The following is a 144,179-nucleotide window of genomic DNA, read 5'->3' as shown; positions in this document are numbered from 1 at the left end:
ATAACATTCTGCTTCCTTAATGAGATGACACTGTTTCAAATGCTGTTGGGTGAATTCATTACTTTCCACCGGTATACATGGTTATTAACCCAATTACGCGAATGTAATAGTCGATTGCCCACAGGCATGAATCTGGAAGGTTTTATGACCTTAATCTCGTTGAAAAAATCAATGATCGAAGTGTCACAAGATAATTGAAAACAGGGCCAAAGTCTGTAGAAAAGTGCGGTAAAATAAAATGTCCGAAAATTTAGAGACATTCATTATTGAAGAAAACCCGTATGTCCGAAAAAAAAAATTTTTTGCTAAAAAGAAGGTGTCCGAAAACTTAGAGTAATTACAGTATCTTAAGTTAATATTCTCATTTGAGCAGGGACCTATACAACCTATACAGAGACCTATACTTGTTTGTATAGGGCCCTGATTTAAGTAAATCACATATGTGTCAGAATATGTTACAATTACAACCATTTATTTTGGGTTTTGGATTTGTATTGGAACTTAAACAACTCTTTGTTCTTCTGACTTGTGGCTTTTAGTGCACATGCTTCAGGCTTTTATTTCTGGAATAGTTTTCTTAGTTTTTTTTATAGAATAAGCTTAAACTATATTTTTTCATATATCAATAATTTTTGCAACAAAATCAAAATACATACAAGTTATTATGTAAAATGAACAACATAAATACATTTTTTTGTAAAATACCATCAACATTAGACAAATAATACAAATTAAGGAAATAAACAAAGAAAAACAAGCAAAAAAAAGAAATCAGGACAAGAACCTTAACTTAGTGCTTATTAAATTAACAAGAGCACCGCCTTGCAGGTGCAGACCGCTCATCTATTTTCTTTTTAAAGGTGAAGGGACTCTCATTTTCAATCACAAAAGAGGGAGGGGCGGAGTGAAGAGGGGTGTATAGTGTGGGGGTGTGGAATTTATTACATTATCTTCCAAAAATGCGGAAAAAAAAACGCAAAAAAAAAAAATCGGGGGGGGGGAGTGGGGGGGGGGATTTTTGGGTGCGATGGTTGGACGGTATTTCAAACATAACATATTAAAAATAAATATTTGTGTTTTTTAACCGTTTCAAAAAAAAAAAAATTGGGGGGGTGGGGTGGGGGGGATGTAAAGTGTGAGGGTGTGGTGGTAATTTGTGAGATGATCTTAAAAAAAAAAAAAAAATTTAGGGGGAAGGATTCGGGTGGGGGGAGAGGGGGGTGGGGGGGATTCTTGGGTGCGATGGTTGGACGGTATTTCAAACATAAAATAATAAAAATAAATATTTGTGTTTTTTAAAACCGTTTCAAAAAAAAATTTGGGGTGGGGTGGGGCGGGGGGGGGGGTATAGTGTGAGGGTGTGGTGGTCATTTGTGAGATGATATTAAAAAAAAAAAAAAATTAGGGGGGGGGGAGGGGGGGGAGGGGGGGGGAAGGGCACAGGGTATGGTTTGGGTGGAGTCTATTGTGGTATGTCAGGTAAGAGTAGTTTTGACAAAGTATCAATCAAATCTAATCATAAATAAACAAGTTATGGCAATTTTAGCAAAATTTAATAATTGGACCTTGAGAGTCAAGGTCATTCAAAGGTCAAGGTAAAATTCAACTTGCCAGGTACAGTAACCTCATGATAGCATGAAAGTATTTGAAGTTTGAAAGCAATAGCCTTGAGTCACTTAAGAAGTAAAGTGGATCGAAACACAAAATTTAACCATATATTCAAAGTTACTAAGTCAAAAAAGGGCCCTAATCCCGTAAAAATGACAACCAGAGTTATGCAACTTGTCCTTTTACTGTACCCTTATGATAGTTTGCGAGTGTTCCAAGTATGAAAGCAATATCTATGATACTTTAGGGGTAAAGTGGACCAAAACAAAACTTAACCAAATTTTCAATTTTCTATGTATAAAAAGGGCACATAATTCTGTCAAAATGCCAGTCAGAGTTACATTACTTTGCCTGCACAGTCCCCTTATGATAGTTAATAAGTGTTGCAAGTATGAAAGCAATAGCTTTGATACTGTAGGAATAAAGTGGACCTAAACACAAAACTTAACCAAATTTTCAATTTTCTAAGTATAAAAAGGGCACATAATTCTGTCAAAATGCACGCCAGAGTTATCTAACTTTGCCTGCCCAGTCCCCTTATGATAGTAAGTAAGTGTACCAAGTTTAAATGCCATAGCATAGATACTTTTTGAGAAAAGTGGACCTAAACGCAAAACTTAACCAAAATTTTCAATTTTCTAAGTATAAAAAGGGCACATAATTCTGTCAAAATGCACGCCAGAGTTATCTAACTTTGCCTGCCCAGTCCCCTCATGATAGTTAGTAAGTGTACCAAGTTTGAATGCAAAAGCATTGATACTTTCTGAGAAAAGTGGACCTAAACGCAAAACTTAACCGGACGCCAACGCCGACGCCAAGGTGATGACAATAGCTCATAATTTTTTTTCAAAAAATAGATGAGCTAAAAATGAAACATTGAGTAATATCAATAATATAGTCAAACCTCATTGTTTGGAAGTCGCCAGACAACCAAAATTACTTTGTAATAACAAATATTTTAATAGAATATTTCTGTATAATCCATTCAAATACAATTATATATTTGTTTTTGACCTCTAAACACAAGGTGATTCGGTCATGTACATATCTGTAAAAACAACATCTTTTTTTTATAATTGTTATCATTATTATTATAATTACCCCATATCATCAATATTGACTTATTCTTTAAATGTCATGAAGTTCAACTTGTAAACATATACATAAAAAATATTTTATCAAAATCTTTCCATCCAAACTTGTTTTAGCAAAAGCTTAACACGCTTAAATTAAGAACAACTATTGTTAGTGACAATTAAAAGTGAAGATAGGACTGGATAATGGGTTTAAAATAGCAGTAAATCGATAATGCAGACTTAGAATTGAAATAATAATTTCAAATTAAATTATGAAGGAAAAAGTCAGCACCAAAATAATAATTTGAAATAATAAAGAATTTGGTATAACAATGTTCTAAATAATGGCAATCACCAGTTAATAAAAATCATTATTTTATTTAATGTGTCATTTACCTATTATTTTAGTGGACTAATGATGTCATATTGTAAACAATAGAATCAATCTGACAGTAAAACAGTGAACTCGTTATTGGTAATTTTCAATGTAATCAATTTATTTTGAAACAGTGATTTATGTCTTTAAAATCACTAATATTTCCCATTAAACCACATAAAAGCATTTAAAAAATTACATTATATATATTGCAATAAATTTAACTACTTACTAATGACTTTTTTAAAATAATCAATGAAATGTATTTCATTACAACTCAAGTAAACATTTCAGTAAAGTTAAAAAATACACATGTATAGAAATATGTGATTTACGGGCATGACATACAAATTGTTAGTGCAATAGATAAATTGACAGTCAAAAACATGTAAGGCAAATTATTGAAAAGACATGATAGAATAGTGTTAAAATAATACTTTGTGAACATCATAAAACATTAAAAAGAAAATTCAAGAACATTTGAAACAGAATCCTTAAAAATAAAATTTGACTAGAAAATATAGCTGACTAGAGAAGAAATCAATGACCACATAGGGTAATAAATATAAATCCAGAAAACATATGCTGAAACTGCGTAAAATGCATAGGCAATAAGGAACCAGACCCGATCAAAGGGAACTTCACGTTGATTCATCATCGGCAGATTTCTTTTTTCTTGCAGAGACATGTCAGGAAACTCATGATGCAGGTAAAAATGCTCCAGGAGCGCTTCTTTCTCTGTGTATCGATCGTACAACCACTGTTGTTGAGCATCACACGTTACGGGAATGTCTGCTATGGGATACGCCCTGTAGTGTATGTGTATGTTTCTAGGCGACCACCAACCGATGCATATACCTGGCATGTCGAGAGCCTCCCCTTTAGGGTACCCGAGGGTCATGTCCACCACCCACTCTAGCTTCCTACTGGGCTCGTCTGTAGGACAAGAAATAAGGCATCCAGGTTAAATTGAAAATAATTTTCATAGAGATATATTGGTATTGATCTTATGTGGTTGACAGAACGTTTCTTATGACTGTCAGGATATAACTTATTCTCTCAAAAACAGAAGATTTTAGAAAATACTAGGATAAATAGAAATACAGGGCAAGTGGCAAAAGCCAATCCGTGGTTCACTAAATAAACTTATCTCCAACACTAGCATATATATGAGCTGCGCAGGCTAATCAGGGACGACACTTTCCTCCTTGACTGGATCTTGTTTTAAAACCACCTCCATATTGCAAACAATGTAATTGAAGTGGAATGTGTCCTCCCTGATATGCCTGTGCGAGCAGAACATGCTAAAATGGGACAACACTTTACGCACATGCATTTAGCCCAGAGCTAGGTTCATTTAGTGCCCTCTACATCTGCTTTGAACAAAATAATCGGTTATACAACCATTATAATGAAAAGTATCATCTTGTTTTATTAATACTATTTCTTTCATCGAATAACAACATAACAATGCAAGGAATGCGAAATTCCAACTAAAAGAGGACAATTTAATGCTACCAATCTGGTCTTCTAATCTAACACAAAAAGCAAAAAAGCAAAATGTTTCTACTGTATATTTCACATTTTAGGTGTTAAGTTTTAACATTTTACCTGCAGACTTCTGTGCTGGTCCTGAGAGTGTGTCTATGATTGTATTCATGGCTCCTATCCTTGGCAGGGCCACATTGTTCAGCACTGGGTGGCCATTCTTCTCTGCAAAACTGAAACATATAATATATAGTATATTATACCCAAAATATTATAAACACGCACAATGACATGTATAAGATTTTTGTTTGGTACTTTCAGAATAATTAGTATTTTTTATGATTTCTGCCTATTCAAATGTTGCTGATTTGTGAACGTGTTTTAACTACATGTACTAATTTTGTTAAATAAAATATCATTTCAATTTAAAGAAAATAGTTATTTCTAGTTCTAGTACAAAGGTTTGAAAAAGTAAAACAGCTTTGTCAACCTTTTCTGAACTTGGCTGAGGTATCATTCAAACAAATGTTCTAAGCAAATTTTATGATATTTTGGCAAACAATGTGACTTTTAGTGTACATTGTATTCACAAGGTTTGACCAAAGCCATTCTAGGAAAACAGCTATGTTTTTCAACGGACTAGAACATTTTTCTAACTCGGTTGGGGTATCATTTGAAAACATGTTCTAAGGAAGCTTCAACAAAATTTGGCCAAATATGACTTCTAGAGTGATAACATGTTTTCACAATAGCCATGTAAGGACAACTTGGAAGGCATGTTTTTCAACAGACTATAACCCCCTTCGAACTACGTTTTGTTATCTTAAGAACAAATGTTATAAGTATGTTTAATGAAGATTGGGCAAACATTTGACTTCTAGACTTTCAACACATTATAAGGAAACTGCCCCATCTCTAGCAGCCAATAGTATAAATATTGATAACTTTTATTCGCATGAAGATAACTGAATACCTTGGCTAAATCTTATCCAAAAGGTAACCAAAACGTGCACCTGCAGCCAATTGTATAAATATGGATAACTCTTATACAGCCAGATTAATTGTTGTTATCTTCAACATAATGAAGGTTATCTTTTGGATTAGCTACATGTAAAGTTAACCATATTTATACAATTGGCCCCTGTTGTTTATAATTCATTAACCAAACAAGAGATGTGTTTGTCAGAAACACAATGCCCATTATTGCGCCGCTTTGAAATAAAATTTCAATAAATCATTTGGCAGGTTTAGAAATTATCTGCCTTTTAAAGCTTATTACTTCCCTTGGATTGTATTTTTTGACTTTTGACCTTGAAGGAAGACCTTGACCTTTCACCACTCAAAATGTGCAGCTTTATGAGATACACATGCATGCCAAATATCAAGTTGCTATCTTCAATATTGCAAAAGTTATGGCCAATGTTAAAGTTTTCGGACGGACCCACAGACTGACGGACAGACAGACGGACTGACGGACAGTTCAACTGCTATATGCCACCCTACCAGGGGCATAAAAAGATATCCTCAAATTAAAGATCACCAAAAGTTATCTACTGGATAAGAGTTATCCAGGTTTATACAATTGGCTACAGGCCGCCAATTTTGTTGAAAAGACTGGAGCAATTTTAGAAAACAAAATGAGATCTTATTAAGGTAGAGCACCCGTAATGATTTCCCGCGATTTATTTTACGATCATAGCCGATCTTCAATGATCGGTTATTTCCGAGAGATGATTTTTTTTTCAAACTTCGAATTTTGATATATGTTTACCTAATTCCTTTATAATACAGTATTTTAACAGTAAATATTTACTTTGATCCAAATACCATCTGAAAAATACGATTTCGCGATTTCTTCAAAGATCGCAGAGCCTTTTTAACTGTTAACTTATTTATTTCTAATTTAGGCTTTAACTATTGTGAAGTTGTTGTGGCTGAATGTTTAAGGCGATAGACTATAAATCTTTTGGGATCTTCCCACGCAGGTTTGAATCCTGCCGACATCGCATACTTTTTGCTGCGCGTTTTATTTCTTTTCTAACGTATTTTTATTTAATATAGCATATAAGTTATGTTTATTGTTAAATATGTTGTAATTTTTATGCACATTCTTCAATTTTTAAAATTAAAACAACGTTATGGCTAAATTGGGTGATTTACTGCTGAAAATACAAACCATGCATGTTGCATTTTTATGTTTATTTCAAAAAGTAAACTTTAAATCTGTCTATTTCTTGAGATTTTTGCTGTATATAGTGTATCTATAAAAACTAAGTACAAAATATTACTAAAATGATACTATTTTGAATTTTATGACACTTTGTTTTTAACCAACCCTGATTTCTACTTGGCTGAAACCACTTACATTTAATGACGCTCTTCCATAGATAACACGTTATAAAAAATAAATGTCTATAAAAGAATACTTAGTTCATCTTTTTTAAACTTTAAACACCTTTACTGCATCTGTACACACCAACTGCATGCCCATATTTGGAAATCTGGATGAAGTATGGAACTTTCATATACCCCAGGGGTGCAAATAAACTGGACAAAAGCCGAGCGTGGGGTGGTTTTGACAAAAACAGTATATTTTTTTTAAAAGCATGGAAAAATCTGCATGTAGTTCAGTGAAACGATGCTGATTAAGAAAAAAATAAATAAGATTATATTTGGATAGGTGCCCATTACGGGTGCGCTACCTTAAGATCTCATCACATATCATGTTCTGAGCAAGATTCATTATGATTGAGCAAATAACGTGACATCTAGACTGTTCACAAGCTTTTTCTTTCAGTTGATCTAGGGACCTTTTTTATATCCCCAGTTTCAAACTTGCCGAGATAATATTGGGTCAAATGTTCTGACCATTTTTCATGAATATTTAGAAACAAATATGACCTCTATGGTGTTAATTACAAACACCAGACAAAAAGTGATCACCATAGCTCACCATGAACATGTTGTGCTCAGGTTAACTTATATCAGGAGCTGTTTTAAAGTCCATCAAAATTTCTACTAGAAATGGCGCGGCAGAGGCCGACGTGTATCCCCACGCCGCATGTTTGACCCACGGGCGCCCCAGGGTTGGTAATGGGGCCATGCATAGTTGAGATTGACCGTATTGTCATAAGAGAAGTTCAGTATCAATTAGAAGTGAATCGGTGTAGAAATGAAGAAATTATAGTAAAAGGCAATTTTGGGTGGGCGTGGCCTATGTTGGCGGGGCGCCCCAGGGTTAGTAATGGGGCCATGCATAGTTGAGATTAACCATATTGTCAAAAGAATGGTTCAGTATCAATTTGAAGTGAATCGGTGTAGAAATGAAGAAATTATAGTAAAAGGCAATTTTGGGTGGGCGTGGCCTATGTGGGCAGGGCGCCCCAGGGTTGGTAATGGGGCCATGCATAGTTGAGATTGACCGTATTGTCATAAGAGAGGTTGAGTATCAATTTGAAGACAATCGGTGTAGAAATGAAGAAATTATAGTAAAAGGCAATTTTAGGTGAGCGTGGCCTATGTAGGCATGGCCTATGATGGCGGGGCGCCCCAGGGTTGGTAATGGGGCCATGCATAGCTGAGATTGACCGTATTGTCATAAGAGAGGTTCAGTATCAATTTGAAGTGAATCGGTGTAGAAATGAAGAAATTATAGTAAAAGGCAATTTTGGGTGGGTGTGGTCTATGTGGGCGGGGCGCCCCAGGGTTGGTAATGGGGCCATGCATAGTTGAGATTGACTGTATTGTCATAAGAGAAGTTCAATATCAATTTGAAGTGAATCGGTGTAGAAATGAAGAAATTATAGTAAAGGCAATTTTGGGTGGGTGTGGTCTATGTGGGCGGGGCCCCAGGGTTGGTTATGGGGCCATGCATAGTTGAGATTGACCCTAATGGCATAAGAGAAGTTCAGTATCAATTTGAAGTGAATCCGTGTAGAAATGAAAAAATTATAGTAAATGGAATTTTTTGGTGGGTGTGGCCTATGTGGGCGGGCGCCCCAGGGTTGGGATTGGGGCCATGCATAGTTGAGATTGACCCTAATGTCATAACAAAAGTTCAGTATCAATTTGAAGTGAATCCGTGTAGAAATGACAAAATTATAGTAAATGGAAATTTTTGGTGGGTGTGGCCTATGTGGGCGGGGCGCCCCAGGGTTGGGAATGGGGCCATGCATGGTTGAGATTGACCGTATTGTCATAAGAGAGGTCCAGTATCAATTTGAAGTGAATCGGTGTAGAAATAAAGAAGTAAATGTAAAATAACCTAAAAAAATGAGTGATAATTTCTGACGCGGCCCCACCCCAACCGCTATAACTTTTGACCCAGGGGTCAGATCAAAATTCCAAATAGTGCAGGGTCGCACATATGCTCATAGCTACCATGTGTGTAAGTTTCAAGGTTCTAGTGCTTTTAGTGTAGGAGGAGATAGTGGCCAGGACGGACGGACAGACAGACAGACGGACGGACGGACGGCGGAGATAACCACAATATCCCCACCTTTTTTTAAAAAAGCGTGGGGATAATAATGAAAAGTGGAAAGCAGTTCTGTGAATAAAAGAATTTAGTTTAACCCTTTCCTCCATAAGAAGCGAAGTGAAAATGGCTTTTGCAAACAGCATAAAACCAGAACAGCCTGCCAGTAACTCTCAGTCTGTTCAGGTTTTATGCTGTTAGCTGCTCATCAGTATCTAAGGGTTGGAAATAAAGCCTTTAAAACTTGAATCTAGTAAGAAAGGCCTTTGATTAAATATAACTTTCTAAGGGACAATAAATGCGTAAAAATATGTAAAAACATATACGCTTGGCTCTGGGAAAACAGGGCCTAATGCACATGTGTAAAGTGTCGCCCCAGAAAAGCCTGTGCAGTAATCAGGGACAACACTTCCTGCCTTCATGGAATTTTACATCTAAAGGAAGTGTCTTCTTAATGAAAATCCAGGCTAGGTGGAAAGTGTCTACCCTGATTAGCCTGTGCAGCCTGTATAGGTTGATCTAAGGCAACACTTAATGCACATAGATTAAGCTCTGTTCACCCAGAGCAAAGCTTGTAAACATGTATAGATGTTTTAATTGTTACTTACGCCTGACTCCTTGGTCTTCGCTTGTAGAGAAAACCCCCTTCAGGAAAAAGTACAATCCAGCGCTTGTCTGTCGGCAAATACACGTCCAACAAATGTCGCTTGAGCAAATCAAGTTGGCTATCCCTGTATTCTTTTCCCTAAAATTAGTGTAAAAATATCATTAGAGGTCATTGAATAAAAAAAATCATATTTTTTTATAATTCTATGATAAAATACTTTCTTATATTCAGAGCTGATGCGTTTGTTAAGATGACTGTTAACATCCGATCATAATTAAGTATTTATATAAAGTTTTTTATATGGCCCTCTAAAATAAAGAGCACTCTCAGTCTCTGTATATTTAAGGGCAGTCCATATTACACTTTAATAACATCAAAGTCTTCCGAACATTTAAAGACTTTTATTGGTAACCTGTGCTTATTATATATCATATAAACTGCACATTAGGTAGAGAGATCACTAAAAATTCAAATCAGATGCTTTAAATGTCAGGACTCTAATTAATGTTAATGTTGTGTCAATAAAACAATGAATTAACAAACATTTGATTGTCTGCTAACTAGACGCACAATGAGAAACTAATTTTTACAGAGTAAAGAGTTTCTTCTAAAAGTTATTTTAATCCACAAGCCTAAAGCATTATGAAATCATACAATTGGATTGTGAGTTTGTAAGAGTTCGATAAATTGTAACATAGTTGTGTGATTCCAATAATATCTATGCCTAGATTGTATTCTAAGACTATTAAAAACTGGACATTCCAGTAAGAATTGGAACTCATCTTCCAGAACGTTACAGTGTTTACATTTTCTGTTATCATACGTAGTCTTTTCAGGCTTGTGCCATCAACATGTTCAACTTCGACATGTACATGGTTAGGAGTCATTGGATGCATGGACAGTGCATATACCAGTACATGAACTATTTTACCGAGGCTGTTCAAAAGCAAAGTGAAAATGGCTATATGCAACTTGTAAGTTGCAGGCTGTTCAGATTTTATGCTGTTTATTACTTGCCAGCAACTTAGGGTTTGAAATGGCCTTCAAAATGTGTACCTGAGTTGTAAAGAGCTAATTTAATACAAATTCTGATAGATTTAAGTAAAAATGTTCGTACAAAAGTTTACCAAACCTGCTGTATAAAGAAATCCCCATGCAGAAAGGCGACCCAGCCAAAGTTGGTGTAGATTAAAATGTAGTCCATTATCCACATGATCTGTCCAATCACATTCGACTTTGGCAGCAATGCAGACATCACGCACGGAATGTCGGCCGTGGACTGGTGGTTGACTAGTAACAGGACTCGCTTATCATGCAGGGTCGCAAGGTCGTCCCCTGACTCTATGACTGAGTAACAATAGTAAAGAACAACTGACGCAGAATGGTTAATGATATATTGGTTCAATAAGTTTGTCAGAATATATTTGAGCTACTCTCTTGGAATACAAGGTTTAACCCTTTGCATGCTGGGAAATTTGTCGTCTGCTAAAATGTCATCTGCAGAATTTCTAAATTTAGCATTTTCTTCAATTTTTTTCAAAGAATACTATCAGAATAGCAAACAGTTTGGATCCTGATAAGACGCCACGTTCTGTGGCGTCTCATCTGGATCCAAATTGTTTGCAAAGGTCTTCAAAATTCGGTTCCTGCACTGAAAGGGTTATGAGTCTTCCCAGGTTAGCTTGTGCAGTCAGCACAGGCTAATTAGGGGTAACACTTTCTTTTGAAGTGATATGTTTTGTTTAAAGGATGTCTCTTCTAAACAAAATCCAGTTTACATGGCAAATGTCGACCCTGATAAGCCTGTGTGTTCTGTACAGGCTAATCTGGGATTGTTTTCCCATAGTGCCACTCATTTGTTTGTTCTTTACGCTTCCCATATACCAGTTTATTCAAAACAACATAATGAGATTGTTATCAAATGTTCCTGACGCAAATTGGTTGTTTTTAAGTTAATTAAAAAACTTAGCTTCTGCAAAATATAATACAGTATAATCATTCAAAATGTACACATCTTTAATGCTGATATGATATAAACTGAAAGGAAAAGACCAACTTACTTTTATATCCCCCAGAATTCGTCCACATCACCACAAAACTTAAGATTGCCTTGAAAAGAATTCTCTCTATCTGCCAGTACAAACTAGGTTGCAGTTTCCTCAGTGGTGAAAGAAGAATAATCCAAACAGTAAAGGCAGGAATGGCCATGATATTGTTCACAATCATGTGCAGCACACGAAAAGTGTAATACAACAACTGTTTGAATCCTGCCATGACACCCTCAGTACCTGAAATTTAAAACACAATTTACTAACAAATCACATCTCTCAGAATAACAAATTTTTCCCGTAGCAAAATGAAGGTGTGTCAACTAAACAAGAGGGCCTGAAAGGCCCAAAGTCGCTCACCTGAGATTCAAAGGAACTGACCTGTTCTGTGCAGCCCAAGATGTCATAAGAACAAAATGTTCTTACCAACTTTCATGACTAGTGAACACCCTGGCAGCCATGTTTTTGAACAGACCAGAACCATTTTCATACACATCCAAGATATCATTTAAAATAATATTCTGACAAAGTTTCATGAAGATTCATGAAGATATATAAGGAAAAATGCCCAGCCCCCTGGTGGCCATATTTTCAAGCAACTGGAACCATTTTCGAACTTGTCCAAGATATCATTGGGACAAATCTTCTGACAATGTTTCATGATGATCGGACAATAATTATGGCTTCTAGAGTGTTAACAAGGTTTTACTATAGCTATATAAGGAAAAAAGCCACGCCCCCTTGGTGGCCATGTTTTTCCACCAACCGGAACCATTTTCACACTCATCCAAGATATCATTGGGACAAATCGTCTGACCAAGTTTCATGATGATCCCACAATGAATGTGGCCTCTAGAGTGTTAATAAGGTTTTACTCAAGCAATATATAGCCATATTAGGAAAAATGCCCTGCCCCCTGGTGGCCATGTTTTTACAACAACCGAAACCATTTTCATACTCATCCAAGATATCATTGAGACAAATTTTCTGACCAAGTTTCATGAAGATCGAAAAATAAATGTGGCCTCTAGAGTGTTAACAAGGTTTTACAATAGCCATATAAGGAAAAATGCCCCGCCCCCTGGCGGCCATGTTTTTCAACCAACCGGCATCATTTTTGAACTCCTCCAAGATATTATTGGGATGAATCTTCTGACCAAGTTTAATAAAGATCAAACAATAAATGTGGCCCCTATAGTGTTAACAAGATTTTACTATAGCCATATATAGCCATATAAGGAAAATTGCCCCGCCCCTTGGCAGCCATGTTTTTCAAGCAAACGCGATCATTTTTGAATTCATCCAAGATATCATTGAGACCAATCTTCTGAACAAATTTCATGTAGATTGGACAATAAATGTGGCCTCTAGAGTATAAACAAGGTTTTTACTAAAGCCATATATAGCCATATAAGGAAAAATGGCCCGCCCCCTGTTGGCCATGTTTTTAAAGCAACCGAAACTATTTTCAAACTCATCCAAGATATCATTGGGACAAATCTTCTGACCAAGTTTAATGAAGATCAAAAAATAAATGTGGCCTCTAGAGTGTTAACTAGAGCTGTAACAATTCGGTTCGATGCATCAAAAAACCGGTTCAATGCCGCCGATTCGATTTCGATACCAATACGGCCAATTTCTGTTCGATTCACTGCAATCCCGATTGATCCACATTTTAAACCTTACTTTCCAAATCTGTCGTCTTAACTTTCTTGTTATTTGTAATACGTATTGTGATTGGTCAATAGCCAATATGGCATCCAATGAATGAATGAATGAATAACATGCTGAGCATTACATCAGCCGGTAAAATGGCTTCTTCAACCACGCCGAAAGACACACCGTCATAATTAAAATCAAAAGTATGGGAACATTTCCGGTTTCGCGAAGATTCGGATGCAAAGGCAACTTGCAAAACGTGTTTTGTTGACGTAAGTTACCCATATGGTTTGTTTACTAAACTGTGTGCATTCTGTTAAGAAGTAAACTGGAAGTTGTTTATATACTTACATTTTTTTCTGTTAAACGCATGTAATACATTGTGCATTGTGTGTTATTTAAGAATAACTCAGCAGGATGTTTTGTTCAATAAATTTGTTACTTATAAAACAATGTTGCGTTTTAAAATTGTATTAAAAAAATTAAACACTTTAAATGTACAACATAATAAGTTAATAACAAATACCGAACATATATATGCTCTGGACAAACCAAACATGAAAGAGTTTGCAAAAAATAATCAAATCGGACCATTTGGTATCGAAATTGAATCGAATTGAATGATGGGTGAATCGTTACAGCTTTAGTGTTAACAAGGTTTTACTATAGCCATATAAGGAAAAATGCCCTGCCCCCTGGCGGCCATGTTTTTCAACCAACCGGCATCATTTTCAAACTTGTCCAAGATATTATTGGGATGAATCTTCTGACCAGGTTTCATGAAGATCGGACAATAAATGTGGCCTCTAGAGTGTTATTAGTTAATAATATTTTATGATAGCCATATATAGCAATAAAAGGAAAAATGCCCCGCCCCTTGGCAGCCATGTTTTTCAAGCAAACGTAACCATTTTCGAACTAATCCAAGATATTATTGAGACAAATCTTCTGACCAAATTTCATGAAGATTGGACAATAAATGTGACCTCTAGAGTGTTAACAAGGCAAATGTTGACGCTGCACGACGCACGACGGACAAAAGGCGATCACAAAAGCTCACCATGAGCACATTGTGCTCAGGTGAGCTAAAAATATACACTTTCATTCTCATAAAAAATAACAGATCTTCAAACATCCATTTGCAAATTTCCCAATTGCCAAGTTTAATTGAAATAAATCTAGTCTTGCTTATTCCATTGAGATTCTGAATCCACTTTCGATTTTTAAATCACTTAGCAATGCTGAGGGAAATCAAGCGAAGTAACTATGGTATCGGGATCTATATGAAAGGCTTGTTTGTATGCAAGTTTGTCACACTATACAAAATTTCCGTTAAAATACATTTGCAATTACCGAGTATTAAACTATTATCATAATATCATAGTCATCAACATAAAAATGTGATGATTGGGATATAGACACAATGCACCACATGCAGGGTTACCCCCAGGAAACTTGGAAGGGATGGCCAGCCTGTTGGGGATGGGTTTAGTCCACTCCACATGGTAAAAGAAAATGAAACATTTGATGGTCTTAATGGTCCTATTTGGGGTATGTATACTTAAAAGTGTTTGTACAATATTTGTTTAACTTAATTGAAAAAAAATACAAAGACTAGATTAGCATCATTTATCAGTCCCAAAATGAATAATTTCATTCTTACAAAAATAATAGATCTTCAATCATCCATATGCCAGGTTCTGCCTTTTGCAAACTCCCATTTCCAATCTTTCATGGAAATTAATCTTGCCTTACTCATTCCTTATGTGATTGTAAATCAAATTTCAACTTGTAATATCAAGAAATTAAAAAAACAAAAAACATTACTATGAATATTTGTACAAAAATACAATTCATCTTTAAACAGTTAAACCGCTAATTTTGACCAATTATTTTGGTTAACAATAAACATTCTGTTTTCACAGTTTCAAAAAAACGAATTTTAAAAGTAATAATTATTGCAGCTTATTTCTAATGCAAATTATCAACAAATCATGGAGGCCATACACATTTGATATAACACCAGCAATATCAAAGATAATCAGTCATCATCATAAGTATGGTGTTCAAAAACAATCATATCAAAGACTATTTTATAGCTAAAATGATTGGATCTAAATTTATTAAAATAATCCTACAGCGGCAATGCAAAATGTTGCTATTAAAGACAAAATATCAAATTCACAATGTGAAGCTTCATGAAGTTTTAGGCACATACAAAAACATCATTCACAAACAATTTTGGAAGTATCCTCAATATATCTACATTCAATATCAAAGAAGTGATCTACAGGAGATTGAACAAGAAAATGCTGTGGCAATCCAGGTCTACTAAAATTGCGCCATGCTTTGAAGATTTAATTTTGCAAAAACTAATTTAAATCATTTTATAAAGATGTAAACTTTAAAACCACTTTAATGCATGTTTTAATCACTTACCATTACCACATGAGCAACCCATAATATTAAAATGACATTCAAGAAAATTTAGAAGTTAACTTTATACAATTATGTTAGCACCTGTAATACATGTACATTCTCTTACAACCCATACATAAGCCTTTATGTAAAGCCTGATATACATGCAAATTCAGTTGCAAAACATAAATAATTGTATATTCATAACACTTAAAATGCATGTGCACATACAAGATGCTTCATATGTAAAATTGCCATTAAACCCTGAAAGGAGCTATAACAAGAATAAGTTATAAGAAATAAGAAATACCCGGTAACCTTTAAAACAGATCTCTTAAATGGCTATTTTATAGCTCATGTATGTAATAAAATGCCTATAAATAGCTAAACTGCATATACCAGTATATTAAAAACAAGTTTAGTCTGAAGAACAGATATTTTAAGACAGTATGCTGCAGTTTTAATTATCTTTGGTTAAACATTGAATTTATCATTTTTGCTGACCATTTTCGAACTTTACATGGGTGTCAATAGAACAAATAATTTTAGTTTCATGATTGGGCAAAAAATCTGACTTATAAATTGTTATAAAGGTATTTCATGTTGACGCACTGACCTATTTTTGACCCCACATTATACAGTAGAGAACAATGCAACTTGGCTGAAATATCATTTAAATGAAATTTAATATTCATTTTGTTGATCGTCGTCGTTGCTGACGTCGTTGGCATCGTCATAATCATAGTCATCAAAAAAAATTTAAACATTACACTTCATAGCTATCATGTCAAGAGTTGCAATTGTCAGGTCAAAAGATTGCTCTTAAGAAAAATTATAGGCTAAACTAAAACATACCATAGCAGCTTTATTTGTTAAGGATCTGAACAATTTTCTTACTCAGCTGAGTCATAATTTGAACAAATATTCTGAGACAGTTTCATGAAGATTATGACAAAAATGTAACTTGGGAGTGTTAACAAGATTTCAGTATAACAATACAAGGCAAACTTCCCTGCCCCCTGGTGGCCATATTTTTCAAAGGACATGAAACAATTTTAAACCAAGATATCATAAGCGCAAATGTGCTCATCAAGTTTCAATTCAACTTGACTAAAAGTGTGACTATTAGCTAGAGTGCTCATTAGGTAACAATATAGCAATATAAGGATATTAAACTTCCACGCCCCCTTATGGCAATATTGTTCAACTTACCGGAGTCATTTTCAAACTCTGAGATATCAAAAGAACATTTGACCCAGTTTTAAACTAAGCCAAGATTTCATTTGGACAAATGTTCTGACCAAGTTTCATAAGGATCGGACAATAAATGTGGTCAAAAGTCAAAAAGAGTGTCTAGGATATGCCGTGCTCCAGCTAGGCCTAAATAAATGGCGCCCCGCCCTGCCCCTCCGAACCTCCCCTCTGCCCTTCCTAGGGCCCCCTCCCCACCTGCCCTTAATTTATTTTTTTTTAATATGATTATTAATAAATCTCAAATTACATTGTAATTAATTTATTTCTCATTGTAGACATTATATTTAAATGGTTTAATAATAATGGGAATAATAGAATCTAATAATAATTAATAACATATAAACTAACATGCAACAGGAAGCATTCCAGAAACGCCAGCCCTTTGGACAAAATAATGCGAGTGGGAAGAGCCCTTTTGACAAAAAAGCCCCCACCCCACTGCCCTTTTCAAATCCTAGCTGAAACACTGATACATAATATCAAGTGTTTGTCCTGTAATGCAATACAATCACACAATAAAAAAGGCTTGTGTACTGTAAGGGATGATGACTGATTCTTACTGTGCAATATATACCACATAAATTGTCATTTTTCTTCGGCTTTGCTTCATTAGTTCATATCAATTTATTATTTGTTGATACTCCCTTATTTGATATCTGTCTCGTTTTTATTCGAATATCAGATAAAGCATATGCCTCTTGCACAGCCGAATGTTTTCTTTCATAACGTGTTGGTTTTAAGCGCCGTGATGTGGCAGACTTTTGCTAAAAATCAATAGAAAATCTTGAAAGAAAGAATTAAAGTGAAAGTGCCTTACTGAGTTACTAACTTACTCTTTAGGCTTAGGCCACAATACAATGTCAAAATGCCAGAACTGGTTCGAATTTTATACACTCTGCCTTTACATTGTCATCCATGAGTACCCATGCAGGTGATTGTGTCTTCGAATAAATGGTGTTGAATTATTTATTGCACACCACTCTGCATCAAAGGTTGATCTATGTATATGTATGTTGGGGAGGGTTGCGGATATGACTTCTGGTTTCTTGCGGCTAAACTAGCGTTGGGTTAAATTAGTTCGCATGCGCAAAAGAAGCGAAAATGGTATGTTAACAATAACTTAGTATAACTATCTTTAACTGTGTTTCTGTAATATTTACGATCTAAACCACAACGAATAATTAAAATATATACTTAAGTATATAACGGTTGCGTTTTGTGCATTGATCAAGTCGTTTTTGTAGAGAAAAACATAGCCGCACAATCAGCTGTGTCACACCAAAGACTGGGTGGGGAACCGAAATGCTCAAAACTAAAAACTGCTTACATTATTATATGTTACATATAATATTTGTTTTACAGAACAGCACATTTATTGTTAGTATTGATGACCAGTTAAAATTTGTGGTGAAAATATTAGAAATTAATGCTGTCAATTTGCAAATCCTACCTGATAATCAATGTGAAATATTAGTAAACAACAACAACTTATTTTACTTCTAAAAGATTTTTGCTAAATTTCATGTGAACAAAGAGCATAATAACTGGTAAAGAACTATGTAAAAGCAATGCAGAAAGATGTCCCAAACCACATAACTAAAAAAATGTAGCATAATTATGAAATCAAATATGACAATATTTGAATATTTTCATTATTGTTTTTTATTACTCAATGAACAACTCCATGTCATTTCAATGCTGTTTTATATACACCTCTGATTAATTTGTATGGATAACAGCAACAACACAAATTCCTTTTTTACTTGTAAGCAATGCTAATTTGAAAAATTATCTTATGAAACAGCGCTTCCGTTAGTGGACGTCTGGGCGTAAATTACGCTCGAAAACGGCAGTCGTACGTCCATTATTCAAATGTTGGAAGTCCCGTGGATGTCCGATTATCCGCATGAACGCTATTTTCTAATACACAACACGTACAAATGTCAACAGTAAATCGGGTTATTCAGACCGCTAACTCCGCCTAAGAGCTACTGTTATCAATGAATTTCTCAGCGAGTGTCCAATATTGATTTTTCCAGCTGTGAATCAAATTCTTCTTGGTAAGCGCATCAGCCAATCAGAGCTCAGGCAGCCATATACACGCCGACCCCACATGAAGCTGTATACAATAATAATAGCGACCTCTGCGCTACAAAGTTTTTATTCTTTCAGCAATCAAATTTTTAAATCCACACTTTCCCCGAGGAAGAATGACATGATGTTGTACATGAAGTCTAATTTTTGCATGATTTTCATCTGTACACGCAATACACGAGAAAGTTTTATTTGTTGGTAGAATTTGCTTAACTTTCCGTGAATAGTAAAATCTGGAAATGATTACGGATAACACGTTTAAATTAATAATTATACGCATTTGAAAATACGAAAATTCAATAATGTATTATGTTATATAAACAGCCATAACACATAATGCAATAAGTAGTTAAATAACGTGTTTTGAGATTGCCAAACTATGCATACATATTGGTCTACATGCATGAATGACCTGACAAGTTATATAGCAATTCGGAATGAAGTGTACTCGGTAAAATTGAAAGAAAGACGCGTTTTTATTCTCCGAAATTTGTTTTCACCTACGCAAACTTTTCTGAAAGGAGGGTACATGTAACATTTTAAATTCAGTCATTGATTTGTCGTCATTACTTAATATGGCCAGTGCTCTATGCTCTCAAATGATCAAATCGCGTCACATGATTAACGCATGTTCAATGGGAGTTCCCCCATCCCACAATTCAATTTGTATATGCACTTGCGTAAAATGGCGGACATTCGCAGACATCATGCTACCCCCTGAAAATTTTAAAATTGAGCACTTGATTTCCTGCATTTTGGGCCATTTTATGGCTATTTTAGTGGTCAACCAGGCACTTAAATTTGAGCATTTGTGTGTGCATTTTATGAATTTTAGCTTTTTTAATTAACAAAAGATAAATGGAAAAAGCTCTTTATTACTTTTGTAAAATTTTAACTCAACATGTGATGAACAGAACATCAAAATATTTTACTGCTTTTTTACCGATTCCAATATGCGCCTTTTCATTGTTGTTGTTGTAATAGGTAAAGGGAGATAATGAAGCGACGTCTTTGCTTAATAGCAAATAGGAGCCAAATTACCGAAAAGACACGCACATTTCGAAAAGTCAATTGCCGATTTTCCAAATCTGAGCGATTTTTCAACCGGCCAAAATCTGATTTCAAACGTCAGATAATTGGCCGGCGGCCGGCTCTTATTGAGAACCCTGCTGGATTATCAGGTGATGGATTGAGTTGGAACATGTTCGTATATTAAAACTCTGAAATGAAAGTGGGACTTCAAAATGTATGTCTGGGACGTCCAAAATTTTAGGCTTGGAAATCAAGACCAGGGATCATCCTAGAGGGCGACGTAGGCGACTTTGTCGCCTTACGATGCTTGGTATCGCTTTCTGATTACATCAAAGCGAAAACAAAATCGCCGACATTTTCTTATATTTTCTCCTTTGATAATCTGCCGCACGTGTGCGCAATGCCGTCACTAAAACTGCCATTGTTTGCTGTGTGCAATTATCGGTTATCTGATCTACCGATAGCGAGAGGATTTGCTACGCATCACTGACCGCTGATGAAAGTCGCCTTGGTTTATTCCAGTTGAGGCATTGTGTACACGCCGGTCTTACCGACAATAGTGTAATTGACGTAACCATCTATGTATAGAATGCCAGGCTCCCGACCTAGTTTTCAGTTTTTCAATCGGCTCTTGTTATTTGTCAAGGCTGCCGGGAACCAATACAGCCATTGTTCACATGATGGTCATTTATTGTTATGCTTGACGATTTGTACAACTTAAAACAGTCCGAAACTCACTGCTAAATTTCAGTCATAATATATTTGAGTACTGAGCTTAACAAATATCACAAACAGAGAAACAGACTTACACATTAAAAGTTTAATCCAAAAACGCAGTCACGCACGTGGAAACATTCCATTAAAAGTCAATGACGCCATTTAAACATAAAAATTACTGGCACACGACACTCAGTTGGGAGAATTACAATTTGGGGTATTTCAGAATGTACGGGTGTTACATCAATTTATGTATTTATAATCGAATAAAACACAACAAATCTTGAAATAATTTAGCTATGGCCGGCATAGAACATAAACATGTATTGTTGAAGAATCTCCCACGAAATGTTCGGGAGGTTTTTAAGAGTACAAGTTACTCTCTGTCGTTAGTCAAATTGCAAATTGAGACTGCTGCATAATGCGGAATTAATTGGGATAAATTGCCAATTTAAATTCAGTTAAAGTGCATATGCGATAAAAATCAAATAGAAATAACCAAATGCTAAACAATGACTTATTGTGCGCAAAGGGTGTAAAATATAGCATTACAAATATATACTATTTGTATTGTTATGCGTTTATTTTATCGCCATGAGACATTGTCCGGTCTTTTAATTATTGATTTCTGATTGGTACTGACATGAGCAGTAACTGATGAAACCTCTTCGGTACTGTCCGAAACCCGTACAATCTATGGATGTTGCTAATGTCCGTAATCTTGCTATTTTAAACTATCAATTAGCAAAGTAAAGCACTGCAATATTGTATTTTAAAGCAATATGTCAACCAAATAATATATTGATTGCATATTTGCTAGGTTACAGGTTACTGGTTTTAATTTTCTGCCGTCAAACGATATGCATGTGCAGAAGACGTACATCAAACTTTTTCGGACAGTTGTTTTCGGATACGAATGGTTCGTCCATTTTAATTTTTTTTTTACGTCCTTTATAACATTTTTATAGAATGACGAATAAACATGCAATGTTACGGATGGTCTGGTTGACAATATTTCGCAATGTACTAACCAGAAATTGCACCTAGAAAGACTAAAAAAAGAACAATATGCTAGGGCTCTGCCCTATATTCCCTTTATCCTACATCCTCAGGCTCTTTGCTTAAGTAGTAATTACATATGAATGAATATGTGTATTTTGGCCAAATTAAACACACATTTTACAGTTTTTAAGAGCTTTAACATCATGGCAGTTTAAAATAAAATGTTTAGTTTTAGTTAGTGTTTCAGCATATTTTATTTCAGATATATGTATGGTTATTAATTGTGAAACATTAATATTAAAGTACCTTTACGCGTGTGATAAAAGGTCCGCTCAGTTCTCCCCAATACCATTGGAAGGAGAAGTCACTTCTCCCTAAAATTTTGGGTTAGGATGATCCCTGCAAGACTTCCAACTTTTAAAAGCTAACGGAAGCGCTGATGAAATATATTGTGGTGCAGATTCTTCCATGTAAAGCAAAATTTGCGAAATGCGAATCATGTTGGTTCTTCTTCAATGCTTTGAGCTGGAATGAGTACATTTGCACAGTGACCAGGATTTTAACATTTAACTCCATTGTTTTTTTATAACTCAATAAACAACTCCTTGTCATTTTAATGCTGTTTTATATACACCTCTGATTAATTTGTATGCATAACAACAACAACAAAAATTTCTTTTTGACTTGTAAGCAATGCTAATTTGAAATAATTTTCTTATGAAATATATTGTGGTGCAGATTATTCCATGTAAAGCAAAATTTGTGAAATGCCAATCCCGTTGGTTCTTCTTCAATGCTTTGAGCTGGAATGAGTACATTCAGGGGTTTTTATCTGATTTTGGGGAAAGGGCCTGGCCTTTTTGGAGGGGAAAAAAATCGCGCAAAACGTTGAATTTTGGGGGAAAAAATCTGCGAAAAGCCGGATTTTGGGGAAAATAAGGAAAGTCTAAAATAATCAATTTAACATATTTTACTGTTTTTAAAACAAATTCAAGGCAACAGATAATTTAATTATGCAATATTTTTCTAGTTTCTACAGTGGATCAGGTTAACTTATATATAAAAAGGTAAAAAAAAAAAAAAAAAAAAAAAAAAATTTTTTCTTTTTGTAGGGGAAAATGAAATCTAGGGGAAAATTTACCAGCTGAGGGGAAAAAAATCCGAGGGGAAAGGGCCGATTTTCGGCGGGTCCCAAAGAAGGAAAAAAAAACATGACATTCGTACAATGACCAGGGTTTTATCATTTAACTTCATTTGGCATCATAACGTTTCGAACCCACAACTGGTGTATGACTGGCAGTTTCTGTCAACTTGCTGGTGCAGAAAATGCCGGTCTGGGCCACTGGCAGATTTGATGTACTTTCCAGAGGACTGAGTAAAGCAAGCCCAAAACAAAATATTGCCTGCTAAAATTGTATTAGGAAATAAAAAAAATACCTAGGAAATCGGTCCATCATAACCATCATAAAGAAATTATTTTTTAAGCATAACAATCTTTAACGTTCGGAATTATATACACGGAAAGAAGATGCATTTTAAAGTTATTTTTAAAATGTTGGTTTAATTTTTGTTTCTTGTATTCCAGGGACAGCAACAGTCTGGTGGAACAGGTGGGGGAGGAGAGAAGAAAGATGATAAGGTAAATGTACTGTAAACTATGGGTACTATGGTTTAATTAGATTACAACTTTAATACCTCCCATCAAATTTGATTTATAGCCAATAAGAAAAAGCTCAACAATCTTAAAAACACAATTTTGGTCCAATCATAATAAAACTTGCCCAGAATGTTTGTTATTATGATATCTTGCCCAGATTTAAAATGGTTTCAATCTGTTGTAAAACATGGCTGCCAAAGGGTGGGCAGGTTCTCTTACATGATCATTGATGATGGCATATTTAAACTTTTTTAAAACTCTAGAAGTCACATTTTTATTCAAGTCCTCATTAAACTTGGTCAGAACATTTGTTGTAATGATAGCTTGGTCCAGTTTTCAAAATCGTTCTTGTTCTTTGAAAAACATGAAAGTTTGGGTCGGGGCAGTTTTCCTTATATTGCTTTAGTGATTGTGAAACCTTGTTAGCACTCTAGAAGTCACATATGTTGTCCAATCCTCATGAAACTTGCTCAGACCTTTTTTTATTATATCTTGGTCCAGTTTTGAACATGTTCTAGTCTGTTAAAAAACATGGCTGTCAGGGGCAGGGCAGATTGTCTGATATATTGTTTAGCCTTGTTAAAAATCACAAATTCGGTCTAATCATTTTAACATATCCTCAAAACATGTTCCCAATCATAACTCAACTAAGTTTAAAACTTGGTTATGTTACAAGGGGTCATAAACTAGGTCACTATGTCAAATTAAAAAAAAAATTGTGAACACTCTAGATCACATGTATTGCCAAGTGCCAGCAAAATTTTGTCAGATCACTTATCCTAATTACATCTCTTTTAAGTTCTTGGTGACTAAGGCTAGGTCACTTGGTTGAATGAAAACAAAAAGCTTTTGAATACTCTTGAGGCCACATTTGTTGCAAAATATGAATGAAACTTGGATTGAACATTTGATGTGTTGTCCTCATAGTGAAATATGATTCCAGTCCATGAAAATATACAAAGCTATGATGAGGTTGGGCAGTTTTCTTTATCTGTTTATGTATAAATCATTTTTACACTCTAGAAGTAGCACGTGTGATCCACTTATTATGAAACTTGTAGAGAACATTAAAAATATTTGGTTGTTATGGTATCTGGACTGAGTCAAACATGATTTTTAGCTCGGCTGTTTTCGGAGCTGCAGTTTTCGGAGAAACCCGAGGTATAGGCATAGCCAGCTTGTCGTGTCGTGTCCGCCGTCCGCGTCGTGCTAAAACCTTAACATTTTGTCAAGGTTTTGAACATTGGCTCTAAAATCAAAGTGTTTCAACCTACAACTTTGAAACTTCATATGTAGACGCACCTTGATGAGTTCTACATGCCACACCCATTTTTGGGTCACTAGGTCAAAGGTCAAGGTCACTGTGACCTCTAAAAAAATAAAATCTGTCAAGCCTTCATTTATTCAAAAATGCACCTGCAGCCGAGTGTGGCACTTGTTATGGGGTGCTCTTGTTTTATTAAACATGGCGATGATATGTTAGGACAGTTGTATGTGAAATTCAGTGAACAATACATTCTCAGAATAGTTAAGTTCCCGGGAGGCCCTGGTGAGCTCCTTGCATTCTCAATACTATGCATCCCCGCAAAGGATTATGCTTTGAAACAATTGTTTATAACGATTTAAGTATGTGAAATTCGCAACACGCTAGTGTAAAAATATTATAGCTGGACCATGTGAACATGTAACTGCATGTGTAGTTGTAAACACTATTAGGTTTGTTCAATTTTTTCAAGGAGAAGAAGAAAAAATATGAGCCACCCATACCCACACGTGTTGGCAAGAAAAAAAAGAAGATGAAGGGGCCCGATGCAGCCAGCAAACTTCCACAAGGTAGTATTATTAGCCAGGGAAAAAAACTAGAACAGCATTGCAGGGTGTTGAGGCTGCATCTTTGGATCCCCCTCTGCCTCTATACTAGGGTGCTAAAACAATAAAGTGTAAAATGTTGAAATGTGTGTATATTCATGTATCTTACTTATGGTATTTCCATAGCAGTTGTAAATATTTTTTAAGTTTATTAAGTAAATTTTTTTGAAATGTCACCAGTCTGGTCTAGATTTCAACTCTGTCGGTTTTTTAGAAGCACCCTGTACCTTTGTGATTCTAAAAGATCACTCATAAACAAATTCTTGCTTATTCCTTGAGAACAAGCATACTTGATACATTAGCCTACATGTTACACACCACTCTACATTAATACACCATCCTACATATGACACACCAGCCTAAATTTTACATATACCATACTAAAAATGGCCTTTTGACTAACATTGGGGCATATGTTTTGTTGTTGTTTTCCTAACAAATGCTTCAAAATTTAGAATAAAAGTTTTTTCAATTATATTCTATTTACTAAGAGTCCAACTTATACAGCTCGATTGGAGAGAAACTAAACGTTGATTTATAAAAAAAAAAACTTCAATTGGGAATATTTAGATCTTTTTGGGGAAAAATATGTTCTACATGTATTTTCCATTGGGAATTGGGGCATATAATAATTAAATAAAATTTTATAAATGGAATGGCATAATACGGTTATGCATTAAGCACATTTTACCCTGAACGATGCTTGATTGGTTATGAGTTCTTGATTGTTCTCAGTCACACCACACACAAGATGTCGACTGAAGTTACTGAAGCTGGAGCGCATCAAAGACTATTTGCTGATGGAGGAAGAGTTCATCAGAAATCAGGAGAGGCTCAAACCCCAGGAAGAGAAACAAGAGGTTAGGTTATTGATCATTTATGTTTAACCCTTTACCACTTAGATACGTATTTTTATGCATTTGTAGTCCCTTAGAAAGTAATATTTAATTAAAGACCTTTCTTACAAGATTCAAATTGTAAGGGCTTCATCTACAAACCTTAGGTACTGGTGAGCAGCAAACAGCATAAAACCTGAACAGACTGCAAGTTACTCGCAGGCTGTTCTAGTTTTATGCTGTTTGCAAAGACCATTTTCACTTTGCTTCTTTTGGGGGAAAGGGTTAATATGAACCACAACAAACAATGTTTGAAAGGAGAAAAATTAGTGATTACTCTGTCCATCAGTTTTTGGTTGGTTGTTCAGTCTGTGCAATATCTTGTAAGCTTGTGGAGCAAACTAAATCCACATTTCTCAAAATATTCAAATTATAAATGTATTCACTATACAGGGGGTTTTCAGCACTGTCTGCGCCTCCGGAAAACCGAGGCATTCCCAAAGCAAACGGACCCGATCCCAAACCGAAATCATAAAAAAATTCCCAATTTCAAAAAAAAGAACATTTTTTTTTTTTTTTAAAGAAGTATCTTATGACTTTTGATTATAGATTATCTATGTTCCAACTCGTCCAGCTGATGTGTATCATAACGAGCACTGCTGTGCTTTAGCGAGGATTCAGCACCATAAACCTGTTGTGCTCCACATTACGCAGCACATTCACACAAACCAAACTTATACTTATCTGATGCTTACCTGCATTGAAGGTCTAGACCTGAATCAGAGGTTTTTCAGCACTGTCTGCGCCTCGGGACAACGAAGGCACTCCCAGAGCAAACAAACCCGATCCCAAACCGAAATTAAAAAAAAAAAAATTTTTTTTTTTAAGAATGAAGTGTCTTATAACTTGTGTGACTAACCAGTGTTTGTTTTGGTCAAAAATATTTGCTATAAGGTTTTGACTGTTCAGTTCTTATCACAGAGTGTAACTGTAACTGAAAAACAAAACTGCAGTAATTGAATTAACGTTGAACATGCCCAATATTGCATCTGTTTACATAAAGAAGACAAAATAACCAAATAAAAACAAATTTATTTGTTAAACCACTGAATTATTTAAGCATGATTTATTCACAATTTTTTCCCAAATGAGCCGTTTCATCGAAGCAAAAATTCCCAAAATGACCAATTTTGTCGATAAAAAATTCCCATTTTGGTCAGACTACTTTACCAAAATAGGCAGAAAAAAACCTGTGAATAAAAACACATTGGAGGAGCTGTGTGATGCTTTCAAAAACATAAAGCAGAAAAAAATTATGCTATAACTTGTGTGACTAAACAGTGTTTGTTTTGGTCAAAAATATATGCTATAAGTTTTTGACTGTACAGTTCTTATCTCAGAGTGTAACTGTAACTGAAAAACAAAATTGCAGTACTTGAATAAACGTTGAACATGTCCAATATTTATATAAGGAAGACAAAATAACAAATAATAACAAATTTATTTGTTAAACCACTGACTTATTTAAGAATGATAAATTCACAATGTTTTCCCAAAATGAGCCGTTTCATCAAAGCAAAAATACCCGAAATTGACAATTTTGTCGATAAAAAATTCCCAATTTGGTCAGACTCCTTTTCCCAAAATAGGCAGAAACAAGGGCTGTTTGTAAAACATGCATGCCCCCCATATGGGCTATCAGTTGTAGTTACAGCCATTTTGTAAATATGTTTTTTGTCACTGAAAATCAATAGAGGTCATCTGCGAGTCATGATCAATGTACCTATGAAGTTTCATGATCCTAGCCATAAGCTTTCTTGAGTTATCATCGGGATATCATTTTACTATTTCGGGTCACTGTGACCTTGACCTTTGACCTAGTGACCTCAAATCAATAGGGGTCATCTGCCAGTCATGATCAATGTACCTATCAAGTTTCATGATCCTAGGCATAAGCGTTCTTGAGTTATCATCCGGAAACCATTTTACTATTTCGGGTTACCTTGACTTTTGACCGAGTGACCTCAAAATCAATAGGGGTCATCTGCGAGTCATGATCAATCTACCTATCAAGTTTCATGATCCTAGGCATAAGCATTTTTGATTTATAATCCGGTAACCATTTTACTATTTCGGGTCACCGTGACCTTGACCTTTGACCTAGTGACCTGAAAATCAATAGGGGTCATCTGCGAGTCATGGTCAATCTACCTATCAAGTTTCATGATCCTAGGCATAAGCGTTCTTGAGTTATCATCCGGAAACCATTTTACTATTTTGGGTCACCTTGACCTTTGACCTAGTGACCTGAAAATCAATAGGGGTCATCTGCTAGTCATGATCAATCTACCTATAAAGTTTCATGATCCTAGGCATAAGCGTTCTTGAGTTATCATCCGGAAACCATTTTACTATTTCGGGTCACAGTGACCTTGACCTTTGACCCAGTGACCTCAAAATCAATAGGGGTCATCTGCGAGTCATGATCAATCTACCTATCAAGTTTCATGATCCTAGGCCTAAGCGCTATTGAATTATCATCTGGAAACCATTATACTATTTCGGGTCACAGTGACCTTGACCTTTGACCTAGTGACCTCAAAATCAATAGGGGTCATCTGCGAGTCATGATAAATGTACCTATGAAGTTTCATGATCCTAGGCCTAAGCATTCTTGAGTTATCATCCGGAAACCACCTGGTGGACGGACTGACTGACCGACCGACAGACATGTGCAAAGCAATATACCCCCTCTTCTTCCAAGGGGGGCATAAAAACCCTGCTAAATTGTTGCATTTTTGGGGTTGTCTTAAGTGAACGCCATTTGGTTTGTACACCAGGATCTCTGTTGTGAGTTTGTTTCAAACTATGAAATATATTAGCTTTATATATCTTTGTTTTAAAAAGTTATGCGTAAACATGATATCAATAGATTATGATTGTTTTGTTTGTTAATGCTCTTTTTCCTGTTAATTGATCTTTTAAACCTTTTTCAGAAATGTAAAATTCCAGCAAGAATGTATATATTTGTTACGATTCATGTTTGAAGCACTTTTATGAAATTTTAAATAACAAATCATTTTACGATATGATATCAAAATATCCATAGACTTGTTTTATGCCAGTTTCTATCTATCCCTTACAGGAAGAGAGATCCAAGGTGGATGAGTTGCGCGGTTCCCCAATGTCAGTAGGCACGCTGGAGGAAATAATTGACGACAACCACGCGATCGTGTCCACTTCTGTAGGCAGTGAGCACTATGTGTCCATCCTGTCCTTTGTGGACAAGGACCAGCTGGAACCTGGCTGCTCAGTGCTTCTCAATCATAAGGTTTGTGGAGATCACTGTTGTGTTGGATGAGGACTGTTGTATGCCAAAGTAGCCAATGGCTACACAACGGCAATTGTGGCTTAACCTTTTACCACTTAGATACATATTTTCACGCATTTGTAGTCCCTTAGAAAGTTATATTTAATTGAAGACCTTTCTTACTAGATTCTAGTTTTTAAAGCTTCATTTCCGACCCTTTGATACTGATGAGCAGCAAACAGCATGAAACCTGAACAGACTGCGAGTTACTCGCAGGCTGTTCTAGTTTTATGCTGTTTGCACAAAGGCATTTTCACTTTGCTTTTAAGTGGGAAAGGGTTATGTATAATGTGACCAGCTATACATTTTAGCTCACCTGAGAATGAAGTCTTTATGGTGAGCTGTTTTGATCACTATATGATCAACATATATCCGCCTTCGTCATGTTAGGGGTGTCTAATCTTGATGAAACCTTGTCAGAATGTTGACAATATCTAGGCTGAGTTCGAATCTGGGTCACATGCATCCAAAAACTAGGTAACCAGGTCAAATCTTTGATAAACTTTGTTACCATTCTATAGGCCACATTTATGACTGAATCTTTATGAAATGTTGTCAGAATGTTTATCTTTACAATATGAAGGCCATGTTTGAACCTGGATCAAGTGTTGTCAAAAACTAGATCACCTGGTCAAGTCTTCAGCATCTGTCAATTAACACCCTTTAGCCCTTAAGGGCCCATCATGGTCATCTTTTTTATTTGACCTCATTAAACCAACCGAATGGGAGGAATTTCCATGTTCTTGAATAAATATGGCCTACCGGTAAGAATATTTGGAGCCATGTGGCAGCTCTTTTAGTTTCCTACATTTCATTCTGATAAAACAAGAACCTCTACCTTGTTTTGATTATAGTCTTCTACCTAAACAGTTGTGTTATGTCTTATTTGTTACTTGTTCACAATCCTGTGGCAAATCAAACATACAGCTTACAAAAAATGGATACTGGTCATTACTTGATAATTTTGGGGTTTATTTACAAACCACATAGTTATGGCAATTTTTCCTTTACTGTACATTTTAACAGGTTTTGTCAAGGGTCAAGCAGTCTTTCACAGATACCACTTACCTTAGAACGGAATCATTCTCAAACACTGTCCATTGTTTATTTGTTATGAACATAGGAGCACAGAAGGAGGACACAACTTTTTATGTCTATGCTTTATCTGAAGAAATTGTAAGCAGTGATTTTCACATCATTTATTGCATACTAAGTAACCAGATACAGAATAAGAATATCATTTAAAAATATATTTAAGTGTAACATATAAATGAGCCTCTGATAAAACAGGGCTGTCTGCATGTGTTTAAGAGGCTAATTAAGAACGACACTTTCGGCCTTAACCCTTTCAGTGCGGGAACCGAATTTTGAAGGCCTTTGCAAACAGTTTGGATCCAGATGAGACGCGTCTCATCAGGATCCAAACTGTTTGCTATTCTGATAGTATTCTTTGAAAAAAATCAAAGAAAATGCTAATTTACAAATTCAGCAGACGACATTTTAGCAGACGACAAATTTCCATGCATGCAAAGGGTTAAATGGATTTTCGCTAAGGAGAGACCTCCTTTAAACGAAGTGTACTACTTAAGGGGATAGTGTTGTCCCTGAGTAGCCTGCGCAATGCACAGGCCTATCTGGGAGGACACTTAACGCATATGCATTCAACATTTCTCCAGGTTCATGCCGTAGTTGGAGTGCTGGGGGACGACACAGACCCCATGGTGACTGTGATGAAGCTGGAGAAGGCACCGCAGGAGACCTACGCTGACATCGGCGGCCTTGATGCACAGATCCAGGAAATCAAGGTACTTGACCCTTTACCACCTAGATATGCATTCTGACGAGTTTAATGTCCTGTAGGAAAATACATTAAATTCAAGGCCTTTCTTAATAAATTCAAGTTTTAAATGCTTCATTTTCAACCCTAAGATTCTGATGAGCAGCAAATTGCATAAAACCTGAACAGGCTGCGAGTTACCTTGACTAGGCAAAGTTGCTTTAAATTAGTGGAAATAGTTTTGGCCTAGAAATCCGAAGATCCATGGTTTGATCCATCTCTTAGAGTTTTCAAGACCAATTACTGGTTCTACCCAAGGAATGGGCTCTAGTGTCTTAATAAGCCTGAACCTTTTAAAATAATGAAATAACTATATTTTACAAGAATAGTTGTATGCCTAACAAAAGAGGAATATTGAGTGGGTTTTTTTACATACAAATATTCCAATTATGAATTATTATCCAAATACTAACTTAATGTACGGATATTCAGATATCCAAATATTTATTGACTTCACAATCTTTACACAGCTGTGTAACTAAATGGTATATGTGTTGTAAAATAACACCAAGCATCAATTTAGGAATACAGAGTCTATCTGTGCGAGTTAACTAGACTTAACCTTTTTGTCTGGCAACTAATCCAGCAACTAAATACTACTAATTGTCACAAACGTCTCATTTTCAGGAGTCTGTGGAGTTACCACTGACCCATCCAGAGTACTATGAAGAGATGGGCATCAAGCCTCCTAAAGGTGTTATACTGTATGGAGCGCCAGGCACAGGTACTGGTATAGGCAAAGTGGGACTTGGACGGAAACTATTCTTTACAAAGCCTTGTTCAGGGACAAAATTTTACTTAATGCATGTACGTTAAGAGTCTACCCAGAGCGGACTGTGCAGTCCGCACAAGCTAATCTGGGATGACACTTTCCATCTAAATTGGATTTTCACTAAGAAGAGACTTCCTTTGAAAGAAAAACGCCTTAAAAGCTGAAAGTGTCGTTCCTGATAAGCTTATGCTACATTTATGGAACTTATACTTAAATAAAATGGAGTGTGTAAAACGCAGTGAATTGAAAATTATTTATGCAATTTGTACTAATGTATACACAATATTTTAATTGGAGAAATAATAATCAAGAAAGTGTTATTTCATGCACTAAATTTTTTGCATTAAATAGTTATTGTTTGCATCTGTTTTTCAGGTAAAACGTTATTAGCGAAGGCTGTCGCCAACCAGACAAGTGCTACCTTTTTAAGAGTGGTGGGCTCGGAACTTATACAAAAATATCTGGTAAATAAGCGGACCGGATAACAACATTTAAAAAATAATTTAATATGGAGCTTTGATCAGAATTATTTGAAAGCAACATTTCAGTACATTTTAGAGACAGTTGTGTTAACATTATAAAAAATAATGTGCACTGTTCTTGAACAGGTTTGAAGATGCAGGATGCTGTTATAAATACAAAATATTTAACATGCCTGCTTCTGAATTTCTGATTAGACATCTCCAAAAACTACATTACAATGTTCTGATATGCCTTAAAATGTACAAGATCATCAATGATTTACCGTACATGTATTGATGTCATTTTGATATACAGGGTGACGGTCCAAAGCTTGTACGAGAATTATTTCGTGTAGCTGAAGAGCATGCTCCCTCAATAGTGTTCATTGATGAAATTGACGCAATTGGAACTAAAAGGTAAACAGCGATTATTCAATGACTGAAGAGTTCCCCTAGATTGTTTTGATTTCATTGGTTGTGTGATTATGAATTTCACAATCCTGCAGTGCAGGTTTGATATGCTGTCACACAATCATCAAGTGTGATATAACATACCTGAACAAAAAATCATGTACCGGTAATATTCAATTTATTATAAACCTCATTCATTTGGGGGGGAAAATCACATCTTTTCTGGGTCCCCTCCTTTTGAGAAAAAATACAAAGTTGCAAAGTGTTCAAAATTGTGAACAAATGATTCGCCAACTGTTTAAAATTGTATCACAAAAACAATTTAATTGTGAACATTTGAGTAGCAAATTTGTTTAAATTGTTAACATTTGATTTGCAAATTTCTCAAATTTGTGAAAAACGGCTATTTTCTATGGAGGTAAAAAAGCCCTGTTACAAAAAACATGAGTACATCTTATGGCATATTGTTTATGGTGTTAAGGTATGATTCCAATTCGGGAGGTGAGCGTGAAATCCAGAGGACCATGTTGGAGCTTCTCAATCAGCTTGATGGCTTCGACTCGCGTGGTGATGTCAAGGTAATCAACAGGCCTGCCTTATCAATGACCATATGATAACTTTATCCCTTTCCCACTGAGAAGCAAAGTGAAAATGGCTATGTGCAAACAGCATAAAACCAGAACAGCCTGCGAGTAACTAGCAGTCTGGTAAGGTTTTATGCTGTTAGATGCTCATCAGTATGTAAGGGTTGGAAATAAAGCCTTTAAATTTGAATTTAGTAAGAAAGGTCTTTAATTTAATTTAACTTTCTATGGGAATACACATGCGTCAAAATATGTTCCTAAGTGGTAAAGGGTTATATATGTACAACCACTTCATCTAGTTAGAAAGGTCTTCAATTAAATTTTATATTCTAAGGGACTACAAATGTGTGAAAATACGTATCAAAGTGGTAAAGGGTTAACAATGATCTTATAATTACTTAATGGAGCCCTTTTTGAAGCTTCAAAATACAAAGATTGCGATCAAGATTGAAATACCTGTCCGTCAGGTGGCTGTCAGAACGTACCAGCATCAAAAAATAACCACACAGTTTATGTTTTTCATTACTTAGTATATGTACATTTTGTACATCACCTTCCACTGTTAGCGTAAGCAGTTTCCAAAATAGCCATGGTTTTCTAATGTTCATATGTGTGTCTCTCGAAGGGATGTATTATGGCAGAACGGGAGGTGGCACATTAATTGTTTCTGCTCTCTCATTCAAACAGTTTTCATCAAATCTTCAACAAATTTTCATGAAATGTTTGTTGATTTAAAATCTGGACCCTGTTTGAAACCACTTGAGAGTTATTGCCCTTTATTTATACAAATCATTGGAATGTTTCTACTCTTAATGTATACAGGTTCACTAAACATTTGTATCTACAAGTCTTAACTTATATTTCCAATTCTTTATACAAAGTAGAAAGTATCAGTTATGGACAAGTATGAACATTTATCAAAGAATCTTTCTCCACAAGAAAAGTATGAGTCAATTATCTCTGAGTCCATTACTTTATCCATCCATTTCCAGTCCTTAACCCATTGAGTGATGGAAGTCAACTGAAGCTTAATGTGTGTGTATGTATTAGAAGTTTATGAGTTCTTTCTGGGCCAGAGGCCGCATAATGTGAAGACCTAGATTGTGTCCCAGCACCCAATTTTGCTTCCTAGACTCGGGGAAAGTTTGGAAGAATTTCGAATTATAACTGCTATATTCAGCAATTTAGTTTTTTTACTGAACGATATAAAATTTTGGTGTGGTCAGTGGGGGGAAACCGGAGTGCCCAGAGGAAACGTACCTGTCTGGTATAGTTACCACTTATCAAAGTTGCATGTATTGGGAACGGGGATTGAACTCTGGTCGCCTAGGTGAGAAGCGAGTTTGCATCCCAGTGATAATGTTGTGATAAGCTGGTTAGCTCAATTTTGCTGAAATAGTGTTTTTTACAACAGTAAGTGTATACCCTATGTAAGAATTACGCAAGTTATATATTTACCCAATGTGTGCAACGGGCATTTATTACAGGTCATCATGGCCACAAACAGAATCGAAACCCTCGATCCAGCCCTCATAAGGCCGGGCAGAATCGACCGAAAGATAGAGTTCCCGTTGCCGGATGAGAAGACGAAACGTAGAATCTTCACCATTCACACGAGTCGCATGACTCTCTCAGAGGATGTCAAAATTGATGACTATGTCATGGCCAAGGATGATCTGTCGGGAGCAGATATTAAGGTGAGTCTCTCTTATTAACCCTTTACCACTTAGAAAGGCACTTTGAAGTCCTGTAGAAAATCAAATTAAATTGAAGGCCTTTCTAAATATATTCAAGATGGAAAGGCTTCATTTCCAACCCTAAGATACTGATGAGCAGCAAACAGCATAAAACCAGACTGCGAGTTACTCGCAGGCTGTTCTGGTTTTATGCTGTTTGCACTTAGCCATAACCATTTTCACAATTGGGAAAGGGTTAAACATTAGATCACAACACAAATTCACCTCATACATTTTTGTGTTAAGATATTGAATAATAAAAAATGGCCCGTGTAAGAACTGTTGCTCCCCATAAATATACAGTTTAAACTATCCTCAACAATATCAATAATTTTTATCTCATTGCTTTAAGCATTACTATTAAGCTCCTATTATATCCCCACCAATGATGTTTTTGAAGGGGTTTATTAGAGTGACTATGTCTATCTATTTGTCATTTGGCCGGTCAGTCAGAATAAAATGTTATTACTAAGTGGAGCAAACAATAGAAACAAATCATAACAAATATAATGATAAACAAACTAATTAAGAGATAATTGGTGCAAAACGTTTACAAAAGTTAACAAACATAAGATATTGTTTTTTACTTTAGAGTCAGATTGTAGTTTTGCATTAGGTCAAATAACTTATGTCATTGCATATTATTCTTATGTATTAATGTATGATGCTTTTATTAACCACGTTTTCCGAAGGAAAAAACTGGTTATTAGATTGGCGAATGTCGGCGGGCTGGCGGGCGGAACAAGCTTCTGGGCCATAACTTTGTCGTTCATTGTCAGATTTAAAAATTATTTGGCACATTTGTCCACCATCATTAGATGGTATGTCGCGCGAAAGAATTACGTCGATATCTCCAAGGTGAAGGTCACAATTTGAGTTTGAAGGTCAAAAATGGCCATAAATGAGCTTGTCCAGGCCATAACTTTGTCGTTCATTGTCAGATTTTAAAATCATTTGGCACATTTGTTCACCATCATTAGACGGTGTGTCGCGCGAAAGAATTACGTTGATATCTCCAAGGTCAAGGTCACAATTTGAGTTTGAAGGTCAAAAATGGCCATAAATGAGCTTGTCCGGACCATAACTTTGTCATTCATTGCGAAATTTTAAAATCATTTTGCACATTTGTTCACCATCATTAGACGGTGTGATGCGCGAAAGAATTACGTCGATATCTCAAAGGTCAAGGTCACAATTTGAGTTTGAAGGTCAAAAATGACCATAAATGAGCTTGTCTGGGCCATTACTATGTCATTCATTGTGACATTTTAAAATCATTTGGCACATTTGTTCACCATTATTGGACGGTGTGTCGCGCGAAAGAATTACGTCAGTATCTCCAAGGTCAAGGTCGCCACAACTAAAAATAGATTGATTTTGAAACAACTATGTAACTATAAACAATCAGTAACAATTCACATTTTGATTTTGAGTTGTCTCTCTTTATCAGACTTTTGCTCCTGGTAGGTAGGCATAAAGCAGTTGAACTGTCTGTCAGTATGTGTGTATGTCAGTCTGTCCGTCCGTCCGGAAAAAAAACACTTTAACGTTGGCCATAACTTTTGCATTATTGAAGATAGAAACTTGATATTTGGCATGCATGTGTATCTCATAAAGCTGCACATTTTGAGTGGTGGAAGTTCAAGGTCATCCTTCAAGGTCAAAGGTAAAAAAAAAATCAAAGCAGCGTTCTCATGAAGCTGCACATTTTGAGAAGTGAAAGGTCAAGGTCATCCTCCAAGGTCAAAGGTTTAAAAAAAATAAAAATTCAAAGCTGCGTTCTAATGAAGCTGCACATTTTGATTGGTGGAAGTTCAAGGTCAAGGTCATCCTTCAAGGTCAAAGGTTAAAAAAAAATTGTATTTCAAAGCGGCTCAATAGGGGGCATTGTGGTTCTGACGAACACGTCTCTTCTTTTTTCTAATTGAAATCAAGGTCAATTTTACACAAGGGGGTTAACAATACACATTTTGAATTGTCTCCCTTTATCAGTCTTTTTTCAACTGAAAACCTGGTTTTGTGACAATTTTGTCCCTTGTTATATATTTTATGTTAATAGACGTTAAAACAACAAGAAAATACCAGTGTTGTGAGATATCCTAAAAATGCTCTTTTAACACTTATTTATATACAAGTTCATACAAGATGTTATTGATCCAGTAATTTTCATTTTGGTCCGCCCAGTTTTTGCAAGTTGTTCGACCAAATGTACAGGCTAATCAGGAATGACACTTTCTGCCTAAACTGGATTTTCTTTTAGCAGAGACTTCATTTTATCAAATAATTCCATAAAAGCGGAAAGGGTAGTCCCAGATTAGCCTGTGCAGACTACACAGGCTAATCTGGGACAGAGCTTTACGCACATGCAGTAAGCCCACTTTTAACAGAACAAGTATCAATTTGTCTGTCCCTCAGGCTATTTGTACGGAAGCAGGCCTGTTGGCGTTGCGTGAACGAAGGATGAAGGTCACAAATGAGGACTTCAAGAATGCCAAGGAAAATGTACTCTACCGAAAGAATGAGGGCTCACCAGAGGGACTGTACTTGTAAAACAGACATTGAGACTGTGTGCGAACCAATCGAAGCAAATAATTGCTGATACTGTACTTGTAAAACAAACATTGAGACTGCGTGCGAACTAATCGAAACAAATAATTGCTGATACTGTACTTGTTTACTATACTTTAAAAAGAATTCTGAGTTGTTAAAATAAACACATATACTCTACTTGTAAAACAAACATTGGAACTGTACCCATGAAACAAACACTTAACAGAGTGCAAACCAATTGAAACAAATATTGTTAACAAATGCTGATACTGTACCTTTTATACTGTATCTATTTAATGTTCTTTATAATTAAATAATAAATGTATTCCAACATGTTAAAACGAACACTGATATTGTACTTGAAAAACAAACACTGATATTGTACTTGAAAAACAAACACTGTTATTGTACTTGAAAAACAAACACTGTTACCCTATTTGAAATTGTTCGAACATTTGGATGATGCTGTACTTCTACAATTAACACTGTTTCTGTACTTGTTTATTAATGGTGAAACTGTACTTGTATAGCAAACATTGTGGGTTTACAAGAAATCCTTCAATAAACATTGATACTGTACTTGACAAACAAAAACTGTTGCTGTCTCACTCACTCTCACAAACCTTGTTATAATGTTATTCTTCTAACAATTAAAAAATGGTGTAAATGTCCTACCATGGACGTACTTCTCAAGCGAACACAATTCGTACTTGTAAATTACCAAAATATTACATAAAATTCAATAGTAAAGCATATGTGTGTTAATTATTTCTATTAACCTAATTAGTTCCTTATTAATTCATACAAAATGTATGGTAGTTGATTGTAAATGTGAATTAGCATTTATATTTGGTATGTGTTCTTAAACCAGTTTACATGATTTATTTAGTGAAAAGACATGTTGTTAATGACATAAGTATTTTTAAAGTTTGTAACATTGTGGTCTGTAATTTAAGTGAATTTCATAAAGTAAGTGATTTGCTCTCAGTATGCGATGTGTATTTATATTGTGTTTAATTCAAGTCCAAAATATTGGATATTGTTTTCATGGAATAACATTCGAATGTTGCATTTTGACTTTGTTTGTTACAAAACATAATTACTTAGAAGAAACAGCAATCAGTCAAACATGACAATATAAGCGTAATCGTAATATTAACATATAGTTTGATGAATCAGAACTCTGTTAGCATTAGTAACACATAGTTGAGAGCTTCGTTTATACAGCGCTTGACTATTCCCCGCATGTTCTGTGCAGTTAAAATCAATAATACATGATAGATTTATAGTATATAGTATATATATATATATAGTCGGATACATGTACTTATGGAATGCCTTCACTGTCTTATAATACCAAAACTTGTGATATTACGTCAATCTGACTGTGCATGAATGCATGTAACCATTATATATATGCATAATCACAATATATAAATACATAATCTGAATATATACAGATAAAGCAGCAATATATAAAGATATAATTTTCTTATATATTGATAAAATGTAAAAAAAAAAATACAGATACAAATGTATTATACACAGATAATCTTCCATTTTATAAAGGCGCATTACTTCTTTATATGAAGGTAAAATATCTTTTTATGAACATAAATCGTTATGTAATAATTATTACGAATATTTTCTTATTATATATAGGCATAACTTGTTTATATAAAGGCAAAATACCTTTATATAAACATAAATCGTAATTATATAAATACATATGGTCTTTATATGCAGATAAAATTTGAAAAATACGTTAAAAATCTTTAATTAATTTATGTAAATATGTAATCTCAGCACGTAAAGATAATTATCCCCACGCTTTTTGAAAAAAAGGTGGGGATATTGTGGTTATCTCCGCCGTCCGTCCATCCGTCCGTCCGTCCGTCCGTCTGTCTGTCTGTCTGTCTGTCTGTCTGTCTGTCCGTCCGTCCTGGCCACTATCTCCTCCTACACTAAAAGCACTAGAACCTTGAAACTTACACACATGGTAGCTATGAGCATATGTGCGACCCTGCACTATTTGGAATTTTGATCTGACCCCTGGGTCAAAAGTTATAGCGGTTGGGGTGGGGCCGCGTCAGAAATTATCACTCATTTTTTTAGGTTATTTTACATTTACTTACTTTATTTCTACACCGATTCACTTCAAATTGATACTGGACCTCTCTTATGACAATACGGTCAATCTCAACCATGCATGGCCCCATTCCCAACCCTGGGGCGCCCCGCCCACATAGGCCACACCCACCAAAAATTTCCATTTACTATAATTTTTTCATTTCTACACGGATTCACTTCAAATTGATACTGAACTTTTGTTATGACATTAGGGTCAATCTCAACTATGCATGGCCCTATAACCAACCCTGGGGCCCTGCCCACATAGACCACACCCAAAATTGCCTTTACTATAATTTCTTCATTTCTACACCAATTCACTTCAAATTGATATTGAACTTCTCTTATGACAATACAGTCAATCTCAACTATGCATGGCCCCATTGCCAACCCTGGGGCGCCCCGCCAACATAGACAACACCCACCCAAAATTGCCTTTTACTATAATTTCTTCATTTCTACACCGATTCACTTCAAATTGATACTGAACCTCTCTTATGACAATACGGTCAATCTCAACTATGCATGGCCCCATTACCAACCCTGGGGCCCCGCCCACATAGACCACACCCGCCCAAAATTGCCTTTTACTATAATTTCTTCATTTCTACACCGATTCACTTCAAATTGATACTGAACTTCTCTTATGACAATACGGTCAATCTCAACTATGCATGGCACAATTACCAACACTGGGGCGCCCTGCCCACATATGTCACACCCACCCAAAATTGCCTTTTACTATAACTTCTTCATTTCTACACCAATTCACTTCTAATTGATGATGAACATCTCTTATGACAATAGCGGTCAATCTCAGCTATGCATGGCCCCATTACCAACCCTGGGGCACACCTAGGTCAAACATTCGGCGTGGGGATACGCGTCGGCCTCTGCCGCGCCATTTCTAGTTTTATAGTACAGAAAGATTTCAATGTTTTGTATGATCCTAAAGAGTTGTTTTATTAAGATAATTACGTTATTACATAAATCCATACTAAGTTAAGATGCTGATGAACATCAAATAAATTACATTAATACAAAATTTTGTAAGCAATATATATAATCTTAATGAATTAAAGATAACATTAAAAATATACGAAGCTTTTATTACACACGGGAGAAAATTTGTTTTGCATCATTTCACAACAATGGATATGGATTTGATACATGAGCAAATTGGAGTGGAAGAAGTGATACGGCACTTCAGACAGGAGAAGATAACACCGGACATCTTATCACTTATGTCACTGTACGACTTTAAATGCTTGGATGTAAATGACAAAACAGCTATCATGAAATTGCGTGTTGAATGTATTTGTTACCGGAGTATTCCGTGGTAACATAATACTAATTTAGGTTCATTTAAAGATCTTTTGCCTTCATATAAAGAAGTAGTGCCTTTATATAACGGAAGATTATATATCTATGTATAAGAAAACTATATCTTTATATATTAATGCTTTATCTGTATATATTCAAATTATGTATTTATATATTGTGATTATGCATATATATAATGGAAGGTTATATATCTATATATATGAAAATTATATGTTTATATATTAATGCTTTATCTGTATATATTCAAAATATGTATTTATATATTGTTATTATGCATATATATAATGGTTACAGGCATTCATATAAAGATCTTTTGCCTTCATATAAAGAAGTAATGCTTTTATATAATACATTCGTATCTGTATATTTTTACATTTTATCTATATATAAGAAAATTATATCTTTATATATTAATTCTTTATAAGTATATATTTGAAGTATGTATTTATGTATTGTGATTATGCATATATATATATAATGGTTATAGGCATTCGTGCAAGGTCAGATTGACGTTATATCACAAGTTTTAGTATTATAAGAGAGTCAAGGCGTTCCATATGTACTGTCTATTTTCACATAATTCATGCCCGGATTCAGACGTGCTAGTCATGTACGGCCGATTTTGACACAAGTGGAGCCCGGGTGTTTCCATAAGTGTACGGCCGATTTTTACACAATTCAAGCCTGTGTGATTACATAAGTTTACCACCGATTTTCACATAATTCGCTCCTGGTTGTTGATAAAAATGTACGGCCAATTTCTAGCGAGGCTGTTTTCCGAGAAAACCCGAGCTATTGTCATAGCCAGCTCGTCTTGTTGTCGTGGCGTGTCGTCCGCCGGCGTCGTGCTTAAACCTTAACATTGGCTCTAAAATCAAAGTGCTTCCACCTACAACTTTGAAACTTCATATGTAGATGCACCTTGATGAGTTCTACACGCAACACCCATTTTCGGGTCACTAGGTCAAAAGTCAAGGTCACTGTGACCTCTAAAAAAGAAATTCTGAAAGCTTTCGCAGCCAAGCGTGGCACCCGTTATGCGCTCTTGTCACATAATCCATCCCTTGGTGTTCACATAAATGTACGACCGATTTTCACATAAACCATCCCTGGGTGTTTACATAAATGTACAGCCGATGTTCACATATTTCGGGCCCGGCTGTTGCTATAAATGTACAGCCGATTTACACAGTATCCAACCCTGTGTGTTGACATTAATGTACGGCCGATTTTTACATAATTCGGGCCCGGCTGTTGATATAAATGTACGACCGATTTTCACATAATCCAACCCTGGCTGCTGATGTAAATGTACGGCCGATTTCACATAAATTCGGGTCCGGAAGTTGATATAAATGTACGGCCGATTTTCACATAATCCAACCCGGTGTAATGACATGATAAATGTACGGCCGATTTCACATAATCCAACCCTGTGTGTTGATATAAATGTAGGGCCGATTTTTACATAATTCGGGCCCGGATGTTGATATAAATGTAACCCAATCCAACCCTGGTTTTTGACATAAATGTACGGCCGATTGTCAGGCTCGGCTCTAAACGTGTCTGTCCTGTGTGTGGGAGGGGGGGGGGCATACGTCAGTTATGGGCATGGCGTTTTCCTCGGGGTATTCCATTTTATGGGCAGTTTTTCATCCCAACTTGTCAGTAGAATCCTGCATTTGTAAGATAAACCTTGTCGGATATTAATTATTACGGTATTATAATAAATTAATAGCAGGGTTTTACACAGTTTTTGGAATAAAAAGTATATAAACGTGTGGGTCAGCTATGGGGGAGGGTAGAACATTGTTATGACATAAAAACTAAATCCATGTAGATTTAAGCAGAAATCGATTGTAAAAAAAAAACAAAGTCGCACCATATTCTTAATACCGTGAAGTCCATGCTTCCTGCTTCAGTGGACGATTAAATTACACCTTTCATAGCATTAGTTGAGATAAACACAAGACCGATTAAAATACAAATGAAAACAAGGTGACCGCTGACTATACAACAATGTATTACTTAACATTTTAAATAGTACAAAAGTAACTTAGTCTCACTATGATAAAACAGGGTTTAATGCGTGTGCGTTTAAAGATGCCCCAGTTTAGCCCGTGCAGTCCGCACGGGCAAATCATGGGCGACTATTTCCGCTTCAATGTAACTTTCCTTTGAAAGGAAGTCTCTAATTCCTAGCGAAAATATAGGTTAGGTGGAATGTGTCGTCTCTGACTAGCCTGTGCGGATGAACAGGCTTCTCTGTGACGACACTACACGCACATGCATTTAACCCCATTTTCTCAGAGCGCGGCTCAAATTCAGCGCGTTCCCACAGAGTCCAGTTCCGAACCGGTACGCGCACATGATAGCGTCTGATAAAGCCAGAAAACCGGTAAAACTGCCTACGTCCGGAAAAACGTGGTCGAATACAGGAATCGCACACGATGAAAACCGGCTCATATAACTTGTTTATTCATAAATCATAGCAATGGTATGATTTAGAATCTATGCCAAATAAACGAAGTACATTTTGCGTATCGATAAATGTACAGTTGATATCGATTTTCTTACATACGATTATGAAAGAGGTTTCTCCAGCTATATTTCTGTCGTTATCCATTCTCGTTAATTGTATAAACTTTTCGTACGTTTCTTTGCAGGTTGCAAACGCTTGAGTAGCTTAGCGGAGCTTTAGAATATATGTGCTTGGAATTTGTCATGGTGATGGACTGAGTCTAGTAAAGCATGGGGCGCACCAGACGCACTATTGCTCCAAATGTTTATATGTAGTCGGTTTTACTGTTGAGAAAATAGACACACAGTTATTTGATTCCACTTATAGAGCTATCTTCTAAAATAAGTTTGATATGTCGACTTACTTTTTTTCGTTTACTTTTTACGCTGCATGAGTAATTACCCAACCATGGAAATACCAATAAAGCAACAACTCAACATGGAGTAAATAAAAAGTTATGGGTCGGCAATCAAAAGTTATGATCGCGTTAGTGGAAACAATCAGCTTTATGTACGCCTTACAAGTAACATGTGTGCAAAAAAATCAAGAGTTTGTGCATACCTTCAAGTTTACTATAAACTAAAAAATTGAAGGTTTATCATTTTGTTTACATAAATAATATTATCAAAAAGTTCAAGACTGATTGCCGTTAAAGGGACGTGCTCATAGTATCATTTATTAACCCTTTGCATGCTGGGAAATTTGTCATCTGCTAAAATGTCTTCTGCTGAATTTCTAAAATTAGCATTTTCTTCGATTTTTTTCAAAGAACACTATCAGAATAGCAAACAGTTTGGATCCTGATGAGACGCCACGTTCTGTGGCGTCTCATCTGGATCCAAACTGTTTGCAAAGGCCTTCAAAATCCGGTTCCCGCACTGAAAGGGTTAACAAAACGAATATAGGCATTACTGTAAAAAATCACTCCAGACTTGCAAAATGTTCAACATATGTATTTCTTGATTGATAATCATACATCGATTTTTTAACTTGAGATTTTTCCTTTTTATTATGATTCATCAAAACTATCCCGTATGTTACTGGTTTGTAAATCATTTTTGTTAATGGCATATTTCGAAAAAAATATGGGAAAAAGACTTTTAAGGATTTGATCAATTCAGGACGTCTCATTAGTCGTCAGGGCTTTTGTACATCAATGAGTGTTCGACTGTACCAAAGAAAAGTATTTTCATGTGTATACAAATATAATCTATTTGATTTGCTGGTTATTTTTCTTCTGAACTTGTATTCTAGTCTTTTTTTAATTAATCAACGTGATCTTTTCTTTAACAAAATATTAATAGGATCGGTATTACTCGCTTAAAATATGACATATGAGTAAACAAAATACGCCGAAAACTGGACCGTAACTTTGCTTCGCGCTACATTTTCGGTGCTCGATATGTTTAAAAATGTAAAGGAACATTTTCACGGATTTTGGCTTTAAGTTTGCCATTAAATGCTTCAAATTGATACATGTAAACATTGTAACTAAATAGCTCCAGTAAAAAAAAGAATAAAATTAAAGAACAAAAGTAATCCACAACTGGGCTCGAAAAACTGACTTTGAAATAAAAGTCTATTTCTTAAACAACTCTGTCATCCGTGCTCACATAATAAGCGGTGCATGTATTTTATACTTAATAAAAGCAATTCTCGTTATGTGACAAAATATAACAATAACAACTGAACCCTCCAAATTATTAAATCGTTTCGCATTTGTAACGCTTTATAATTGTCAGGTTTTTTAAATCGTCAAAAGATGCATATAATCAGATGGATATTTTAGAGCATGGTCAATGTTCAGAAAACTGTTTCCTCGTAAATATCATAACTACAACGAAAATGTGCATATCTGTAACAATTTTTTTTTCAATTTTGTCAATTTACCATGACGTAAAAAAGTCCCTTTAAAACGTGATTATTGCTGAAAATGTATTGGTTTCCAACTTTTCACATTTGAATAGAGTCCCATGGGTAAAAGCTTTTTTTATACAACACTAAATTACGAACTTATGATAAAAGAAAACGATTTTAACGTGTAACTTAATAAGGCTAAGCGATAGATCAAAAGAATTCGAATGATTTGGGCAAGCTTAATGTTATGTAGTATATTGCTCGAGAAAATTGATCGGATATTGACTATTATGCGTGGTAATGATAACATATTGTTAGGTTAATATATTATTTAATGAGCTTGGAATTTAAAAATATGGTTCAATCTATGAAAGTTTATACCACTTATCCACTGAAAAACTGTTTAATACTGTAAAACACAACATGTAATTGGATAAAGCCTTGTGTATTTTAGCGTGGTTGAGGCTAAAAATATATAGTTCACTGGTCTCGGGTTATTATTTCCAACAAGATCTTCACAGAAAATTCTATGGAGTTTATAGGTTGATTTTGCAGCGACCTTCTTCAGTCTTTTTCGGCGTAAGCTGTATTAAGCCAGCTTTTCACCTTAGCCTGACCTTTGTAAGTGTCCAATAAAATTCCAATAAAATTTCCCGCGGCTAGGTACGAATGAATACACTTCATTTATTCCATTGGCTGATTTGAGTATACCACCAGAACATTGGAAACATATCCGCGTCTTTGTAACACTGTTTTACTGTATGAAACAATTTTATCTCGAATGAAAAGGCTTAATAGATAGAACAGTTTTACACTCAATTCTCGACATCAATACAGTTTGTGCGTACACCTTTTATTTTCAGAGTATTACCAGCGCAAGAGCGTTTATACTTAAAAGGCTATGTTCTCATATTTAGTACTTACTTCCTTATTCCTGTCAACATGTTAACATGTAAAAGTATAAAGAGCAATGGAAGCGAGGCCTCACTTTAAAGCATTGCATTTCAACCCGCGAGGTATATCGGGTCAATTCGCGGACATTCAGAGTTTATATACAGGTCATCACCGGAGTTGGCGGCCAGTAAAATAATCGTTATATAATAAAGACGCTATCCGTGAACTAGGTGACCTGGAATTTTCTTTAGAACAGAAATATGTTAAATGAAGATATTCAGCAATATAATTATGGTATGTAAATAATAGATTCTTAATGTGTTTTCAACAATACAATGATAAATATTATTGTTGATAAATTTAACAATAATTATTCGTCCATATTGCCTAATGTACTAAAGTGATATTATGAGCATGTAACAGTTTATAGGTGTCTATCGCAACCGTTGATTATTTTTGATGTTTCTACTTCATATACACTTATATTAATTAATGCAGCATCATCATACTAAAACAATATACCAGAAAGAGAAAAATAATGCATTTGAATATCAACCGTACTTTCGTTTGACAACTGATCATGCGTTTACGAGTTGAACCTAAATTTAGTTTTAGTGCAGATTTGTTCATACGACACAAAGACACGAAATTGTTTTACGGATCATTTCAGCTTACAGGACTGGGTGGGTCACGTAAGAATATCGAATATAAAATATATTTTTATAAACAACTGGTAGCAAGGTGAGTTGCAGATAATTAATCAGTAACCACATTTTAACTAACTATTTTGACCTGTTAATTCTTTTCAGCTCAATTCAACAGTGCAAAATGCCCATAATATAACTTTAAGCATTAGCACGATGATAATTGATACTGTTAATAATCGAATCAAATAGCAATGCCCGACAAACCACTAAAACAGGTTTGTTCGAAGAACGCGCCTATAAATACGGATACTTCTCGTGTGGCCGGTTGACTCATATGTTTAAATTTCACTCCCATTCTTCTTTTGGTTTTCTGTTTTGTATCTATAGGTTTATGACCAGCAATATGTTATAATGTAAAATAAGCCGCGAAAACTCCCCGTAACATCCCGTACTGCGTGTGATGCAGCTAAGAACTGCACAGAAAAAGACATTCGCTATACTTGATCTCATTCATTAAACTATTTACGCCGTATATCTTTTTTAAAGATATTTCTTGTTTCTGTGTGAACCAACTCTACTGAACGATGCTTTCTCTATTTATATCGATACCACCATTTTTACTCCACAGTCCGTTGGTTAACAACATATTTGTGTACGCTCTCATAAAACTCTGACCTTCTAATGTATTAACATTTAATTTTAATGGATTACCCCACACTGGAATCCCATCAGCGTACAGACAAATGCTTTAAATATCACAGTTTAAGAAATGAAATGGATTTGATGTGTAATCACCCGAAACTGCAGTTGATTTTACAAATGCAATAATGATTGTGTTTGGTTTTGTCCTTGAAATAAATTGTCCCATGTAAACACTGTACTTCCAGCTGCAATGGTTTGAGAGCGACACTCAAGTCGATTGAATGGGTACTTGGCTGTACTACTTTTCAACATCTGAGAATGGGCAATGATGATAGCTGGATTGACACTGACTTTCTTTGCTAGAAGGTAAATGTCTATGATTCTTATTTTAAAGCTTAGAGCATCCTCTCCAGAGGATAAAAAAAATGCTGGTGAGCTACGATACAATTTTAGTTTCACATCAACTTGATTGAAAAAGAATCGGTGAAAAGTAAATAAACTATGATATATTGGCCCCTGTAACTCTAAAGTTTTGGATCCTGTAATGTATTTTGTTCGTTCATACAACCCTTTGTTTGCTCCAGTGGGATCACAGTCTCCAGGTTGGTCACTATCGTCTTTTATAAACAACTGAGAGGATAATTGTGAAAATACAGTGTCCATTGTATAATAAAGCATGAAACATTGCTGTATATGGATTGTAATTAGATGATATTACAGCTTTGTTTTGTAATGTTACTTCAGTAGCTGCAAATAAGCCCTGCAAAAACAAATTTACAGGTCCAATCTTTGCACTGGTTATGTTACTACCATTTGAATTAATTACTTTTAATTTCACACACAACTGAGTGCCTTGAAGATCAAGATAGTCCATCGAATTTTGTCCACTAACTTGAAACTCTATTGGCGTGTCATCTGATACTTGAGATATTGGTCGAATCTCTAGATAATAGACATCATTGACTGCCACTTGTGTTGGTGGTAAATCAAACAGTAACAATTCGTTTGGAAAACCCTCAGAAAATGCCTCTTGCATGAAATACGACATTTTTAATTACCAAATATGTCCCTCATTGAAATATGTTTCTGTAATTTTCTATCCGTTTTAGGGTATTTATGTTCTTTTATTTTCAAACCTTTTCTTGTGATTTTAATGGTTTTTTTTTACAGCATTATATCTTTTTGTATTGTTTTTTCTTTTTTTTTTTTTGTTGTAGTCAATACCTTTTTTCTTGTTTCCTTAGGTTGTTATCCTTTTCTGTTAACTTTCTGTGTTTCCTCCAAAGGCTTAACTAACTTTTGAGCAAGAGATGATACTTCAGATGTTTTTATACTATCTCGTTTCAGTTCACTTTTTGCTTGATTTACAGTCTGTCCTGATGGAGAAACTGAGTTGTTGCTGACACTACTTTCTGGAGCAGACTTTTGTGAGGTTGCAAATCCCTTCTCAACCTGAGGTTTGTTGTATTTAAAATAGTCAATCCATTTTTGTGGATTAGGAACATAAAGTCTAGATTGATTCATTTTCATGAATACAATTGATAACGTCTAAAATGAAGTGTGAGGTGCACTGGTGAAGTTATGAATGAGGCGTACTCTCCATTTACAGTTTTTATACTGAACTCTGTTTCTTGAAATTCTGACTTGTTTAATGATAGATAAAATGGTGATTCAAACACATATATCCACCTTTTTCTTTGATAACTTTTATCTACTCAACTCAAAAGTGCCTGTTCTCCACCATCGACTATACTGTCTTTGCATACATCACAATAAATAAATAAATAAAGTATCATCAATATCTTTCTTTTTTAAAATAAGTTCTGTCTGTAGTAAACTAATTTCACATAAAGCTATTTTCCAGTGACCTTCAAACCTTAGTGGACGTTTCAACTGGATTTTAAATTTATAGGATGTATTGTCTGTAAAAATGTGGTTACTTTCACTGTCTCTCACGAACATGTATCGATCCATTTTTTAATTATTTTGCTTGTACTTGATTTGCATCAATCCAACTATCAAATGATTTTGGAAAACCTTCCCAACAAACAAAATATTGCAACTTTCCCTTGACTTTTCTCTTTTTTAAGATTTTTTTCAATATACCATAAACTCTCTTCATTTTTATCTACAAGAATCATCTCTGGTTCTTTAACATATCCTTTAATGGGCTCGTTATTTAAGTCAATGATTTTATACATTGGTATACCTTGTTTAAACATTCTGCTTTTAATTTTAAACACTTCAGTAGTGTATTGCTGTTGATAGGCACGTCTAGAGGGATGTTTGGTGTAACTTACTCGAATTAAATCACCAATTGTAAACTTAAATGATGGTGTGTTTTTTTGGAAATTGTTTGAAATGTTTTCCACTGACATAAGGTCCATATCAGCTTGGTCATTTAGATCTGCCACTTGTACAGGTGGTGTTTTATAAGAATGTCTCACTTGTTTTTGCAACGCATAGGAATCTTGATTATTCAACCATTTGTTGATGAAATTCAAAGAAAACGCCCCTGGGTATTTTTTCTCAATATGTGTTGTAATTTCACAGCACCCACATAACTGCCAGGTTGCTTAGCATTAAAATAGTATTCTGAAAGAATACGCTCCTTTTGTAATTTTTCCATGGTAAATCAATATTGCTTGTTTATTTATAAACATTGACAGTGTGCACTATACGAAAACAAATTTAACAAGAGGGCCATGATGGCCCTGTATCGCTCCACTGTTTTTTTTTTGCGAAAAAAAACGTGCAATGCGCATGGGTTGAAATGTACTCAAGCATGTGACTTTCTCTTTCAATCCCTCGTCCCACTGGGCGCTTAAAGTTGGAATGGTGAGCATTTTTATATTTGGAAAAAGTTACTACCATGTTAACTAAACAGACTAAAAAGCCTGGAATTGTTGCATAGGTCCTTTGCTTATAACGTAGGTACATTTATCTCTCCAAAAGATATTGTCGTTCTTTCTATTTCACATATTTTAAGATACTGAAGATCAAATCTACGCATTTGATTTGAAACAGATTCACAAGACCCATATGAATCAAAATGCCTTAACCCTTTACCAAACGACACATTTTGGACATTCCCAATTTGATAGAGGTTGCAGACGACAATTAAATTGTAATGGAATCTGAAGGAAATTATCAGGTAGGGAAGAAATAATTGTGATAAAAGGAGAAATTGCTCATCTTGGGCAATTTCTCCTTTTATCACAATTATTTATAAAGTCGTCAGCTACAAACCTGTAAAATCCTGTTAGTGTTTGGTAATGGGTTAATAACCTCTGGTTCCTTCTTAAGAGCCTTTCACACATTTATAACAAATACAATAGTAGCATCTTTCTTTGTAAAGAATCATCTCAAAATATAACAAGGGCTGTTTGTAAAACATGCATGCCCCCCATATGGGCTGTCAGTTGTAGTGGCAGCCATTGTGTGAATACGTTACTTGGCACTGTGACCTTGACCTTTGACCAAGTGACCTAAAAATCAATAGGGGTCATCTGCGAGTCACGATCAATGTACCTATGAAGTTTCGTGATCCTAGGCGTATTAGCTTTCTTGAGTTATCATCCGGAAACCATTTTACTGTGAAAAGTCACCTTGTCCTTTGACCTAGTGACCTGAACGTCAATAGGGGTCATCTGCGAGTCATGATCAATGTACCTATTTAGTTTCATGATCCTAGGTGTAAGCCTTCTTGAGTTATCATCCGGAAACCATTTTTCTAAGTTGAGTGACCTTGACCTTTGACCTAGTGACCTGAAAATCAAGAGGGGTCATCTGCGAGTCATGATCAATGTACCTATGAAGTTTCATGTTCCTAGGCATAAGCATTCTTGAGTTATCATCCAGAAACCATTTTACTATTTCGGGTCACCGTGACCTTGATCTTTAACCTAGTGACCAAAAAATCAATAGGGGTCATCTGCGGGTCATGATCAATGTACCTATGAAGTTTCATGAACCTAGGCATAAGCGTTCTTGAGTTAACATCCGGAAACCATTTTACAATTAGGGTCACCGTGACCTTGTCCTTTGACCTAGTGACCTGAAAATCAATAGAGGTCATCTGCGAGTCATGATCAATGTACCTATAAAGTTTCATGATCAAGCGTTCTTGAGTTATCATTCGTGAAACCATTTTACTATTTCGGGTCACCGTGACCTTGACCTTTGACCTAGTGACCTGAAAATCAATAGGGGGTTAACTGCGAGTCATGAACAAATTTGGTAGAGGACTATAAGATATCACTACATACCAAATTTAGAAGCCCTAGGCTCTATAATTATGAACAAGAAGATTTTTAAAGTTTGCACAAAATAGGCCTTATTTAAGCATATGTTCATTTTTGTGACCCCCGGGGCAGGGTCAAATTTGTCCCATGGGGCATAATTTGAACAAACTAAGTAGAGACCTATTAGATGTCACTACATACCGAATTTGGTAGAAATAGGCCCAATAGTTATGGACAAGAAGATTTTTAAAGTTTGCACAAAATGGGCCCAATATAAACATATGTTCAATTTTGTGACTCCTGGGGAACGGTCAAATTTAATCCCAGGGGCTTAATTTGAACAAACTTGGTAGAGGACTATTAGATGTCATTACATACCAAATTTGGTAGCCCTATGCCCTACGGTTATGGACAAGAAGATTTTAAAAGTTTGCACAAAACAGGCCTTATATAAGCAAATTTTCAATTTTTTGACCCCCCGGAGCAGGGTCAAATTTGACCCCAGGGGCATAATTTGAAGAAACTTGGTCGAGGACTATAAGATGTCACTACATACTAAATTTGGTAGCCCTAGGCCTAATGGTTATGGATGAGAAGATTTTTAAAGTTTTCACAAAATAGGCCTTATATAAGCAAATTTTCAACTTTTTGACCCCCCAGGGCAGGGTCAAATTTGACCCCAGGGGCATAATTTGAAGAAACTTGGTAGAGGACTATAAGATGTCACTACATACCAAATTTGGTAGCCCTAGGCCCTATGGTTATGGACAAGAAGATTTCTAAAGTTTTCACAAAATAGGCCTTATAAAAGCAAATTTTCAATCTTTTGACCCCCCGGGGCATGGTCAAATTTGACCCCAGGGGCATAATTTGAACAAACTTGGTAGAGGACAATAAGATGTCACTACATACCAAATTTGGTAGCCCTAGGCCCAATGGTTATGGACAAGAAGATTTTTAAAGTTTGCACAAAATAGGCCTTATATAAGCAAATTTTCAATTTTTTGACCCCAGGGGCAGGGTCAAATTTGACCCCAGGGGCAGAATTTGAAGAAACTTGGTAGAGGACTATAAGATGTCACTACATACCAAATTTGGTAGCCCTAGGCCCAATGGTTATGGACGAGAAGATTTTTAAAGTTTTCACAAAATAGGCCTTATATAAGCAAATTTTCAATTTTTGACCCCCCAGGGCAGGGTCAAATTTGACCCTAGGAGCATAATTTGAACAAATTTGGAAGAGGTTCACCCCAGGAACATTCCTGAAAAATTTCATCAGAATTGGACCAGTAGTTTATGAGAAGGAGTATTTAGGAGAAGAAGATGTTTAAAGAAAAAGTTAACGCACGGACAGACGCACGCACGGACGCACGACGGACACATGACCATGACATAAGCCCCGCTGGCCTCTGGCCAGTGGAGCTAAAAATGAACAACATGAATACTTCAATGCATGTAAAATATTTATTTTATACACATAGTGATCACATTACAAAACATGTACAGTACATAATTTTATTTGTTAAATGTGATAAAACACTGACGAGTTTTCTGATATTTCTTTGTTTACAAACATGTGCTTTTCAACTCTCTCAATTGTCCCCCTACATTCAACAAGACTGGAGGAGTATTTCCCCTTACATTAGCAATCAAATAAAAGAGTATTTTCCCTTATACTGTACAAAGTTAATATTATAAACATAATAACATTACAAAATATCAAACATTTACAAAACATGTCATCAATTTAAGGTAACAAGCTTTTCAAAGTATTACATTGAGAAATATTAAGGGTTACACCAAAAACTGTAGCATGTCCGTTTGCAAAATGTCGTATGTCTATATATGTGTCTTGTTCTGATAAAACTGGGCTTAATTCATGTGCGTAAAGTGTCGTCCCAGATTAGCCTGTGCAGTCCGCACAGGCTAATCAGGGACGACACTTTCTGCTTTAATGGTATTTTTAGTTTCAAGGAAGTCCCTCCTTACCGAAAATCAAGTTTAGGCGGAAAGTGTCGTCCCTGATTAGCCTGTGCGGACTGCACAGGCTAATCTGGGACGACACTTTACGCACATGAATTAAGCCCAATTTTCTCAGAACAAGACACATATGTTTGGATGCTTATTTTACAAAATGACATAAACACATTATTTTCTAACAAAAATTGTTCCGTTCGATACAATAAAACCAATGGTGTTGTGTTCATTTCAGAAGGCTCCCATTGCTGTGGAGTGCATTGAACGACATCATGGCCTAGAAGAACATACCCGGGGATAATACCAGCAGCAACAAGTGTTAGCAAAGTTATCCTTTTCATCATGGCAGTTCTACACTTCATGTTTTTTGCTTTTTGTAAAAGTTCGTTCTGGATATTTACATTGATTACATCATATACAAAAGATACATTCCCATCAATATTATCTGAACACTCCATTTTTAGTAGAAGATCAATCCTTGACTGAATAATAACGTTGAATTACTGTGTTTTTATATCAGTTACAGTGAAACAATCTGTCTTCTATCTGTGTAATTGTAAGCACCATTTTTTTCCTCGGCTTTCCATTGATCCGTTTTCATAATGGCTAGAAAGTCTTTGCTCTCTAAAACTCGTTTGTGAAGGAAAACCATCTCTGGGGTAATATTCGAAATGGCCATCATTTCTTCCCACGAACGTATTATGGCATTTTCATCGACTTCTTTCAGCATATCCTCAAAATATAACTCAAGTTGATACTCCTCATCATCACATATCATGAGGCAGTCATGTTTTCTCCGTGAAGGGTGATTGGTTTGACAACCATAACAGTTCTTTCGAACAGTCATTGTTTTGACTTCACATAAAGCTTTTGCGTATAAAAAGTCAAAGTAGGAATGCATCATCATGACACTTGCTGAAGTTGAGATGTATAATTGAGGGGATGATGAAAATTCCACCCCCTCAGTCATGTTATTCTCTTCTTTCCCCATTTCATTGTTTAAAGCGGGTATATACGATCTTGTCAAATATTTAGTAATAAATATAAAATGTGTAAAAAACTGATTATACATATATTTCAATATAAACTAAAATAAAAGTTAAGAAGAACATGTGTCGAAAAATGCTAAATAAGCCAGATATTTAATTCTCAAATCGAAAAAGGCTGTACAGCCGAATTCGCCAGCATGTATATCATGCATGTACGATGTGAATCTAAATTTAGTTTAACGGTTCATTTGAAATTCCTGCAGCGATATCGATTCATACGACACATGAACACTTACAAAAAAGACGAATGCATCGGTTATTGTAGGAAAATAATTACGAATTATCTTCGTCACAATCGGCTCGGGGCGCTAATTTGTATTTGCTGTATTTTATGAAATTCGTCTTAAATGTATCATTTTTCTTGAAAATTGTGTGTTATTATAACATATTTGTATCAATATTTTACAATTTAGCACATATAAAAATCGTATATACCCGCTTTAATGATAAAACACTATGTCCATCTTTACAACTTAGCTTAAAATCTTGAGATGATGAACAAGCCATATTCACTATGTTTCTGTCACTTGTTGAAGTGGGAATGAAACACATAACTTGAGGATTTGTTTATTTAGCTTTATGTCTAACGAATTGCGTTTTCAAATTTTTCAGACCACCCAACCGCCAAAATGCACGCCGCCATTTTGAAGCACGTCTGAGTGAACCGATGGTTTCCATGGATTCCTTGAAGATTCAATTGATTTGCTGATTTTTAATTGTCCAATTATTTTTAAAAATAAACATTTTGGTGAATGTTGTTTGTGTTCTTCCAACGGATCATCTTCTTTCCCCCATTGGTGAAATCGTACTGCACACGAAAAACATTCTACTGTATCGTTTTTACCTGTGTAATAAAAGCCAGCTGATGATAACTGAAACTTGTTCGGTTGAATTTGAGGTGACCATAGATCAAATGTTTTAAGTCTATCTTCATAAAATGTGAGGTGTTCAAATTTGAACTTTAGTTCTTGAAATGCATTCATGGTGACTGTCCCTCTAAAAATGAAATCACTGGTTCAACACTTAAACTACACAACGTTTCAAACATTGTCGTTGGTAAAATTAACTTGTTTTTTCCTTTTTTAAAAACCGGTTTTACTCGTGATCGTCTCTTTTTCAAAACTAAGGTAAAGTTATTGTCAAGTGTACAAATTACTTTGGACCAGGTTATGTTTTCAAAACCATGTTGCTTAAAATAAGGTAGTGTATCTTCAAAAAACAGTAACTGTGCCTGTGCCATTATTCTATACAAAAATACACGCACGTTTTGTACCCACAAACGTCCACAAAAATTAAAATAATGGATGAAAAGATAAACCACCTAATCCAACGGCACTATTAAACATGTTTGTGCATACTTGTACCTAAAGGATCTTATTATAACGCATCAATATGAAGGATCCATCGTATATTAAACCGACTTAAATCGTCAATATAGCGGCAATCATTCAAACCGCCAAAAAGCTCGCCCATGAAATGTTAAACCAAAGGCAGTGAAACAGCTAAAATGCTCACTTATCATATTTCAAACCGACACAAGTGAAATCGTCAATAAAGCGGCAATTATTCGAACCGCCCGCTAAAATGCTCACGTATTATATATCAAACTGACGGAAACCGTCAAGAACTGCCAAACCGCCAACATTCTTACTCAAACGAAACCGCTAAAAACCGACGGAAGTGAAACCCTCAAGATGGCGTCAAACCGCCAACATTCTTACTCATCATATATCAAACCGCCAAAAACCGACGGTTGTTAACCCTCAAGATGGCCGCCAAACCTATCAACCAATCAGAAGGCCGATCTCACTCCATTACAACCAATCAGAACATTGGAACAACCAAGATGGCGGTATAAACTTCCAAGATGGCCGCGAAAGCCCTACTTTTATACTACTGTCATCGTAATAGATCTACGGATCTACATTAAAATCTAAATCCGTGTTCGTTTTTTTCATAGTGTTAATGATGAATTTTCATGATGATGTATTGGACTTCTAGATGCTATGGATATATGCTCATATATACATGTCTTTATTTAGAATAAAACTAGGCGTAAGCATTCTCGAGTTATCATCCGGAAACCATTTTACTATTTCGAGTCACTGTGACCTTGACCTTTGACCTAGTGACCTGAAAATCAATAGGGGTCATCTGCCAGTCATGATCAATGTTCCTATGAAGTTTCATGATCCTAGGCGTAAGCATTCTTGAGTTATCATCCGGAAACCATTTTACTGTTTCGAGTCACTGTGACCTTGACCTTTGACCTTGTGACCTGAAAATCAATAGGGGTCATCTGCCAGTCATGATCAATGTACCTATGAAGTTTCATGATCCTAGGCCTAAGCATTCATGAGTTATCATCTGGTAACCATTTAACTGTTTCGAGTCACTGTGACCTTGACCTTTGACCTAGTGACCTGAAAATCAATAGGGGTCATCTGCCAGTCATGATCAATGTTCCTATGAAGTTTCATGATCCTAGGCGAATTCTTGAGTTATCAGGAAACCATTTTACTGTTCCGAGTTACTGTGACCTTGACCTTATGACCTGAAAATCAATAGGGGTCATCTACCAGTCATGATCAATGTACCTATGAAGTTTCATGATCCTAGGCGTAAGCATTTGTGAGTTATCATCCGGAAACCATTTAACTGTTTCGTGTCACTGTGACCTTGACCTTTGACCTAGTGACCTGAAAATCAATAAGGGTCATCTGCCAGTCATCATCAATGTATACCTATGAAGTTTCATGATCCTAGGTGTAAGTATTGTTGAGGTATCATCTGGAAACCATTTTACTATTTCGAGTCACTGTGACCTTATCTTTTGACCTATTGACCTGAAAATCAATAGGGGTCATCTGCCAGTCATGATCAATGTACCTATGAAGTTTCATGATCCTAGGCCTAAGCATTCTTGAGTTATCATCCGGAAACCATTTTACTATTTCGAGTCACTGTGACCTTGACCTTTGACCTAGTGACCTGTAAATCAATAGGGGCCATCTGCCAGTCATGATCAATGTACCTATGAAGTTTCATGATCCTAGGCCTAAGCGTTCTTGAGTTATCATCCGGAAACCATCTGATGGACGGACCGACGGACATGTGCAAAACAAATAACCCCTCTTCTTCGAAGGGGGGGCATAAAAAAGATTGCGTGTAATAATGAATACAAATGATATTTTGTGTATTTCTTGGATCGATTTTTTAAATACCCGCCAAAATGTCGCGTTGTACGTGACTTGTTTAAATCATTTTTGAATGCCGTGACATATATTTTGCACTTAGTTTGAATGCATCCATTATTTTGCTATTTTACTTTCTGTTAACATAAACGCGTGTACATCATCAACTACATGTTCAAGAATGTAGATTGCCAGTAGGCGAAACTTGTTTATTTTATATTATGATACAAGTGTCATTAACAGCTCATCTTGCTTTCACTCGTAATTCGATATACGAATCTTTATTTATAATGATGACACAGATTTCGTATTTTCCATTTACTTTCGATTTCGTTTCCTCGATGTCAAAGGTCAACGTTATCAAAGTCGACTGTTGTTGGAAATTTCCACTGACGTATTTGTAATGAAAATGTTTTTTATTTAACAACTATGTAAGCTTCGTTTTGATTGGTCAAGACAAAAATATGCAATGGGATTTTACCATAACCATAATCAGTTATCAACAACCTCTTCAATATGTTTTCTTTCAAATATCTTAAAATAACATAACCTTTTGTATTTTCTTTTAAGATTCCAAATAAGTATATATATGACAATTATATAATGTTCAACAAATTCCCAATTTTGTAGTTTATCATTCAGACACTATTCGACCAATAAACAATGGCCTTACATTTGTCGTATCCTGGCATATTTTACGGAAAATAATTAGAAGCTTTCTTTAAAAAACAACAAAATATTTTTTTAATTGATCAACAAATATTGACCCCTATACTAATTGTGGATACATATACAGTAAGAAAATTAAAAAATTATAAACTATGCAAGCAATTAGTGTGCTCGTAAATTTCGGAAACCAACGAATGCCCACGATATGGCGGCTATGTTCCAGTTCCAACCGGTTCAGGAAAGTTTGTTCGAAATACACACACTTCCACAAGATACACAAGTCGCGAAAAAACAAGGTAAACGAAGAAACTATTTTAACACTGTACTTTAAAACACATTATACGTTTTTCAATTTCGTATATGAAAAAACTGATGTTTTAGTTACACTTTTTGAACCATGGGCGCCGCCATTTTGAGATGTTTACGGAAGTTACCAAAAACATGCAAAGGACCGTGACGGGCGCATTTTTCTAAAATGCTCACGTGATACTTATTTCTAAATTATATGTTAATGCCATCACTGAGCGAATTGAATTGTATTAGGACATCTGTCGGACTGTCCAATATTTGTAAAGCGTCAATTGAATGACAGTGTCCAAATCCTCATTGTTTACGTTATCCTCAAATTGTGCTCAGAAGGGACCTTATGACATATTGTTTTTTGTCATCAAGTTAACATTTTAACAAAGAAACAAGTGCAGTTATAATGGCGTGCTTTAAAAAGCTATGAGCAATTGAAAACCATAGGGACCCGGCCCCAAAAAAATCATTTATGATATATCATATATAGACAATGGGTTGAACATGCCAAATAGACAGAATGTCACAAATTCAACACAAGTGCAAATTACAAAGTTATTATTGTTTAAAATTTATAAACCTATATATAAATTGTAGCTTTATATTATCTGCAAACGTTGGCCATAAAAATTTTTGCGTCATTTCAACTGTTTAAGAATAACAAACTGAAAAATCAGATGAAATCCACAGTTTTCACTAAGTATGACAAAAACTCACACTCCGATCTAACCATTACCCTTTGTGTAAATGGCTGCTTACAAACAATACTATTACAATTTATCGGTTTACATTGATGAAAAAAGAGTTAAATAAACAACTTACCCCTAAAAACTAATTCTAGAAGTTTATATTAAAAATACATCATGTATAAAACCAATTGAATTTATTTATAACCTATTGACATATCTGGGCAATATTTACTAATTTATATCAGCCAGTTTTGAACTTTTGAAGTGCTTCAAAAACAAGTTTTTTGTTGTAACTTTTAGATAAACAGCTCGGATGCCATCTTCTGCGGCAATGGGGACTCTGGCTGATGAAGCAGCCAAGCTTCTCGACTTCAACCAAAAGCTTGATATCACACTCTTAGACCAGATCGTAACATGCATGTACACAGGCGATGGCCAGCGGGTATTGTTTTTCATGCATTTTTTATAGCAGAGTTTCAAATCAGAAATCTTTGGTTTGTTTCTTTGTTCATGATCTAAACAATTTAAACATAATACTAAATGGGTAATCTCTTATTTCATAAACATGTAATATCCTACTTATATTCAAGAAAATTGTACTGATACAATATTTAACAATGTTCACTTCTGTTCACTTAGCAAAGGATGGCACAGGAGGTCTTAACAAACCTGAAGGAGCATCCCGATGCCTGGACGAGGGTGGACACAATTTTAGAGTACTCCAACAACCAGAAAACAAAATATTATGCGTTACAAATATTAGAAAATGTTATAAAAACTCGATGGAAAGTGTTGCCAAGGCCTCAATGTGAAGGTAAGGTAACTCATGCAATGAAAGTGCATTTTGATTTATTATGCTCCCCCCAAAATTTTTTTGGGGGGAGCATATAGTCGCCGCTTCGTCTGTCCGTACGTCCGTCCGTGCACAATTTTTGTCTGGGCTATTTCTCAGCAATTAATGACCGGAATTCAATTAAACTTTATGGGAAGCTTCACTACCAAGAGAAGATGTGCATATTATAAGTCGGTTCTGGTTGGATGATTTTTCACAGAGTTATAGCCATTTGTAATTTTCCATTAACTGTACATATAGTGCAATTCATGTCCGGGCTATTTCTCAGCAACTAATGACTGTAATTCAATGAAACTTTATGAGAAGCTTCACTACCAAAAGGAGATGTGCATATTATCAGTCGGTTCTGGTCGGATGATTTTTCACAGAGTTATGGCCCTTTGAAATTAACTGTACATATAGTGCAATTCTTGTCCGGGCTATTTCTCAGCAACTACTGACTGGAATTCAATGAAACTTTATGGGAAGCTTCACTACCAAGAGGAGATGTGCATATTATCAGTCGGTTCTCGTCGGATGAATTTTCACAGAGTTATGGCCCTTTGAAATTTTCTATATTAACTGTACATATAGTTCAATTCTTGTCCGGGCTATTTCTCCCGAACTACTGACTGGAATTCAATGAAGTTTTATGGGAAGCTTAACTACCTTGAGGAGATGTGCATGTAATTTGTAGGTTCTGGTTAGACGATTTATTTAGAGAGTTATGGCCCTTTGAAATTTTTAAGTTGCTAAACCATCCATCATATTATTTTGTCCAAAGTTATGCCCCTCAAGATGTTTCCTTTTATCTAAATATGTAGTGCAATATTGTGACAAAAAAACACTTTGGGGAGCATCACCCGTCTCTGACAGTTTTTGTTTCTATAGGCTGAATGCATTAAAGCAAAATGTGTACATTTCTTAAGGGGAAGTTTTCATTAATCTACTTGTTTAAATAAATAATTTAATTTAATTTGATAAAGCAATAATTGAAATAGTTTGTGTGTACCCTCCTGCATTTGTTTATATATTGTAGTGCGTAATAACCATAATTCTTGCTTTCAACATTTCACAGTTGTTGCATAATTTGTATGCTGAAAATGTGTCTCAGCTGAATAGGCATATCTTGATCACAATACGAGATATCCAAGCAAAATGTCTCGGGTATGCAGCTTACTTTGTTTGGGAAACCAGCACTTTGGCTTGACAGGCTATGACCTCTGACTAAGTGGCATGTCGTTAGTATTTAAAGCATGACAGGGACAGTTCTAGTTGGTTTTGAAATGCTAGAAATAAATTATTTACAGGGTTACCTTCCCTATTTCAGGCATAAAGAAGTACATTGTTGGATTGATAATAAAAACTTCATCAGATGCAGGCACATCAGAAAAGGAGAAGACATACCTTGGGAAATTGAACATGATTCTAGTCCAGGTAAACATTTCAAGAATAAGTAAAATGTTATAGGATCAGTCTGGGGTTTAATTGGCCGCCCCCCCCCCCCCCCCAAAAAAAAAACAAAACAACCCCACTTGTTTTTGCCATTAAAACATTATATGCCGGTTTATTCCCCCCCCCCCCTTAGTATTTACAACAATAATTTATATGTATATAGAGCACAAGAAGTATTAAGAGCCATAATAAGCTGTATTTTTAGATAATAAATAACATTTGTCTAGCAGGACTTAAACAACAAAAATTATTAAATATTATTCCAACATCAATGCTGAATAAATGTTTCCAAATGATGTAATTAAACACAGTACCACAAATTTGTAAATATTAACATAGTTTCATTTGGTCATGGTCAGATTTGGACGCTCAATAATTTAGAATTCTCCTGGTTTTAAACAGACAAATAAATGTTGTAATTAATTATTATGGTTCTTCATGACAGTTTCGCCTAGTACTTACTGTACTAGTTTATTGATTATTCAATATCATTGATGGTGAAAGCTTATCTGATAATTACCCCCGTAACACATGTCAATACACTACAAACATCTGTAACACTTAATTGGTGTCAGTTTTGCACTCTGATTATGACCTGTATGTTGCTCTATGTTCATAAATCAATATTTATAACTGACAGACGCTGGCTGCTTATGTTTCTGTCCCTTTTGTTCGACTCACAGTATATATTATTGTAGGATTTTAGAGATAAGTCACAATAATTTAAGAAAAAAATAGAAATCTTGTCATGACTTTCAAAATGATGACAATAGCTATTGACAGCTGAACATCTGTTATGTTGAATCTGCACTGAGAAGTTTCTTTAAAAAAAGGCCTGTAAAAGATAAACATGAAAATACAAATAAATGTGATTTTGTTTACATCTCTAAATGGTAGTCATGTTAGAGCAGATTGAACAGTATTTACAAATAAGTTGAAATAATTTTATTTTCAGATTTTAAAGTATGAGTGGCCTAGGAACTGGCCATCTTTTATCTCAGACATTGTTGGAGCCAGCAAAACGAACGAGTCCCTATGTCAGAACAACATGATAATACTTAAACTATTGAGGTAAGCGTCTTGTTCAGACTGTCTTTTTTATCAGTCAGCGTCTTGTTCAGACAGTCTTTTTTATCAGTCAGATTAAAACCTTCCAATGATTGAAGTTAGCACGAGCCTGCCCACCCTGCTAGGGCCAAAACACCAACTTTGGGGAAAGGGCCACAGCCTTTTTTTAGGGGGATAAAAGACAATTTTTTGGCTCTGGGGAATGAAAAATACTGAGGTAGTTGGAAATTGAGAAAAAAGTGCATGATTTTGAAATAAATTTATGTAGGCAGGGGTTTTTTTTAGAGAAAGGGGAAGACGCTGGACGCTGGGTGACAGGGGAAAAAAGAGTGCGAAAGAGACATATTAGGGGAAAAAATAAAAACTGTTCATTTCAATGTCTATAACTCATTAAAAGAGGCTTGTCTCTGTCCTTTTTGTTCTTAAACACATTTAACACGTATTTAAGTCAAAGTTCTTAATAGATGGGTGTAGATCTTGATAATGGGAAATATTTTCAACTATATTTCTGTACTGGGGCCGGGGGACGATGTCAATTTTGTGATTTCAATTTCATGATGAATGGGTTGACGATCTTGATCTGCTACAGTATTGGAAGGGAAAGGAGCGGCAGCTGCCGATTGTCTAATTTCACTTTCACAATGTTCGATGTTGATTACCTCAGAATCCTGCTGGGTTATAACGGTTTTCGATGATTCTTTCTTAGAAAATGCCTCGATGCGTTCAGTATCTTCCGAGTCCGAATGTTTTATTTTGTTTGTGTAAGAACGCCAATTGTGAGACATTTTTTTTCTGTTTTCACGTTAATATCTTGGCTTGCACATAGCCCGGATGAAAATTCAACTAGTTTCCGGTAATAAATTGACGAAACACCCTTCTCGCGCAAGACCGGTATCCAGTGATTATTACGATTAGTTGCCCAGTTTACATGACGTAATTTAAGAGCTATATTTAGAATAACTGGGATTCCCAGATTTTTTGTGTTCGTCTGGAGAGAGAGAGAGAGAGAGAGCGAGATCGTTGTACATGGTGCAAATTGGATAATTGTCGAATGCCCAAAGGAAAAATAAACATTTCTTTGAGAGAAAATATTATAATTTAGTGAAAAATGATATTTTTGGTGGGGAAATTGTATTTTGAGGGAAAAAATTCTGGTAGGGGAAGACGCCGAATATCGGCGTCACTTTCTTAGTAAAAAAAACCCCTGGTAGGGGAAAGGGCCTTTTTGGTTAAGGGGAAGAAAAAGAGGCCCCTTGCGAAGAAAGGTTTTTGGCCCTGCCTGCATTTGTCAATACTTTACTGCTTTAGCAGATTTTCAGTTTCTTAAAGATGGGATTGTTATATTTATCACTCTCAAGATTTAATGTAAAAATGTAGGCTTGCTTACTAAAAAATGCTTAGATAAATTGCTTATTTTAGTTGACTTATATTCTTAAGCAAAATTAAACAAACATCATCATAACCATCATGATAATGGTAATTGTCCCCTACCGGTTTCACAGGAGGGGACTTATGGTTTGCGCTCTCTGGGTCTGTCTGTCTGTGTGTTTGTCTGTCACACTTTTCGGGATCCTGCAATAACTTTAAAAGTTCTTAATATTTTTTCATGAAACTTGAAACATGGATAGATGGCAATATGGACATTATGCACGTCATTTCATTTTGTTGCTACGTCAAAAATTCTGGTTGCTATGGCACAAAAAAAAATATTCTGACAATGGTGGAGCCGGTAGGGGACATATATTGCTTGGCAATAGTCTTGTTTCAAATAGAATGGGACCGAATAAATACCCACCTGAAATTGAAAGGAAAAAACACTGCTTGTCTATTAATTTTAAAAGCATTTTGTGTAAGCACAATTTACCAATTTAATGAAAAAACAACAAAAAATTTCCCAATCCTAAAGGCCCCGGCCATATGCCTCAAATGGTGAAAAAATACTGACTATATATTCAGACCTATATCCATGTATGGATTGCACTTGGGCTGGATGAGATCATCAAGGTCAGTGTTTCTAAAGGCTGTTGTCCAATGTCCTCCAACAGATTGTGGTGAAAGCATCTTCTTGTAATCCTTCCTTGTTATTGTGTGCACATGTAAAAAAAACACCTTTAACAGATCCACAAATTGACAATGTTGCTCAAATTTGTCAGGGGACATGCATGTTTTAAAAATATCTTTTTCCTCTTTTATTTTCTTATTTACATGTATTTTTTTTTAGCGAGGAAGTGTTCGACTTCTCAAGTGGTCAGATGACCCAGTCAAAAGCAAAACACTTGAAAGATAGCATGTGTAGCGAGTTCTCGCAGATTTTCCAATTGTGTCAGTTTGTGATGGACAATTCTCAAAATGCGCCATTAGTGGGTTCCACATTGGAAACATTGCTGAGATTCCTCAACTGGATTCCACTGGGCTATATCTTTGAAACCAAACTGATTTCAACTCTCGTATACAAGGTAAAGTTTAAACTTGTCGTTCATACCAAGACTTCTTTGAAAAATGTTTTTCAGGCGCTTTATCCATGTTTTGAAGTTAATCTGAAATAGTTGTGGTTACAGTTTTCACAAATCAAATTTTGTAGCAGTGGGACATCTGTCCACAAAGCTAGCAAAATCATTTGGATCAGACAGCAATTCAGTGGTCCTCTATTTGTGTCTTTTACTTTTTTATTTCTGTATTATCTGTATAATGAAATTAGTTTGAACACAACATCATGGTAACATCTATAAAGACTTCTTTTTTTTAAGGAGATAAAAATCGTTGACAAGAAAAGTGCAGTTGGCGTCTCTGAGTCAGACTCACACTTATATGGAAAAACAGTCTATTTATGTCTAGATTAAATCCAGTTGTTTTTTTATGCCCCCCTTCGAAGAAGAGGGGGTATATTGCTTTGCTCATGTCGGTCTGTCTGTCGGTCGGTCCGTCCACCAGGTGGTTGTCAGATGATAACTCAAGAACGAATGGGCCTAGGATCATGAAACTTCATAGGTACATTGATCATGACTCGCAGATGACCCCTATTGATTTTGAGGTCACTAGGTCAAGGTCACAGGTGAAGGTCACAGTTACTGGAAATAGGCATTTTAAGGATTTAGCTTGGTTCAAACAAGGGAAACAACTACCGTTTATGCATGTTCTTTTTGTTACAGCATTTGCCTCCCTTGTAATATATTTTAATTTTACCAAATGTAAGGCTAACTGCATTTTTGTAATGCATTGTATCCACCACCACCACCACCGTTGTTCACAGTGACACCACCACCACCACCGTTGTTCACAGTGACAAAAAACGTATTCACACAATGGCTGCTACTACAACTTATAGCCCATATAGGGGGGCATGCATGTTTTACAAACAGCCCTTGTAATTAGATTAAAATATTGCAGTTAATTGTGATTTCCTGTCTTAGCATATAGACCATTCACTTTGGAAAATTAAGACAAGTTGTTAACCCTTTTAATGGTGTATAACTAATTTTCTCATTAGTTAAATGTTTTGATTTCAGTTCCTGAATGTGCCAATGTTCAGAAATGTCACCTTGAAATGTCTCACAGAAATTGGTATGTTTTTTATTTTAAACAGTTTTTAAGCTTAATTTTTTTTAAAGAAAATTCAAGCTATTCTACTAGCCCTATGTCTGCATATAGGCCAGGTCAAGTTTCTCAGGAATCTAGTTTCTCAGAAACAGTTAAAGCAGGGTTCGCACAGACCTTGAAAAGTGCTTGAAAATCAAGGTTTATCTTGAAAAGTGCTTAAAAACGATCTGGAGTGCTTATTTTCAACCATAGCCTTGAAAAGTGCTTAAAAAGTGCTTGAATTTGGCTGGAAAAGTGCTTGAAAAACGGAAAAAAATGTTTAATTTCTTGAGTCAGAAGTCGTAGTTTTTTTCACGATTTATGACGGTTCCGATCTGTTGATATAGGCAGGTACTGGATCGGTAGGGGTTGGTACGGGTTTTAGAACGTAAGGGAGGCAACTACTACTCATCTTCCGCCAATTGGTCTACTTCGTTTTTTGTTGTACGCATTATGCCATTACGGTGCTGACAAGTTGAAATATGCCAGGGAATAAGTGCATTTTTCAGAAAGGGAGGCTTTTGAAGTACCCTTGGGTTGTTGACAATGCTGATTCTAAAGTCAAAGCATCTTGTAAAGAACGCAGAACAGGTATAGAGATCGACAGTATGGGGGAATCGGCGTTGAAAAGCCACCTAAAATGCAGTTTTTCTGTGAAGCATATTCATTCAGTTAACCCAATTCATTCAGAGGTACTGCAAAAGACAAAAAAGTTGCACTTGACTGATTGTCAAATAAATTAGATGATACTGTGAAGAAACTGCAATCTGTTTACATGAGTGCAGACTCTCAGTCTGAACATACACAGTACACTACATGTATTGCATCTATTACAGATTTTACATGTACATGTGTACCTTCTGTAGAAAATTACTTAATAAGTATAATTTTTACAAGCCTCAATTAATACATGGCATTTTATATTGCCGTTGCGAGATTCTGTACATTTGTAGTTTTATATTTTTACTTCAGAATTAATTTGTATCAGATGCATAATTGTCTTTAACATTTTGTAGCAGCTATATTATACCACTGGAATATCTGTTATGAACATTTAGAATACATAATGATATTCAATACAAATAACAGTGTTTTTTTTGGTATGTGTAATGCCTTGGTCAATTAGTATATTATAATGAAATATCTTACTTTTGATTTAACAGTTGTTGCTGTAGCAGGGTAGTGCAGTCTGTTGAAATTCTGTTGAAATTCACAAAGAATGTTAGGCAAGAAGAGACCAATTTAGAGAAAATATTGTCAGTATTGGCCGCAGAATAATATACAGTTTTCAGTAGGTCGGACTAAAAAAGTGCTTAGAGAATATCTGTATGAACCCTGTGAAGATCTTTCATTAAAACATGTATTCCCTATATTAACATTTCCCATAAGCCAAGTTTGGCCAGCTAATTTAGATAAACATTCATTTTTTAATTATTTTTTATTAGTTATTTTTGTTTTTATTACGTATACTTATGATTAAGGGAACATTAACATCATTGCAGAAAGCATTTATTAAAGCTGATTTTGGTTGTAGGTCGGTATATATATTAATCAATTATCATGAATACATGGTGTGAAATATTTAAAAAAAAAATAATTAAAAGGGCTATATGGATTGCGTTTTCTTTTTCAGCAAGTGTCCAAGTTGGTCAATATGATGAACAATTTATTCAGCTGTTCAGCTTCACTCTCACACAGTTAAAACAGGTAATACAGTTGTTATACACCCTTAACCAAAGATGAATGGAGTAACAATTATTTGTTTGAACTCGTGTAATATTTCTCATTGAAACCGTAAAAAAATGTAAATCAAACTGTAAAAAATGTATATCTTGACAATATCCTGACCAATTTTGAATCTGGGTCATTTTTGATGTAAGACTAGGTCATCCGGTCAAATCTTAGAAAATTTATATAACCATTCTAGAAGTCAAATGTATTGACTCAATCTTTATGAAACGTGGTCAGAATGTTTATGATGGAAATATCACGGCCATGTGTGAGTATGGGTCACAGTGTTGTTGTTTTTTCGTTAAAAATCAGGGTTGGTATTCGGCCTCGTAACCAATGTAAAAAAGCATACATTTTTCCCAAATGGGACCTTAAAATTACCAATTACCAATTGAAGGTTTTTAGATGTCAAAAATTTAGTTCATCTCCCATCCAGTTCTACAAGTAACACCTTAGTAAATATATTATTGAAAACACTTTTATTCTCAATTTTGAAGCATTTGTTTACAAAACAACAACACTAATTTCCCAATTTTGGTCAAAATGCCACGATTTTTCTCAACCCAAATGGACCCAGCTCCATTCCCAAAATGGTGAAAAGAAACACTGGGTCAAATGTAGTAAAACACTTGGAAAGCCCGTAAAGTCTTACACAATTATTTTTTTCGGAAGAATGATTAAGCATGCTATCTGAGATTATTTGTGAGTAATTTTGATGTGAAGGATACCTATTTAGAGTAACACGTTTATTTGTATGTGTGTTTAGACAACCAAAAGTTAAAACTTCTCTTGTTTGTGTCAGATGTTGCCAGTTGCAACCAATATTCGTGAGGCATATCAGCGTGGTACGGACGATGAGCAGATGTTCATACAAAACCTCAGCCTGTTCCTATGCACCTTCATGAAGGATCACGGGCAGCTGGTTGAGAAGAAACCAGACCTGAGTGAACACCTCATGGCTGTAAGCTGGACCAGTTCATATCTGTATTATCAATCTGTTAGCAGTAATCGAAATAAGTAGTTTTCTAAGCAAGCCCTATTCTTAACCCTTTACCACTTAGATAAATATTTTTACGCAATTTTGGTTCTTTAGAAATTTACATTTTATTAAATTTCTTTCTTGCTAGATTTAAGTTTAAAAGGTTAGATACTGATGAGCAGCCAACAGCATAAAACCTGAACAGACTGAGACTTACTTGCAGGCTGTTCTGATTTTATGCTGTTTGCACATAGCCATTTTCACTTTGCCTCTGAGTCGAAAAGGTTTAAATTGATACTCAGAGCTGTGGATCTTCTACAGATATTGGCAGATTTTACATCACAGGGGTCACATTTTAGATCGATGTTATCAAGATGATAAAAGTGTTATTATAACCAATTGTTTCTGGACTGCAATAGCCAAGAATTTATTTATGTTTTAGCCCCACAAAGTGTCACTTCTCACATCCAAATACAAAGCATGTCTCTCTGTCGATAATTTGCTCACCCATCTTATTTCATTCCATGAAAAGTTAACGTAGGTATGCTGAAAAATGTTTTAACAGAAAACGACGCTCTCAACGTTATATAAACGAATGAAATTAATTTTTATTTTATTGTTCAGCATGGGTAAGGAAAAGAAAGAAAGATTACAAAGTTTTGATGTGTGATAAGTTTATCAAGGTTACTACTTCTCATTGAGAGCAACTTCTGTTCACCTGTAATAACTACATGTATTGATTTAGAATGTGTCTGACATGTTTTGAGAGCTACAACAAGACCAACTAGTCAACTGTAATACATTGCCAGCGGTTATAAGCAATGTTGAAGTATTCTTACAGTTGGCTGTTGATCGTATAGCAGTCCTTAGAGCACAAATGAGTAACATATTATTAATGGTAAATTTAGGGCTTGTACTGTACATGTTAACCATTTACCACTTAGATACATATTTTGATGCGTTTGTAGTCCCTTAGAAAGTAAAATTTAAATAAATACCGTTCTTACTAGACTCAAGTTTTAAAATCTTCATTTCCAACCCTTTGATACTGATAAGCAGCAAACAGCATAAAACCTGAACAGACTGCAAGTTACTTGCTGGTTTTTCTGGTTTTATGCTGTTTGCACATAGCCATTTTCACTTTGCTTCTGATGAGGATAGGGTTTAACAATTGTGTAATGTTTTCGTGATATACTTAATTTGCAGGCCCTGAGTTACCTGATCCTGATATCCGAGGTAGACGAGGTGGAGATATTCAAGATATGCCTGGAGTACTGGAACTCCCTGGCTGCTGACCTCTATAGGGAGAGTCCTTTCTCTGCCACGTCATTCTCACTGCTGGGCAAAAACACTGAGATGCCCATTCGACGGCAGCTGTATAACCCAGTGCTTTCTAAGGTACCTTAACCTTTACTCAGGCAAAGTGGAAATGTTTAATTGGCTATATGCAACCAGCATAAAACCAAAACAGCCTGCAAGTAATTAACTCTTAGTCTGTTTGGGTTTTATGTTGTTTGGTGCTCATCAGCACCTTTGGGTAGCAAATGAAGCCTTTAAATCTTTAAGCTATTAGGAAAGGTCTTTAATTTTCATATGACTTTCTAATGCTTCTCTGTGCATATCTGAGTGATTTATGGTTAAATAAATGACCGGGATGACCTGCATGTTGTAGTTGATAAATTAGGTGAAGATTTATAGCCATTAACAACCTGATAAACACTGGTCTATGGTAATTAATGCAAAATGTATTGCTTATCTATAACCATAGTGATTTGAATACAGCACTTATTATGTAGCTCTGTATTTGATATGTACATGTATAATCTTACTGTTCTATGTAATATATATTAGGAGAACGATATGTGACTTCTTCAAATTTTTCTTAAAGAACTGTGTGAAATATTTATATAAGGATATTAACTTACTGAGTAAACAAAAATAATGCTTGTGACATCAATAATTGCTCCTTTCATTTAATAATTTTATCGGAAAAGATCTTGATATGATTCTGTGGTATTGTGTTGGGAGGGGGGTTGTTATAGGTCTGGGATGTAACATGATGATCTTGGTATGCTGATAATAAACCAAACATACTCGAGGTGTATGATTCTGAGTCTGGAGAAGTTACAGGACAACCAAATATTGTGCCTGTTCAAATGGGGCTTAATGCATGTGTGTAAAGTGTCATCCAAGATTAGCCTGTGCAGTCTGCAATCGGGCTTAACAGATACCACACTTTCTGCCTAGACTAGATTTTAATAAAGAGGAGGGGACATTTAAACAAAAAATTCCATAGAAGCGGAAAGTGTCTTCCCTGATATGGCTGTGTGGACTGCAGAGGCTTAGCAGGGATGACAATTTACGCAGATGCATAAAGCCCAGTTTTCCCAGGGACTCAATGTATTGGGCCTGATCAAAAAGTTTTCTGGTTTTGTTGTAGGTGCGTCACGTGATGATATCTCGAATGGCCAAGCCCGAGGAAGTGCTGGTGGTGGAGAATGACCAGGGGGAGGTGGTACGAGAGTTTATGAAGGACACGGACTCCATCAGTCTCTACAAGAACATGAGGGAAACTCTAGGTAGGCAGGGCTTAGTGAGCCATGTAGTGCGAAAATGGCCCTATGCCAAATGCATTTTTGTCATAGCTCTGTACCAGTCTGTGCATGAGCGCAGTCTGGTCAGGAGCTGCCTTGTCAGCTAATGAGACTACGATACATTGCTTGATAGTGGAATGGATTGCTCTTGATTAGATTCATTGAATGTGCTGGTTTTTATGGAGCTTCTTTGGTCACATTTGGCAAAAGACCCATTTTCGCAGGACGCGGCTTTTTTACATTAATGGTTGGTTGGCAGGGGGGTTGTTTCAGTGTCAAAATTGCTTCAATAACAGTTCTTAACTTTTGAATAATAATTAGTCTTATAGTATGGTGGGAAGGATTTTCTCCTCAGATGTTTTGAAAACTACATCTCTGCAATGTAAGCTGTATATGGGAATGTATCAGTCAATAGGGCTTTCCAACCTGTCATCTAAAATGTTTTCTTACATGATGTTTTAAATGATTTGAGGCCTCCTTATTTTGTAATGTATATTAGCTGTTTAAAAAAAGGGTGACTTCCACAAAATGTATTTCCAGTATTGTCTCTTATGGTAACAATCCCTAAATTATGTTTCAGTGTACCTTACACATTTGGACTATGCTGATACTGAAGCCATCATGACAGAAAAACTTCACAATCAAGTCAACGGAACGGAGTGGTCTTGGAAAAACTTGAACACTGTGAGTATTGCAAAATCAGTTTGTAAATCCAATAATGATGGTTTATATTCTAACCCTGGATTCCTTTTAGGATATGTAAATGAAGTTGCAAAATCACAACTCCATATCGTGCAGGTTTTTCACAGAATAATCCCAAAGAGCAAATCTTGGGGAACTTATAGACAGGGATAATACAACTTCAAATCTATATTTATTATGCCCCCCTTCGAAGAAGAGGGGGTATATTGTTTTGCACGTCGGTCGGTCCGTCCACCAGATGGTTTCCGGATGATAACTCAAGAACGCTTAGGCCTAGGATCATGAAACTTCATAGGTACATTGATCATGACTGGCAGATGACCCCTATTGATTTTCAGGTCACTAGGTCAAAGGTCAAGGTCACAGTGACTCAAAATAGTAAAATGGTTTCCGGATGATAACTCAAGAATGTGTACGCCTAGGATCATGAAACTTCATAGGTACATTGATCATGACTCGCAGATGACCCCTATTGGTTTTGAGGTCACAAGGTCAAAGGTCACGGTGACCCGAAATAGTAAAATGGTTTCCGGATGATTACTCAAGAACGCTTATGCCTAGGATCATGAAACTTCAAAGGTACATTGATCATGACTCGCAGATGACCCCTATTGATTTTCAGGTCACAAGGTCAAAGGTCACGGTCACGGTGACCCAACATAGTAAAATGGTTTCTGGATGATAACACAAGAACACTTATGCCTAGGATCATGAAACTTCATAGGTACATTGATCATGAGTCGCAGATGACCCCTATTGATTTTCAGGTCACTTGGATAAAGGTCAAGGTCACGGTGACTCAACTTAGAAAAATGGTTTCTAGATGATAACTTAAAAACGCTTACGCTTAGGATCATGAAACTTCATAGGTACATTGATCATGACTCGCAGATTACCTCTATTGACTTTCAGGTCACTAGGTCAAAGGTCAAGGTCATGGTGAACACAGTAAAATGGTTTCCGGATGATAACTCAAGAAAGCTTACGCCTAGGATCATGAAACTTCATAGGTACATTGATCATGACTCGCAGATGACCCCTATTGATTTTCAGGTTACTAGGTCAAAGGTCAAGGCCACCTTGCCAAAAAACGTATTCACACAATGGCTGCCACTACAACTGACAGCCCATATGGGGGGCATGCATGTTTTACAAACAGCCCTTGTTAACATGAAATGTCAAACCATCAATTTGGAATGGATTTGAGTGAAAAAAAATCCTTTTTATTACTATTTGTAATATGACCCAAAAACGGCTATAAATTCAACACAAAAAACAACTGAACAGCCTGTTTTCTGCTCATCAGTATCAGAAACAGTCTATCCTTTAAACAAAAAATGCAATAAAAGTGCAAAGTATCGTCCCTGATTAGCCTGTGTGGACAGCCTAGGTAAATTGCGTACAACATGTTACACACATGCATCAAACCCCCTTTTTATAGAGCGCGTCTCATTTGTTCATTCACAGTTATGCTGGGCAATAGGCTCCATCAGTGGTGCTATGCACGAGGATGACGAGAAGCGTTTCCTGGTTACGGTCATCAAGGACCTGCTGGGCCTGTGCGAGCAGAAGAGGGGCAAAGACAACAAGGCCATTGTGGCCTCCAACATCATGTACGTGGTGGGACAGTACCCACGCTTCCTGAGAGCACACTGGCGATTCCTGAAGACTGTTGTCAACAAGCTCTTTGAATTCATGCATGGTGGGTTAGACGTATTGTTGTGCTTTCAATGAGGTGGTTTTATTGTCCCCTACCGGTTTTACCGGAGGGAACTTATCGTTTGCGCTCTGTGTGTCCGTCTGTCTGTCTGTCTGTCTGTGAGTCTGTCTGTCACACTTTTCTGGATCCTGCGATAACTTTAAAAGTTCTTAATATTTTTTCATGAAACTTGAAACATGGATAGATGGCAATATGGACATTATGCACGTCATTTCATTTGTTCCAACGTCAAAAATTCTGGTTGCTATGGCAACAAATGGGCTAGAAATACTGCTGAAAATGGTTGTTTTCTGGATCCTGCAATAACTTTAAAAGTTCTTAATATTTTTTCATGAAACTTGCAACATGGATAGATGGCAATATGGACATTATGCACATCATTTCATTATGTTCCTACGTCAAAAATGGCGGTTGCTATGGCAACCCAAAAAAAAAATAATCTGAAAATGGTGGAATTTCTGACAATGGTGGAGCCGGTAGGAGACCATATTGCTTGACAATAGCCTTGTTATTCTTGTTAAAGAATGTTGAAACAAAGGAGAGCATTCTACGTTTTTTGAGCTTTTTTTATTTTTTTAATTTAATAATTAAGTCATAGTTTTGCTATTAAAAAATAATATTAGTAAATTGATACTTAAAAATGATTCATCTATGATCTATAAAGAAAGATCAAATTAGTGCTACCTCTCTGTTTACATTTTTTACAATTTAATCAATAGTTTGTCTGCATGTGCCTGATTAAAGAGCATTTTAACATACATTTGCGCAAGGATGTTAAAAGCCACCAATACCTTTCCATTTTTGAGTGAGAAAATTGTTGTAAAAATTAAATATGTCCCTCTGCAAACAGTGAAATAAGCATAAGAAAAACATCCAAATACTCAAAAAGGAAATATGCCACTTCTTTCCTCTTTCACCACAGAGACCCATGACGGTGTACAAGACATGGCCTGTGACACGTTCATCAAGATCGCCCAGAAGTGTCGTCGCCACTTTGTTCAGGTGCAGGTGGGCGAGGTGATGCCCTTCATAGAGGAGATCCTCAACGGCATCAACACAATCATATGTGATCTCCAGCCTCAACAGGTGACGCAATTATTTATTCGCCAATGAAAATTGATGTAATAGATTTCTGTTATAAGGATTATATGTTGGTTGTTACATAACAATTGACTTAAATTTGAGGCTTGCTGCGGGAAAACGGGACATTTTGCATTTGTGTTAAGTGTTATCCCAGTGTGGCCTGTGCAGTCTGCAAAGGCTAATCAATGGTAACTATTTCTGCTTGTATAGTATTTTTATGCCCCCCTTCGAAGAAGAGGGGGTATATTGCTTTGCTCATGTCGGTCGGTCGGTCTGTCGGTCCGTCCACCAGGTGGTTGTCAGACGATAACTCAAGAACGCTTGGGCCTAGGATCATGAAACTTCATAGGTACATTGATCATGACTCGCTGATGACCCCTATTGATTTTGAGGTCACTAGGTCAAAGGTCAAGGTGACCAGAAATAGTAAAATGGTTTTTGAATGATAACTCAAGAACGCATACGCCTAGGATCATGAAACTTCATGGGTAGATTGATCATGACTTGCAGATGACCCTTATTGATTTTGAGGTCACTAGGTCAAAGGTCAAGGTCACGGTGACCCGAAATAGTACAATGGTTTCTGGATGATAACTCAAGAACGCATACGCCTAAGATCATGAAACTTCATGGGTAGATTGATCATGACTCTCAGATGACCCCTATTGATTTTGAGGTCACTAGGTCAAAGGTCAATGTCACGGTGACCCGAAATAGTAAAATGGTTTTCGGATGATAACTCAAGAACGCATACGCCTAGGATCATGAAACTTCATAGCTACATTGATCATGACTTGCAGATGACCCCTATTGATTTTGAGGTCACAAGGTCAAAGGTCAAGGTCACGGTGACCCGAAATAGTAAAATGATTTTCGGATGATAACTCAAGAACGCTTTTGCCTAGGATCATGACACTTCATAGGTACATTGATCGTGACCCGCAGATGACCCCTATTGATTTTCAGGTCACTAGGTCAAAGGTCAAGGTCACAGTGACAAAAATCGTATTCACACAATGGCTGCCACTACAACGGACAGCCCATATGGGGGGCATGCATGTTTTACAAACGGCCCTTGTTTGTTAAGAATTCTCTTTGTAGCTTAAGTCCAGTTTTTGCGTAAATTATTGTCCCTGATTAGACTCTGGAGTCTGCACATGCTTATCTGCGACCATATTTTACGCTCATGCATTGATTTCCCAAGGTGAGGCTCATCTGTATTTTCATTCCGTCAGTTGATTATTTTGTTTTGAATGCAAAGATTGTTTTGCCAAGATTTCTCCTTTTGATATATATTTAAGAATGTAGAGTTCTGGTGTACACAGAAAGGCCGATGGTATTCCCCAAAGGTGGTTACAAAATCTCTTGCAGGGCCCTTGCTACCCTTTGGGGGATTGGGACCGGGGCCCTTAGAGGGGGGAACTTTGCGCTGTTTTGGGCGAAAAGGAGAATTTTAGAAGATCTTTTCACCAACCATTCAACACTTAAAATTGATATATTTTAATGTTATTGACATAAATATACTGTGAAACCATTTATTTTCGACAGCACAAAATTTCGTCATTTTTATAAAAATGACAATTTCGTCAGCACTTAAATTCGCCGATTTCTGATTTTGAATTTTTTTTAAATGCGCCCGTCAATATCCGATTTGTGTGTAATACATATTCGCGATCAATCGCAGTTGCAAAAAATCGTGGTACGAATGCGGGAACACACTTGAGAATCACTGCAGGAGGTGGGGCCTGTTTGTCACATGCCAATTAACTAGTCTTTTGTTATCAAGAGACAGTAATGGACCCTCTTAATGTATGCCATTAACACGTTCATTGTTATGATTAGCGGACAAGTGGGATCGAATAACCGTTAACGCGTGTTTGTAACAACGAAGCCAATTGCCAATCGGGAATGTGTTCTAGTTGGTATGATTTTTATTAAAATGCTGTCAATACCGTTTTAAAACTGTTTGTGTTATACGAAAGAGGTTCCAGTTTGTTAAGTGTGTTTGTTTTTTTCAAATAAAATGCTTTTTTATTCTGATATCATTATTATAATTAGAAACTCTATGTGTGTGTTTGTTCTTAAAAAGTAAACTACCGGTATATAAATCAATAATGTCAATAATTTAAAAATAAATAAATTGATACATATAAAATAGTAATAAGTGTGGTTAAACGAAAACAATCAAACAACAAACAGCAATTAAAATATTCTTTATTAATTTGGGATAAATACGCATGTTGATCACACATCGTCATCTTTTCATTTGGTTTACAAAAAAATGTATTGTCTTTCATCGGCATTCGCTGCGTGATGGCTAATATGCAACACCCCTGAAAAACACAATGCACCTAATGGGTAATAACGTTATAAACAATAAGCGCTAATTCATTTCCATTCTACATAAACGAAGTCAACGCATTCGATACAGCTGTAATGCACACGAGTTTTAAAGAAGTGTCACGTGTCAGTTAAGTACCTTGTGTAATCTACATCCCTTTGTGTCAAAACCGGATTAATCTTGATTACGAAACAGCAGTGAATGTGTGCATGGATTATGTTGGAATTTAATGCCTAATATCTACGGTAAAGTTTTGAAATATTGTTCAACTTGGTGTTTGTTTTTGTTCAAACATAGAGCATGATTGTTTTCGTTAGGATCTTAAATTCACCGATCGGTCGACTGACGAAATTTATGAAAATTAATGCCTGACGATTAATAATGGTTTCACAGTACATTTAATCAAAGGCTAATAGCACGATACCAGCTGGCAACAGGTATAAAAGTTTGTTTTGTTTTTTAATTTGGGAGTGGAATTTTTTTTGCTGAAACAGGGGAAAAAGTATACTAATTTAAGGGCGAATGGAGCCTAATTTCGGCCCCAAAAACTGCCAAACGAGGGCCCTGTCTTGGTTCAACTTACAACCTACTTTCAAGCATCTGTTTTGCCCGCAATGGTGGAAATTATAAAAGCATCACAACTTAACATGTGACATATTTTGCTGGAACTACCCAAAGTCCATACAAAATGTAATTTTTTGGTCATGCCTATGTTTTGACTCGCAGGTTTTGAGCTTGATGACCCAGGACCACTATTAGGGTCTCCCTTCCGTTTAAGGGTACTGTATCTTCTTCCCCAAGGTGTTTCCAAAATCACAACGCTGAAGTTACCACATCCAACTTTGTTCCTTGCCCTTGAAAAACCGGACTTAATGCTTGTGTGTAAAATATCTTCCCAGATTACTAGTTGCAGTCTACACAGGCTAATCAGGGACTACACTTTCTGCTTTTGTGGTATGTTTCACTTAAAGGAAGCCTCTTCTTAGTTAAAATCCAGTTTAGGAAGAAAATGTCGTCCCTTATTAGCCTGTGGGGACAGCACAGTCTGGGACGAATCTGTTTACACATGCACACAGTCCAGATTTTCCAGAACGAGGCTCATTTTGTTTTTGCCATGCATGTGAGTAAAGTGTTGTCCCAGATAAGGCTAATCAGAGATGACACTTATGTTTTTATTGGATTTATTTTTTGCAAACATACAAGTACATGTTTGTTGTTGCCCTGCAGGTGCACACATTCTATGAGGCTGTGGGCATGATGATCTCTGCGCAGACTGACCAGGTGGCGCAGGAGCACCTGATAGAACGCTACATGCTGCTGCCCAACCAGGTTAGTGATTGTTTGGCCCAAATTACAGCATCTTACAGGCCTAACCTTTTTTTAACCTGATCAAAATTTCCTTAAAATGATGCCAACATTTCAGAAAATCTCAGCAATTGGTTAAGTAAGTTTATTATTCTGTGATATAATTCTGTAGCTATTTTCTTTATAACTTTTAATTATTTTTCCCAATTTCATGGTTTATGGCCCTATTTTTCCAATCCAAAAGACACAGGCTGTAAAATATAAAGCAAAAAAACTCACTGCAGGTGTGGGACGGCATCATCAACCAGGCAACACAGAACGTGGAGGTGCTCAAGGATGGTGACGCCGTCAAGCAGCTTGGCAACATCCTCAAGACTAATGTCCGGGCGTGTAAGGCCCTTGGACATCCTTACGTCGTGCAGGTGAGATGCTGATGGAAAATATATTTGTTTTGTTGGGTTTTTTTTGCAGATTTTACGATGATGTCTATTGAGTGCGATGATTTCACAAAGTTGGTTTTATGGTTGAATGTTGTTGATTTCTGGTACCATTTTTAGATAGCTTTTATTGCACTGGATAGTGCAATTAAAAAATGCACCCATTTAAAAAACCTCGTGGTACCAGCTGCTTCATGTGGATGGCATCCAGGATTATGACGCCATCTGTAAAATCTATGTCTGCTCAATATTTAAAAAAAATAATTTAGAATTATATAATCTTGTGATCATATTTGTGGGCGGATTGCACAAAGCACTTCTGTCACCTGTGAATTATGGCCATTAAATACAAAAAATTGGCATAAAACTCCTAATCCGCTCTCTCACTCAGTTTGAATCATATCTTCAAAATTGGTGATAATGTGTATGGGTATAATATCTTGACCAAGTTTGCAAACCAGCCAGTTTGCCTAATGCATCTATGAATTATGGACTCATCATCCAAAATTTTGTGACTGGGAAATTAAATTGTGTGACCCACTAAAAAAATTTGCTGTGAGTAAAGTCGAGATATACAGCAATTATTTATACGATATAAACACTAATCACTTTCTTGCAGATATGGCTGGAAAGTGAGCAGTATTTCAACTATTAATTATAGTTATAAATGATATAAAACTGCAAAAAATTCCTGTCTCGGCATGGACATTGCGTTCTTGTTTGTCACATGATTACCCCCTTTTATTGTTAATCAACAAAAATTTATAAAAAGCAAGAAAAATGACAAATTGTTACTCAAAATTGGTATTAAGGATAAATGATGTTATTAAAAGTGTTCTTTTTATTTCCCTTTCAGCTTGGACGCATTTATTTGGACATGTTAAATGTGTACAAAGTTATGAGTGAGAACATTAGTAGTGCTATTGCATCGAACGGTGAAAGTGTAACAAAACAGCCACTAATTCGTAGTATGAGAACAGTAAAAAAGGAGACACTGAAACTAATATCAGGTTGGGTGAGTCGATCTAATGACCCTGCGATGGTTGCGGAAAACTTTGTCCCACCATTATTGGAGGCCGTGTTACTGGACTACCAGCGCAACGTCCCTGCTGCAAGAGAACCAGAGGTGTTGAGCACAATGGCAAGCATAGTGAACAGACTTGAGGTTGGTGTATACAGTAGTACTCTCCTTAATCCTTTATCACTTATATAAGCATCTTGACTTGTTTGTAGTCCATTTGAAAATTAAATACAAATATAAACTCAATTTGTATAGTATGTTATCACTGATGCATGCAATTAGAATTTAAACTAAGATTTTTTTATGAATTTGAAACATTTATAGGGTTTTGATTTCTTTAATTTACCTTGCAGTCATATTTTAGGCTCATTTGGGGCTTAAATTTGTCCCCATGCCCTTATCAGAAGTGATTTAGTGTTCACCTGTACATGTAGACATAAAAATTTCCCTCTCAATAGAAGCATCTTTTGAAAAAAGACTAAATGTTGACAAACATTGACAAAGTAATTTGCATTTTTATTGATAGTCCCAGCTATTTTGATCAAACCAGGTTTTATCAAAATATCATTTAGCTATGTATTTGATTGATATTTTATAACAAAGTAAAATGTAAACATGTAATATGATAATCACTTTTTCCTTTATTTTTGGTTGAGAAAAAAAAAGGATTGCACAATTTAAATTACAATAATACAATGTACATAATTTACACTTTTTTAACAGGAGTTTATGATTTATTAAATTATTGCAATCTTATACTTGGTATGTACTAGAATATGGTCTTAATTAACCCATTTTTCACATTTTATAACACAAAATAACCAATTTTAGCCGATTCACAAAATATTTCATAAAATGTCTCGCACAAATTAAAATGTTTTCTCTGTTGCAGAGTCACATAACGAAGGACATTCCACAGATCTTTGATGCAGTATTTGAGTGCACTCTGGAAATGATCAACAAAGACTTCGAGGAGTTCCCCGAACACAGAACCAACTTCTTCCTGCTCTTGCAGTCTGTGAACACACATTGCTTCCAAGGTGGGTGGTTGCCTAACCCTCTTATACTCTGATAATTATGCACTTTGATGGGTTTGTAATCCATTATAACATCAAATTAAAATAAAATTAAAGACCTTTCCTACTAGATTCAAGTTTTAAAGACTTCATTTTCATCGCTAAGGTACTTATGAGCAGCAACTGCAAAGGACCTGAACAGATTCTGAGTTACTCGCCAGCTGTTTGGTTATTTGCTGTTCGCACATAGCCATTTTCACATTGGTTCTAAGGTTGGGGATAGATTTACATTTATTGCAGGAGTATTTTGGTAGCGCAATTATTATTTGCTAAAGTTCTGACAAAAATGTATATGTTGACAACTCTGCTTGGTTACTACTTCATGTATATAAATAGCATTAAATCTGCAATGTATTGGTATTCTGTTTTCGATTCGTTACCAAATATAAAAAACAAATAATCTGCTATTTAGCTTTCTTTATTTTATTGGGTTGCATAATTAAAATATAATACAAACAATGACAATTGCAGTTTTCAAAAACATCATTAACAAAAATTGTTCAGTATTTTCCAAGATTGCACGTATTTCTATGGCAATTCCCTACCTATGCTTCAAGCAGGGGAGTTGTCAGTTACAGGCACAGTGCTCCAGCTAGGCCTTATTGGAAGGGTGCCCCGCTCTGCCCTTCTGAAGCCCCGCTCTCTTATTACATGTAATTAATTTATTCCTCACTGTAGACATTTTATTTAAATGGTTTAATAATAATGGAAAGAATATATACCAACAATTATTAATAACATAAATTAACATGCAACAGGGAGCATTCCAGATACGCCTGGGCGCTCAAAAGTGCACTTTTGACAAAATACTGAGCGTCGAAAGTGCACTTTTGACAAATAGCCCCCCCCCCCCCCCCCCTGCCTATTTCAAATCCTATCTCGAGCACTGCAATGGCATAACTATGTGTACAAAGTATTGGTTATCCTTTGTTCCCAGGTTAGTTGGTTTACTAACTGCTTTGATATGACTTGAATACATTCAAAAAAGGCAAACAGTTCAGGGCATGTATTCGCCAACCCTTTCATAGACTTAAGAATGAAGAATTGGTTAAGAACCAAGGACAATATTTTAAAAGTTTGAATATATGCAGGCTACCACTGAAGATTATGGCATTAAAGAATGTTCTACATGAAGAGGGATGTGGAGGTGGTAAATGCTGAGTTTGAATAAAAATTAAGCAGTTCGTGAATATTCTAATTTAAAGAATATTCTTTATTCTTAGACATAAGTTCAAGAATGGGTTTGTGAATACTGGCACAGGTAAAACAAACAAATTCTCAATACACAATTGCAATGTCATACTGTACCTGTTCCAGCATTCTTGAATATCCCTGCGGCTCAATTCAAGCTGGTACTGGACTCGATCATCTGGGCCTTCAAGCACACGATGCGTAACGTGGCTGACACAGGCCTAGACATCCTGTACGTGCTGCTGCAGAACGTGGCCAGTGAGGAGAACGCGGCACAGAGCTTCTACCAGACCTTCTTCACGGACATCCTTCAGCACATATTTTCTGTGGTCACTGACAGTTCACACACAGCAGGTGAGTGTGTGTGTGTACGCATTTATAAGCGTAAAACTGAGCTTTTAAACAATTTCTGAAGAAAGTAGCCTTTTTTATGTTTTAAAAAAATGGCTGTATGGCATGCATGCAACTGGCTGTCAGTCTTCATCTAGGGAAAATGGGGGGGGGATGCAGGAATAGTACATTACCCTTATCTACTATTTTTTAGATTGAAGACTGGCGTTTGATCAACTGGCTAAATCCTTAGTTTTCCTCGCCTGTTAATACACTGTTTAATACTGTAGCAACATATGTAAATAGAATTTTCCAATAAGGATTCAACTTAAGATTAATCAAATATTTTTGACAACTCTGCAATGTGTGTGCAATTGTATATATAACGATAAATGGTTACACCGTGTTTTGGTATGCTTTCAGGGTTGACGATGCAGGCGACCATTCTGGCGTACATGTTCAGCCTGGTTGAGCGTGGGAAGATCACCATCGTCCTGGGCGGTAACACTAGCACCGTGGCGGACAACAATAGCTTTATACAGACCTTCCTGCTGAGTCTTCTCAAGGCAGCCTTTCCACATCTCAATGAGTAAGTGTAAGACTGTTGGACCTGGTGTGCTTGGAAAGAAATGCACAAGGGCCCAAACAATTTTTGGGGGGGATGTTTCACTCTTTGATGGGGAAAGTGTTGTATTCTTTATTTAGGCATATTATTAGTTTTGTACCAAAATTCTTTCAATTGTCTGGTCTTTTATGCAAAAGTTCATTCAATTCTAGAATGGCTGCTTTTGTTTATTACCTGTCTGTGCATGTAGTCCTTAAAAATGGATTATGTCCTGAAGGAGAATTTTCTTTCAATTAAAAATGTAACTGTTTCTGAAAGAGACAATATCATTAACATCAATGTCTTAAAATTCTATTAGTGACTGCTGTGATATTAATGAAATACTGTTGAAATCAGCACACAAAAAAACTGACTAAGCAAACAAACATCTAGAACTGTTATGAATTAGCATCTTTCTTTTGAAGATCTGCCGAATTTCAGCTTCAAATTTCTAATAACTACACCGATGCAATAGATATAAAAAAGTGGTCCCTAGTAAATTGATTTTTATCTTTATTTAAGTGCATGCGCTGAAAAACTGATTTTGGTATTTACTATCTATTGAAATATTTTGACAAAATAGACAGAGTATATTAGAACATGAAACTTCAAAATCCCAGTTCCTTCTTTATTATCAATACACTTTAGTTTGTTATTGACATTTCTTCTTTTTTAGTCAAGAAGAAAAATTTGCTGTTAATGATTGAAGGTCTTTCTCAAATTTTTACTGTTAATGGAATGTTGTGGTGTATACAAATTATGATCAACCATTCTTATTTCAGACCCCAGATCAAAATCTTCATTGAAGGCCTGTTCAGTTTTGACCAGGATATTGCTTCGTTCAAGGAACATTTGCGAGACTTCTTGGTTCAGATCAGGGTAAGGAGAAGAGATTCGATTTTGTTTATAAATTTTTGTGCTGTTTATTCCCATTTTCAATTTAGTCAGTTCTCTGGAAAGAAAAATATCTTTTTATGCCCCTAGATTGAATGATCGGGGGTATATTGTTTTGCCTGTCTTTCATTGTCACTCTGTCATTCTGTCCCAAAACTTTAACCTTGGTCATAACTTTTGCAATATTGAAGATAGAAACTTGATATTTCATGCAGCTGCACATTTTGAGTGGTGAAGATCAAGGTCAAATACTGTTAACGTATAGAAATTCGTCTGTATGAAATTTCGTGGTTTAATAAAAAAAAAAACTAATTCGTTGACACGTAATTTTGTGGATTGCAAGTTAAAAAAAACAACTTATCGTTCAAACGTAATTTCGTGGATTTCAAATTTTTGGGAAAGACTGACCGTCATAATAATTAAACTGTTATAAAAACAACCAGAGTTATAACGAGGCATAATATGCTAATCTGTGTTGTCAGCAAGACTTGAGGTTAATGTGCACTGAAGCATTAAAGTGTTGCTGATAATTGTCGATAAGAGCGATAAAGCGGCGCACTGGTGGGTCCCCGCTCGCTAATTGCCATCAATGTTGTTTTGACAATATTTGCAATTCTCAGCGCAATCGGTCCCCTTGTAGTAACAATTGAGTAATAAGGTCCCCAAAATACATGTGTGAAAAACGTTAAGTCTCTTTTAACTTAAATTGGCACTAATTGACATATGTAAGAAATCTGCAAACTGTTAACGATGATAAATAAAAAAGAAAAATCATAGATATAGTGTAATGTGACCTACTGAAGTGAAGTAAATGCTACAAAAACAAATATCTCGGATAACCAACAACCAAAGAAAATGTCGGAAATGGCATTATGAATGTATAAATAATCGTTGGTACTTGAATTCGTGGTTCAGCGGACCAACGAAATCCACAAAAATTCGTACCACACGAAATTTAATGGTTTTACAGTATATGGCTTAAAAAGTATTTAAAAAAATAAAATATTTCACAAAACAGTTTTAAGACAGTGTCTGTGTGTTACTGTTCTAGGAGTTTGCGGGTGAAGACAACAGCGACCTGTTCCTGGATGAGCGGGAGTCGGCCATCAAACAAGCGCAAGAAGAGAAGAAGAAGATCCAGCTATCAGTGCCAGGCATCATAGGTCCCCACGAGATACAGGAGGACATGCAGGACTAGATGCACTCGCTGGGAACCAACTGTAATAAAAATGAAACGAGTGATGGGATGGAGACTGGCTGTATATAGACAAGTGGGGATTGACAGTGCTTTGATGGGTCGGTGGAATTCGGTCTGGCAGTTTGTGGGCTGTGCCCTTCCCTTCCACCCGACCTCCTTGTTACTTATTTGCAACCTGGTGGAGTCTGCGAAAAAGAACTAGCTGACATAGTAGAAAAAAGTGCTTACTAGTTTGACAGTTTGTCTGCCCGCTTTAAGACTCTTTAAGTTACGGAAGCTTGTGAACACAATGTTTGAAAGTTGTAGTTTTTGCTATGGGATCTTTGTGTTCTCAAACACTGAGACTATTGTTGTATTAAACTGCTATAACATGGTTGTCAATACTTGTGTATTGGACAAAATTTACTAGTGTACTTACATATTTAAAGATTGCAAATAAGGATTGGATCCATTCATCATGTCTCGGAAGGCATAACTTCTTAAGGGATTTTGATGATTATAAGCAGATGGGAAACTAACAAATACAGATTTGTCTGCCAAGCATTGTACATTACATTTTATTAGTAATTATCAGAAACAATCATTGTATCATTTTTCAATTTGTACTAGCTTGTCCATGGTATTTATTACTTGCTGACACATGGCTATTTTTTCGATTTGTTTGCATAAAATAGAATGTCTGTGTTGCTAATATTGTTACAAATATGTAAATATTGTTCAGTTATTGATTTTTTTGTCGTTTTAACAGGTAGAGTTAAATGCTCCAGCAAATAATTCACTTTGAACCCTTTGTCGATTCTGGAATACTTTTATCAGGACATTAATCTGTAAACTTGCTGCTAGGAACACTGCATTGCAAGGTGACACAATTTGTGTAGAACAGAGGAGTATACCTTTGTGCTTCATACTTTGTAATATAGCAGAACATACTCCTTTGTTAGGCTGAAGAGCTTGTTTAACCCCCAATAAAATGTTAATGGCTGTTTGGATAATGTGAAAAGCTTTTGATTAGAAATGTAATTTGTTTTGTTTTTTCTATAGTTTAAGATTTGTATAGCATTATTTAAATGGCAGCGTGCTGATTACCTATCGTCAAGTATCTTTTGAAATACTGACATGAATTTACCTTTTGTTGAAATCCTGCTGATTGTAAGGTGTAAATATTCTAGCAATTAATGATAAAAAGTAACAGTTTTGACACCTTTAACATAGTACGTTTTTGTCTTTGTAACATCTAACGGTTGTAATTATTTTGAAATCAAAGTTTGCTTTCTTACATGTTTTAAATATACCATTAAAACATTTTTTAAATGTGTATGTATCTTTTATATCAGTGGTTTAATGGGGTTGGGCCCTGAGAAATTGTCATATTTTTGCAAAAATGTGCAATTGTATTAGAACTTAATTGTGTAGTTTGTTTGCAATTTTTTATGTTACCAGACAACTCGCATATGTAACATTAATGTGTTATGTAGCATTTCATTTACCATTCATTGATTTATGTCAACTAGTTAATATACAAGTTGGGAGAGCGGGGATGTTGGGGGTGGGGGTTTCTCAATTCAGTTTTGTTTACCACTTGATCAATTGGAAAAATAAAAATGTGACAACTCTTCAGACGTGAAATTTAGTTTTTATTTTGTTTTGCATTCACTTCCCTTCTGGATGGTCATATAGTTTTGCCCTTGTGCAACCCATCCGACCAGCTGACCTTCTTTCTGTCATATGTTAAAGTACTGGTATTAGGGGGATGAAACTTGGCAAGTATATTAACCAGCATGTGAACTAGAGCAGCTCCATATTTGGACTGATATTTTGACTTAACTGGAGATATGTCCCCTTTTTATATGAAAAAGTACAACTTGTGTTCACTTGTGTCACGTTGAACTAACAAAGAGTTGTTGCTAGAGGAGGGAGAGGCAAGCGTATTAAACAGGTGTTACCGGTATCTTGGGAACCTCCATATTTTGGTTCCGGTTTTGAGACAAAAGTCGAGTTTTCAGACGAAAGCTGAATGCGCGTGGCATCCATGTTAACCAACACATTTCTTGTTGTCCCTGTGTTAACAAAGCTGCTTAATTAAATACATGGAATATGTGGCCTTTTCATGTAGAGGCTTTTTCATAATTAATTGTGATGAACATGTAAATATTGCAAAGATCCTTCATGTTTTTACATGTAATTTTACTGAACAAACTCCATATTTTTTTCATATGCACAAATTTCTCTTTAACGGCAGTTTAAACTGTGACACATCAATTTTAAGCCACACTCCCAGCTGTATTCATATTACAGCCTATCTTGATGACTGTTGATTTTAACAAAAAGAACAACAACGCACTGAGTTATGCATTACTGATGTAAAACATCCATTATGTATTATCTGAACACTACACATCATCCTGTTGTGAAATTCTTCAGTTATTTTCAGCGTTTTGTATTTCTCATAAAGTTGTATTTAAACAATGTTCTTACTATTGTAGTATTGGAATATGACCTTTTTGTATTGATTTGACCGGTGTTAGTTTTGGTGTGACTTGTATTCGACATCATAACCTAATTGTTTTACACCATGTATTCCCTTGAGTGAATGTCTAGTTTAAAGGAAATTGTCTTTGTCCGTTGTGTTAGAAAGGCGTTGCCCATCATACAATCATCTACAACACCATAGTACAAGTAGTAGATATAGTAGATCATTCATCATCATGGAGCATTAGGTCGTGTTTTTGATAGTTCTGAACACATTTATGTATAGACTATTGCTGAGGTTTTTCATTTGCGTGTATTTTTGGTGTCTAAATCTAAAGACAAAAAGTGTATATAACCGTACCATGTGTTGTTCTGTGCTCAGCAATACGAATGCTTCATCTTATGTTATGATTTAATAAAGTCTGTAAAAATTGCAAGATGTCTGGTAAAGTTATTTCCTTGTTTCCCTCGTTTTTTTGTGGAATCACGTTTTTTGGCGATTAGGATTGCCCCTTGAACACGAACATATTCAACTGTATTTGTAATATAACTAGCACGTATTCGCCTGATATTTCAAGAGAATATTGACCTCTAGGTTTATAGTTTGTTATTAAGATATCAGTGACTTACCATAAGTCCTTATAAACAATCAAGATGTCTGGTTAAATACAGCATGGGATTCTTGCTGTAATACATATACAAGGACGGTGTCAGGTTCACTTCAGGGTGGACAAATGGTGCCTATGTATATGTGTCTTGTTCTGATAAAAATGGGCATAATGTATGTGCGTAAAGTATCATCCCATATTAGCCTGTGCAGTCCGCACAGGCTAATCAGGGACGACACTTTTCCCCTTAATTGGATTTTTGCTAAGAAGAGACTTCATTTACACGAAAAATGTCAAAAAAGCGGAAAGTGTCCTCCCTGATTAGCCTGTGCGGACTTCACAGGCTAATCTGGGACGAAACTTTACGCACATGCATTATGCCCAGTTTTCTCTTCACTTTTGGTTCACTTCTGCACGGACCAATGGTTCTGTCGGGAAGACCGAGATCTTAATGAAGCCGCGATGACCGATATCTTAATGAAGCCGCGATGACTGAGATCTTAATGAAGCCGCGATGACTGAGATCTTAATAGGGCATGTATATATATGGCGTTTAGTAAACACAAAGGAAAACGTCAACAGTGGTTCTTTATGAAGAGCAATGAACAAATGTCCAGACAGTGAGCCACAAAACAATTTAATAGACGAGATAAAAATGAATAAAACTAAGGTCAACACCTTAGAGCGATCAATTCAAAGCACCGGTTTTAAGGAGCCACTTAATATGGCACAGAGTCACTCAAAACATTTAACGGGATATAAAAAGTACCCCATAGATGTATAATTCAAGTAAGGACACATCAAATCGATCAGTTTTGTGACTGAGCCTTAACTATAGCGCGAGCGCTATATAAATCCTTTTAATAATGTAAATAAATGTGTAGATTTCTGCCAAACGCATTCAGCTGATTCAATGTTGCACCTTTAAATATTAAAAAAAAATATGTAGACTTAACTCATGCTTGTAAGAACAGAGGCAGGACAAAATGGACCATGCGCGCACAATGAAAAGAAATCTTATTTCATTTTACGAAATTTTGGTGCGGCAAATTCGACGAACATCTGATCATGTTTGTGTAGCTCTATATAAATATTAATTAGAGAAAACATTAAAAATGTATGACCATAGACTTAAAATGATTTCAATACAAATGATTTCAATATTAGAATTAATGTCAATTCATCGATGGCGTTCCACTCGTAACAAACCAGAGAGCATGTTATGATCGTTGCTAAATCATTTTCCAGTGTTCATATGTTCCCTGGGTCTATCAGGCAAAAAATGATTAACATATAAAAAAGAGCAGGTAGATTAGGTGGTCTTTTCAGTAAATTGTTTTTTACCATACACGAGTTATTTCGCACTTACAAACGATGTTCAATTGACCGATATTTTCAAACTCGCTATGCAACAGGTCTTTTTCATATTTAAAAGTAAAATTAGCGAAATTATCAAATGTTGCAAACATGATTGCAACCTCAAACCGGAATATAAAAAAACGTGCATGGTCGGCACGAAAATAGCGTCGATCGCTTTTGTTTAACTCCCAAGTTCTAAGTTTACCTCTCAACTGTCTCTTGCTTTAAAAATCGCTAAATTTTAATGTTAAACTATTTGTTTTGGCTTCTTCGTTTAAACTATGATAGAATATACCAGGTAATACTGAATGTTGCTCGAATTACTAAACCGGTTTATGATACAAGCGGTTCATGTTTAATTTCATCACGCGGTCTTCATAGTTTACGTTATAAACATGCGATGCTTTACTGTTTAACATGTTCTATGTAGCTAGTCGATATTAAACGAACGCAGGTTTTATATTCCCAATAAATGTGATCGTCAGGTTAAAATCCTTGGCTATTGCAAAACGACGCATACTATAGATATAATTTATGCACAAATTTCTACACTTAGTTTTACACTCGTGCTAGATACATGTACGTGTATGTAAATCCGGATGTAAATGTTTATTAGATTTAACAATTTTCATGGCGGTGGCAATAAAATACTAAACTTGATGAATGTGAAAAAAATCCCAAAATCGATCCTCGTCATATATTGATCACGTGAATCCTCGCATTGGTATTTGACGATGTAAACAATCCAAATCGATAATCGAACAGTGATAGTCTGATCTGGACTGATCTGCTGGTCATACAGTCCAGGTGAGATAGCACTGTACAGTGTGTTTACCGTACAGTAAAGATAAATTCATGAAGAACAAAAACATCTACATGTAGTTGACGATCTGAAAGTTACTTCACATCCGCACTCATACGAAAACTTAGCTCGCAAAATATCTTTAAGTAGCACAGTAGTCGGATAGAAAAAGTGATTACGTAAGTCGAAATGTTGGACGAAAACCGCACGGTATGGATGCTTTTAACTGGCTCTATAGTGAAACACGCAGTGCTGACGTTCTTGGCTAGTCGGAAGAGGAAGCAGTTGGTCGGTCACGTGTCTCGTTTACACGTGTTCCCTTTAAAATCTGCTCGAGAATTGCCGGACAATATCACAGAGGTTCGGTTGACAGACCATGGTATTGTTTACAATGGAGTTGCCGACAGGTTAGTTAAATAATAACTATATACTTGATATGCATATGTAGAGCTAGCGGTTTATTTTTGCAGAAAAGTTAAATTAAGCTTTAAAATTATTAAACGTATAAGTTTCTGTTGGTAATTTCGTATTTCATAGCTCGATTATTTATTCACTTCTCACAGTACCAATACGTTAGAGACACATGTAGTTAGCCGATAGTCTTAACATAGCCGATCTTATTTTCTGGAAAGCGAACTAAACGATTTGTTCTAGACCGATAGATCGATCTTATCATTTAATTGTACCCAAGTTCTCGTTGTGAGGCAGGCACTGGCTGGTGACGAAAAATGGCGACATGATGACGATGAAGCAGAGCGCCCGCCTCACCCTGATCTCACCGAGTATCCATGGTAACCACCTTCACCTGGACGCTACGGGCATGGCAACGCTCATTCTTCCTCTCGACCCAAAAGTCGCACTCGACCAAACAGCGACAGTTACGTAAGCTTTGTAGTCAGATCGCATAAAACACAATCTACTATTTCGGGTTAGAATACAAATACTTTCAAACTAGCATACCGTTATGTGCAAACCTAATAGTTTCACGCAAGTAAGGACGTTCCAAAGCGTATGGTCACGTATGTAAGAATGCACATCTGTTATATTGTGCGGTTGCTGGTTCACATATACATTTATTATAAGTATATATGACTAAATTGCATGGTCACGTATGTAAGAAAGTAGAAACAAACAAATCCAGTTACATAAGGCTAAACAAACTTGTAAGATCACGTAAGTACAGATGTGCAAACTGTAAAGAACGAATGTAAGGATTTTACGGAATGGTAAAATAACGGAAACAAGGACTGTACGATTACGAATGTAATGTGTACAGACTAGCGAGGTTACGAATGTAAGGATGTACAAACTAATAAGGTTGTGAATGTAAGGATGTAAAAACTAATAAGGTTGATAATGTAAGGATGTACACACTGGTAAGGTCACGAATGGAAGGATGTACACACTGGTGACTTTACGAATGTAAGGATGTACAAACTAACAAGGTTGAGAATGTAAGGATGTACACACTGGTAAGATTACGCATGTAAGGATGTACACACTGGTAAGGTCACACATGTAAGGATGTACACACTGGTAAGGTCACGAATGTAATGATGTACACACTGGTAAGGTCACGAATGTAAGGATGTACACACTGGTAAGGTCACACATGTAAGGATGTACACACTGGTAAGTCTACGAATGTAAGGATGTACACACTGGTAAGTCTACGAATGTAAGGATGTACACACTGGTAAGGTCACACATGTAAGGATGTACACACTGGTAAGGTCACGAATGTAATGATGTACACACTGGTAAGGTCACGAATGTAAGGATGTACACACTGGTAAGGTCACGAATGTGTGATGTACAGACTGGTAAGGTCACGAATGTAAGGATGTACACACTGGTAAGGTCACGAATGTAAGGATGTACACACTGGAAAGGTCACGATTGTAAGGATGTACACACTGGTAAGGTCACGAATGTAAGGATGTACACACTGGTAAGGTCACGAATGTAAGGATGTACACACTGGTAAGGTTACGAATGTAAGGATGTACACACTGGTAAGGTCACGAATGTAAGGATGTACACACTGGTAAGGTCACGAATGTAAGGATGTACACACTGGTAAGTCTACGAATGTAAGAATGTACACACTGGTAAGGTCACGAATGTAAGGATGTACACACTGGTAAGGTTACGAATGTAATGATGTACACACTGGTAAGGTCACGAATGTAAGGATGTACACACTGGTAAGGTCACGAATGTGTGATGTACAGACTGGTAAGTCTACGAATGTAAGGATGTACCGGCTGGTAATGTTACGAATGTGTGATGTACACACTGGAAAGGTTACGAATGTAAGGATATTTTGACAGGTAAACTTGTGAATGTTATGGTGCGCAAACTTGTTATTGCACAGGTACACACTTCAAAGTCCACTTGGCTTAAGACACTCATAACTTGTTAGTTAACGCACGTAAGTATGTGCAGTCATGTAAGGGCAAGTCTGGAAGGTTGTGCAATAAAATCTTTTACAGTGTCATATTTTGTTTGACACATGATTTTGCGGACCCGTTTCTTATGACTATTAACCCATATCAGGCCGTATGGCCATGTATGTAGTTGCTTACAAACATACGTTATGATAAAAAACCGTATGGCCATGCATGTAGTTGTTTAAAAACATACGTTATGATAACAAAGCATGTAACTTATTATTGCCTGTATGTAAGGCTCCACAAACGTGTAAGTTACATTTTACGGTCACGTATTGGTAAGGATGTACAAACTATAATGTAAGGTAACATAGAACAATTATTTACAAACATTGTAACTAGTCGACTATGTAGGGATGCAAAAGCTTATGTGGTGATGGATCACAGATGTTAGGATCAACATAACAGCGAAGTCGCATAATGTACAAAGTACAAGCTTGTAAGGTCGCGTATCTAAGGAGGTACAAACTTGTAATGACATTATGTAAGAATGAACAGTCTCGGAAGGTCACCTTTATAAGGAGGTTCACACTTGTGATGTCACATATGAAAGGATGTACAGTCGTTAAATGTCACGTATGTAAGAACATACAAGCTTTACGGTCACGTATAAACAGAAGTACAAACGTCTAAGATTGGTATGTAAAAGCTTGTAATGTCACGTATGTTAGGATTTACAAACTATAGCAGGGTAACATTGGAAAAATTAATCTTAGGTTTGCACCTTCAAAAAATTTAATACGTATTCAGGTTTCACGTCGTAATTAAGGTCGTGATACAAGTGCTATTACGCGTTCGTTGTTAACTTCACGCATCATGAACTAATCGGCAACTTTGGAAAACTTAAACCAATTTTATTACTACTTGTGCGTACTTTTTCAGCGTTAAGAACACTCCACTGCCGGCTCTTGACATGGGTGCGGAGGCGGCCGGCTGGGTGTGTTCGGTACTGCAACAGGAAGGACTGCGGCTGAACTTCTCCGCGCCTAGTCTTGACAAGCGCCTCTCGAGTAAGGTGCACAAGGACTGGGGGACGCTTATTGCGGAGACAGATGAGGTAGGCATCGGAACGACCAATCGTTAGTGCTGTAGCAACTGTAGAGACAACTTTATAATCATTTAGTGTACACATATTGTTATGTACAATAATTTGCTTCGTTTCTACATATACCGGGTAGTTGTACATGTACAATCAAAAACTGGCAATTTAATTCAGTTGTTCTCCTTAAATCAAGAAACATATCAACTGTATACCAGTTGATTTTATATAATGGTATCTGTAATTTTACACATTTCCTTCAATCCTAAACTAGTATTCTAAATATAAATGTCGCAGCAACGTGTTTTGGTGATTATAATGAACGGCGTAGCTGCCTCATTGTAGGGAATAATTATCGATCGGTTAAGTGCTCTTCTTAAATCTTATAAGAGGTATATTTCCGTATTGAAAGATGTAAAATAACGTCGTCATCTACTGTATGTGACCATACCCCAGTTCACACTACTTTTCCGCAGATTGCCTTCCAAGACTTCGGTCACTGCATGATCATGTGTGAGTCATCCTTGGCGGACCTCAACGGGCGACTTCCGACACCCATGTCGGTGATTCCCTTCCGACCAAACGTCATGATCGATGGGACGCATCCGTATGATGAAGTAGGCGAAACTAAAGTCTATTATTAAGCACATGGTTGTATAGCAGATTAAATTGGCGTAGTAGGGTTGCGTAGTCAGAAACATAAACGTACAGTTGGTTTGATCCTAAACTGTCTACCTTTTTTATTTACCGCATAGTATGGTATGTTTGATTTTAAATTCAAGCTGTTTGATAATTGAATTAAGCCGATCAAATGATTACATTAAAAAGAACATTTTGGATACAGTACACGTTTGTCCGTTGAGTTACATTTCGTGTCTCATTTAATGTACAGGAAACTGTTCACGATTCTTATTCGAAATGAGAAGTAGTGTGTGACATAATCGGGTAAAGGCGTTGATTAAAGTTGGTCAACTTGTAGCCAGCCATCTTGAATAACAGTGTGTCCTTCTCAAAACTATGTTTTTACATGAGTTATGGGAGTATCAGTATAACAAATGATAATTATCAGTATGGAATGGTACTATTTTACTAACACATGTTTCGTGTCTGTGTGCTGCAGGATAATTGGCGGGAAATCTATTTTGGAGAGCAGACGAGCGTGCGGTACGTCGACCAGTGTACACGGTGAGTCTTGTTTCCTGACTCAAATTCCATGGAAAATTCTATAACAATAGTGTTGATCGCATCTTTAAAGACCATTGACGAATCTAACTCTGCTCTTTTTGAAAAAAACATATCATGTTGAATCTAGGTGGTCCTCAAAGGACGCACAATATCGTTTGTATGACGTTTACAAACTAGCACGTGTTTTCTTGTTTACAACAATTTGTTTCGGTAATCACTGCATGCATTTCTCAAATGACTAAATATGCACGGGTTGCTCTGTTTTCACACAACAAGAAGAGTTTAAGGTTGAATGTGAACTTGTGCCAATCTTCCAAAACATAATTCTAACATTTTATTTGCAATTATATCCAAACATAGTGGGCGATATTTTAAATGCTCATATTGAACAATGAAAAAATACCACTACGGTGTATTCAAACAATTACATTAAATATCATGATTGTATACATGTAATTAGCATGTGTGCGATCATATTGAAAATTGGTCACCATTTTGCTCTCATGAATGACTGCTGATGTCGTTTTGCACACTATTTACATGTACTGAGTACATTATGACATGACCATGCAGGTGCCTGATCACCCAGATCGATCACGTTACTGGAGAAAAGTTCCCGGACGAACAACCATTGAAAGAACTTAAGACGTAAGAGTTTGTTCTGTTATTGTTTAAATGAATGAAACGTAGATTGAATGGTCAAAGGTCCGTTTTGCTGGTGTAAAATAGTGTCTTGTAGCCAAGAATGTTGTTTCATATTTATCTTCTTTCGTGAACCATGCATCTACTATCATGTGCCAAGAAGAGGCCACCTACTTACCTGGGTACGTTTCATTTTATGGGGACCAACATTAGTCAAAGTATGAAGCGTTAAACAAATTCTGCTGTTGTGATTTTCAGCTATCGCTTAATGGACCCCTACGGACCAAAACCCGTAATGGGTATCCATACAGTTACTAAAACACCAGGCTACATCCGGGTAGGCGACCCTGTCTACGTTGTCAAGAAAAAGTGACGTGTCACTTGTTTGAACACGTTTGAACGACCCTTTCAAAACGGGGCGTATAATAGGAACATATGTGACGGGAACCAGGCGGTAGGCAGCGGGCGAGGCGACTTCTAGAAAAAAATGTCTGCTCAATATTTAATAAAAACCGGCTCATCATGAAACTTGTTGATAATGTTCTTGGGCATAATATCTCGGTCAAGTCCAAACGCACTTACTAAGTATGAACATTGAATTACAACACATTTGCAAAATTTACTTTTTCTGCTGTCTTACCGAAATAGTTTTATTCGTTTCATCTTCAAACTTGGTGACAATGTAAATGGGCATATACATCGACCAGAGTCGATAACCAGCTCAATCGCATTCAGCCCAAATGGATTATAACCCTAAAATGTAAAATTATCCAAAGCACTTACATTTTGTGTGTAATTTGCTTACCTGCTGACCTAGCTTTTTATTTGCATTATTTAATTTGAATAATAATACATATGCTAAATGTTGAAGACCTAGTTGCATGGTAATACCACGGTTGTCGATGTCTCCATTATTTTCTGAGCCGTAAGTTCTACAACAAAGTATAACATCATTCACATCATTGTTACCCAGATATTTAAACAGGCGTATATTGTGAATTTGTGCCCACGTGTTAGATGCACATAATAATGTACGTGTACAATACGATGGTATTAATTGTAGCCAGTCATATTTATCATGTCAGTTCTTTTTGTTAGCCTTGTTCGTTGTTTTGTTATTTGTGCATTGATGATAACGAACGATATACATGTGTATGTTGCTATAATATTTAAAAATAGATCGGTACATATTACATGTAAATGTGTTGAGGTCATTGGATGTAAAGACTGTTTTTCAATTGATTTTGTTTAGGAAATCTTCAGAAAATTTAATCAGATTTATTTGGGTGTTCGTCTTTTTCCTATGTAATAAGTTTCCGTTATTCGTACATGCTTTGACATGATATGTTGTTGCTTTTTGTACAAAATACATCATTCCTTAAGTTGTTGTCTCCATCAATTTTGACTGTCAACAATACAAAAGCGCTGTCTTGAAGAGCTCATGGTGAACTATTGTGGTCAGTCCTCATCGTCCAGCGTCTTTGGCTGGCACAGTTTACCTCGTGACCATTCTAGAGTCAACATTTTCACCATATCTGGATGAAACTTGGTCATAAAGTTTAACATGGCAACATCTAGGCCATGTCGAACCTTGGTCACGTGTGTCCAAACTATGTGATCAAAGCTTAGAAAACAAGAGCACCGCATAACGGGTGCCAACGCTCGGCTGCGGGTGCAGTTTTGAATAAATGAAAGCCTGTCAGATTTTTTAGGGGTAACCTTGAACTTTGACCTAGTGACCCAAAAGTGGTGAAGCGTGTAGAACTCATCAAGGTGCAGCAACATATGAAGTTTCAATGTTGTAGGTGGGAGCACTTTCATTTTAGAACCAATGTTCAAAAGGTTAACAAAATGTTAAGGTTTTAGGACACGACGAGCTGGCTATGCTAATACCTTTCTCCGAAAACAGCCGAGCCAAAAACATCGAAACCACTCTTGAGGTTACATTAATGAGCCATGCTCTGTGAAAAGGGGGTTTAATGCATTTGCGTAATGTGTCGTCCCAGATTAGCCTGTGTAGTCCCCCCAGGCAAATTAGGGACGACACTTTATTTTTGTTTAGAAGAGACTTTCTTGTCACGGAACATAAAAGCGGAACGTGTCGTCCCAGATTGGCCTGTGCAGTCCGCACAGGCTAATCTGGGATGACACTTTACGCACATGCATTAAACACCTATTTTACATCGCGCGGCCCATTTAATTATTGATCTCGATGAAACTTGACCAGTCAAATGGTTTATATTGGGAATATCTATATCAACTGTTGAATTTGTTTAGTGTGGTAAAAAACAAGGTCACCTAGCCCAATCTTATGAGAAACCCTGTTAACATTCAAGATGCCACATTTATGACTCGATCTTTATGAAACATGCTCAGAATGTTTGTCTTTGTTCAATTCCTGGCCGGGGCAGTGGCAATTTCAGGAATGCTTCAAGTGCTTCCCACCCAACTAGAGATGTACTGGTATGAAACCCAGGTAATTCTCGCGTGTATCGGTGCTATACACTGAGCACGTAAAAGAACCAAGGGATCGATTCGCAAAGAGCTAGGGTATCGCACCCGGATTCCTTGTATCTCAAAACTGTCTCTTCTGTATGCTGTCTGTTCAGCAAAAAACAAAAGGACCCCATTGGAAATAAGTGCTTGCACTTTCATGGGTTATCCTTGACCGCAAGGTCAAAAAAAAATCTAATCTTCGAATCTGGGTCAGGTGGGGGAGGGGGTACTACGTTACCGGGTCAAATCTTAGGAAATTGTTGTTACCACTATAAAAGCCTCATTAATGACTCAATCTTTATGAAGCTTGGTCATAATGCTTATCGTGACAATAATTGGGCCATGTTCGAATCTGGGTCCAGTCAGATAGCCCCAAAACAATCTTGAAACACAAATCAAAACAAAAACGGTTTACGGAAATTTTACATTCAGTTCGACTAATTCATTGATTGGTTTATTTACTGCATTTGGTGTGAACCCAATTGTTTTAATACATTAGAGATACTAGTATACGACCAACATGGGCCTGTTGTAAATATGGATTACTTTAAATTCCAATCATACGTTCATGTATCAGTGGAACGAAGTCCATTGCTAGTTATGTGCTATACATTATATAACAAGGTTATTTGTTTTAACACATTAATAGTTTAACTTTCTTTAAGTTTTGTAGTATCTTGATTACTTACATATTTGCTTTGTATAATGTACCAAAAATGTCGTATGACAAACGTGTTTAATTGTCACGAAAGAGATACACACAATGGTTTGTGTTAAATCGTTGTTATGCAAAGTCCACCACTGTTGTGACTCCAACGACAAACTATTAGACCAATAGAATTAAAGGGATCTTTTCACGCTTTGGTAAATTGACAAAATTGAAAAAAGTTGTTTCAGATTCGCAAATTTTCGTTTTAGTTATGATATTTGTGAGGAAACAGTAATACTGAACATTTACCATGGTCTAATATAGCCATTATATGCATCTTTTGACGATTTTAAAACCTAAAAATTATAAAGCGTTGCAACGCGAAACGATTTAATAATTTGGAGAGTTCTGTTTTTGTCGTTAAATTTTGTGAAACTACGAAGATTGCTTATATAAGGTATAAAATACTCTATGTATATGAACTCGGCGGAATAGCTCAGTAGGCTAGAGCGTTTTTACTTCAGGACTCCAGGGGTCACTTGTTCGAAACCTGGTCCGGGCAATGTTCTTTCTTTTTTATTATTTTATTCTTGATTTTTTACTGGAGCTTTTACGATCCAATGTTTACATTTATCGATATAAAGCATTTAATGAATAAGTTAAAAAATGCCAAAATCTGTGAAAAGGCCCTTTTAAGACCAACATAATTGTTAATAAAAAGTATATCAAGACCTAAATCTAACAGGTTTTATTCAAACAAAGCCGAAGTTAAGGTCGGTAAAGTAAGCATCAGGAGTTAAAAAAACATGTTCAGTGTCAAGTAAAGATGGTTCAATTTGCAAAGCGCATTTCAAATAATAACGGGGCACATAGTATTTTGGACATTTGAGCAGAAAGTACATATGTATTGCTGATCCAAGTTGACATTTGACTGGACAGCAACGAGTGTTTATTTTTATTAATAGTATATGTTTTAAACAGTCGTAAAACGCATAACACGGATGAGCTTCAATTTATAACGCCAGAGTGCTATTGTGGCCAATATTATTTTACAGGTTCGCTCGTTTCCTCCGTGCGATTGCAATAATCGTAAAACCTACAAAATAGTATGCTAAATTGTTTAAACATCCTAGATAAACCGATATACGTTAATCATCGAAATAAAAAAGAAATGTCGGAAACAAATAAATACAAAAAAGTATGCTAGTGAAGCGTGCGTCTCTATTGCGATATGACGCAGAAGCTATATCTATCGTTTTTAATGACACTTAATTAACACTTCGCGATTTGTTTTGGTATAAAAAATTATAAAGAATCGTGTGTAGACAAGTATATAGTACGGAATACCGTAAGGGCCATCGTTGTTTCACATTAAAATCCAGAGGGCGACAATACGATAGAACGATGATGACAATGCGATAGTACGATGGCGGCAATGCGATAGTACGATGGCGACAATGCGATTGTACGATGGCGGCAACGCGATAGTACGATGACGACAGTGCGACAATACCAGATTATATTTTAGATTTTATATTGATTAAAATATCACGACTTGTATATTACATTACTTGAAAAAATAATAAGTTATCATATGTTCAGTATATTCGGTAATAAATTTTACTGGGTACAGGTACCAGGTAACTACCAGTTCACTAGTTATAAATAACGCAAGTAGATTGATCATCATCGTCACGTGGTAAACCCAGGAATTCAAATTGTGTATGCGTAGTGAATTGTACATATATATATAATATATATATATATATATATATATATATATATATATATATATATATATATATATATATATAATGATCAATCTTCTTGCGTTATTTATAGTGTGTATATCGTTATGTCACCTATTTTCGCGATGTACTTTCGATTTCACATCGCGAAATCTTATTACCGAATTCACTGAAAATATGAACTTTGTTCAAGTAAGGTAATATACCAGTTGTGATATTTGAATCAATATAAACTAATAATTGTAAAAAAATACGGAATTTTAGAACTTTTATTTTGTTCGTCAATCGCGGTTGACGGTGCCTTTAAAGTTTTTTTAATGCTCATTAGATACAACAAATGAGATTGGCCAAAACAAAATATTTATAAAAATATTTACATAAGTTTTAGGCTCAATGATCTGGTAATTGTCAAATATACATGACATAATATAAAAAAGCATTTATGCAAATCAGTCACATGCGTTCCTCAACTTATAGAGTACATCAAATATGTCAAATATGTAATGCATTCTACCTGGGGCATACAATTAATCATCTTAATTTATATGTTAAATTACTACGTTCAAGTTAGCAACAAACCACATCACCATAGCGTAATCAAAGCAGTTAAGAAACACTGTTTTTTACAAAAAGGACATATACATACATTGAACATTCATAATAGTCTCTTTCCAAAATAATGCTGCAAATGGAAAAGGATGAATACTTGGAGCAATTAAAACAAAATATGTCCTCGACTATGTTTTCCCTTTGTAATTTCCTGTTTATCATGGGATATGGGCTTCCGCTATCGATAGCCAACTTTGACAATGACCAACAATTTGCAATTTTTGCGATTACAGAAATCGCTTTGCGAAAATGCATGGCGAAAGTCCGTTTTCTTTTTACTGCCGTCTCAGATGGTCACCACAAAGAAATATTTGATGTTGAATATCTGCAGTAGTTTAAACGTATATGTTGACTTAAAGCTGAAAATTTATAAATTTAAATAAGAAATAACAACATTTAAGGACACTAGATTTTAAACTTTTTTACCTATTAACTTAGTTAAATTTAATGAGGTTTGAAAACAAAGTCTGCATTTAAGCTACCTACGCACAGAACTACAGCTCAATATCTCCAATCAAATTCAAGGTATTTTGTGGAGAGCACTTTCTGTTACTGAGCTTGACCCAACTGGTCCAAAATACAATCTAACCTTAGCCCTGCGCGAATGCTACCTACAATCAGAATTAAAGCAAAATATATGTATTTAAACTAATGTACCGGTAATTGACTTTCTATTTTAAGTTACAGTGACCGGAACTCCAACGAAACTGGGTCAGTGACCTCACACAATGACCCCAGTTTCGTATTAAGTTTCAATTGAATACATGTATAAGACACTGTGATATTGAGAAGTAGCACATTTACCTAAACTAAATTTTGTAAATACTAAAAGGAGGACATACTTCTGCTAAATTGCAGGTCACAGTTGTGGAACTTGGTCAGTGAAAAATGAACCAAAGCACATGTATGAAATTTCACATGAATGCCCGGAAAAAAAACAGTCATGAATGCCCGTAGAAGATACAGTCATGAATTCCCGTAGAAGAAACAGTCATGAATTCCCGTAGAAGAAACAGTCATGAATGCCCGTAGAAGAAACAGTCATGAATGCCCGTAGAAGAAACAGTGATACGTTGAAGTTTTGCCTAACCGAGCATAAGACAGGCATTCGGGTGAGTAGTTTAACTCGGGGGACATTTCTGTTAATAGTCGGGCCGAAAAATACCATATTTAAACAAGAGTGTCTGAAAGACTCAAAGTCACTCACCTTAAATACAAAGGAACTGACCTGTTCTGTGCAGCGCACGATATCATTAAAACATTTTTTTCTGGTCAAGTTTCATGAAGAGTGAACTATAAATGTAAGTTTAGAGAGCTAACAAGGTTTTACTAAAGCAATTTAAGGAAAAAATGCCCCGACCCCTTGCGGTGATGTTTTTAATCAACTGGGACCATTCTGAACTCGTCCAAGATATTATTTGGAGAAATCTGTTGATAATTTTCTTGAAGATCAGAAAATAAATGTGGCCCCTAGAGTGTTAACAAGGTTTTACTACAGCCATATAAGGAAAAATGCCCCGCCCACTGCCGGCCATGTTTTTCAAGTAATTGTGACCATTTTCGAACTTGTCGAAGATATCATTGAGACGAATCTTCTGACCAAGTTCCATGAAGATCGGACAATACATTTGGCATCTAGAGTGTTAACAAGGTTTACTCTAACCGTATAAGTATAAATGCCCCGCCCCCCTGGCGGCCTTGTTTTTCAAGCAGCAGGAACCATTTTAGAACTCGTCCAAGATATCATTTAAACAAATCCTCTGACTAAATTTCATGAAGATCGGACAATAAATGTGGCCTCAACAGTGTTAACAAGGCATATGTTGACGCCACACGACGGACAAAAGGCGATTACAAAAGCTCATAGTGCTAGGTGAGCTAAAAACTGGAGACTAGATCGTAAGCATGAAATTTGGATTGCGATTTTGTTGGCCCTAAAACAAATAAGTTACACTATTATTTTTTAGGCAACTTCCAATCATCGTAACATACATAAGGTCCAGTGCATCAGATTTATTTTGATGCATATGAATATATATTAAACTAACAACACACATATTTTATGTTTTATTAGAGTTAAACATTTGTAAAATTGCATAGATTTTAACAGAAAAACATACATGCATAGTGTATCTGGCAAATTTATAGCTAACAATTCACTACTGTGTTTAAAGATCATAAGTTGCATGTTCACAACACTCAATGCCTGAGTTACAAAAAGTATTTGCATTTATTTCATGAAGAAATGTAAAAAGCTCATAAGCAATATATGGAATGTAAGAAAAGAAAGGATATAGGTTGGTATAGAAACTACAAGGATAGTAAATAAATTATTAATGTTATACTTTTTTCAAAATTTTGATTTATCATTTGAATAATGACTTCAAATGTGCAAATGCAAATACATGTTTGACATCCTAATCTAAATGCATTAAAAATACACCAGAATACATTTAATGGACAAGTTTATCCTCAAAATCAACTTGTCCAAAAGATTAAAAAAATTTATCAAAAATATAGTTTGAAACCAGATTTTTTTAATCAATAACCATCGATCAAGCTCAATTAAGAATTGAGCAAATTAGTATATAATAAAACCCTTTCATGTTCCCATCATTTCCACATGTTAAACAGATTGCACATAATATATCTACATTTATGCAGACCAACTCATCCTACAAAAACAGTATACAATAATTTGAAACGATCTGATTATTTACTGTAATATATAATAAAAAACATAAATATCCCAAACACCACATATATAACTGTCTAATATGTCTAATATCTCCTGTAATTTAAAACATTTTTTTTTTTTTAATTCAACACAAAATAAAACCATTCTAAGTACAGTCAATTAATGGAATTACTAATCCACTAATTTTAACAATTGTCAGCCCTGCATTTTGTAATCTATTAGCATCATTTATGGATTTCATATTATTATTTTAGATGCGTGAGTGATAAATACTTTTTTATTTGACAAATTATTATTCGTATTTATTCTATTTGTATATATTTGTATACAAATTGTAAATGCTTTACAGTGTACTTCATCATACTATGCATTTTTAACAACAAACCTTTTCTTATTTTAATATTGATTCAGTATATTGATATTGAGCAACAGTATAGACAATCTGTCATTTCATTTTACAGAGGTAGTATAAGCACCATTGGATATAAGTTTATATAACAAATCAACATTTAAATGAGCAACAAAGACACAAACTCCAATTTTCTTTCAAAATATACATTAACTTTATATCATCTTTATTTTGTAGAAAACCCATTTAAACAGTAAGTTTTGGCATACACCACAAACATACAACAGGAATGTCTTAAATTTATCAAAATAATAACATCTCAATAATTTATTTTAACTACATACAAACATAATGATTATTGAACACAACCATCATTAACGAAGATGATTCCTGCCAAGGACTTTGAATCTTAATACAAAATATACATTTTGGAATGCTGAGAACATGTTATCTTATCCAAAAAAATAGATATGCTAGAACCTAGTTAGTTCTGTACTTGTATTAAATATGTTTTAATGAATGAAAAACACTCAAAACCTATACTTATGTCATTTTTACAATTTCTTTTGCATAAGAGAAAACAAAACTTGAAAAGTTTTTTATCATATAAAAAGATAACTTAATGTCAGTACTAGGCTTTTTTTAAATGCATTAGAGGAAGCAGGCTTTTTTAAATGCATTAGAGGAAGCAGGCTTTTTTTAAATGCATTAGAGGAAGCAGGCTTTTTTTTAATGCATTAGAGGAAGCAGGCTTGTACGGCTTTTACTGCTAATTTCTAAGCAACTAATACAACAAGTTGACAGATCACCGGATAATAAAAACTTTTATGTGCAAGTTAAATGGACTTCGCAGAGCTTTAATTGACAAAACACAACATGATAAAACTTCAAAGGGACCGTTTTCAAGTATTGAACTGGAAAATATATAAAAGTTAAAACATAAGAAATTATAAAACAGGATTTTGAAGAATCTACTAAATCTGAACTCAATGATTATCATGATGTTTCCTTGTTGAAAAACTGTAATTTAATTATTTACATTTTTTACTAAATTTTTCTTTATATGTGTGTGTTCATCCAATAAATGGGTTTGAGTACACAATGTTTTCTAGACAAAACTAAAAGTATTTTTCAAAATTCAATCGTTTCAAAACAAGACAATAGCACAAGTTTGATTTCAAAGCTATAAAAATATTAACAAAGAACCTTTAAAGTACTTAAGAACAAGAAAAGGTTAACTTGACCTGATAATTTCTTACAACTCAAAACTGCCGCTTTATGATTACAATTCTTCATTGGTGAACCTCTTTTGAATATCGTCTTCTTGCTGTTTTATCAGATAGTCCATGTAGCCCACGACTGTGTATTTAGGCAGGTACGTCTGTGTGTAAACATCATCCAACCCCTGTAGTTGCTTGTCACTCAATCCACTCTGAAAGCATTTTGAATATTTTTTTTATAAATTATAAAATGATGGAAAATCCTTTTGACATACAAAGCACCACATCATTGCTTGTATTATACTTTTGACATACAGAGCACCACCTCAGGATGTGTATTATACTTAAGACATACAATGCACCACATCAATGCTTGTATTATACTTTTGACATACGAAGCACCACATCTCACTCATTCTATGCTAAAACGGACAATTCAGTTGAAGAAAAGTCCATTTTTGAACTTCAATATATAGTATATTTGAATAACACCATAATTCTAACACACATTTGGTAGATATTTTCCCAAAGTTTCATCAGCTACATTTCAATATTTTTTAAGATACGTTAGTTTAAATGAATAAACCTATACATCTGCTTTTTCATAAATCTATGTTGACCCAAACAACAATTATTTTATATATTTTTTTAAATGCATGATAAGAACCAATAAAAGTGGTATGTTTTATTTAATAAAGTCATATAGAAGTTAAGGAAAACAACTTAAGTTAGAACTGCTTACCTTTTAGAGAAATAAAAAACAAAAAAGTTAAGACTTTTTTTTTTAATAAACTTCAAAACATACCACATACTTTGAGGTAATATATCTTTAAAATAATAAATGGACAACTTTAAACTGCACAGGCAACAGAAATAGTACTTCAGTATTCCTACAAACATCTGTCTTGAGCATATTATCGTAGTATATCACTTGAATGACTGGGACTTAATTTTGTTATTGTCCCGTCCATTACCCACAACTGTCCCGTCCATTAGAAAATCTTTGTAACAGAAAAACAATGCACCCATTCAAACAATTTACCAAAAATACCTACTGGAATCAAACTATAAGTAAATTACGAGTAAATACTGCAGATAAAGGTATTGATACCAATATAAAAACTATGTACAGCAACATTATTATAACTGTTTAATAAAACATCGCCACAATCTGGGCTAAATTAATAAACAATCAAATATTGAACTAGTCAAACATGTTTCAACTGTTTTAGAACAATATATGACTTTTAAATGGTAAAACAGCAAGTATACAAAATAATAAACTCCATGTGACAATGGTTCTTCATATCGATTATATCTGTCCTGTACATTACCATACAGGTATAATTGCAATAGCATAAGCTTTGGTCATTGTCATACCAAATTGTTATCCAAATCTTTTGAAACAAGGATATCAGTAAAAATGATGGATGCTCCACAATAATGCTTTGTCAATATATGGGTTATCTGTGAGGAAAAAAGTGTAACCTGGAGAAAATCTATTATTAGCCTCAGTGACCTTGACCACAGTGACATCAAACCTCTTCAGAAGGTAGAGGTCAATGCAAGTTACCTACATGCCAAATATATAAGAGATCGGTCAAATATTGAAGGCGCTATGAGAAACTAACAAAAATGTGACGGAAAAATCTATTTTTAGCCTTGGTGACATTGACCTTGACCCCAGTGATGTCAAACCTCATCAAAAGGTAGAGGTCCATGCAATATACCTACATGCCAAATATGTAAGAGATCGGTAAAATATTGAAGGCGCTATGAGAAACTGTAACAAAAATGTGACGGAAAAATCTATTTTTAGCCTTGGTGACATTGACCTTGACCCCAGTGATGTCAAACCTCATCAAAAGGTAGAGGTCAATGCAAGTTACCTTCATGCCAAATATATAAGAGATCGGTCAAATATTGAAGGGGCTATGAGAAACTGTGACCAAAGTGTAACCTGGAGAAAATCTATTAATAGCCTTGGTGACCTTGACCCCAGTGATGTCAAACTTCATCAAAAGGTAGAGGTCTATGCAAGGTACCTACATGCCAAATATGTAAGAGATCGGTAAAATATTGAAGCCCCTATGAGAAACTGTAACAAAAATGTGATGGAAAAATCTATTTTTAGCCTTGGTGACATTGAACTTGACCCCAGTGATGTCAAACCTCATCAAAAGGTAGAGGCCCATGCAATGTACCCACATGCCAAATATGTAAGAGATCGGTAAAATATTGAAGGCGCTATGAGAAACTGTAACAAAAATGTGACGGAAAAACCTATTTTAAGCCTTGGTGACATTGACCTTGACACCAGTGATGTCAAACCTCATCAAAAGGTAGAGGTCAATGCAAGTTACCTACATGCCAAATATATAAGAGATCGGTCAAATATTGAAGGGGCTATGAGAAACTGTGACCAAAGTGTAACCTGGAGAAAATCAATTAATAGCCTTGGTGACCTTGACCCCAGTGATGTCAAACTTCATCAACAGGTAGAGGTCCATGCAAGGTACCTACATGCCAAATATGTAAGAGATCGGTAAAATATTGAAGGCGCTATGAGGAACTGTAACAAAAATGTGACGGAAAAATCTATTTTTAGCTTTGGTGACATTGACCTTGACCCCAGTGATGTCAAACCTCATCAAAAGGTAGAGGTCCATGCAATGTACCTACATGCCAAATATGTAAGAGATCGGTAAAATATTGAAGGCGCTATGAGAAACTGTAACAAAAATGTGACAGAAAAATCTATTATTAGCCTTGGTGACCTTGACCCCAGCGATCTCAAATCTCATCAAAAGGTAGAGGTCCATGCAAGGTATCTACATGCCTATATATATATATATAGGAAGCAAAAAAATCACTAACATAAACTACATGTGTAATTAAACTTTAGCGTGTGTGGCTATTCAGAACCTTTTCAAAATTAATACCAGTACTTATAAATGTATCAAAGCATATTAAACATCATGGCGCAATATAATTAAACAAATATTCGGCTCAATAACAACATAGTTACAAAAAAGATATCGATCCTTTTACTAGTCACATATGTTAAAACCTACTGAAACAATGCCAAAAACATTCATAGCAGAATTGATGCAATACAGGGGACAAAAATATTTATAAATTGCACTCGTCCTGCAGGACAAGTGCATTAACATTTTCACTCGTCCTGCAAACACATGCACTTGTCCTTCAAATATGTGTGAAAGAAAGATTGCAAAGGACTGATATGACAAACAATGTTTCCTATATCACTGCTAAAATGCTGCTTACTTAGTTATTCATGCCAGCTGATCACAGAAGAAATGTTAACTTACTTTATTTATGAGGAACACAAAATAAATAAATGAAGACAAATTTGTTTTTTCCTTTTTCTAATGCTTGCGTGCTTTCCATTTCAGATGGTTGAACATCGCTCCTGCCCCCTTTAAAGAACGCTCGTATGTCAGACATTTTTCAGATGAAATTCAGACTGGTTTAAAACCGTACTTCGCAGTAAAATAATTCTTTAAAAAAATCAATACTTACAGTGAATGAAGTCAGATGGTTCCCTGTCAACATGGACACGCAAAGTTTACACCAAAAAGCCAATATTTACTCGGGACACAGTCTCGCATAACAACGCGCACCTGCTGTATGAAATTTACAATTACGATTTTCGGTTCATTCGCGATCTACGAGATATGCTTTAAGAAATGATTTAATGAAAAAGAGTCTTACTGGTCAGAAAATACATATTTTAACATCAGTTTTTTTTCACTCGTCCTGTAGGACGAGAGCTTTAGGGAAATTCACTCGTCCTTTCAAGATTTCACTCGTCAATACGAGCGGACGAGTGGAATTTTTGTCCCCTGCAATATGAAACTTTGCCTTAGATTGAAAAGGTAATTTGGCAGTTAAAATGTCGGTTAAGCTCGTCACTTCATTCTCATTTGACTGCATACTCGTACTAGGCTGTGGTTATACTTCATTTCCTCTATAGCCAAGGCTCTCTCTATGACTTCCTTTTTGCTGTTGTTTCTTCTTTCTAAAGCTTTGTTGGCATTTTCTGTTCCTCTCTCTAACTTTCAATTGCTTATCTTCAACCATCTGTGCCATCGGTGTGAAATAAATCTTACTACGGTTACGCTCTTGCCTTAACCACTCTTCCTCTCCTATCTGCTCTTTCTTGCGCTCTCTATATTCTCGCCTACGCTGCGCTTTTGATTTCGCCATCCTGTAACAAACAGAAGTATTAGTCATGCAGTTAATGGGTTTTACTAAACATAAACCCAAGTTATAAAATGGTAAAATTGGAAATAATGGACGGGACGAATTAAATGTAATAGACGGGACAATGGGATGATCATTTATAATGCTAATATTGTCATATATGTTCATGATTTTAAAATATGTTTCAACAGACATAATATAGAACTGCTGCTAAAATGGCACTGTACTGTGTTAATATGCTTTATTTATGTTTCCTTTCAGCAAAAGTTTTGTGTAGTCAAATTATTCCATGCCTCAACTAAATTGTATTTGAAATGAATAGTATGCATAATTACCCTCCCATCTAAATATTATTTCAACATGGCTAAAATGACATTCAATACCATATGTTTATGTAAAAACCATCGCCGAAGTGCTGTTTATAGAAAAACACACAATCTGTGTCTTATAAATGAGGGTATTTTATTAGATAATTGACGGGACACACCGAGTAATTGACGGGACAGTTTTGTTTATGTATTTACACGTGTAATGTGCCTGAGGCAGTGGAACAAACTATGCAAAATGGTGTATACACATGTTCAACACAAAATAAAAATACAATGGTAATTATTTCAAAATATATGTTGTAGTAATCGGGGTTCAAGAACTTACCTATATTTATGGAAGTTGAAGTGAACTGTAAAGATCTTGAAATTCTACCGCCATTCAAAGGTTTGTCAACATCCGGTTTTATTTATCCCCACGCACATAAATTAACCTAATTTTACAATTACTGGCAAGAAACAAGCGCTTTATCAAGGTACACCGGTGCCCTTCGTCTCCTCAATTATGTCCCGCTCATTACTTACGTCTTGTTTAAAATGCAAAATTGACCAGTTTTCTCGCAAAATGAATAAATAAAGAAATGCGTACATTATGAATATACTTCTTAGCAATATAAATATGATTGCGCATATCCGATAGATGCATATTACTTATTGTAGGACGCATTCGACTGACGGACTTGTCCATTATTTTTTTCACAGTTTTTGGTACTATTACAACATAACTACATACTTAAGCAATAAATCTGCGCACTTAGCACCCGATACTTGCTACCGTTTGGAGATGATTCAGTGCATCATCGCAATGACTCGTCCATTACTTCACATTTGGCGACACATTCAATCAGCTCGATATTTTTTCAAAACAATGTGTTTTATTAAAATTTACGATTTTATTGTTTGTAAAACATCTCAAACTTACATAAGAAGTATATTTAAGATATATTTTTTAATAAACCTGGTAGGATTGAGTACAAAAGTGAGTGTTTATTTCATCTGCGACTTAGGGTTTTTGCTGAATCCACTCCTAACAGAACATCAGGAACACATATTTCTGCAATGTTGATGATGTTTTCTTTGGTTTTAAAAGTGTCAGGATATGTTCCTTTATAGGAAAATCAAGAGTATACTCTATGACACGGTATTTGGAATGGCATGCGGTCATTTAAAGGCTGGAGACACTGATTGTTCGTTAAAAAATAGAATGAGTGATCTATGCATGTATTATACTTTTGACATACAAAGCACCACATCAATGCTTGTATTATACTTTAGATATTCAAAGCACCACATCAATGCTTTTATTATACTTTAGATATTCAAAGCACCACATCAATGCTTTTATTATACTTTTGACATACAGAGCACCACATCAATGCTTGTATAATACTTGTGACATACAAAGCACCACATCAATGCTTGTATAATACTTGTGACATACAAAGCACCACATCAATGCTTGTATAATACTTGTGACATACAAAGCACCACATCAATGCTTGTATAATACTTGTGACATACAAAGCACCACATCAATGCTTGTATAATACTTGTGACATACAAAGCACCACATCAATGCTTGTATAATACTTGTGACATACAAAGCACCACATCAATGCTTGTATAATACTTGTGACATACAAAGCACCACATCAATGCTTGTACATATATTATACTTTTGACATACAAAGCGCCACCTCTGGACTTCTGAAAACTGTGTGACCTCTGAAGATTTAATACTATTTTAGGTTTTGGCAATACACAGTTGAAATGAAAAATCAATTTAATTTTTGAGGTCAGTTTTGTTTTAAGATGTGCAGTTGATATTGTAAGTTTTTCCTTTTTTCTTCCTCCAGCAGTTTCCTTACATGATAGATTTTACACATATAAAATTCTATTATTTTTAATATAAAACTGTGATTAAATTGTTTACACACTTTGTTTATGCTAGCTCTGCCATGCATCTCAGTAAAAACAAAGAACTCAGGGGTAAGTTCTTTTTGAACATATGTTAGATAGGCCCTTCGTAATCTTAATTGTTGAGAAAATTCAAATATAACATACGGTATTTCTTCAAGTCAATAAGACATTAAAAAAGATGCACAAAAAACTTGTCTACAAAAGTTAAATAATAATTCTTTAAAATTTACATATACAATAGAGCTGTTGTTTATTAACTTTTGGAAATACACCATTTTAACTCACAACAAACATTTTTTTGTATTTTTGAATACAAAACCTAGTTCATGACTTTTTATCTTAGAATCTTGAAGAGCCTGATTTGCATCGTTTAATTCTCAGTAGGACTTTTGTGCATACTAAAGCCATTTAAAAATTGTTACCAGATCATGTGTGAGATCCTTCTCCTCCAGGGACCAGAGTGCGTGGGCCCGACTGGCATCCTTCCCCACCAGCACATTGTAATCGGAACCCTTGCTGTAGAACTCTATAACATGGACAATAGGTATGATAAGGGCCTCACTGTGGGGAAACTGGGCTTAACCCTTTGCATGCTGGGAAATTTGTCTTCTGCTAAAATGTCGTCTGCTGAATGTCTAAAATTAACATTTTCTTCGATTTATACTATCAAAATAGCAAACAGTTTGGATCCTGATGAGATGCCACGTTCTGTGGCGTCTCATCTGGATCCAAACTGTCTGCAAAGGCCTTTAAAATTTGGTTCCAGCGCTAAAAGGGTTAATGTGCAAGGGTAAAGTGTCATCTAGATTCATTCAGCACATGCTAATTGGGGATGACATTTTACGGTTAAATTGAATTTTTCATTTCAAGGAAGTCTCTTCTTACGGTAAATCCAGTTAAGGCAGTAAGTGTGATCCCCTATAAGCATGTGTGGACTACACAGGTTAATGTGGGAGGACACTTAAGGCAAATGCATGCAGCCCAGGTTTCCCATAATGTGGCTAATATGAGCTGGGCTTAATGCATGAGCCTGAAGTGTCGTCCCAGATTTGCCTGTGCAGTCTGCACAGGCTAATCAGGGATGACACTTGGCTTTTATGGTATTTTTAGTTTCCTTACCAAAAATTAAGTTAAGGCGGGAAGTGAAGTCCCTGATTAGCCTATGTGGACAACACAGGCTAATCTGGGATGACACTTTAGGCACATGCATTAAGCCCAGTTTTCCCAGAATGAGGTTAATATGAGCAATCCAAAAAGGTAATCAATGACTGAATGAGAGGTATTTGATATCATGAACAAGTATGACTTAAATATACATGTACCGGTTGTTCGATAAAGCTCAATAAAATATGTTGTGTACCAAAACTGAAACAAGAATGTGTGAATGTAAATTTTTTTTTTTTATAAAACAAGAAACTTTTCAAACCATAGATTTCTTGGATTTACATTTGTTTACATTTCAATGCAACATCAAATTCAAAAAAGCTGAACAAATAATTTGTAATTAGAGTAGACGTACGTCTGCCTGATGTCACATCAAACACAACCCCTTTTATTGCTAAGTATATTGGCTCTTCTGGCTGAAAACAAAATCACATCTTAATTATGTTAACATCTATTGATATAGCTATTGTTTGATACAATGTTCACTATTTGATACTTTCAGTTAATAAATAATCAAAAAAAGCAGATATTATTGAACTTTACAAACCAAAGGATTTTGTAAAACATTTTGTTATTAATCTCAGGTTTTGCTCTGTGAATCGCTAGCCATATGGCAATTTAGTTACAATAGAATGACCTAAGGTTATTTGCCTAAAAAAAATATAACATTCTTGAAAAGTTAATTTGGGTTACCATTTATAGTATAATTATGCACTTTAAAAATAACAAAAACTATTCTATATTTCTTGCCAGAAAAATATTTATAATTAAATACATATGAAGTCATTAAACTGGATAAAACAAATTTGATCACAATTTTATGACATAAAAACTTGTGATCAGCATAAAATATAGGGAATGTGGAGTAACCAGAAACTAACACGTTTTTCTTACACCTAATTTCCCTTTAAAATACCTACATAATCAGAGGGTTTTTTCCTTTCAAAATCGGATCCAGTAACCGGACCCATTCCCAATGGAAAAAAGTATTTATTTTTCCCAAATGGGAGCTAAAAATTCCCAATGGAAGGTTTCCAAGGGAATTTTTTTTTTATCTCAATATTTTGTTCATCTCCCATCGATATAAGATCAATCTTAGCAAATTTAATACTGGAAACAATTGTATCCTCAATTTTCAAGCATTTGTTAGCAAAACAACAACAACACTAATTTCCCAATTTTAGTCAAAACGCCGCGAATTTTCCCAAGCCAAAGGGACCCAGCCAAATGCCCAAAATGGTGAAAAAAACACTGATAAATTTCAATACAAGTTTAATATCTAAAAAATTTACATTTATTCAAAATTAATATACAGGGGATTCCTGCCTATCGCCACTGTCACAAATTGCGACATTTTTTCAAAAGTGGCGAATTTCATTAATAACACCTTATTTGTAGACTGTGCTAATCTTTATTAAAATAAATAATGTTTGGTACACTACTGGAGCATATTTATTCACCACATTGCATGCTAGCAAACCCGTCCGGCTTATGTCCGGATCCCGGTGTGATTATCTCGGATGTGTTGTAAGTAAATATCTCCTAGTAATTACAAATATAAATTTGAAATTTAGTAACGGAAATGGATTTTTTCTACTTTATGGCGACAATGATGTTCATTTACGCTTGAAATGTGTCAATATAAATTATTGTTATTTTAAATTATATAGGCCCTAGCTGGACAAATATAAGCAAAAATATGAAAATTAAGTAGCTAAAAGAACATTCAAGGACAATTGACAACTGGGAGTATTTAAAAATAAAGCTTACAGGATAATAACAATAATTCAATAAACTGTTTTACATTAATGTCATTGACTTAATTAAAAGAGACAGGTAAAGGTTTTTTACTTCGTGAAAAAGTGGCGACAACATTTTTTGACACAGTGAAACCTCTGAATATAACATCATGACAAACTTATATTTTAAAGTATGTATTGTGAAATATTTTAATGATGACAGTTTATGTTGACTTGACATGCAATTACACATTACTCCATGATGACTCATAATGTATCCTCGAGTTGTGTAATACAAACATGATTGATTGACGAGTCCAAATTACATGCATTCAGTGCTTTCCACAGGTTTTTTGTCAGGTGCCCCGGGGCTGATAGGCGTGGTTCGTGAGGGGTGTCCCCTCCCGACGTTGATTTTTTTTTTAATTTAACATGTCAATTCACGTTCTGTGATGCGTTATAACTCAAAGAAAAACAGCGTCAAAAGACGTCATTGGGTGCGGCGCTATGACTCTTCAAGAAAATCCCCCAGTCATTTAAAAAAATATTATTTTTTTTTATATTGTTTAATTGTTTTAAAACTTTCCCGCACAGATAGTAAAATCCCGACGCAAACTATTCCCCAATACATCCGTTTCAACCCAACTATATTACTCTATACTTACTACTTTTCAAGTTTCTATTTATTACCCGATAATCCTGTTTATTCCGTTTTTATAAATCACTTTCTGGTAAATATTTACGATAAAAGCTCTCAATTATTTCTTTAACACAAACCTTGCCATTTTTCTATAGTATCAAATAAATTTTAAGTGACTATTTATAGATTTGATGAAATATTGCCTCTGAACATGCGTCAATCCCCTGACGTGTAGTGTGCTTGTTAAAACGCTCAATACACGCACGCTTTCCATGCAAATGACGCAACATTGTACATGCTGCATAATTTTCACGCTCTTTTTAATTGAGAAAAAGATTCGACACAAAATAAATTTGCACTGCTAATTTGAAGCAAGAATATTTTAACGTTGCGGTAACATTTACATTCGGAAGTGTGTTTCGGATTAAAAACGCGTTAACATCGACTTACAGGACTGGGTTTCGGATTAATTTTTTTCATTATTCCCATTTGAGATTTCAACAAATATTAACAGTTGTGTTATGAATTAAACGATAATTTGTTTAAACACTTTACGAGTCGAATAAATGTTTGGACGGAATTATGCGTTGTCCACAAAGATTACGGCCGGTTGCCATCATCAGTCTTCTAGGTATCGATTATCAGACGAAACATTTACAAGTGTGCGTAATTAATCTAACGAATATTTGTTAAAGGGCATTACGTGTCGAATAAATGTCAGAAAAACGAGGTGAATCAGTTCTATAAATGGACATGATGAAATATACATGTACTGGAATTAAATTGTTATCGCATAATTGTAACCGGGAGTTATTTGCACAACTTACTCACTATAAGTAATTAATTGTTTACCACTGGCAATTAATTTCTAGTATTAATTTATTTTTAATTATGAGTCATAGGTTATACTTGTTTACGGTAAAAAGGTGTGATGATGATGCCCGAAACCGTCTTTAATTTACTGTACTTTGCTAGTTACCGGTTTTATATAACGTAAATGGTACAACTTCTTGCTAATCAAGCTGCAATAAACTCTTAGGGTCAATCCGTGAAAAGTCGGACGTCTTTAAAAGTCGGACAGTTGACAGTAAAACACATTATAAAATATACAATAACCGACTTGAAATACCCAGTAACACGCATTTAGTGACACATAGCCATTCACTTTGAAAAATACATCTGCACAGTATGTGCATCGACACCGTTTACGTAAACACAAAACCAATGACGTGCCACACACAGGCTTATGACAATACGCATTGTTTCCATAAAGGCGGGCAATTTGAATGCTAAGGTTCGTTCAGTGATTTTCATTGCGCAACGGCTATACGATTGTATATTCATTAAGATATTGATTGTTTTATTGTTTAAGGAGATAAAATTTAATAGTTTTATGAAGAATATCTGAAAATTTATTATGTATTTGACGAAATTAAAAGTGTCCGGCATTTAACTACATATTTTGCATTGCAGTTAAAACTCGGACAATAGCAAGGAAATAACAAACACACAAAAAACGAAGCCACTTTGCATAAAGTTATCAATCATGGCTAATTATTGACAATAAATACTAAATACAGCAGTAAGCCTGTACAGTTCGTAAATGCTACAATGAAATAAACACCGACTGCCCGGCTATATCATTGGTTAGCACACTCGATTATCACTCAGGCGACCCAGGTTTGATACCCGCTCCCGGCGCATATGAGTTCGGTTGGTGGTCAAATGTTTTCCCCACAGCACAAGACCACCTCAAAATTATTACCTGAGTAAATAGTTAAACATTGCATATATAATTCAAATTTTGTTCAAACTTTTGTTAGTCTAAAATCTGATTAGGTAGTTGCGCGGAAGGACCTAATAAACTTCGAAATACACACCGTCCCGCCCGCACGCCCGCATGCATCCCCACCACACATTAAGTATTAATTTAAAAATTGCGTTGAGGCCATTTCATTTGCATTTTAAAATTATAAATCTTTATAGGCAATGAAGAAAGTCATCATTGAAGGTCTATATGCAGTCGGCATGCATCACCATGGGCAAAGGGCTCTCCAGGTTGCCGCCCAATACAGTGGAAAACTGGAAACGGAAAAATCTTTTGACCGACATGCCCTTGCCATCCACGCACACCCTTCAGATAGATTGTGTGCCTATTTGCGTCGACAAGACGCTCTTTTCATATCGGAATTGCACAGACTCAATTTCAAAAATGGACATATTTTAATTAAACCGAAATTTGAGCCTGTATTCCGTGCCCGTGTGGGTCCATCTCAACGATGTAATTTGGGATTTTACGCGAAGGATGAACATGTAGCTTCCATCCAGATATGTGCTCGTAATCATGGCATGCTTGTGCGCTTTGCAGATTAACATGACAAGTGTTATGTATTTTAAAATACATGTAGATTTATTAAACATACATAGTTTCAGATGTCCGTTTTGTCTTTTATTTTATTTCCATTTTTTATTGCATTAATTCGATTTGTTGTAATCTCGAAAAGTCATCTTATTAGGTAAGGAACCGCACAGTGTAAGCACGGTGTGCGATCTTACATAATTGCCAGTAATGAGGTTGAAGCCTGGGAGGGGTTAAGGTCGTACGCAGTCTTAAGTAGCCAAATATTATTTTGTATACACAAAGTTTTAAAATCATTAAAATAATCATTTTTACTTAGACAGCATCACACGCAGCAAAATAAGGCAGTACTCAAATGAAGGAGGTTGCACCCTCTGTGAAAAGCTACGTAATTGATAGCTTTATGTAAAGTGCGCACATGTTGGTGAACACTTTATTCGCACTAATAATTCTTCATTGAGATGATCAAAAACGTGGTTTTATTTATCAATATCGTCGTCATCACCATTGCTTTTCAAATTTGGCTTTCAGCTATGGCGCGGAAGCATTAAATAGTACAGCACACGTAAAATACTGCTACATTCAAATTAATTCATTTTACTGTAAATAAATGAAGTTTGGTTCAATTACTGTTCCACAGTCCGAGATTTAACTACGCAAAATAACTGTCCGAGTTTCAGCTACAGTGTGTCCGAGTTTCGACTAGTCTGTCCGAGTCATAGCGATTCGCATCAATCAACATTTTCATAATGTAAATCGCGGTGTTTTCACATAACATCATCGATGTCACCAAAATTCGAAACTACGCTCATTTGACTTTATAAGGGGAGGTAATCCCCAAAACAACTCGTCGTAAGTTCTATATAATGATACAATAGCTTTGTGATATAGAGTTTTGTCCGACTTTTCACGGATTGACCCTACTTCGTGCCTGACGTCAATCAAAAATAATGTTTAACCCCGCCCTCATAGGCATTCACGAAACTGATTGGACGATGAACATCACAGTTTGAAGAATGGAAAGTCAGAGCTCCAGATAAGGTTTCGGGTCAATTCGTTTTCACTACAAGATTTTTTTCGCAATTAGTTTTTTTTCCAAAATTCATCATTTTTAAATAGTTTTTATTCTAACAATGAAAAATATATAATAATTAAGTTTATACTATAAATAGTAGTGTGTCCGAATTATAATAACCCGAAGTAATACTCTATTTGAAACAACAAAGTATTACTTACGTTTGATGCATCGTATTTCGATAGTTCTTCCCCTGTAAATATTTTGGGTGGCACACCTCCTTCATGTGTTTCAATTTTTACTTTAACCGGCACATATTTGCCACAAAGCACACATGAAAACCCGAAACATGTAAACATAAGAAAAGTTAGTGATGACATGGCCGCAGACATTTTGCAAATGAATGTATCTCATCTAATGGTTAGTCAATACGGACTCAAGCAGCCAATCAAATGCGTCGTACTGAACGCCTGTTTAACAGTTACTGTTGGGTGTTACTTCCGACAGGAAACAAAAACAAATTTTGTACCAATTCAATTTAGAATTGGTAAAATCCATCGCAATCTGCAATGGATTCACAAGGGAGAAGAGTTATCGTTTGTGATAATGGAACAGGGGTGAGTAACCATTGCAACTCATTCTTGATTTTTGTTTGTGCCTTTCAATATTTACCATAAATCGTTTTACAATTACAAAACCCGGAAGTGAACTACCTGTCAAAACAGTAAAACACAAAAAAAAAGTTATTCTTTTACTTACAGTGTATTTTTTTATTGTAATTTTATGGATTTTTAAAATATTTTCTGAATTTCTTTTGTGGCAGAAAGCAGGTACTTTTATTTATTTATATTATTCTTATTCAGTTTGTGAAATTGTCACAGAGTTACAAATATTATTATATTATTGTGGGATTTTTGATTGAGTACATTATAATTTCATACAATACAATAGTTACAGTTTTAAAGATATTGAATTGATTTCTATGAATATGTTTGAATATGATTTCTTTGTCTACTGAATTGCAGTAGAAGGTTACTTGAACCACATGTTTAACTTGATATTGATTACATTGTGTTAGTTACAGTCTTGGAAGTCTTCTCATGTTAAATTCACACTCAATATGCAGACTGTATGCTGACTGTATGCTTATCAGCTCTAGCTATAAATAATGACTGTGACTAAAGATTCTAGACTAGGTGCTAATTAATTACAGTCTTGTAGAAGTAAGGAAGTAAGGTACTGTATGTTGGATGAGAGATAGATATGATTGGTCAGTAAGATGTGTGGGTGTGACTTGGCATTAAGAATCTGTATGATCGATGGATGAATGAGAGATATTATTGGTCAGTGAGATGTGTGGGTGTGACTTGGTATTAGGGATGAGAGGGTTTCAAAAGAGTGACAAGTTAGTTTATGAAGGAAGGAAGTAGAGGTCAGTAAGAGAAAAGTTAGAAAGTGAGTTACAAGTTAGAGAGAGACAGTTGGAAATAGGAGGATGGAATTTGTAAAATACAGGGCTCGAAATTAACTTTTTTTTCTACTTGCAAAACATTGCGAGCAGCTTTAATACCAACTCGCAAAATCAAAAACAGTCTCGCAAATTTTGCAAGAAACATAAAAAAGTTAATTTAGTACTATAAAAACAAAATAAAAAGTAATTAACATAATTTTTTTATTTCTGCAATCATACAAAGATATCAGTTCCTTGGACCATAAGGGTATTGTTTTCAAATATAAGTGTGTCGTGTTCACCCAGAAAACAAAGTTTAAGTGTCAGTTTTGGGATATTTTTAATGGGTTTTTAATCATTGAAAAAAAATCAGCTATGATATCGTGTTGAGTGCGACGACACCAAAATACAAATCAACGGTTAACTTTGCTTTATCTTTCGTATGTTTATTTCCGTCTGTAGGTAAAAAGAAACTAATTACGTCTGGCTTCGACGCCATGTCTGTTCAAGTTCAATGAACAAATGTGAATAGTCGACTGTTTCACGTTTTTTGTACCAATACTATCCGCGTATCTGTACTATTTGTATACCAGTCTACATACAAGGTGCGCGCTTCCGCATACAGGTATTCAGACGTTTTATAAATTGACCTACGGTTTAGCGTTCATGACGTCGAGTGCATTTATATTACTAGTTTTTTTCCAACTATTTCTTTACTCGCAAAAAAGTACTAGTGGCTTAAAACTTAACTCGCAATCAGTATTTTACACTCGCATTTTGCGAGTGTGCGAGTGTTAATTTCGAGCCCTGAAATAAGATCTGATAAGAATGTAATAGAGTTAAGAAGGAATGCTTTAGAATGCAATATAGGAAGATGGAATTTGTTGAAAATTATGTGAACTATAAATGAATAAAAGAGTATACGCAGAAAGCGAGTTGTGTTGTGCTAATCATAACAAGGGCACAGATTTCCCCCGGTCCGGTTACAAAATTCTTCTGTATTTCTTTTACTTTCAGTTTGTTAAAGTTGGCAATGCAGGATCCAACTTCCCGTCTCACATATTTCCTTCGCTGGTTGGTCGACCCATCATCCGCTCAGCAGTCAAAGTCAATGATGTTGAAATTAAGGTATTGACACTACATAATTTGGCAATAATTCACACATATCAATTTACATGCATGCCATACGTCCCGGATTGTCCGGGACAGTCCCGGAAATGAAGAACTTGTCCCGCTGTCCCGGAAATCTGTCAAATGTCCCGGAATTTACAAAATCCATATACAAATGTACCTAATCTTAGGCTTAACTGCACCTCAAATCTGTGTATATCTGCAGCGTCTCCATGACAATGCCAACCCGAATAGGCAGACTACGCTATGTGTCAAAATCGATCAATTAACAGGGGCAGTGATTCATTTTGAAATCTACATCAATGAGTCCCTGGGACTCACATATTTTGAAACAATGGGTCCAAACTGAAAACAATGGGTCCCAGATTGTGTCTTTGTAAATTCGTTACAGATAATCTACTTAACATGATACTTCTTAGCCAGGGGCTCTTTTATGCAATTGTACAGCTAAAAGCAGAAATAGTTTTATAGCAAGTAAAATCTTTATTTGTTTTACTTTTAATGACAAACAATTTAAAACATAAAACAACTTAAACAGAGAACATTTAACATCTTTAACAATTTGGAATGACTAGAGTTTTAATAAATTGGATGAGTAGTGTTTAATTTTTTGGTCAAAATTAGCCCTTTCAAACAGTGTGACAAAAGACAATATCTTCTTTAGTCAAAAGGTTTACACCTTCAATACAGATTTAGTGTTACAACACTCATACTGTATTTAAGGTGTATAGCCTTCTCGCCTTGTTTTTCTCCAAACAGGGAGAGCTTTTTCCACAAATTCATTCCGAGCAAAATTGCACAACTTCACTCTCATAAGTTTGTCTTGTTTCCCTACAGTTAACCTGTCCCTGAATTTGGTCAAGACCTTATTCTGTACAGAAAAAACCCTCTCACATCCTGCAGTATGAACAGCAGATGTCAGGGCAAGCCTAGCCAGAACTAGCATGTTTGGAAAATCAGGTGTATGATACACAGAAATCATGTTCCACAATTTCCACAAACTGTCTCTTGGGTACTGCTCTGCTTTTACAACTTGCTTTAAAAGTTTCCATTCTTGTTTTGTTTGATCTTCATTCACTATAGGTCCAGAAGACTTCTCGTAGACTTCCTTGTCATCACCCTTCCAATTTACAGTTTGAGTATGTCCAAAGAATGTACAAAGTTTTTCAATTTCTTTTTCACCATATTCCGCCCGAGCCAATTCGTCTGAAATTTTCGATCTTTTTTCTTTTCGGAAACTTCTTTCGAAACATCTTTCAAGACATTGTCATTGTAGTCTACGCTTGGAGTGTCAGTTTTGGGTGTTCGGCCGAGGAACTGGTGTTTTTCAAGAAAGATGTTAACTTACATTGTTGAGGATCAGATTTTAAAACTTTTTTGGGTGGCATTTTCACTGTTTATAAACCGGGACCTCGAATTAACCGTCCAACAAACGATAATAAAATGCCGTAACTAATTGGATAATGGATATATTTCAACCAATCAAAATACGTGTACTGTATTCTACGTCATTATTTCCCGCTGCGTAAGGGCAAAGGACAGTTGTTCACACATCTGAAGTCCAACATCGCTGAGTAAAAAATTAAAAGCAGTTTATGTTCGCACGTTTAACCGACAAAGAAGTTGAGTAAAAAAGTAAGCATATAAAAACTGAATTTGAATTGCGTTCGCCATGTCAAAACTCTCAGCAGATTCGTCCACTTGTTCCAACAACTACGCGTTACACACTTGTCTTACAATAACGCAGTGACGTCACCATCTATGTTTAGAACGCTTACACTGAAAACACGTGGCTTGTATCTAGTAACGGAAGTAGTTATATTTAATTTGACGTTAATAGATCAAGTGTATTTCGGATAGGCTTTCGAACTTTTGCAATTAACGATGCGAAACAAAAAAAATGTACCAAAAATGCATATGTCTATAAATATCGCTGCGTTTTATACTTGTCCCGGAATATCGGCAAAAGTCCCGGACAATTTAACTCAATGTCCCGGAATTGGTCTGAAAAATTGTGGCATGTATGCAATTTAAGAGTTATTATACAATGTTTCCTTTAAACATATTTTAATAAAAAAAAAGGCATACAGAAATAAAAAGGTAATTAATTGCCCTAAGTCTTTAGCAGGAACATAGTGTTTCGGAAATAGGGCTGCAACGAATCCAAAAAATTTGTTCGGATCCAAATCCGAATCCAAATAAGGTTTCTTTCAGTTTTTCGGATTCGGATTCCTCAGATATGAGAAAATGAGAATTGTCTGTCTAAATTAAAAAAATCTATGTTTTAGAAGTATAATTTGACAACAAGACATTAAACATTTATCAACAAAAAACATAAAAAGTTCTCGTTAAACATTGTAGCAATGCCAAAATAAAACGAAACTTTTACACTTATTCACTTAATAGTTTGCTAGTTAACATACACTTTTCACTGTTCATAAGTTTGAGGTTTGTTTTCACAAAAATTAACATATCAACATTGCCCGGGTCCAGGCAAGCCCTATGAGCACTGATGAGGTCTCCTGCTGTGGAGAAGATTTTCTAACTGGGCACTGAGGTTCCTTGTATCACAAGATAAACTTAGTATATGACGAAAGATGCTTTCAAGACTACATGATGAAGGAACACAATTTGACAGGTCGCGAAATTATGAAAATTTACCTGAATAACATTCCAGCCACACTCTAGCCACTACCGTTGATTTTAATACAATTCAGAAAGACAATAAGGATTGAAAACTTACTTATTGCCTTTAGGAATTGCATTTGTAATGTGTATTTCCTCCATGATTTCGAATTAGTTTTGCTTTCGGGAAGGATCTCGAATGATCTGCTATTTGACTGTCACACATCAATAAATATCGACTATTATATGTATCTTTTGAACAGAACCAGTCTGTATAAAAAACAATACTCGTGAAAACAGCGCTAGGTTACATACAACTATGAAAATAAATATTCGGAACCGAAATTTCCAGGGGTGGATCCGTACCCGCGAATCTGAAGTTGGATCCGATATCATCGGATATTTTGGGTACCCGTTGCAGCCCTATTCGGAAATGATTATTCGTGACCAATACAATTTACGAAAATATTGCATTGTCAGTATTCATTATTCATTATTTATTTCTACTGTGATTGAATAGTACCAGGATTTCTGACTACATGTTGTACTTGCTCCAAGGCTTTTGGTTTAAAACAACATTGATTGAAGTATGTCATTTTAATGCCCCCGAAGGAGGGCATATAGTGATCGGACCGTCCGTCTACCTTCCCGCTGCACTTTGCATTTAGGTTTCGAAAAATGCTCATATCTGCAGTGTTTTTTTTATGGCAATTTTGGGGCCGATATACGGTCCCATTCCCCTAAAAAAAAGAGTATATATTTTTCCCCAATTTTGTAGAAAAAATCCCCTCAAGAAGTTATAAAAGAATATTAGAAAGAACTCTCTAATGATAAATATATCTCAAATTAATTTCATAAGCAACTAACAAAGTTAATAAAAAATTAATATGATTTTGAATTATTATAAAGAGTTATATTAAATTAGTTTTTCCCACATCTGTGGACTTTTCATATGAATTGCATTTTTCCCAAAATGGCCAGGAATAGACCTGATGTATCTATATTGTGTCAATATTTGTTGATGAAAACATTCCAATTTGGTCCATTTTATTGATTAAAAATGCTCAAATTTGCAATTGTATCAATTAAAAAATCCCAATTAGACTCAAAATGGCTAGGAAAACTGAGACTGTGCATGAAGGCTGAACTGTTTGAAACTAATGTTGAAAAATCATTGATATATATTTAAGAAAAAGGACAGAGAAATTCAGCTGTGAATATTACATTCATACATACATGTGTATTCATATAATAAATATCATAACATATAAAAGAGTGAATTTTTAATTTTCCCCTTTTCCCAAAAAACGACGCGTTTTTCCCCTTTGGACGGGCCCTGCCACCATTCCCCTATTTGTAAAAAAAGCCTTGTGTAAGCTTCTATGTCCCTTCACATAGCAACTTGATATTTGGCATGGATGTGTATCTCATGGAGCTGCACATTTTGAGTGGTGAAAGGTCAAGGTCATCCTTCAATGTCAAAGGTAAAAAAAACATGTATCAGAGCAGCGCAGTAGGCCGCATTGTGTTTCTGTTAAATCTTACACATGAAAGTAACATTCTTTTCTCAAATTTTAATTTCTTTATGTTACTTATTCAAATTGGAAATTACAGTTAGCATAAATGGCAGAAGTAGAAGAACACAATAGGGGGGGCCTCCCTGGTGATCTGCCATTTTTCTGTGTCTGGAAAAAAAGCCTGGGCAAAGGCTTGTGTCACCAGTATAAAATAATGTTTCCTTCAAAATTTGGCCAAATGCTTTTTTCATTAAAAACATGTTTGCAAAACCCTGTTCAAAAATAAAATACAAGCTGCTTTATTGTGTAGTGCAATATTGAAATATGTGTTAACCTGCTGTTTATTAATGATATCAGGATATCATGATTGGAGATGAAGCCAGCCAGCTACGTTCCATGCTGGAAGTGAACTATCCCATGGAGAATGGTATAGTTCTCAACTGGGACGATATGCAACTTCTGTATGATTACACATTCGGTCCTGAGAAAATGAACATCAACACACGCAATACGAAAATCTTGCTAACTGAACCACCAATGAATCCAACACGGAATCGAGAAAAAATGATAGAGGTTAGACAATATGTTTATCACTGAATCAGAACAAAACCTTAGTGCTAATCAGATGTTTTGTTAATACTTTTTTGTTTTATATTGCTGCAAATTGACCTTCAGGGCAGTCGTTGAAATGTCTATGGGGTAGAGACATGATTCAGATTGTATTCATTATATATTTGATTAATTGTGATTTAAACTAATCCATTTTGAGTATTGATCATTACAGATACAAAGCTTTCAACTTTTATTAGTATTAATAGATTTGCAATTCATATATATAGAATTTAACAGGTGTGTTGTCTACTCATTGTAGACCAAGCTTTTGTCTATGATTGCTCATTTGTTTTATACTTTGTATAACCTAATATACATTAATGTTACTTGTTAAGTTGTGTTTGTTATAGCTATTGCATGTTTTATTGATTTTTAGCTCGGCTGTTTTCGGAGAAAACCCGAGCTATTGTCATAGCCAGCTTGTCGTCTGCCGTCCACCGTAGGCGTCGTGCTAAAACCTTAACATTAGGCATAACTTTTTAAATATTGAAGATAGCAACTTGATATTTGGCATGCATGTGTATCTCATGGAGGTGCACATTTTGAGTGGTAAAATTTCAAGATGAACATCATCCTTCAAGGTCTAGGGTCGAAAAAACAAAGTCAAGGGAAGTAATAAGCTTTAAATGGACATTGTTATCTGACCTGCCCATGTATATATTTTTGTTAAATAAATCAAAGCGGCGGTGAATCTACAGTCACGGTAGTGGCTTTTAATTATTTGCTACTAAAAATAGAGATTTGTTAGAGACAATTATTTTCAAGGGAAGTAATTTATATACCGGTAATTATAAATCTCATATTATATATTTCCTTACCAAGAATTGAAGTTCTTTTCACAGTTACTGTACATATTTATTATTTTGATTATTTATAACTCAAATGATTGATTTGTCAAAGTTTTTTTAAATGATATAATTATCATTTCTTTCATGTACTTAGTTGTTAATAGCTAGGTTGGCGCTAAGGAAAAATAATTAGTAGCCAAATTTCAGCACTATAACCTTATTTGCTCAATGAACGACATAATCATTATCATAAATCTATAGGTATCAACAATGACTGTATTAAATTATCAATGAAGTCACATTTAAATAAATTATTTGTTACCTGAAATCAAATAATTTTATGTTTTTTTATTTTTCATTTATATTCATTTTCATGCACTGGCATAAACAGTATACAATGTTAAAACTTTCAGATATGCCCCGGTCTTTGATTGGGTGGGTCTTGCGTAACTCTTATTCGCAATCCCCCTTCTCCCAATAATTTTTGCTGTAGTCTGGTGCTTTTTGATTCTTGAGAAATACATTTACTGCAATGTATTCTTGAATTGACATATTTTTCCATAGTTGCAATATATAACAGGGCTTTTTTTCCTTCTTTATGAGTGGCCGTGGAAGGACATTTCACAATTTTGAAAAGGACAATTCACAAACCTAACATGGCCGTGAATTTTTACAAAATGGGCCATTTTTCACAATTTTAATAATTTCACGACTCGGTTTTTCACAATTTTAAGAAGTTCGCGACTCAATTTTTCACAATTTTGAAAAGTTTCGCGACTCAATTTGTCACAATTTTGAAAAGATTGCAACTCATTTTTTCACAATTTTGAAAAGTTCGCGACTCATTTTTTCACAAAATAAGGGGGCCAGGGCCGCTTCACAAAGTCAGGAAAAAAAGCCCTGTATAATTTATTGAAATGTACCGGTAAATTTGTAAGTCTTAAATACTGCATGTACTGAGTGGCTAGGCTATATTTAGTTACACATCGTCTGTTTAAAAAATGCTTTGCATGCGTAGACCTTGGCATTGCAGACGGCAGCAATAATTTCGCGCTCTTTCTTATAACACGGGTTTTACATGGCATACCGGTATTAATGCATGGTGAATAGTTATTATCACGTTGCTGTAGAAAAACGGTGTAAATCAGTCCTACAAATAGACATGATAAAATATACATGCACTGGATTTAATTTGTTACCGCATCAAATTATTAACGGGTTTTGTTTTCACAACTTACTCGCCGTAAGTAATTTTACACTGCTCACCAATTGCAATTAACTTCTCATAATTAATGATTGTTTACAGTACGGTAAGGTGTGATGATGATGCCCGAAACCGCCTTTCATGTACTGCTTTATTTACCGGTTTTATATCATGTATTAATGCTACAACTGTGATTCATTGTTAATAAACGCTTACTCTGTGACCGACGTTAATCAAAAATAATAATCGCTATATAACTCCGCCTCCATAAACATTCTCGTAACCGATTGGACGTTAAATATCACAGTTTGGCGACTGGAAAGTTACCCAAAAATTTCCCGTGATGCATCCGTCAACATACATGACTGTGTTATGTGTCTTGAATATACGATACGGGCATCCGGTTATCACTTATCTATGGACTATCCATTACCACCTGGAGCTTTTATGGCGATTTCATGTGGAAATCGGTACCGAGTTCTCTTTAAAAGTAGGGAATATTATATACTTATAGAGAAATATCAGGTTTTTTTGCAATCGCCATTTTCATTCACATTTTAAACTTAAATCGCCAGCTGAAAGATTCAATCGCTTTTGGCGATTTTGGCGATCGGAAACGCTAACATAGTTAATAGTATTGTTCATTACATACCTGTGGACTTATGTCCATAGATACATGATGAACTGTGGCTATGATCTCTTTGATAAACCACAGGCCTTGGTTGTCAGTGATGTCTGACTTGGTCATTTTTGACTGTCTACAGACCCCCCCCCCCCCCCTCCCCCCCCCCCCGGTTGGATTGGACAAAATCCAAGGGAAGTAATAAGCTTTAAAGGGAGATGATTTCTATACCTGCCAAATGATAAATAGAAATTTCAAAGTGGCGCAGTAGGGGGAATTGTGTTTCTGACGAACACATCCATTGTTGGGTCACTAGGTCAAAGGTCAAGGTCACTGTGACCTCTAAAAAAAAAAATTCTGACAAGCTTTCGCAGCCGAGCATGGCACCCTTTATGCGGTGCTCTTGTTTACTTAAGAGTTCTTCTGAAACATTACAGCTGTACTCTGGGAAAACATGGCATAATGAATTGCTTAAAATGTCAGAGTAGCCTGAACAGTCAGCACAGGCCTATCAGGGATGACACTTTCTGATTACAGTGAATTTTCGTGTAGAAGAGATCCCCTATAAATGAAAAATTCCTTAAAAGTGGAAAGTGTCGTTCCTAATTAGACTGCATGAATGAAACATGATAATTTGGAACTTTATGCACATGCATTAAACCCAGTTTTCCCAGAGCTAGGCTAATTTAACCCATTTATGCCTAGCGTCTAGAAAAAAGGCATTGGCAAACAGTGTAGACCCAGATGATACGCCGCATGATGCGACGTCTCATCAGGGTCTGCGCTGTTTGCTTAAAGAAATTTCTGTAAAAAATATTCTAAATATAGAAAAAATATACTAGACATCCCTAATTTTGGAAATAAATTGATCCAATTTAGAAGGATGGGAGAGTCCACTAGGCATAAATGGGTTAATGTCTCTTCTTGTAGGTTATGTTTGAAAAGTACCAATTTGGTGGAGTCTACATTGCCATTCAAGCTGTGCTGACACTTTATGCTCAAGGTATGCACATTTCAACCAAGGAAACTTTAAGATGGTAAAGATGAAAACCAGGAAGATATGACAGTGAATCAAACAGGAAGTTAGTAGGAGCTGTGCACTTGATGTGTCTTTTGTGTAGTGCACTGTACAACTGCAGTTGTATAGGATTATTATCTGAACTGTGTTTTGCGTGACTTAAGAAATGAGCCACTTTTTATGGCGCATATATGATTACAATATTGAACTAAAATTTCTTTGATGTTCTTTTTACAAGAACTACTAAAACCAATAGATTATTGCCTACAAATTTGCTTTGCTCAAATTCCTTAAATACAGTAGTACCAGACTGTATTATGCACAATAGGCCTGGGATTTCTCTTTCAAAAGAATTTTTTTTTCAAAACCATGTCACTTGTATGAAATAAGAACTGTCAAACATTTACCTAGAGAACAAATTTAGTCTCAGACCTTTCTTTAATTTTTCAAGTCTGAAAGGTTGAACTTTTTGTACTCAGATTTGTTTGTTTGTCACTAACATGAATAGAATATTTCAGTTCTTTAATTTTACAGGTCGAGCAGACATATGTACATTTATATATATCACTTTCATTTTTATTCAACTTGTGCGTCCTTTGTTTGATGGAGCTGCCATGACTGCAATTTAAGAAGTCGCACTTAACACACTGGGACTAAATTACTCCCAGAATATACATAAATGTGAGCTTTGTTTTAACTGCACTAACAACCATGGTAACCATGGTAACATCTGACACCTACCCTTTCATGTTGCAGGTCTCATCACAGGAGTGGTGGTGGACTCTGGGGACGGTGTGACCCACATCTGTCCAGTCTACGAGGGCTTTTCTCTGCCCCATCTCACAAGACGCCTGGACATTGCCGGCAGGGATATCACTAAATACCTTATCAAGGTATGGATAGAACCAAATATGTTGAGTATATCACAGAATGCCTTTACAATATATGGATATCACAAAATACTTTGTCAATCTTTATCAATGATAATCACAGGATACCTTTTCAATATAGTATATGAATAATAATTTTTAATTTAAGAGAATATAAAATAATACTTTTGTCAGTAAAAGGATATCACAGAATACAATGTCAAGGTTGGGATATCCCATACACATTGTTTATGTGGGGATATCACAGAAAATTGTGTAAAGGTAAGGATATCACACAACAAGTTGTCAATATAGGGTAATCACAGAATATCTTGTTGAGGTAGGACTATCACAAAATATATTGTCTATCTAGGGATACCACAAAATACCTTGTCAAGACAGGGATATCACATAAACCTTGTCAAAGCAGGGATATCACAGAATATGTCAGAGTAGGAATATAACAGAATATCTTTTCACGTTAGGGATATTACATTATATTTTGCCAATGTAGGGATATCACTGAATATCTTGTAAAGGTATTAATATCACAGAATATCTTGTTAAGGTACAGCTATCAAAGAATATCTTGTCACATTAGGGATATTACACAATATCTTGCCAATGTAGGGATATCACTGAATATCTTGTAGTAAAGGTATTGATATCACAGAATATATTGTTAAGGTACAGATATCAAAGAATATCTTGTCATGTTAGGGATATTACAGAATACCTTGCCAAGGCAGGGATATCAAATAATAAATTGTAAAGGTAGGGATATCACAGAATACATTGTCAGTTAAGAGATATCACATAATACCTTGTAAAAGGAAACATATCACATAATACCTTGTCAAGGGAGAGATATCACAAAATGCCTTGTTAAAGGAGGGATATCACAGAATACCTTGTGAAGGTAGTGGGATATCACATAATTCCATATCAAGTGAGGGATATCATATCACAGAATACCTTGACATGGTAGGGGATATCACAGAATACCTTGATAATGTAGGGGGATATAACATAATACATTGTCAAAGGAACGGTATTACAAAAATTATTGATAATGTAGGGGTATATCACAAAATACATTGATAATGAAGGGGAATATCACAAAGTAACATGTCAAGGGAGGGATATGATAGAATAGCTTGATAATGTAGGAAGATATCACATAATACCTTGATAATGTAGGGGGATATGACAGAAAAGCTTGTTCAGCTGCGTTGTCATTAAATGCTAGTGTTGTCAGAGAAATGTCTGGTATTATGTAATAAAATAATTAACTTGTTTTAACTCTTTCAGTGCGGGAACTGAATTTTGAAGGCCTTTGCAAACAGTTTGGATCCAGATGAGAAGCCACAGAACGTGGCGTCTCATCTGGATCCAAACTGTTTGCTACTCTGATAGTATTCTTTGAAAAAAAAATCAAAGAAAATGCTAATTTTAGAAATTAGGCAGACAACATGTTTAGCAGATGACACATTTCCCAGCATGCAAAGGGTTAAACAAAAAGAAAGTACTCGGCCTGACCACATTTTGTTTTCTTGCCTTTCTATAGTTACTGTTGCTCCGTGGATATGCCTTCAACCATTCTGCTGACTTTGAGACCGTCAGAATCATGAAGGAAAAGCTGTGTTATGTAGGCTATGACATCGAACAGGAACAAAAACTGGCACTAGAAACAACAGTGCTGGTGGAAACATATGAAGTGAGAAACTCATGTAACTTATATAATAATGTAATATTAAGGAGGTAAAATTATTTGTGTACAGATGTAGTTGTTGCTTCTGATCTGATTTTTGTCTTTTGGTGGTCACATGGCAATACCAAAAACACACCTTCAATTTGGACTTTCATGCTCTCATGAGCTTTTATGATGGCCTTTTGTCTTGCATCCATGGTTATTCTTAATCATTTTGCTTGTGAATATGATAGTGGTTACAATTATTGTCCAATCTTCATGAAATTTAATTAGAACATTTGTCCCAATGTCTTCCCTGAGTTTGAAATTGGGTCATGTGGGGTAAAAAACTATATCGTGAGATGAAGAAATCTCGTGTTCACTCTCAAATTCTCTGTTAAAAACTTTACCACAAGGTCATGAGGCAGTTTTCTCATGGATTTAAGTAAGCATCTTAGGTCCAGAGTGGGACCTTTTTTATGCCCCCCCTTCGAAGAAGAGGGGGTATATTGTTTTGCACATGTTGGTCGGTCGGTCCGTCCACCAGATGGTTTCTGGATGATAACTCAAGAATGCTTAGGCCTAGGATCATGAAACTTCATAGGTACATTGATCATGACTGGCAGATGACCCCTATTGATTTTCAGGTCACTAGGTAAAAGGTCAAGGTCACAGTGACTCGAAATAGTAAAATGCTTTCCGGATGATAATTCAAGAATGCATAAGCCTAGGATCATGAAACTTCATAGGTACATTGATCATGTTTGGCAAATGACCCCTATTGATTTTCAGGTCACTAGGTCAAAGGTCAAGGTCACATTGACTCAAAACAGTAAAATGGTTTCCAGATGATAACTCAAGAATAATTAGGCCTAGGATCATGAAACTTCATAGGTACATTGATCATGACTGGCAGATGACCCCTATTGATTTCTAGGTTAAAGGTCAAGGTCACAGTGACACAAAACAGTAAAATGGTTTCCGGATGATAACTCAAGAATGCTTACGCCTAGGATCATAAAACTTCATAGGTACATTGATCATGACTGGCAGATGACCCCTATTGATTTTCAGGTCACTAGGTCAAAGGCCAAGGTCACATTGACAAAAAAACATTTTCACTCAATGGCTGCCACTACAACTGACAGCCCATATGGGGGGCATGCATGTTTTACAAACAGCCCATGTTGTACTAAAATTACATCAGTTAAAGTTTGCATGCAAGTAATTGTCTCTTAAGATATTCAACTGAAACTGTGTGTGTCTATGTATGCCTATGTCTTTGTTCATCATGTAATAATGCATAGTAAACCGAGTTAATAAAGCTTTACGAAACCCTTCGCTCCATGCACAAAATCTTGCAATATCATTCTTGCAAATGTCTCTCTCTCGTTCATCCCTAGCTGCCAGACGGCCGTGTGATCAAGGTGGGAGGTGAGCGATTCGAGGCCCCCGAAGCGCTGTTCCAGCCCCACCTGATCAACGTGGAAGGTGACGGTGTGGCAGAGATGCTGTTTAAGGCCATCCAGGCAGCGGACATAGATACCCGGCCAGAGTTCTACAAGCACATCGTGCTGTCGGGTGGTAGCACCATGTACCCCGGCCTTCCCAGCCGACTGGAGCGAGAACTCAAGCAGCTGTACCTGGAGCGAGTGCTGAAGGGAAACACCGAGGCCCTTAGTGTAAGCTACTGGGCATTTATATTAGTCTCGGTCTGAGAAAACTGGTCTTAAAGCAGGAGTGTAAAAAGTCATCACAGTAAAGCCTGTGCAGTTCGCACGACTAATCAAGGACGACACTTTCTGCCTCAACTGGATTTTTCGCTAAGAAAACACTTGCTTTTAACAAACAATACCTAAAAATTGGAACGTGTTGTCCCTGATAATCTGAGACAACACTTTACATAAATCCATTATGCCCAGTTTTCCTAGAACGAAGCTCGTGAGGTAAATTTGAATTTATTCAATTTTGCATAAATTGATTTAGTCTATTTACCAGCAAGCTCTGTTGGTAGTTGAGGGAACTACTAATAAAAGGATTGTGGTCTTGTTACCGGGCCCATTTAGTGTAGTGATTGGTCTATCTTTGATGTCAATGCACCCCTATCCTGTGATTCAACTAGGACTTTTGACAGTAACTGGCATATTTATGTGCATTGAGTTCTGGTAAACCAGCTAACCAAGGAAAAGTAGTTAAACTTACCTGTATGATATGACTGAAATTCCGTTTAATACTGTGAACAATTCAAATAAACAAAATTGACCTATCATGGATGCCACCCATCATGGATGCCACCCAATTGATAATTAATAGTCATTGACCCAAGATGGGAAACCTCAGCTTACATGGGATGTTTTCAATGAGTTTGGTCCTCACACTAAGACCAATGATCTTCAAATGTTAAGTTCTGTTATGTGTAATTATGTTTGAATATTGAGATGTTGATGTATTGTACTTGCAAATGTTCAGTGACGAAAATAGAAAAATAGAAAGAAATCAACATAAGTTGATAAGATCATCGGTGTAAAATGATCAATTAATTATATTTCAGAAATTCAAAATACGCATAGAAGACCCCCCTCGAAGGAAGCACATGGTGTTCCTAGGTGGTGCAGTCCTGGCCGATATAATGAAAGACAAGCCGGACTTCTGGATGACCAGGGAAGACTATCAAGAAAAGGGAATTAAGGTGCTAGAAAAACTTACCGGGCCAGTCAAGTGATCTCCCTTTCTAGTTAGGACCATAATGCAATGTAAAATAACTGTTAAAGAACAAATATTTAAGTATTATTTAAGTAATACAATTTTATATGTGTAGTCAAAATGAGCAGTGCAACCAAGCAAGCATGTATTGTTCTGTTATTGCGTGCAATGAAGGAAATGTGTCAAGCCTGTTAGTACTTGTATTAAAATGAAACTCTCAGCACCACTGGCACATATTTGACCAGTGTTGGGCTTGTGGGCTTGTGCTCATTTTGATCATTGTAATTTGTCTACTGAAATACATTTATAATTATATCTTAGTTGTTACAGTTTTTTTTATTAATGACAACTTACTGTTGAGTTTCGTGTTCATTCTGCCATGTTTATGTTGTCTTTGCAACTGCTTTATTTAACAATATGCAAAACATTTCTGTTTATTAGGAGAACTTTGCAGCTTATTTATTTGTAAAAATATTTGCTTTTTTTACCACAAGTATCAGAGGTAATTATTATATAATGATTTAGCCAGATTAAAAAAAATGGCAGAGAGGCCTAACAAGGGGCAGGTTGACCTCTTTGGTTAAAAATGGATGAATTGTAACATTTGCACATTGTGACTTAAGATCTTAAACTTATTCATCTACTCACCAGATATTCTATGAGACATGAGGTATGTTTTTTATACAAAAAATAATTTTAATACCAAGTAAGGTTGCGTTTTAATTTTGAAAATCTTCACAAGCTATAACAAACAAGTAACAATGTCGATTTATACATATTTAACTCAACTCTGACAAATGAATCAGAAACAAAAAGGCTTGGACATATTTTAAAAGGATGGGGCTAACAAATGGTACGACTCGCCCCCCCCCCCCCTTTCCGTCGTTCCGTATTTTGCTATCTCGGATATTTAAGGCAACCGTAATTGATACTCAAATGTGACTTATATGATGTAGATTGCAAACAACATACATCTGAACTTGATTGACATTTATACGTGCTTAATTAAATGTTCTGGCAGATGTGTACATACAAGACTAATTTATACATTTGTCCCTGGATACTACATGATATGAAACTGTCAATAAGACGTTGACAGCAATAAAGAGCGATTAATGAGGACATGTCTGTTTTCAAAGAATTGTTTTATATCTTTGTTAAATTCAAAGACAGTGCTATGTATATGCATTCCTGATAGAGGTACTTTGACCTTAATATATATGCTTACACTTATATAATTATGTTGTTTTTATGTGTACATAAAATGTTGCAAAAGTCAACATTGTTTAATAAACTTTGACACCTTTCGTGTATAAATAACAGACAACTCTATGTCTCTTGCACATATCTTGTATGTACCTTTAATGTAATATGTAATAAATATAAAACCCTTACGACTTGGGTCTATTTGATTTTGTTTTTTCACATCCATATTCCTTGGAATGTCGGCTTATAGACGGGTGAGTTTTTCCTTCTTACATCTACATGAAATAACGCCGACTCAGTAGCGCCATGTAACATGTATATTGTAATACAAAAACACGAATTATTAATGCAATGTGGGTAACGTACCTTTTATAAAAACAATGTTTTTTAACGAAAGTCACAACTACACGATTATGTTCTTTCCTGCTAATCCGTTTAAAGAAATTCTGCGGATGCCCAAGAGCGATCCGTTTGAAATATTTGTTTGATTTCTTATTTCTTTCTAAAAAGCTTTTATTCTTCATTCAATATTAAGCACACTTACATCCCTATATCTCATGTTGACCTAAGTCTAGACTTTGGATTTGTTTAAATTGACAAACGAGCCAATACTGACGAGGCCTCCTGGGAGTTTCTTGTTAAAACTGTAGCCTGTTGCGTACATGAGTTTCATATGGTCATATACGGCTAGGACTGGAGAATTGTCTGGTCAACGAAACCCGCATCTGCAAATCTCGATCGTTTGTGTTGGCCAAATATAAATGATTCCGTTATATTTGCAATGAGTATCATTGTAAAACGTAAATGTATTGCTTATTATAGTTTTTAGCTGGTGTGATTGCATTAATTTTAACCAACGTACAATGGAGCGATTTAAGCAACGTATCTCTTTATCGTCGCTCTGGGACAATGCGGTTTATTGCATACGCGTAAAGTGTCGGCCCAGGTTAGCCTGTGAAGTCGACACAGGCTTATAAGGGACGACATTTTACACATTAACTGGATTTCGCTAAGGAGACTTCCTTTCAATGAAAAACATAAGGCCACAAATGTCGTCCCTTATTAGCCTGTCCGGACCAAAAAGGCTAATCTGGGACGTCACTTTAACATCCATGCAATAAGCCCCGTTTTCACAGAACGGCCTTCCAAGGAATTCCTTTGAAACACACCGTGCTATCCCAATTCAAAACTACTAAACGGAAGTGTAACGATTTACAAAAATGGTGATGACAAACCTCGTTTGTGATCGTCATAAATACAAACTAGCGAAATAATTAGTTGTCGATGTTATCATACTTTCCTTGTCTATCACAAGTAACATCAGGTTTTCTGTAATGGCTTTTAACACCAAGTTTGCTTCAATGAATCTGGTTCCTTTCATGATTAATTGCATATGATTTGCACACTAATAATCTCTTCGTCAATTTGTCGCACTAGCTCATTATTTGATACTACGAGCGATACAGCTATAGTACATTTAGTAATTACGCCAAATGTCGAGTGGATAATTTTGAAGCGCAAGTGCTATACACGTTTATTCCGTTTTTCCGCGAATCACACACATGGCGCTGTTGTGTCTGGCTGTCCTACCGCCCATCCATTCGTGGTTCTGTTTAATTTTTTTATTCTTCAAAACTTTATGTATGTTCCTGATTATGTGGAAAAATCGTCACACACATATGCGTTAAAATATCACTTTAAAACACTAGTTGGCTCGTCAATTAAAATATGATAACAAAGGACCACGTTTCCTTTTAGAGAAATCTACCTCGACATCATACAGAAATAATGGTTTTTAACATTAAGAGGTATTGTATAATCTTATAGAAATGAACATAATTGACAAATTAACGATGAAAATCAGTACAAACTCGAAGTATAATTATGCATCTTGCTAAGAAAATATCCACAAACGACATACTTTTTATGATATTTTTCTAAGTAACGAATTTTAGTTCGCTTATTTCACATTGAATATATTGTATGTTTTTTTCGTACAATGATGGAAATTAATTGTTTTGCCGATTTGCCTAAGTAAAAGATCAACTTTTATTGAACCATCTTCATATTTTTGAGTCATCATCGCAGGATAAAAATGTGTTGGCGGACGGAGCGACAGACGGACAAATAGATTATCAAACGGAGGGCAAATCTAAATGAAGTCACTTATAATGAAACATATGCAAGAAGGGAACTTAATGCTGCATTTGCGTTGTTTACAACTTCGCATATTTCGACAAATTAAAGCCCAGCCTAATTACAGTTATTTCGAGGGATTTAGAACTTCCGGTACTTGTTATTATAATTAAGGAAGCACCCAAAGTGCATGTAATTCCATCCGTGTTTCTTTCAATCGCGTGTTAATGCGTGTCGCGTTAATTGGTGACATTTACTCGTATCTTGTGAGGATGCTAACTTGATTTGCCTTTCGATCGACGCAACGTTATTCGTCATTGGATTTAAAATTGCGTCATGATTGATTTTAGAAAAGAAATATTGAACAAACAGTCGTTTTAATTTTCAACCCAGGAGAACGATAGTGCAACGAACCAACATGTACTACACAGTTTGTATGTACCTTATAATTATAAATAAATAAATATTAAAATATAGGGAAAAGGAACATCCATCATTTTATTTTTTGTTATTTAACAAAATTGAAATGGCATGCATACTGTTAAATGTACGATCTGGACGCTCTAAATAAAAAAAGAATAAATAAATAAGGCTTATATTGAAAATCACAATCAGGTCTTAAATTGAAATTATATATACCCCGCAATTAATTTCGCTGTATATCTCCTTGTATAAGACGTTAAATAAATGACGTATTTATATATAATAATATATTAGGTACCCCTATATACCTTAAATTCGTGTTTATATCGGATAAAAAAGGGTATGGAGATACATGTTTTTAAAGTAAAACGCCCTAACATATTTCTAAATCAGAGACCCCGTAACTGGCCATATGTGTGAATATTATATATTATAACTTGTTTGACGAATACGTATTTAAATTTAAGTAGGGCCCTTGTCTGTGTAATACTAAACTATAACCGAACAAAAGAATTGTCAGATCTGCATAGACTTTTTTATTTTGTCAAAAGGTTTGCACAAAACTACAATTACTTACAATGAATATCGAATGGAATCATAAGCACTCCATTCGGATTTTGTATTATAATTTACAGTCAATATGAATCGATGTTTATCAGGTATATCAACGTAATGATACTTTGTTGAAACTGGAACTAAGATATGGATTATTCTCGGAGCGCCAGAGAATCTGTCTGTGAACAGGTCGATCCTTGAACGATGCAATCATTCATCTATGGATACTATTGTTATCTCATGTTATTAATTACCTGGTCATTATTCTGTCTCTGACTCACCTTGTGAGCATAAATTTTGTATCGAGGCCAGGCATATTTAAATCACGGTACCGGTAGCATCAGTTTTTGTTTTAATGCATGAGCGTAGATTGTCGTCCCGATTAGCCAGTGAAGTCCGCACAAGCTTATCAGGGCGGCACTTTCTGCCTTTAAAGTACCTGTCAAGGCGAAAAGTGTTTGCGGATTGCACAGGCTAATATGGGACGACTCATTAAGCACATGTATTTAGCCCCGTTTTCCCAGACAACGGCTTATATGAAATATGGGTCATTGTGCGTGAAGCGCCATATCGACTAATTGAAAAGAGTTGGAGGTCGCTTTTTCAAGGATGTGAAAGTAATATATTGATGTAATTGTTGATAAATTGTTATGTATTACATGATCATTGTCGTGTCCCTGTAGCTCTTAATCTGCATCGAATGAGTTTGAGTTTTGACTTTCCAACAGAGAATCGTGTACTTTTGTATAGTTGTTTACTCAAAGTTGCTATAGAAATCAAATGAATTGTCAAATACTTACACGTCAAAACGAAGTTTAATAAATCACAGTTCTAAAATACATTCTCCTGTTGAGTTTTTTCAAATAAAAAAATAATTGGACCGTGCTCTGTAAAAAGGGGGTTTAATGCATTTGCGTAAAGTGACGTCCCAGATTAGCCTGTGCAGTCCACACAGGCTAAGCAGAAACGAAACTTTCCCTTTGTTTGGTATTTTTCGTTTACAGAAAGTCTCTTCTTAGCAAAAATCCAGTTAAGGCGGAACGTGTCGTTCCTGTTTAGCCTGTGCGGCACACGCATTAAACCCCTTTGCATGCTGGGAAATTTGTCGTCTGCTAAAATGTCTTCTGCTGAATTTCTAAAATTAGCATTTTCTTCGATTTTTTTCAAAGGACACTATCAGAATAGCAAACAGTTTGGATCCTGATGAGACGCCACTTTCTGTGGCGTCTCATCTGGATCCAAACTGTTTGCAAAGGCCTTCAAAATTCGGTTCCAGCACTGAAAGGGTTAAACACCTTTTTCACAGAGCACGTTCCATATATAAATTGCGAAATGTAGAACGCAAATACTGAACCTGTTGATTGTCAATTATATAATGATAAATGGTAACTTGGAACGTACGCTCAGAACTGCAAGTCTGAAAATGTAAGACAATTGACAAACGTCGAACGTGATAAATGACTGTACAACACGCACTTACGATGATGTTTCGAATTGTTTAATGATACAATATTGCTATTTAATATGGGCAAGTCGCTGTAGGTCGAATTGTATATCATGTCATCCATGCATAGACTAGCAGTCCGTTTTTCTTAGTTTAAGCGTGTTTCTCGTATAGCGTTTCTCTCGACCATTATACATACTTTAACTGACGCATATTCTTTGAATAGAGTTTCGTTCTCAACAATCTGAGTTCTTTGATAAAAAACAACTCAGAAACATACTCATACATACATTTGTGCAAAAAGGTAACACGTGACATTAAAATTAAATGTCACATGTACCTTTTTGCACTTATGGGTCGAACTGTTATTATTAATTGAATTTGTTATAAACGATCATCTCATTATATATATATTTTCCAGTTAATAAAGAGAAGAGGATTGCATTGATTGAATATTATGACACTCATATAGATGCAATAAAGTGGTACATGTACATATATTGTTTTAAGTAGTGATACATATATTGTTTGAAATGGATGTTGGTTATTGTAATTATTTATTTATCATTACTGTTAACAATCCATTGCGCGTCCACCATTTCAACGATGCCTGATACTTGCCTGTAAATTAAGACTAGCATAAGTATGGTGAACAGAATTCGCTTATTCATAGTCTATAATTAAAATGTCAACATCATGTATAATTAGGACGTACTTACCAATGAAGAGCCTGATTAAAAGTATCAAAAGTATCATTTGTCACGTACACTAAACATGCTGTATGCAATCAGGAGCGTAATGTTTTAAAAAGCATGCTCACAAAAGTACACCATACAGCAATATTATCACACAGATAATTCTTATATATCGTTTGAAACATTAAACATTACATTAACTGCTAGTTTAGAAAATGAAATAAAGTACACATGTCTTTAATAATAAAATATATTTTGAAATTTGCGATTGATAATATTAGGAGATATCGATAGTTTCTGATTCGATGATTTATTTGCTTAACATAAAAGTCAATAGGAGAACATTACACAAATAAAGTCTTTACATCAGCATCTGAAATAAAACAAACCGATTGCCAAAGGAACACAACAACACATTCAGTAGTCAATCACGATTCGGTGATACATATAAAAAGTAAGTGAATGGATAAAATTATTTTTGATTTCTTATCATCTGCATCGAGACAACGAAATGTTGCATTAGATAGCGTGGTTGTTTTCATGGAAATGTTAGAAGGCAAGCATGATGGTTGATTAACGATATGCATTCTACTGGGCATCCGTACACTCACAATGAGGTAGCCCTAGCAATACCAACACTGTCGATAGTTCATACTGACTACTTATTCAATTCACTTAACGGTCATTGCCTTTTGTCGTATCATTTGCATCAAAATTACATATAGGTGTTTAAGCAAGAAATGTATGCGACCGAATTTTCAGATTGGCATCGTTGTTATATAGCTGTAAACGCGGTTATTAATTAATCACCTTGGTTATACTTATGCCGGTCCGTTTGTGGCAACAGTACATAAACGCACTTCAGCTATAAACAGTAAAATATCTTAACCACGGTTAAACATGTATGAGAGTTTTTATATGTGACCGCCGTGAAATCTTGTCGGACTCAAAGTTGAAAATAAGTCTCTTTGATCAATGAAATTACGTCTTAAAAACACCTTCTCGAAACATATTTAATACATTCTTATGAAAGTACGTGTTTGTAGTTTTGTTGCATCTGATCAGAATAAATTTAAACAGCACAATAATTATTTGTTAAATATAAATACTATTTGTATTTAAAAAAATATCTGGATTTATGACATACACTTTTGTAATTTATTGAATAATCACGCGAACACTAATTGGTCAATTATATACCAATCGGAATAAAAGTAAGAAAATATTGCAGAAAACACATATTCCAATTGTCATAATTTGCAACCGCTGTTACACGCTGTCACGTCTGATACATGTATTAATATAAGCGTGGCAATATTTTAAATTGCTGACAAGTCTAAACCGGGCAACTATTATTACTTGCCTTTTCGCAATTATTATTTTGCTTAATTATTAAAACTTGCCGATAGTTATATCTTTACACGCCTTATATTTAATATACGCTAATCGACGAACACAATAAATACAATAGCAATATAAAAAAAATCATCATTTATCCATGTCGTGCCATGTTTGGTAAATAATTTATGACATTTGTGTGTCCAA

General features: G+C 35.5%; 6 protein-coding genes and 1 long non-coding RNA gene across 23 annotated transcripts; 5 read left to right on the top strand and 2 right to left on the bottom strand.

Annotated features, from left to right (window-relative positions):
- Positions 1-1,452: 1,452 nt before the first annotated feature.
- On the bottom strand, positions 1,453-11,903 carry LOC127858843 (acyl-CoA:lysophosphatidylglycerol acyltransferase 1-like). The gene is made up of 5 exons (XM_052396169.1): positions 11,690-11,903; positions 10,762-10,976; positions 9,631-9,767; positions 4,672-4,781; positions 1,453-3,996 (listed from the first exon to the last, which is right to left on the bottom strand). Exons 1-5 carry the CDS (start codon positions 11,901-11,903, stop codon positions 3,572-3,574), a joined length of 1,101 nt encoding a protein of 366 aa, XP_052252129.1. The 3' UTR covers positions 1,453-3,571.
- A 6,101-nt stretch (positions 11,904-18,004) lies between these two features.
- LOC127857889 (26S proteasome regulatory subunit 4) lies at positions 18,005-39,007 on the top strand. Of its 2 annotated transcripts, none has more exons than XM_052394609.1 (12): positions 18,005-18,112; positions 23,439-23,492; positions 25,247-25,343; positions 26,115-26,239; positions 29,361-29,546; positions 31,262-31,390; positions 32,050-32,146; positions 32,570-32,658; positions 32,972-33,072; positions 33,548-33,644; positions 35,138-35,347; positions 37,802-39,007. In XM_052394609.1, exons 1-12 carry the CDS (start codon positions 18,110-18,112, stop codon positions 37,934-37,936), a joined length of 1,323 nt encoding a protein of 440 aa, XP_052250569.1. In that variant the 5' UTR covers positions 18,005-18,109; the 3' UTR covers positions 37,937-39,007. The 2 variants fall into 2 exon arrangements, with proteins under 2 accessions (XP_052250569.1, XP_052250570.1); XM_052394610.1 differs by having other exon boundaries at positions 18,006-18,112; positions 25,250-25,343.
- A 20,234-nt stretch (positions 39,008-59,241) lies between these two features.
- On the top strand, positions 59,242-89,136 carry LOC127857673 (exportin-1-like). Of its 2 annotated transcripts, none has more exons than XM_052394259.1 (22): positions 59,242-59,400; positions 60,394-60,535; positions 60,733-60,907; positions 62,256-62,362; positions 63,336-63,451; positions 65,670-65,904; positions 66,955-67,009; positions 68,658-68,731; positions 69,558-69,716; positions 70,941-71,132; positions 72,175-72,313; positions 72,909-73,012; positions 74,498-74,732; positions 75,673-75,836; positions 79,402-79,503; positions 79,764-79,901; positions 80,773-81,081; positions 81,830-81,977; positions 83,331-83,558; positions 83,958-84,123; positions 84,921-85,017; positions 86,084-89,136. In XM_052394259.1, the coding sequence occupies exons 2-22, from the start codon at positions 60,407-60,409 to the stop codon at positions 86,228-86,230; spliced, it is 3,219 nt and encodes a 1,072-aa protein (XP_052250219.1). In that variant the 5' UTR covers positions 59,242-59,400; positions 60,394-60,406; the 3' UTR covers positions 86,231-89,136. The 2 variants fall into 2 exon arrangements, with proteins under 2 accessions (XP_052250219.1, XP_052250220.1); XM_052394260.1 differs by lacking the exon at positions 59,242-59,400 and adding an exon at positions 59,477-59,587.
- A 2,096-nt stretch (positions 89,137-91,232) lies between these two features.
- On the top strand, positions 91,233-98,169 carry LOC127858185 (mitochondrial amidoxime-reducing component 1-like). Its single transcript, XM_052395159.1, has 7 exons — positions 91,233-91,875; positions 92,177-92,350; positions 94,804-94,978; positions 95,437-95,577; positions 96,081-96,145; positions 96,719-96,793; positions 97,046-98,169. Exons 1-7 carry the CDS (start codon positions 91,658-91,660, stop codon positions 97,158-97,160), a joined length of 963 nt encoding a protein of 320 aa, XP_052251119.1. The 5' UTR covers positions 91,233-91,657; the 3' UTR covers positions 97,161-98,169.
- On the top strand, positions 92,358-94,793 carry LOC127858186 (uncharacterized). 15 transcript variants are annotated; one of them, XR_008038791.1, is made up of 5 exons: positions 92,358-92,977; positions 93,042-93,073; positions 93,234-93,265; positions 93,297-93,328; positions 93,361-94,793. It is a non-coding gene; the product is annotated as an uncharacterized LOC127858186 (long non-coding RNA). The 15 variants fall into 15 exon arrangements; XR_008038796.1 differs by lacking the exon at positions 93,234-93,265; XR_008038792.1 differs by lacking the exon at positions 93,297-93,328.
- Positions 98,170-106,260: 8,091 nt separating the features above from the next.
- LOC127857666 (uncharacterized) lies at positions 106,261-120,359 on the bottom strand. Its single transcript, XM_052394255.1, has 4 exons — positions 120,168-120,359; positions 114,549-114,609; positions 113,452-113,555; positions 106,261-106,768 (listed from the first exon to the last, which is right to left on the bottom strand). The coding sequence occupies exons 1-4, from the start codon at positions 120,336-120,338 to the stop codon at positions 106,619-106,621; spliced, it is 486 nt and encodes a 161-aa protein (XP_052250215.1). The 5' UTR covers positions 120,339-120,359; the 3' UTR covers positions 106,261-106,618.
- Positions 120,360-120,395: 36 nt separating this feature from the next.
- Positions 120,396-137,569, top strand: LOC127857665 (actin-related protein 2). Its single transcript, XM_052394254.1, has 8 exons — positions 120,396-120,563; positions 122,414-122,524; positions 127,027-127,242; positions 130,826-130,898; positions 131,670-131,806; positions 133,350-133,499; positions 134,876-135,154; positions 136,024-137,569. Exons 1-8 carry the CDS (start codon positions 120,516-120,518, stop codon positions 136,192-136,194), a joined length of 1,185 nt encoding a protein of 394 aa, XP_052250214.1. The 5' UTR covers positions 120,396-120,515; the 3' UTR covers positions 136,195-137,569.
- Positions 137,570-144,179: the final 6,610 nt, after the last annotated feature.

The sequence above is a fragment of the Dreissena polymorpha genome, chromosome 14, assembly GCF_020536995.1.
Source record: "Dreissena polymorpha isolate Duluth1 chromosome 14, UMN_Dpol_1.0, whole genome shotgun sequence".
Lineage (NCBI taxonomy): Eukaryota > Metazoa > Mollusca > Bivalvia > Myida > Dreissenidae > Dreissena > Dreissena polymorpha.
Note: the sequence above shows the minus strand (reverse complement) of the source record. Positions and strands in the feature narration are given on the sequence as shown.

Coding starts and splice junctions, on each gene's coding strand:
- LOC127858185 (XM_052395159.1), top strand. CDS start 91,658: ATGTTGGACGAAAACCGCACGGTATGGATGCTTTTAACTGGCTCTATA. Junction 95,578..96,080: donor GGACGCATCCGTATGATGAA/GTAGGCGAAACT, acceptor TGTGTGCTGCAG/GATAATTGGCGGGAAATCTA. Junction 96,146..96,718: donor TACGTCGACCAGTGTACACG/GTGAGTCTTGTT, acceptor ATGACCATGCAG/GTGCCTGATCACCCAGATCG.
- LOC127857666 (XM_052394255.1), bottom strand. CDS start 120,338: ATGTCTGCGGCCATGTCATCACTAACTTTTCTTATGTTTACATGTTTC. Junction 114,610..120,167: donor CGAAATACGATGCATCAAAC/GTAAGTAATACT, acceptor TTTTGTTTTCAG/CCAGAAGAGCCAATATACTT. Junction 106,769..113,451: donor AGGATCTCACACATGATCTG/GTAACAATTTTT, acceptor AAATGCTTTCAG/AGTGGATTGAGTGACAAGCA.
- LOC127857673 (XM_052394259.1), top strand. CDS start 60,407: ATGCCATCTTCTGCGGCAATGGGGACTCTGGCTGATGAAGCAGCCAAG. Junction 81,082..81,829: donor GCATAGTGAACAGACTTGAG/GTTGGTGTATAC, acceptor TCTCTGTTGCAG/AGTCACATAACGAAGGACAT. Junction 84,124..84,920: donor GCCTTTCCACATCTCAATGA/GTAAGTGTAAGA, acceptor TTCTTATTTCAG/ACCCCAGATCAAAATCTTCA.
- LOC127858843 (XM_052396169.1), bottom strand. CDS start 11,903: ATGGCAGGATTCAAACAGTTGTTGTATTACACTTTTCGTGTGCTGCAC. Junction 9,768..10,761: donor GGGATTTCTTTATACAGCAG/GTTTGGTAAACT, acceptor CACTAATTTTAG/GGAAAAGAATACAGGGATAG. Junction 3,997..4,671: donor ACCAGCACAGAAGTCTGCAG/GTAAAATGTTAA, acceptor CTTGTCCTACAG/ACGAGCCCAGTAGGAAGCTA.
- LOC127857889 (XM_052394609.1), top strand. Junction 31,391..32,049: donor CACAGATCCAGGAAATCAAG/GTACTTGACCCT, acceptor TCTCATTTTCAG/GAGTCTGTGGAGTTACCACT. Junction 35,348..37,801: donor TGTCGGGAGCAGATATTAAG/GTGAGTCTCTCT, acceptor TCTGTCCCTCAG/GCTATTTGTACGGAAGCAGG.
- LOC127857665 (XM_052394254.1), top strand. CDS start 120,516: ATGGATTCACAAGGGAGAAGAGTTATCGTTTGTGATAATGGAACAGGG. Junction 133,500..134,875: donor TGCTGGTGGAAACATATGAA/GTGAGAAACTCA, acceptor GTTCATCCCTAG/CTGCCAGACGGCCGTGTGAT. Junction 135,155..136,023: donor GAAACACCGAGGCCCTTAGT/GTAAGCTACTGG, acceptor ATTATATTTCAG/AAATTCAAAATACGCATAGA.